The sequence below is a fragment of the Myxine glutinosa genome, chromosome 8 (assembly GCF_964187855.1).
Source record: "Myxine glutinosa chromosome 8, kmMyxGlut1.1, whole genome shotgun sequence".
Classification (NCBI taxonomy): Eukaryota; Metazoa; Chordata; class Myxini; order Myxiniformes; family Myxinidae; genus Myxine; species Myxine glutinosa.
In genome coordinates, this window is record NC_136268.1 from 1872339 (window position 1) to 2016517 (window position 144179).

At 47.2% G+C, this 144179-nt stretch overlaps 3 protein-coding genes across 4 annotated transcripts in view; all 3 read left to right on the forward strand.

Moving 5' to 3' along the window:
• ELOA (elongin A) overlaps positions 1-9237 on the forward strand; it is a 27161-nt gene extending 17924 nt beyond the window's left edge. Inside the window, exons 9-11 of the mRNA XM_068124024.2 lie at positions 7221-7341; positions 7467-7591; positions 8151-9237. Of these exons, the coding sequence (XP_067980125.2) occupies positions 7221-7341; positions 7467-7591; positions 8151-8212 (308 nt within the window). The 3' untranslated portion in view covers positions 8213-9237. The remainder of the gene's footprint in view (positions 1-7220; positions 7342-7466; positions 7592-8150) is intronic.
• Positions 9238-29849: 20612 nt separating this feature from the next.
• Positions 29850-103526, forward strand: PPM1G (protein phosphatase, Mg2+/Mn2+ dependent 1G). Of its 2 annotated transcripts, none has more exons than XM_068124025.2 (10): positions 29850-30135; positions 36171-36240; positions 89194-89279; positions 91034-91157; positions 93693-94324; positions 99685-99807; positions 99920-100154; positions 100262-100391; positions 100756-100855; positions 101172-103526. In XM_068124025.2, exons 1-10 carry the CDS (start codon positions 30025-30027, stop codon positions 101382-101384), a joined length of 1824 nt encoding a protein of 607 aa, XP_067980126.2. In that variant the 5' UTR covers positions 29850-30024; the 3' UTR covers positions 101385-103526. The 2 variants fall into 2 exon arrangements, with proteins under 2 accessions (XP_067980126.2, XP_067980127.2); XM_068124026.2 differs by having other exon boundaries at positions 29852-30135; positions 99697-99807.
• Positions 103527-137785: 34259 nt separating this feature from the next.
• LOC144893206 (kinesin-like protein KIF13A) overlaps positions 137786-144179 on the forward strand; it is a 269629-nt gene continuing 263235 nt past the window's right edge. The window contains exon 1 of the mRNA XM_078782867.1: positions 137786-137923. The gene's annotated coding sequence lies outside the window, so the exon portion shown is untranslated. The remainder of the gene's footprint in view (positions 137924-144179) is intronic.

Sequence of the window (144179 nt, forward strand, 5' to 3'; positions counted from 1 at the left end):
TTGCAGTGATGGTTGTCCTTCTGGAAGTTTCTCCCTTCTCCAGAAAATTTCCAACCAGAAATCGGCCATTAACCGCACTAATTAAAAACCAACCGGAAACCAGGCATCAAACACTACAGTGGATAACACCGACTTGGTGAGCGCAGAGGCACAAAAGGTTTCTGAGGCCACGAGTAGAAGAGCAGTGATTGGTCCGGGATTTGATTGACACAAGGACCGGTAAGATGGGACTATGCGATTGGTGAAGCAGGCACTGATGACGTCAGAGCCGCACGTACAAAATATGTGGAACGGCGGACATCTTCCCTTCTCGCTTATTCTCATTTTGGAACTGGTGGTGAACGGTTGTGTGCCAACATTTTCTCTTATCTCTTGGGTCCGGACTTTGTCGGTGAACGGTCGCTGAAAAGCTCTCTCTCAGCATCGACATTTTATCTCTCTCAGCATCGACGTCTTCTCGCTTCTTCTGATTCTGGATCCCATAGCGAACGTCACATTTTTCTCTCTTGCACAAGGAGGATTCATCGCGGGCAGTCGTGTTCCGATGTCTCGCTGGTGGTCGTGAGGAGGCGGAACTCCGGATGGGGAGCTGCGGTTTCCGTGCAGAGCTCGTGAGGACAAGCACAACTGGAGGAGCGAACAGCACATCAAGGCCGTTCGCTTAGCACACGGAGCCAGGAGTGAGAGGGCCGTGCGGGAGGCCTACTTCATGCCAACGAGCGCGTTTTGCGCGCAAAGACGCCAAGTCCTCAGACGATCTTGACAATTCCTGACGAGACACCCCAGCCGATTTGAGCGAAGTGCCACACAAAGAACACATATTTATTTTCCAATTATTTTATCCTTTGTCTGTTCACGAGTCTGTGTGGGGACATTTCAATTTATGAATATAGTTTTATTTGGCCGTGTTTTATTTTGTCACCGGCATTTCTTTAATAAAACCGGTATTTTTGTACAGTTTAAATTCCGTGTCGTGAGAGTTGATTATTGCAGGTTTGAGGACTGCCGGTGATATCCGTGAAGGTAAGCGCTCTTCGGTCTCTCTCTCTCCCCCCCCATGCGCATTCTCCGCTATATTTTGATTGAACACCTCGGAGTTAAAGTTCGTTCGAAAATCTGTTTCCTTGGAAGATTTTAATCACCAGGAACATGACTATATATATATATATATATATATATATATATATATATATTGTTGCGGATCTCAGCGTCGGCCTTCTCCCCTTACCAGGGGGGGGGGGGGGTGTCCCCTTGTCTTTTACTAGTCGACGGGACCCGGGGCTATGACGTTCCTTCCGGACGGCGTTGAATAAGGTGGTAGGCCGAATTCCTATTACCTAAGTACCAACGCCGCCCAGGAAGCAAGGAAATAAACCCCGCCCGAATCACGGTTATAGGTAGAAACGCCGAGCGATAGCGAACCGTGACCCGGGCCGTTAACAAGGACTAAACCCGATCCAAGCGGTTCTGATCGTGCCACGCTTACCTAATGGAGGAAATCACTGATACGGTCGAATTAGGAAGAAACAAGGAAGAACACGATTTATTTACAATTTGTACAGGAAGGAGAAGAAGAACACACAGTGCAGCTTATACAGTCTTATACTTATCCCAGGACACGGGCCTGTTTCACAATCGGACACTCACACGGAGATTGCAGAAGGTCAGGGTGATGGTCCAGGGATGATGGCGTCCAGGCAGTTCACTCCGGTCCTCGACTTGCACCGCGAAGAAGATGGTCAGGGCGGCAGAAGCTCCCCGCGGGTCGTTGGCGCAGATCGGACAATTACGGGGTTAAATGCGGGGCAAAAGGTAAGGCTGGCTGGGCGGTTACTTGCGACCACGGTCGCATACGTAATAGATGAACCGGGCTTGGCGGTTATACTTGCGGTCACGGCCGCGAACGTAATAGAAGAACCGGCGCTATATGCGCTCCCAATACAGTTCAATGGCAAAGCGCCTCTCCCGCAGGAGTCCTCTCACAGAGCGCAAATCGGCCAAGTCCTCTTACAGTGCGCGTATCCTCTGCAAGTTCTCTTCACAAAACGCGATTCCTTGCAGTCCTCGACAGTCCTCAGCACGCCCTTTCCCCGCGAGTCCTGTTCAAGGGCTTTGTGCGTTGGCTTTTATAGCGCCGCCCAGCGAACCCTCTGGAACTTGCCAGCCGTGCCCTTACCACGCCCCTCACGCCATGTCACCCGAGCCCTGATTGGCTGGTGGCTCTTACCGTCTCCCCCTGCCGCTCCCCGACCTCAACGCCGCCCCACCCTCTCTCAGGCCTACCTCATGTCCCTTGACTAGTGAGCATCCTAATGCGAGGTGCAGTAGCCAAAATGGGGCACGGGATGGATGCTACCCAACGAGGTAGATTTGGAGGGTGGAAGCAAAATGAACGGGACCTAAGCTTATTATTTCTTTACACAACGCAGGTATCACTAGTGGAAATGGCCTTACCCTCACACATACTATGACATAACTAATGTTCTAAATGGGCCTACGTGTTGCTTGTGGACTAACTAGGGGGCAAACCTTTAACCTTTAATGATGTTATATTTACACTCTCAAAACCGTAATATATATATATATATATATATATACATATATATATATATATATATATATATATATATATATATATATATATATATATGTATGTATGTATGTATGTACGTACATTCCTTCATGTATTGTCTTTGTGCCAAGTATGAACAAAATCAGTCCATACATGTCCGAGATATGGTTACGGACGGACAGACGAGACCCAATTTACAAGACCCGGTTTCGTCAAACGTGCGCCAAAAAGTCTGGAAAACTGACTCTTGTGTAATATGTCTTTTCAAAGTCCAAAAAGGGTATAACTCCGTGAAAAATTGGCGAAACGCCCCAAAACTCAAACTTGTTCTGTAACTTATGATAAAGTCATGTACCAAGTTTCAGTGGAATGTTGTTACGTTTGTGGGGGGTAGATGATGGAATCTCATAGTAAAGATGGGATTGTGTAATTATAGGATGGACCGTGGACGTGTAGGAGACATCTCAATGCATTTAAGTTAAGTAGGGAAACTGAAGCTTAAGATTGTTTGTGTCTTCACACGGGGGGTGAAGCTGTGTTAGCTAGATAGGGATTAAGGTTAGTTCCCCCAGTGTGTGATTGCCTCCTGTGGCTTTTCCCTACGTTTTTACAACTACAACAAGGCTGGCCATAAAAACCTCAGTTTAAACAACAACAACCACCGACAAAGGCCAAGCAAACATGATCTCAAACTAAACCCAGCCTCCAAAAGATCGTAGCCAGCAGGCCACGCCCCCAACGTTCAGGATTGGTCGGGGCGACGGCATGCAGAAGCTTTGAGCAAGAGGAGGAGGAGGAGAAGTGGCTTTTGTCTTTTTGCATGGACAAGAAAGTTCGGACATTTTTGTCCATACTCGGCATTTTCTGTGCTTGTGCTGTGTGGACATTTGGCACTTTGGAGGAGGAGGCTGTTGCAGCCGTTAGAGGAGCAATAAGGCGGCGGTTTGTGGGGCTCTTGGCGTTTCGGGCAGAGGGACACTCAAGATGACGGCTCTCACAAATTACCTCACGTTCATGGCGCCGTGGAGAGTGACTCCACGCCATCTTGTGCGCTTCCCGCATGGTGGCTTCGAGGTTTGATGACCACCAAGCTCCTAAAAGCCATTTGGGACCAAAGCTGAGTGCCGGCCGGCTAAAGGAACATTTATTTTTATTTTATCTATCCCCTCGTGTGTATTTGATTCTGTGTGTGGAGGTACCTCAGTTAGAGTTTTAGTTCTTGTCTCAACATTTATTTTGACATTTTCATTTCTTGCTTTATTTTTATTAAATCATTATCGTTGAATTTTCTTGGTCGTGTTTGCATGTCTTGTGGGTTCGGGAATAAACCTGTGTGCTTTGTTCAGGTAAGCACTTCACATCCTTCCATCCCACGCACGCCGAAAATAACTGTCACATTCAGCTGTCGCCTCGGAATTAAGGACCGTTCTGGCTATTCATCCAAGGCTGGTCTTTATCAGCTAAGGACACGACAATATGTTAAAGGGTAAGGGGGAATCGACTGGAAAAGCACAGGTGGGACGAACAGGGGCGGGACTTAGTGATTCTGGGACCCTGGCCAAAAGTCCAGGATGAAAAAGCCCACACTCTCCATATTCCCACCCAACGCACTCTGAACAAGAATAAAGTGCCCAATTTTCATAAATCGTGGGCCCATTGGTCCATTGGACCAAATTTTCATTTGTCACATTTCATTTTCATCATCGCATTACATCACCCCTGTCATGTGACCCGATTCTCAGCTCTGATTGGTGTACGTTTGTGAGGGACATGCATACAGACAGACAAACGCTGTTCTCGACGGCTTTGCCCCATGGACTACGCCGTAAAAAATACGACCGACGAATGGTGCTAGCGAGACCGATCACATGTCGACACGTCTGGCGTCATTAACAAACAAAAAAAAAACTATGAATGCGAGTGGAATAGCTCATTTGCGAAGGAAAGGTAGACATCTGGAGCTAGTTGTTGGTGGAATTTTTTGCTATCAGAGAAAATCGAAATACAGTTGATGACCACTTTTTTCATTCTATACACTAGGTGATGTAATTGATGGATTCTTCAGTAAGTCCTGTATATCGCCTCCGCCAGCTGTCGGATCCCCTCCAGTGTGGGGCCCTGGGAAATTACTCAAGCTGCCCCATTGCTAAGACTGCTCCTGGGGATGGGTGGATGGATGAACGAACAGACAGATGGAGAGCAAACTTATAGTCCCCTCCGGTGAAACTGGTAGGGGACTAAGGGGATTATGAATGAAAGAAAGAAGAAGAACCACATTTAGAGGCCATTTTCCCCTGCATAGCAGAGCAGGGGTTGGCCTTTTTCCGGCACAGGGGTCCCCTTTTTGAAGCAATGTTTTATGGCTGGATGCCCTTCCTGCTGCCAACCCTGTTAGTCCACACAGGGAATTACCAGTGAACTGGTACTCAATTTGCTGACCTCGGAAGGATGACAGGCTGAATCAATCCCCCTGGCATTAATTCAGCGATCAACCGGGATTCGAACCCAGGATCCTAGGATCCCAAGCCGCACCCTAACCGCTAAGCCAACATCAGGCCGAAGGGGATGATGAATGGGCAGGTAAAATTCCAAAAAACATGATTGTTACTTGGTTTTCATTCTTGGTTCATTCACAAAACCAGGGAAAACCTGTCCTTATGGATTGGTTAATTTCCCCAGATTTGGCATATGTTAATATGACTGGTAATACCCCCTCCCACATATTTGTATGGAGAGAATTTGCATTCTCCCCCCCACCCTGAACCCCTGGCACTTGAATGTTTTCTTTGTGGACTAATAGCTTTCCGTGCCCCTCCCCCACTCCTCTCCCCTTCCTTTCGATGACAACCAGCAGATTTCAACCCGTTCCTCCCAGCAGTTTAGAATGCATAGAAGGCAAACAAACACACAAACAGACACTTCTCTATTTGTAGAGTATGATAAATAGGCTGTCTATTGTCAGTACAGTGCTGTCCTTGCACAAGAAAAATAAATAAATAAATTAATACATTAGAAATACCAGAACGGCATTCGGTAGAGTGCATACCTCCGCCAGGCTGAACGGTTTACGTTTTGTATACAACTGATCTGTTTTGGATCCGGATCTGTATCTGATTTGTACTGATCCGGATCTGTATCCGGACCCGAACGGAAATCGAATCGGCTTGTTCTTGTCATCCATCAAGGTTTGTCATCATCTGTCCACAACTTTTTGAGATATCATGCTCTACTGTATATCGTTGTTTGGTCCTATTTCTCAATGGTGAAGAGTCACTTGGAAAATTCTAGTGTCTGGATTTGGATCTTCACCAAGATCTGATCGACCTGTCCACCAGATTTCGTATGAATCGACCCGTAACTTTTTGAGATATCCTACTCACAGTCAGAAGGAGACAAACAGGGTACAACATAACCTTGGCCCACTTTCACTGGCGGCGGTAATAACTTTGCTCAAGACCAAATGAACAGTGTCAAGTCATCTTCCAGTGCAGCCACTACAATGTACAGTACTCCATTATTACTCCCGCCAGGGAGTAGTGTGTGTGTGTGTGTGTGTGTGTGTGTGTGTGTGTGTGTGTGTGTGTGTGTGTGTGTGTGTGTGTGTGTGTGTGTGTGTGTGTGTGTGTGTGTGTGTGTGTGTGTGCGCGCAAGATATCTGGAAAAGTTCTGAACGGATTTGGATGAAAGTTGGTGGGATGATTGCCCTTGGGATAAGGAAGAATTGATTAGTTTTTGGTGAAGTTCAGGAAATTATTCCGGATCCAGGAATTTTTTGAAGGAATGTTTACCATTGGAAGATAGGGCTCATTTTTTTAAAACTATCTTCTATATATTCTATATTTAACATTGTGACATGAAAATAGTTTTCATATTTGTTGTAAATGTAGTTTAAACTCGTGGTTATGCGTTAGAGCGGTGTATTTTGTTAGCAGCGTCATCTTCAATGTTCATTTTTTTTTTTTCTAATAAAGACATTCTATCATCTTAAAACCACATAAGTGTATATTCGGTTTCCCCGTTTCATAAAATGTATCGTTTGATACGTATAATGCTTTAAAACGGTTTTTTTTTTTTGTTGTTTGTTTTTTTTACCTCAGAAGAGATATCAACATTTACCTCAGCGAATGTCAATCGCGGTGTCCGTATTTGATGAATTATAAAGACTTACTTGAGTTATAAGTGTGACAAGCATGTGCACGGGATTCATCCCAGAAGAATGAGTGGTCGCATTAGCTTGTACGACTTAAAATAAGCGAGTTTTGTTTTGACGTTTGGGCCAGTTTTACATGTTGTATCCCGAAGGAATGAAACGAACGTTTTCCTGGCTTACAATTTTATTTGAAGTCACTCATGCCCCAAAATACACTCACTTATATAGAATTGAACACTGAATCTGAAAATGTAAGTGAAATTGCCTTGTTGTTTTTTACATTATCTTCTATATATTCTAAATATATATCTGTGCAGTGTCTGTCTTGTCTTGTCTTGCCTTGTGTTGTCTTGTCTTGTGTTGTCACTGAACTACTCCCTCAAACTTTTGTGAAATCGTACTATTCCAACTTGACCCACGGCGGGAGTATGCGCTCTACTGAGTGGCGTTCTAGTTGAAGTTGAAAAGCACTTGGATTCGTTTGCTTGCGTCTTGCAGGTCGACAGGTGAAGCTCGCATATGTAAACACGATGGCCAAGCCTCCACGTGACATTCGACGAAGGCAAGAGAAGCATGGGACAGGTGGATTTGCACCTATCCATGCAGCGGAGCGGCCTAGGTAGGACCTTCTTTGTGTGCCATTTGGTGTTGGTAATTATGGAGAGTCTGATGCTGTGATTTCATGTAAACATTACGATTGTGATTTTGGCAATTTCCCTCCCACCCTCCATTTATTTGCTTTAGATTAAACCGACAGGAGGAGACGGTTCCTGCTCTACAAATCCAAGCAGGTGCTGCAAACTCGACCCCTCCACCCTCCACATCGCACAGCAGTCCGATCACGATCGTTGATAAAAGGCAACCCAAAAGTAAGAATCTGCACAATCACCACCATCTCTTATCTTCCCCCATCCAAAACCGTGATCTTTTCTACCCCCGCTAATTTCACCCCAAATCCACTTTTTTGAAATACCAACTTCTTTCCTGGAAGTCCTTGGTGTCCTTGTGTTTATACTTCTCACAACCCCCCCCCCCCCCCCTTCCCACGCCGCCTCCCCCCCAAGCCCTCTGCCTCCCACACATTCCCGATGTCCCTGCTCTCAAATGTTGTGTTTATGTGCTTCCCCTTCTCTCCCCATCTTGTCTGCCGCTCCCCTTTTTACATACTTTGTTTGTTTGTCTGTTTGATTTGTTTGTGTGATAAATGTCAGCTCTTTCACGAGCCTCGATTATGTATACAAAAAAAAAATTTCCAGTGCTGCAATGTTCATAAGATCCGCTTTGTGGAAGCATTTGATGGCAGCAGAAATGTACGTGCTGCCAGAAAGTATTCCTTCACTGTGTTCTGTCAACAAAGAAGGCAAACAAAACCGTTGATTGAAATTTACACCTCTTTACCACGCCCACCCCACCCCCCACCCACCATAGAAATTGCCCCAATGATGGCGAAAACCATCAAAGCCTTCAAGAACAGATTTTCAAGAAGATGAACAACTAAGTGTCTTCTCTCCCTCTCTTTACCCTTTTATCATAGGAAATTACGGTCTCATGGATTGACATGCACTTGAAGGATGGTGGAAAGTAAATGAATTTTAAGTGTGAACGTTTATTTGAATTCATTTTAAACCAATGGGAGTCGGGCTGTGCAGAGAGTGAACGGTTGAGTTCTCGCCAAAGTTGTCTTATTGTTATTGTTATTATTATTTTTTTGTTTTGGAACTCTTATTCCTAAAGAATGCTTGTTTGTACCTGCTCTCGTATATGTGTGTGAATTGCTTCCACAGATCCACCTCTGGTTTTGGTGTCGGTGACATACTATTTATAGTTGCTGAAGTGTGGTCTGGTACGATTTGCAAAAGCTGGAATTTTCATGGAAAATCGAGAAGAAACGTCAGTGATTTATTGTACATTAAAAATAGACACTTCCATGTCGTAAGCCTTCACATTCAGGGTTGACATCTGTATTTGTATTGGGGCGGTTGTGGATGTGGATGCCATGCCCGTAAAGTTGGGCCAGGAGAGTGAGGTGTGTGCGAGCGCGTTTTTTTTTTTTTTTTTTTTTTTTTTTTTTAATTAATAATTTTGACCTGGGTTTTTGCTTATAAAAGACGAGAGTAATATATGCATATTGATAAAATTTGAAAGAATACATCGTTGTTCAGCAACATCCTCAAATACTGTGTGTTCCTGCTGTATTGCATGCGATGGAATTCAAGATGGTGGCAAGCAAATTAACATGAACAGGGAATAACTAGAGTTCATCGAACACCTTACCCCATGTAGTGTTCAAATATGTACTGTACTTCAATTTTAATAAAATAATGATTTTAAACTTTGTTTAAAAAAAACAACAAATTCCAGAAGTTTAGCGCCATTGAAACCTTACCCTATTTAACATGTCCAAGTACTGCAAAACCTGAAGTTCTCGGAAGTGCAAAAAAGGTGATTTGTGTTCTACAGTGTTCAAGTATATAATTCAACTTAAATAAAATAAAGATTGTAAAAGTCGTATGAATTAATTGATTCCGGATTTTACTGCTGTTTACGCAGTGTCTATTGCACCAACTTATCCATCACGTTACATTAGTTCTTCGTGCCTGTTGTTTGTGTCCTTTATGGCATCCTTAAAAACAGTACGCTTCTTGTTTGGAATGATTTTCAGTTTTGTTTGACTTGCCAGGATGGCAATGAGGAAAAGTATGTCGTGCTTCTCTGCACATGTGCGATCATGACGATTTCAGAGAAAGTACTGTTTAACTATATTTTGGGATGTTTAACCGGCTGTGTTGTCTCTAGATATTTAAAAGATAAATATTTTACAGTATGTTTAAGGAGGGTAAGGGGTGTTGTTTTTCTGGAACCCAGTTGTTTTTATTCCATTTTTATTACCTCCGCCAAAGGAGAGTATTGCATTTGGTTCTGTCTGTCTGTTTGTTTCCACAAAATGTGTAGGCCACAAACGCCACCTCGTGGGAGCCAGTATTACACATTCTCTTTTTTTTTCAACCGAGTACCTCTATAAAGTATGTAAAATTCGAATGTGAACACATCTACAAAGTATGTACCATTTAGAATGTGAGTACGTCTATAAAATACATACTATAAAACCACACGAAACAAGTCGGGGTGAGGGTATGCAATCTTTGATTGATTGCTCATTCTAGTTCTTTATGTTGATCCAAGGCTAATAGTGAAGCTTGCACTCGTACACAAATCACGTGCATGCCAAAAGATTTCAATGGTCAGAGTAAAGCTAATACTTGTACACAAAGTTAGTGCGTTGTATATGCAGTCGGTTGGGCAAAGAGTGATTTGAGCGATAAATGGGAGAGTGCGAAGCATGTTTGCAGAAAGTACTGCGTTCTTGTAATAAATGTGGTAATCGGTTACTGGTATTAAAGAAAATGAATATATAGTTGAATGTGTTAGTTGAAGGGTGGAACCACCTTTAGAGGCCATTTTACCCCGCAGAGCAGGGGTTGGCCTTTTTTCATCACCATGGTCACCGTTTTGAAGCAATGTTTTATGGCCGGATGCCCTTCCTGCTGCCAACCCTGTTGGTCGCCTCTTGCGACACACTGGGAATTACCAGTGAAGTGGTACTCAATTTGCCGACCTCAGAAGGATGACAGGCTGAGTCAACCCCCCTGGCGTTAATTCAGGGATCAACCGGGATTCGAACTCAGGATCCGAGGATCCCAAGCCGGCACCCTAACCGCTAAGCCAACACCAGGCTTAAAATAAATAAGTACTCAATAAATCGCTAATAATTAAATAATTGATTAATCAAAAAACAAAAAAAATACCGTTTTTGCCAAAGTACTTGCTCACTTTTGTGCCCAAATTTCAGCTTCCTAGCTCAAAGAATGGCTGAGATATTGCCCGGACAAACAAGGAAAAAATGGAGTGAAAACTGAATGCTCCCTTTCAGCGCCTGTCATCGCCAGGCCCCTTTGACGTCATGTAGCATCTGGAGATGGAATAGGAAAGGAGCGGTGCACAACAGAAATGTGCAGATTGTGATATCCACATATAGTGAAGGATGGTGATTGAGCATAAACAAGATTTTTTTGTATTTTGTTGAGGTTCATGGATGAGCTGAATGACAAAGGGCATCGGGTTTAAAGACTACTGAGGGGTATTGTGGGTGGTGGATGGACATACAGAGGAATAATACAAAAAAGAGCAACAGAATGGGGAAGATTCAGTGTTTGCATAAGAGGTGATCAATGAGGTAGTGATGGGTAGTTTGAAAAAGTGAAGTGAGAAGGATGAGACGACGGACATGGAGATTATTCTACAATAAGGGGTAATTGATTAATTTTTAGTAATTAAGGGTAATCTATGATAAGAGAGCCGTTGGTCTGTCTATGTGTCGCCATTTTTCTCAGACAGGTCAACGGATCTTCATCAAACTTTCAGAGTTTCATCAGTGAGTGCCTGGGAGTGTTGTGGGGGGGGGAGGGGAGGGGGGAGTTCGTTTTTTGGATTTTAAAACAATATCTCTCTAGTGCCGAAGCCTTTTCGATTAATGACAGTTATAATTATATACAAGTACACATTCACATAAATAAATACAAAACTATTCGCAAACATTTGAACACGAATAAATCGAACAATTCCAGAAGGGTATGAAGTTGGTAGTAAGGCTTCTTCTTCTTCCTGAACGTTATCATAATTAACTCAGAAACGTGATCAAAGGCACATTCATCAGCAGATATTCAACAAAAATGTGAAATGATGATTTGACATTTGTGATCGATTCTGATTTGGATGTAATTGCTTTTCCATTATATTTTCTCTCATTTCAAATATGTTAGTTTCTTTTTCGCTTGAGCAACGCCAGGTGCTCCAGCTATAAACACTTGTATACTTTATTCTGGGTACAAATACAAATACAACTTTGTCTGAGGGGTAACATAGGTTATGTGGCTGCGGCCTCGTGTGGGGGCCTGGGAGAGGGGCTTAAATTCTCTATGTAAATGTGTACCATGTAGTGCCACCTGGTGTTGGTGGCAGAGGGTATTACAATTTTATTTTTGTCCCCCGTCGCACCGCGGAGCGAAAGGGGGACTATGGTTTTCCCCTCCATCCGTGTGTCCGTGCGTGCGTAAGCGAAGGACCGCATTCGAATTTGGTGTGTGGGTGCAACCCACGTCAAAATCCAAAATAGCTGCCGCCATGTATGTCTGATGCCATGTATGTCTGAACCTTGTGAGCTGAATATCTTGAAAAATAAGCGAAGTACCAACTTCTAATTTGGTGTGTGGGTGTATCTCGGCATAAGGAAGAAAGCCATTGAAAATTGGGTCGCCACGTCAAAATCCAAGATGGCTGCCACCATGTATGTCTGATGCCATGTATGTCTGAACCTTGTGAGCTGAATATGTTGAAAAATAAGCGAAGTACCAACTTCTAATTTGGTGTGTGGGTGTATCTCGGCATAAGGAAGAACGCCATTGAAAATTGGGTCGCCACGTCAAAATCCAAGATGGCTGCCACCATGTATGTCTGATGCCATGTATGTCTGAACCTTGTGAGCTGAATATGTTGAAAAATAAGCGAAGTACCAACTTCTAATTTGGTGTGTGGGTGTATCTAGGCATAAGGAAGAACGCTATTGAAAATTGGGTCGCTACGTCAAAATCCAAGATGGCCGCCGCCATGTATGTCTGAAACTTGTGAGATGAATATCTTGAAAAATAAGCAAAGTACCAACTTCTAATTTGGTGTGTGGGTGTATCTCGGCATGAGGAAGAAAGCTATTGAAAATTGGGTCGCCAGGTCAAAATCGAAGATGGCTGCCACCATATGTATGTCTGAACCTTGTGAGCGAAATATCTTCAAAAAATAAGCGAAGTACCAACTTCTAATTTGGTGTGTGGGTGTATCTAGGCATAAGGAAGAACCCTATTGAAAATTGGATCGCCACGTCAAAATCCAAGATGGCCGCCGCCATGTATGTCAACCTTGTGAGCGGAATATCTTGAAAAATAAGTGAAGTACCAACTTCTATTCTGGTGTGTGGGTGTATCTAGGCATAAGGAAGAACGCTATTGAAAATTGGGTCGCCACGTCAAAATCCAAGATGGCCGCCTTGCGTCTTCCACTTTGTCAACTCGCATCACTTCACCAACGGGGGACATAGGCGTAACGCTTGTTTTACCTGGGCAACACTGAGGTTAAAGTACTCTTTGCACCAGTAAAAAAAAATTTCCTTCTCATCCCCCCTCCTAAAACGGAGGGACCTGTCAAAGCCCCCTCTCCTCCCCCCCCCCCCCCCCCAAATATGTATATGCAGTATATATTTTCCCTCCCTCACCCCTTACCTCTCGCACCCCTCCCCCTTCCACTCCCACCACTCCCTTCCTCACCCCTGCCTCCTCCCTCCCCACTACCTCCTCCCTCCCCGTCACCTCCCCCCGCCCGACAACGCCGGGTACTCCTGCTTGTTTTTAACATAAGAAATAAGGAATATAATAAATATATAAATAAGGAATAAAATATAATAAAATAAGGGTAATTTTTAGCTCTTACACGAGCCTCGATTCTGTAAAAAAAAAAAAAAAAAGGACGAAGGAATGCAGATTGGCGGCCAGCCTGGACTTCGGAAGAGGAAGCAGTTGGGTGGTTTTGTCAGGAATACGTGTAGCTTGGAGAGAGTATCATGTGCAAGGCTGGAGTTAACATCAGTTGAAAGGACACCGTGATGGAGAGAAAAGTTGAATGCTGTGTGGAATGAACTTGCAAAGAAAAGTTAGTCCGTTGTCGAATAAAAACAGGCCAGGAGCACTCGAAATTGGGAGCTGATGTGATGATGGACTAGCCTTGACTGGAGAGAGTTGTGTTTCGGCCAGACCAATCAGCTTTACCAAATTGCCATCCACGTGTTTGCCTTGGGGATCCTTTTAAAAACTTCCAAATAGCTTCTTTTTTTTTGTATACAAGATCGAGGCTCGTGTAAGAGCTAACATTGATCACAAAAAGACAAACTTGCACAGAAAACATATGATAAAGGGAGCGGGAGACAAGATGCGGAGAGAGAGGGAAGCACACAAACACAACATTTGAGAGCAGGGACATCAGGAGATCTGTAAGAGTGAAAGGCCTTGGGGGGGGGAGGAGGCATGGGAAGTGGGGAGGGGGGTGGAGAGGTAAAAAAAAACCAAAAAAAAAACACGTACACTGCTAGGACTTCCGGGAAAGAAGTCGGTATTTCCAAAAAGTGGATCTGGGGTGAATTAATGGGGCAGAAAAGATCAACGTTTTGGATGGGGGAAGATAAGAGATGGTGGTGAACAGCTGTTTTAAAGACCTGGAGGGAGGAGTGGGATTGAAGAGAGTGATGGAGTTTGTTCCAGAGGTGGGAGTAAAGAGGAATGAAGAAGTCAAGGTGAGCAGAGAGTCTTGATTTTGGCAGTTTCACCATAAGAGGGTTGCTGGCAGACCTTGTGCGACCTGTCGGAATATTTGGGAGACAGAGCTGGGGGAGCAAGGCTGGAGAGTAGTCGGTTGAAGACAGAAAGACCACCAACCTGCCTGCGGTGAGTGAGTGAAAGACCCTCGGAGTTGGCTTCATCGCGGGAGATTCCAATGATTCTGAAAGCTTTGGTTTCAACAGCGTGAAGCCGAGCTGGGCGTGAGGCAGGAGCACCGTCCCAGAGGGGAGAACAGTATTCCATTGAGCTGCGGATGAAAGCCTTGCATGTGGTGAGGAGCTCAGGTGTGCAAAGGAAGGACCGCACGACGGGGGATGCCCAGTCGGCGACTGACTTTGGAGGCCACCTTGGAAATGTGGTTTTCCCAGGAAAGATCATGGCAGATAGTGTGACCCAAAAGCTTGAGTGACAGAACTTGTTGGACAGGATTGTTGAGAAAGGAGATGGGAGGGTTGTCCAGACGTTCTTTTCGGAGAGACATACCTCTGAGGAGGCTGCAGACTGCCGATCTGAGGGATGAGGTATGAGGTATGGAGTGGCAGAGAGTGGAGTCATCAGCAAAGAGATCGGATTTTCCAGAGAGTCGGAGAGATCATTGATGAAGACCACAAAAAGCACGGGGCCCAGAACACTGCCTTGGGGAACTCCAGCCTGGCCCGGAAGAGGAGTTGAGAGAAAACCATTCAGGGCCACACGTTGACTACGACCAGAGAGGAAGTCCGCAAACCATGCGTGGAGATTTCCTTGGATATCATAAGCGGAGAGTTTGGTGAGCAGAGTGGGGTGCCAGACCGTATCGAAGGCACGTGATATGTCGAGGGAGACAGCTCTGATTTCCTGTTTGGCATTGAGGACCTTCATCCATTGTTGAGACAGCAGAAGCAGCATGTCCAGAGTAGAATGACCTGGTCTGAATACAAATTGATGATCCGAGATCAAGCCATTGGAGAAGAGGAAGGATTTGACATCAGAAGCGATGATTGATTCCATGACCTTGCTGATTATTGGGAGAAGGCTGATTGGTCTGTAGTTGCAAGGATCTGTTTTTGCACCTTTTTGTGTAAAGCGGTAATGTTGGCTGATTTCCAAGCAGATGGCAGATGACCTTGAGCAAAAGAGAGGGTGAAGAGAACAGAGAGAGGGTGAGATTGAGCTGCAGAGCAGGATATTAGGACCCGTGGGCTGATGCTGTCTGGTCCAGTTGCAGAATCAGTCGAGGTTTGACAAAAACTTATCCACCTTGTCAGTAGTGAAGGACACAGAGTCCAGGAGCAGCTGGGTTCGACTGGGAAAGGTGGGTACAGAGAGAGAGATGGGTTTGGGACACAAGATTTTGAGGCACACACAGAGTTGAAGCATTCAGCTTTTTCACGTGCGGTGTCAGCTGTGTAGACGTTTGAGGTAAGGGAGGGGATGGAAGGGGAACAAACACCAGAAACAGAATTGACCAGACCACCAGGATTTGGAGGAGGGAGACAGTTTTGTGAGTAGATAGATATTGTTTCCTGGCTCTCCTGAGGGTAGACACACTTGTTTCGGGCTTTGTGAAAGGAACTGAGATTTACCTTCAGTTGGATGAGCCTTCCAGGAGGCGAAGGCAAGTTTTTTCATGGCAACTGCCTCACCACAAGCTCCAGTGTACCATGGATGGGAGGAAGGGTACGACAACTGAAGACGAGATGGGATAAATCTGTGCATGAGAGAGAGAGCAGTTTACTTTGGAAGAATTCCCAGGAAGAGTTGATGTCAGAGGCAGTAGAGATGGGAGACCAGTCCAGATGATTGATGGCTGCTTGAAGACCGTGCTAGTCAGCCTAATGCATCTTTCACTTCTGTTTTTTGTTGTTTACTTTTCTCAAGCTCCAGGTGTCTAATAAGGAAAGAAGTTGCATGTTCAGTGTTTTGTGTGAACATTTCTCTCTGCGTGTTCCTCTATGTTCTCGTCTGCATAAACTGTGCCCTGTCCTGTGTTCTCCTCTACTTCCTTCCTTACTAATCCATTATTTGGGAGATTGGAAGAGATTTTCCATTAAGACTAATCATAATGAATCGTTATGGAGATGAATCATAATCCATTATTATTGGGACTCAGGTCGTGCTCTTCATTTTCTCCCTATTCTATTTCCCTTTTATTCTCCCTAAGCTGCCTACTTTTCTCAACACATGCTCAACTGAGCCTACAGCATCTGAGGAGGAAGAGGAAAAACTTGAGGAAAAGTTTGACATGACAAGGTCCAGTAATTAATGGTTACCATTTGAGGAGAGGTGTGTTGGAAGAGAGTTGGAGTTGGGAGAATGGTGAACGCCATAAAGAAAATTCATCGTTACCGAGAGGGACACAAAACCGAATGTACTCAATTGCGTTTGGGGTGACCAGCATACGCAGTCTCCCAGCTGACTCCACCACCTGCAGAGGAATCGGGCCTATTCGAACAGAGGAACCAATAACCATGAAGGGACGTACAAGAATCCAAGATATCCTGTGAAAGACATGCTTCTGTGAGACCGAGACGTACAGTCTGCTGCAGCTAACCCAGATGGATATGTGAAGTGTTGGTGGACAAGGAGGTCAGAGAGGGGGAAGCACACACATGATCATACTGACGGAGGGGAGGGAGGGACCGGCAACTTCCTTCCTTATTAAACACATGGAGCTTGAGAAAAGTAAACAACAAAAAACAAAAAGTGTAAGATTCATCAGGCAAGTAGTTTGAAGCAAAGCAGGGGTGTACAAGTACATGGTTCAGGTGTTGCAGACCAGGTCGATAAAACAATTGGATTCAGAAGAGATCAGGAATCATTTAACTCCAAATGGAGCCTGCGCCAACATTTTAAAGTTGTCGAACCTTTGTTTTTAAACCTGTTTTGGACACTTGTCTCTGTTTTAATAGCTTTGGAATCAGCGTGGTAATACGTTTTACAATGCAAGGCTTTTGATTAGGCCTGAATACCATTTTAAGGGGTAATTTTAGCAAATGCTTGATCTGCATAAACCAACTTCATATACAGGGTGACCCCACCCAAAAAATTAAATAACCTTCAGAGTTTTCATTGGCTCCCTTTCATTTTTCAGGAGGTCTGAACTGAGTTAAGGGAGAGTTTATCTGTCGAGTTTCTTGACTCTATGTCAATCGCACGCTCTGTCGTGGACACCTGAAGAAAAGTAATTTTCTGCAGAAAACGATCTGCGGACAGATTCGTTCCGAAAGACAAAGGCACTGTTCTGCGTAGAATTTGCAACAACGAAAGCACTTGGAAAGTCTAAAGTTCAAAGGTTTGTAAAAAATATGTAGACGGCATGACACGGTCTTGGATATGAATTCACCGAACAGAGGAGGCCACTCTGGTCGACCAAAAAAGCAGGAAGGGTCACTCGAGAATATCCCCGTTGCTGACTCAGTTGCCCACGGCTCCAAGAAAAAATTGTCACCGCTGTCAAGAGATCAACATCAGCCAAGAAAGCTAGAAGAGGATTCTGACAACGATGCGTACAAGTCATAAATAACTTTGCCCAATGTGTGGCCCTCTGCATTGAGTGAAATGGTGTCCATTTGGAGCATATCACCAAACCGATGTCGTCAGTAATTCCATTGTAAAATTTACTTGTTGAAACTGAAATTTTCAGCGATATCTTGACGACGAGGGAGTAATATGATCTACCGATTTTGTTAAGTTTGATTGGATAATATTAAAGTTATTAAACTTTTCCCGGGGCCCACTTTTTAGGTCATCCTGTGGTAACGTTGCTTTCAACACTCGATGAAAGACTGCAGAATCCCAGGAGCTCTGATTCAATGGCCAGGCAAGTTGACAAGGGCCTGAAAAGTTGACGATAGCCACACAAGTTGACAAGGACCAGAAAAGTTGACAATGGCCACACAAGTTGACAAGGGCCAGAAAAGTTGACAATAGCCACACAAGTTGACAACGGCCAGAAAAGTTGACAATAGCCACACAAGTTGACAAGGGCCAGAAAAGTTGACAATAGCCACACAAGTTGACAAGGACCAGAAAAGTTGACAATAGCCACACAAGTTGACAAGGGCCAGAAAAGTTGACAATAGCCACACAAGTTGACAAGGACCAGAAAAGTTGACAATGGCCACACAAGTTGACAAGGACCAGAAAAGTTGACAATAGCCACACAAGTTGACAAGGACCAGAAAAGTTGACAATAGCCACACAAGTTGACAAGGGCCAGAAAGGTTGACAATAGCCACACAAGTTGACAAGGACCAGAAAAGTTGACAATGGCCACACAAGTTGACAAGGACCAGAAAAGGTGACAATAGCCACACAAGTTGACAAGGACCAGAAAAGTTGACAATAGCCACACAAGTTGACAAGGACCAGAAAAGTTGACAATAGCCACACAAGTTGACAAGGGCCAGAAAAGTTGACAATGGTCACACAAGTTGACAAGGGCCAGAAAAGTTGACAATAGCCACACAAGTTGACAAGGACCAGAAAAGTTGACAATAGCCACACAAGTTGACAAGGGCCAGAAAAGTTGACAATAGCCACACAAGTTGACAAGGACCAGAAAAGTTGACAATAGCCACACAAGTTGACAAGGGCCAGAAAAGTTGACAATAGCCACACAAGTTGACAAGGACCAGAAAAGTTGACAATAGCCACACAAGTTGACAAGGACCAGAAAAGTTGACAATAGCCACACAAGTTGACAAGGACCAGAAAAGTTGACAATAGCCACACAAGTTGACAAGGGCCAGAAAAGTTGACAATAGCCACACAAGTTGACAAGGACCAGAAAAGTTGACAATAGCCACACAAGTAGACTAGGGCCAGAAAAGTTGACAATGGCCACACAAGTTGACAAGGGCCAGAAAAGGTGACAATAGCCACACAAGTTGACAAGGGCCAGAAAAGTTGACAATGGCCACACAAGTTGACAAGGGCCAGAAAAGTTGACAATGGCCACACAAGTTGACAAGGGCCAGAAAAGTTGACAATGGCCACACAAGTTGACAAGGCCAGAAAAGTTGACAATAGCCACACAAGTTGACAAGGACCAGAAAAGTTGACAATGGCCACACAAGTTGACAAGGGCCAGAAAAGTTGACAATAGCCACAGAAGTTGACAAGGGCCAGAAAAGTTGACAATAGCCACACAAGTTGACAAGGGCCAGAAAAGTTGACAATAGCCACACAAGTTGACAAGGGCCAGAAAAGTTGACAATAGCCACACAAGTTGACAAGGGCCAGAAAAGTTGACAATGGCCACACAAGTTGACAAGGGCCAGAAAAGGTGACAATAGCCACACAAGTTGACAAGGGCCAGAAAAGTTGACAATGGCCACACAAGTTGACAAGGGCCAGAAAAGGTGACAATAGCCACACAAGTTGACAAGGGCCAGAAAAGTTGACAATGGCCACACAAGTTGACAAGGGCCAGAAAAGTTGACAATAGCCACACAAGTTGACAAGGGCCAGAAAAGTTGACAATAGCCACACAAGTTGACAAGGGCCAGAAAAGTTCACAATGGCCACACAAGTTGACAAGGACCAGAAAAGTTGACAATGGCCACACAAGTTGACAAGGACCAGAAAAGTTGACAATAGCCACACGAGTTGACAAGGACCAGAAAAGTTGACAATAGCCACACAAGTTGACAAGGGCCAGAAAAGTTGACAATAGCCACACGAGTTGACAAGGGCCAGAAAAGTTGACAATAGCCACACAAGTTGACAAGGGCCAGAAAAGTTGACAATAGCCACACAAGTTGACAAGGACCAGAAAAGTTGCCAATGGCCACACAAGTTGACAAGGACCAGAAAAGTTGACAATGGCCACACAAGTTGACAAGGACCAGAAAAGTTGACAATGGCCACACAAGTTGACAAGGGCCAGAAAAGTTGACAATGGCCACACAAGTTGACAAGGGCCAGAAAAGTTGACAATAGCCACACAAGTTGACAAGGACCAGAAAAGTTGACAATGGCCACACAAGTTGACAAGGACCAGAAAAGTTGACAATGGCCACACAAGTTGACAAGGGCCAGAAAAGTTGACAATGGCCACACAAGTTGACAAGGGCCAGAAAAGTTGACAATAGCCACACAAGTTGACAAGGACCAGAAAAGTTGACAATGGCCACACAAGTTGACAAGGACCAGAAAAGTTGACAATGGCCACACAAGTTGACAAGGGCCAGAAAAGTTGACAATGGCCACACAAGTTGACAAGGGCCAGAAAAGTTGACAATGGCCACACAAGTTGACAAGGGCCAGAAAAGTTGACAATGGCCACACAAGTTGACAAGGGCCAGAAAAGTTGACAATGGCCACACAAGTTGACAAGGGCCAGAAAAGTTGACAATGGCCACACAAGTTGACAAGGGCCAGAAAAGTTGACAATGGCCACACAAGTTGACAAGGGCCAGAAAAGTTGACAATGGCCACACAAGTTGACAAGGGCCAGAAAAGTTGACAATAGCCACACAAGTTGACAAGGACCAGAAAAGTTGACAATGGCCACACAAGTTGACAAGGGCCAGAAAAGTTGACAATGGCCACACAAGTTGACAAGGACCAGAAAAGTTGACAATAGCCACACAAGTTGACAAGGACCAGAAAAGTTGACAATGGCCACACAAGTTGACAAGGACCAGAAAAGTTGACAATGGCCACACAAGTTGACAAGGGCCAGAAAAGTTGACAATGGCCACACAAGTTGACAAGGGCCAGAAAAGTTGACAATAGCCACACAAGTTGACAAGGACCAGAAAAGTTGACAATGGCCACACAAGTTGACAAGGACCAGAAAAGTTGACAATGGCCACACAAGTTGACAAGGGCCAGAAAAGTTGACAATGGCCACACAAGTTGACAAGGGCCAGAAAAGTTGACAATGGCCACACAAGTTGACAAGGGCCAGAAAAGTTGACAATGGCCACACAAGTTGACAAGGGCCAGAAAAGTTGACAATGGCCACACAAGTTGACAAGGGCCAGAAAAGTTGACAATGGCCACACAAGTTGACAAGGGCCAGAAAAGTTGACAATGGCCACACAAGTTGACAAGGGCCAGAAAAGTTGACAATGGCCACACAAGTTGACAAGGGCCAGAAAAGTTGACAATAGCCACACAAGTTGACAAGGACCAGAAAAGTTGACAATGGCCACACAAGTTGACAAGGGCCAGAAAAGTTGACAATGGCCACACAAGTTGACAAGGCCAGAAAAGTTGACAATAGCCACACAAGTTGACAAGGACCAGAAAAGTTGACAATGGCCACACAAGTTGACAAGGACCAGAAAAGTTGACAATGGCCACACAAGTTGACAAGGGCCAGAAAAGTTGACAATGGCCACACAAGTTGACAAGGGCCAGAAAAGTTGACAATAGCCACACAAGTTGACAAGGACCAGAAAAGTTGACAATGGCCACACAAGTTGACAAGGACCATAAAAGTTGACAATAGCCACACAAGTCGATAAGGGCCAGAAAAGTTGACAATAGCCACACAAGTTGACAAGGGCCAGAAAAGTTGACAATGGCCACACAAGTTGACAAGGGCCAGAAAAGTTGACAATGGCCACACAAGTTGACAAGGGCCAGAAAAGTTGACAATGGCCACACAAGTTGACAAGGGCCAGAAAAGTTGACAATGGCCACACAAGTTGACAAGGGCCAGAAAAGTTGACAATGGCCACACAAGTTGACAAGGGCCAGAAAAGTTGACAATGGCCACACAAGTTGACAAGGGCCAGAAAAGTTGACAATGGCCACACAAGTTGACAAGGGCCAGAAAAGTTGACAATGGCCACACAAGTTGACAAGGGCCAGAAAAGTTGACAATGGCCACACAAGTTGACAAGGACCAGAAAAGTTGACAATGGCCACACAAGTTGACAAGGACCAGAAAAGTTGACAATGGCCACACAAGTTGACAAGGACCAGAAAAGTTGACAATAGCCACACAAGTTGACAAGGACCAGAAAAGTTGACAATGACCACACAAGTTGACAAGGACCAGAAAAGTTGACAATAGCCACACAAGTTGACAAGGACCAGAAAAGTTGACAATAGCCACACAAGTCGACAAGGGCCAGAAAAGTTGACAATAGCCACACAAGTTGACAAGGGCCAGAAAAGTTGACAATGGCCACACAAGTTGACAAGGGCCAGAAAAGTTGATAATAGCCACACAAGTTGACAAGAACCAGAAAAGTTGACAATGGCCACACAAGTTGACAAGGACCAGAAAAGTTGTCAATGGCCACACAAGTTGACAAGGACCAGAAAAGTTGACAATAGCCACACAAGTTGACAAGGACCAGAAAAGTTGACAATGGCCACACAAGTTGACAAGGACCAGAAAAGTTGACAATGGCCACACAAGTTGACAAGGGCCAGAAAAGTTGACAATAGCCACACAAGTTGACAAGGACCAGAAAAGTTGACAATGGCCACACAAGTTGACAAGGACCAGAAAAGTTGACAATAGCCACACAAGTTGACAAGGACCAGAAAAGTTGACAATAGCCACACAAGTTGACAAGGACCAGAAAAGTTGACAATGGCCACACAAGTTGACAAGGACCAGAAAAGTTGACAATAGCCACACAAGTTGACAAGGACCAGAAAAGTTGACAATGGCCACACAAGTTGACAAGGGCCAGAAAAGTTGACAATGGCCACACAAGTTGACAAGGGCCAGAAAAGTTGACAATGGCCACACAAGTTGACAAGGGCCAGAAAAGTTGACAATGGCCACACAAGTTGACAAGGGCCACACAAGTTGACAAGGGCCAGAAAAGTTGACAATGGCCACACAAGTTGACAAGGGCCAGAAAAGTTGACAATGGCCACACAAGTTGACAAGGGCCAGAAAAGTTGACAATGGCCACACAAGTTGACAAGGGCCAGAAAAGTTGACAATGGCCACACAAGTTGACAAGGGCCAGAAAAGTTGACAATAGCCACACAAGTTGACAAGGACCAGAAAAGTTGACAATGGCCACACAAGTTGACAAGGGCCAGAAAAGTTGACAATGGCCACACAAGTTGACAAGGCCAGAAAAGTTGACAATAGCCACACAAGTTGACAAGGACCAGAAAAGTTGACAATGGCCACACAAGTTGACAAGGGCCAGAAAAGTTGACAATGGCCACACAAGTTGACAAGGGCCAGAAAAGTTGACAATAGCCACACAAGTTGACAAGGACCAGAAAAGTTGACAATGGCCACACAAGTTGACAAGGACCAGAAAAGTTGACAATAGCCACACAAGTCGATAAGGGCCAGAAAAGTTGACAATAGCCACACAAGTTGACAAGGGCCAGAAAAGTTGACAATGGCCACACAAGTTGACAAGGGCCAGAAAAGTTGACAATGGCCACACAAGTTGACAAGGGCCAGAAAAGTTGACAATGGCCACACAAGTTGACAAGGGCCAGAAAAGTTGACAATGGCCACACAAGTTGACAAGGGCCAGAAAAGTTGACAATGGCCACACAAGTTGACAAGGGCCAGAAAAGTTGACAATGGCCACACAAGTTGACAAGGGCCAGAAAAGTTGACAATGGCCACACAAGTTGACAAGGGCCAGAAAAGTTGACAATGGCCACACAAGTTGACAAGGGCCAGAAAAGTTGACAATGGCCACACAAGTTGACAAGGACCAGAAAAGTTGACAATGGCCACACAAGTTGACAAGGACCAGAAAAGTTGACAATGGCCACACAAGTTGACAAGGACCAGAAAAGTTGACAATAGCCACACAAGTTGACAAGGACCAGAAAAGTTGACAATGGCCACACAAGTTGACAAGGACCAGAAAAGTTGACAATGGCCACAAAAGTTGACAAGGACCAGAAAAGTTGACAATGGCCACACAAGTTGACACTCAAGGTGTTGCACTCATTGATCTTTCATCAGCGCATGTCATGGAATGGCGACATGGTCTTCTGCTGAAAGCTGCCAGGCTTTTTCTGTGCCAAGTCACAATGCGTGTCCTTTCTTCTCGGCCTAGCAATAGAAGATTTCGGGTTCCACTCTGGTCCAGCCCAAATAAGCTCCACAAGGACTTGAATGATGGACTTCCTCAAGAGTCTGTTTCAGCTTAAATCCTCCACAGATATGTGAGTGACATGCATTGCAGCATCTCCGTTTAGTTTGCCTATGCAGATGATCTTGCCCTTGATACCCAAGCAATCAACCTTAAAGGTCCACAGACACGGAATCTCATTCAAAATGCATTTGATGTCATCCAAATGAGTCTTTTTATGGTGAATTTAAATATGGCATTGATTTTTTGTTATATTCACTCTGAAACATTAAAAATGAAAGAAAACCGAACCACTTGGGATCGCCCCTAAAAATGCTGCCCCATACCTCAAAGCCGATGACGTAATCCATGTGACGTCACCTCCAGAACGCAGCTCGCTCGCATGCTCCACGTGCATTTGCTTGACACAAATCAGACACTTATTTTAACTCCAATGACGTCACCGATCACGTGACCTGCGGTTCGCTGAACTCCACTTTTTTGAGGGGCGGGGCATAGCAAGTTGTGAAAAATACTACAAATGTTCAAAATATTGGTCTAAGTATTCCATTGTTGATTTAAAAAAGAAACATGGGTGATTTCTTCACTCGGAAGGTCAAGTTAATATATAAATAACCAGAAACTTTTGAATTACATGGGACCTTTAAGGATCAGAGCAGCACCCTGTCCCAGGACTTAAAGGTAATGGAGCAATACTTCATCGGCTGGTCCGTCTTCCAAACCCAACTAAGACCACAGTTACCGCTTGTCGTCTCAGCAAACGACTGGCCAACACCAGACTCAAGGTTTCCTTTTACGGCAAACCAGGCAACGTACCGTTCCCAAAGCACCTTGGAGTCGACCTTGATCGCAGCCTCACGTGCTGTGAACACCTGAAAAGGGTCACAGAAAATATCAAGACCAGAGGAAACACCTGAAAAGGGTCACAGAAAAGATCAAGACCAGAAGAAACACCTGTAAAGGGTCACAGAAAAGATCAAGACCAGAGGAAGCACCTGAAAAGGGTCACAGAAAATATCAAGACCAGAGGAAACACCTGAAAAGGGTCACAAGAAAAGATCAAGACCAGAGGAAACACCTGAAAAGGGTCACAGAAAAGATCAAGACCAGAGGAAACACCTGAAAAGGTCACAGAAAAGATCAAAACCAGAGGAAATACATGAAAAGGGTCACAGAAAATATCAAGACCAGAGGAAACACCTGAAAAGGGTCACAGAAAAGATCAAGACCAGAGGAAACATCTGAAAAGGGTCACAGGCAAGATCAAGACCAGAGGAAACACCTGAAAAGGGTCACAGAAAAGATCAAGACCAGAGGAAACACCTGAAAAGGGTCACAGAAAAGATCAAGACCAGAGGAAAAACCTGAAAAGGGTCACAGAAAAGATCAAGACCAGAGGAAACACCTGAAAAAGGTCACAGAAAAGATCAAGACCAGAGGAAACACCTGAAAACAGTCACAGAAAAGATCAAGACCAGAGGAAACATCTGAAAAGGATCACAAAAAACATCAAGACCAGAGGAAACACCTGAAAAGGGTCACAGAAAAGATCAAGACCAGAGGAAACACCTGAAAAAGGTCACAGAAAAGATCAAGATCAGAGGAAACACCTGAAAAGTGTCACAGAAAAGATCAAGACCAGAGGAAACACCTGAAAAGGGTCACAGAAAAGATCAAGACCAGAGGAAACACCTGAAAAAGGTCACAGAAAAGATCAAAACCAGAGGAAATACATGAAAAGGGTCACAGAAAAGATCAAGACCAGAGGAAACACCTGAAAAGGGTCACAGAAAATATCAAGACCAGAGGAAACACCTGAAAAGGGTCACAGAAAAGATCAAGACCAGAGGAAACACCTGAAAAGGGTCACAGAAAAGATCAAGACCAGAGGAAACACCTGAAAAGGGTCACAGAAAAGATCAAGACCAGAGGAAACACCTGAAAAAGGTCACAGAAAAGATCAAAACCAGAGGAAATACATGAAAAGGGTCACAGAAAAGATCAAGACCAGAGGAAACACCTGAAAAGGGTCACAGAAAAGATCAAGACCAGAGGAAACATCTGAAAAGGGTCACAGGCAAGATCAAGACCAGAGGAAACATCTGAAAAGGATCACAAAAAACATCAAGACCAGAGGAAACACCTGAAAAGGGTCACAGAAAAAATCAAGACCAGAGGAAACACCTGAAAAGGTTCACATAAAAGATCAAGACCAGAGGAAACACCTGAAAAGGATCACAAAAAACATCAAGACCAGAGGAAACACCTGAAAAGGGTCACAGAAAAGATCAAGACCAGAGGAAACACCTGAAAAGGATCACAAAAAACATCAAGACCAGAGGAAACACCTGAAAAGGGTCACAGAAAAGATCAAGACCAGAGGAAACACCTGAAAAGGTTCACATAAAAGATCAAGACCAGAGGAAACATCTGAAAAGGGTCACAGGCAAGATCAAGACCAGAGGAAACACCTGAAAAGGGTCACAGAAAAGATCAAGACCAGAGGAAACATCTGAAAAGGGTCACAGGCAAGATCAAGACCAGAGGAAACACCTGAAAACAGTCACAGAAAAGATCAAGACCAGAGGAAACATCTGAAAAGGATCACAAAAAACATCAAGACCAGAGGAAACACCTGAAAAGGGTCACAGAAAAGATCAAGACCAGAGGAAACACCTGAAAAAGGTCACAGAAAAGATCAAGATCAGAGGAAACACCTGAAAAGTGTCACAGAAAAGATCAAGACCAGAGGAAACACCTGAAAAGTGTCACAGAAAAGATCAAGACCAGAGGAAATACATGAAAAGGGTCACAGAAAAGATGAAGAGCAGAGGAAACACCTGAAAAGGGTCACAGAAAAGATCAAGACCAGAGGAAACACCTGAAAAGGGTCACAGAAAAGATCAAGACCAGAGGAAACACCTGAAAAGGGTCACAGAAAAGATCAAGACCAGAGGAAACACCTGAAAAGGATCACAAAAAATATCAAGACCAGAGGAAACACCTGAAAAGGGTCACAGAAAAGATCAAGACCAGAGGAAACACCTGAAAAGGTTCACATAAAAGATCAAGACCAGAGGAAACATCTGAAAAAGGTCACAGAAAAGATCAAGACCAGAGGAAACACCTGAAAAAGGTCACAGAAAAGATCAAGACCAGAGGAAACACCTGAAAAGGGTCACAGAAAAGATCAAGACCAGAGGAAATACATGAAAAGGGTCACAGAAAAGATCAAGAGCAGAGGAAACACCTGAAAAGGGTCACAGAAAAGATCAAGACCAGAGGAAACACCTGAAAAGGGTCACAGAAAAGATCAAGACCAGAGGAAATACATGAAAAGGATCACAAAAAACATCAAGACCAGAGGAAACACCTGAAAAGGGTCACAGAAAAAATCAAGACCAGAGGAAACACCTGAAAAGGGTCACAGAAAAGATCAAGACCAGAGGAAACACCTGAAAAGGGTCACAGAAAAGATCAAGACCAGAGGAAACACCTGAAAAGGTTCACATAAAAGATCAAGACCAGAGGAAACATCTGAAAAGGGTCACAGGCAAGATCAAGACCAGAGGAAACACCTGAAAAGGGTCACAGAAAAGATCAAGACCAGAGGAAACATCTGAAAAGGGTCACAGGCAAGATCAAGACCAGAGGAAACACCTGAAAACAGTCACAGAAAAGATCAAGACCAGAGGAAACATCTGAAAAGGATCACAAAAAACATCAAGACCAGAGGAAACACCTGAAAAGGGTCACAGAAAAGATCAAGACCAGAGGAAACACCTGAAAAAGGTCACAGAAAAGATCAAGATCAGAGGAAACACCTGAAAAGTGTCACAGAAAAGATCAAGACCAGAGGAAACACCTGAAAAGTGTCACAGAAAAGATCAAGACCAGAGGAAATACATGAAAAGGGTCACAGAAAAGATGAAGAGCAGAGGAAACACCTGAAAAGGGTCACAGAAAAGATCAAGACCAGAGGAAACACCTGAAAAGGGTCACAGAAAAGATCAAGACCAGAGGAAACACCTGAAAAGGGTCACAGAAAAGATCAAGACCAGAGGAAACACCTGAAAAGGATCACAAAAAATATCAAGACCAGAGGAAACACCTGGAAAGGGTCACAGAAAAGATCAAGACCAGAGGAAACACCTGAAAAGGTTCACATAAAAGATCAAGACCAGAGGAAACATCTGAAAAAGGTCACAGAAAAGATCAAGACCAGAGGAAACACCTGAAAAAGGTCACAGAAAAGATCAAGACCAGAGGAAACACCTGAAAAGGGTCACAGAAAAGATCAAGACCAGAGGAAATACATGAAAAGGGCCACAGAAAAGATCAAGAGCAGAGGAAACACCTGAAAAGGGTCACAGAAAAGATCAAGACCAGAGGAAACACCTGAAAAGGGTCACAGAAAAGATCAAGACCAGAGGAAACACCTGAAAAGGATCACAAAAAATATCAAGACCAGAGGAAACACCTGAAAAGGGTCACAGAAAAGATCAAGACCAGAGGAAACACCTGAAAAGGGTCACAGGCAAGATGAAGACCAGAGGAAACACCTGAAAAAGGTCACAGAAAATATCAAGACCAGAGGAAACACCTGAAAAAGGTCACAGAAAAGATCAAGACCAGAGGAAACATCATCCGGAAACTAGTGGACACCAGCTGGGGATCAAGTGTACTTTTTTCACTGCTATTCTTGCTGTCCAACATCTCGCACCTAATGTGCACATGAGAGTCTGGCTGCATTGAAGCCAACGCAGAGCTGCCAATCCATGAATACCTGTCGAACTTACCAAATATGTGACAGGTCATGCAGACCTTTCTGGGGTTCTGCAAATGCTTGGGGGTGATGCAGATTTTGACATAAATGACAGGTGCCACACTATTTGAGCAAACACCTGGTGAGGGATCCCTTAGAAGAGTCTTGACTCTTGATGTTTTGAGCTTCTTCAGAAACGGTGGACTGCGCATGCGACTGCGGTCCACCAGATCAGACTGTCCAGCCTATTGAGAATGAGTGTCATCTACAACAATTTGATGAAGGGTTCAGGGCAATCCACCCAAGTTCATGACCAACTTGGACGTCAATGATTTATATTTGCGAGTTGCATGACGTCAAACTGAAGAAGAAGAAGACAACGGAATTAACGACATGCACCCTCTTCTTGTACACCATGACCATGCTGGACGCCTTTTTATTACCCATAATGCTTTGCTCAGCGTCGATATCACTTCCTGTCTCTCGAATATGATTGTACAAAATCTCAACATTCGCTGTACATTTGGTTGTACAATAAAAGGTCCTACGGGGATAAGTAGTTCGGCCTTTTGAAACAAAAATATATTATTCAGCTTCACACATCCTAAATAATGAACATATAATACTTTTTAAGAAAGGATTCGTTTTGGGATTAAATTGACAAGATTGATATGAGCGGTGTATAGCCTTGATTCGGTTTGTTGAGCTGTTCAGTCATTGAGTCGTGTGTTGTGAAATAAAACATATATCGACGAATAGTGTTTGGTCAGACATTTTGGCTTATACATTAGAGGTTGAGAATTTACTAAATAATTGCTAATCCTTACTTCAATTGCAAAATATTTCACGTCATCCTGTCGACTCGTCATTAGGCTCCGCCCTCCTGATCAACCTTTCCGGAAGTGGAGGCGATTCTTGCCTTTGTCACCCACGTGAGAGTCTCGCTATCGTTCGGACAAACGCGGTTCTACTCACTCTTCGCTATCCCTGCCCTTTGTGTTTCTTTATCCCTGTCCCGGGTCTCCGCGGTGCTTCCATACCGGTGGCTCCCACGTCCCGGAGTCATGGGGGCGTACCTCACGCAACCGACGCGGACCAAGGAGTCAAGGAACGGCGCTGGGCCTGCTTTGCGTTACGGTCTCGCTGCCATGCAGGGATGGCGGGTCGCCATGGAGGCGAGTAATCCTGGCTCTTTATAACAACGATAATGATGTTCTGTGTTATAATGCACCGCAAGGCGAGATTTGATTTTAATCTTGATCAAAACAAATAAAACTGCGACGAGGATTTGACGTTTGGAAAGAGCGCAGATCGAGGCGAACACGAGTTAAGTTCATTGTGAAGGAGGAAACGCGACGTGGAGAAAACATAAAATTCACATTATTATCATAGATTATTCAAAGGTGTTTTATCAATATACCGGGTAGTGCAGGTTGGTACTCGTGATATCACTGGGTAGTGCAGGTTGGAACTCGTGGTATTACTGGGTGGTGCAGGTTGGTACTCGTGGTATTACTGGGTAGTGCAGGTTGGAACTCGTGGTATTACTGGGTGGTGCAGGTTGGTACTCGTGATATCACTGGGTAGTGCAGGTTGGAACTCGTGGTATTACTGGGTGGTGCAGGTTGGTACTCGTGATATCACTGGGTAGTGCAGGTTGGAACTCGTGGTATTACTGGGTGGTGCAGGTTGGTACTCGTGATATCACTGGGTAGTGCAGGTTGGAACTCGTGGTATTACTGGGTGGTGCAGGTTGGTACTCGTGATATCACTGGGTAGTGCAGGTTGGAACTCGTGGTATTACTGGGTGGTGCAGGTTGGTACTCGTGGTATTACTGGGTAGTGCAGGTTGGAACTCGTGATATCACTGGGTAGTGCAGGTTGGAACTCGTGGTATTACTGGGTGGTGCAGGTTGGTACTCGTGATATCACTGGGTAGTGCAGGTTGGTACTCGTGATATCACTGGGTAGTGCAGGTTGGTACTCGTGATATCACTGGGTAGTGCAGGTTGGAACTCGTGGTATTACTGGGTCGTGCAGGTTGGAACTCGTGGTATTACTGGGTAGTGCAGGTTGGAACTCGTGGTATTACTGGGTCGTGCAGGTTGGAACTCGTGGTATTACTGGGTAGTGCAGGTTGGAACTCGTGGTATTACTGGGTAGTGCAGGTTGGAACTCGTGATATCACTGGGTAGTGCAGGTTGGTACTCGTGATATCACTGGGTAGTGCAGGTTGGAACTCGTGATATCACTGGGTAGTGCAGGTTGGTACTCGTGATATCACTGGGTAGTGCAGGTTGGAACTCGTGATATCACTGGGTAGTGCAGGTTGGAACTCGTGGTATTACTGGGTAGTGCAGGTTGGTACTCGTGGTATTACTGGGTAGTGCAGGTTGGTACTCGTGGTATTACTGGATAGTGCAGGTTGGTACTCGTGGCATTACTGGATAGTGCAGGTTGGTACTCGTGATATCACTGCGAGTGCAGTTTGGTACTCGTGATATTACTGGGAGTGCAGGTTGGTACTCGTATTACTGGGTAGTGCAGGTTGGAACTCGTGGTATTACTGGGTGGTGCAGGTTGGTACTCGTGATATCACTGGGTGGTGCAGGTTGGTACTCGTGATATCACTGGGTGGTGCAGGTTGGTACTCGTGATATCACTGGGTGGTGCAGGTTGGTACTCGTGATATCACTGGGTGGTGCAGGTTGGTACTCGTGATATCACTGGGTAGTGCAGGTTGGTACTCGTGATATCACTGGGTAGTGCAGGTTGGAACTCGTGATATCACTGGGTAGTGCAGGTTGGTACTCATATTACTGGGTAGTGCAGGTTGGTACTCGTGATATTACTGGGTCGTGCAGGTTGGAACTCATGATGTTACCGGGTAGTACATGTTGGTACTCGTGATATTACTGGGTCGTGCAGGTTGGTACTCCTGATATTACTGGGTAGTGCAGGTTGGTACTCGTGATATTACTGGGTCGTGCAGGTTGGTACTCGTGATATTACTGGGTAGTGCAGGTTGGTACTCCTGATATTACTGGGTAGTGCAGGTTGGTACTCGTGATATTACTGGGCAGTGCAGGTTGGTACTCGTGATATTACCGGGTCGTACATGTTGGTACTCGTGATATTACTGGGTAGAGCAGGTTGGTTCTCATGATATTACTGGGTAGTGCAGGTTGGTACTCGTGATATTACTGGGTAGTGCAGGTTGGTACTCGTGATATTACTGGGTAGTGTAGGTTGGTACTCATGATATTACTGGGTAGTGCAGGTTGGTACTCGTGATATTACTGGGTAGTGTAGGTTGGTACTCATGATATTACTGGGTAGTGCAGGTTGGTACTCGTGATATTACATGGGTCGTGTAGGTTGGTAATCGTGATATTACTGGGTAGGGCAGGTTGGTACTCGTGATATTACTGGGTAGTGCAGGTTGGTACTCGTGATATTACTGGGTAGTGTAGGTTGGTACTCGTGATATTACTGGGCAGTGCAGGTTGGTACTCGTGATATTACTGGGTCGTGTAGGTTGGTAATCATGATATTACTGGGTAGGGCAGGTTGGTACTCGTGATATTACTGGGTCGTGTAGGTTGGTAATCATGATATTACTGGGTAGTGCAGGTTGGTACTCGTGATATTACTGGGTCGTGTAGGTTGGTAATCGTGATATTACTGGGTAGTGCAGGTTGGTACTCGTGATATTACTGGGTAGTGTAGGTTGGTACTCGTGATATTACTGGGTAGTGCAGGTTGGTACTCGTGATATTACTGGGTCGTGTAGGTTGGTAATCATGATATTACTGGGTAGTGCAGGTTGGTACTCGTGATATTACTGGGTCGTGTAGGTTGGTAATCGTGATATTACTGGGTAGGGCAGGTTGGTACTCGTGATATTATTGGGTAGTATGTCTCGATGTAATGTCTGAATGGTCTTGTCTTGCACGTACCACATGCTCTTTCTTCCATGACACCTCATCTGTACATTAGAAGATAAACAATTAATTCAATTCAACAAAGTAAACTTAGTGAATGTACATATTTAAAGCAATTTACTTGGGAAACATTTTACTTGGCAATTTAATCAGCCCAGTGTATCTATCCCCAGTGAATCGAAATATTAATTTGGTAAGTATCACTGGAGTGATTATTTTAATACTTGTTAAAATAGACCAGTAAATGGGGTATGGATGTGAATGATGCACTTCTTCTTTTATTGTGATCCTTCTTGATGCGTTTGCTTGTAAACTCTGGTTTCTCTTTCCCAAATGCATTCATCTCCCTCATCGTGGACATTTATATCAGAGTCTGCTCAAAAAGTGGTCTGTGGGCAGGATATCTCAAAAAGTTGTGATGGATTTGTATGAAATTTGGTGGACAGGTTGGGTGTGTGACAAGGACGAAATTATTCGATTTTGGGGAAGATCCGGATCAGGGTATGAGAATTCCATTCGTGATTCTTCACCATTTAGAGATAGGGCCAAAAACGATATCTATGGATACCGCAATTTACGTTGATTCAAAGTTGTGTCATCAATCGATAGGTAACCAGGCTTTGAATTGCGTCTCTTTACATCGAAGTTAGGCTGTTCAAGCCACGTGCTTTGGCTTTTTCTGAGCATTGGAGTGTCACCGCGAGACGTTGACATCGTTAACTTCCTGAAGTTTGCAGACACGCACACAGCCACATATGGTTTGTCGTTTCAGGACGTGTCAGTGTTGAAGTGTGACAGAGGTGTTGTGCAGTGCTACCTCGGACTTCTATGACGACAACGCAAACCGTGCTGCCCAGTGCGGGCCGGAAACATTCGTACAGTGTTGCCAGATCTGAAAAGTGGAAATATCATATTGGAAGTACAAAATGATCGTATTTTCAGTAAAATTATTGTACGTACACCGTCATATCGTTGCAAAATGTTGATGACATTTTACTCACCTATTTTATCTGACGTCTGTCACACTTCAATGAGGACGTGTGAAGGACAAAACGTGTGGCTGTGCCATGTCTGTGTGCGTGCCAGCAAGGGTAAGCATCACCGACAGAAGTTAACGTTACTGCAAACTGTGTGTGCACCGTGCCCTTATCAGGCTGTACCTGTAGTCCTGTACGTAATATTCCAGTACGGAATGTAAATTTCGACCAATTAAACCGCGCTGCAGTCAGACACTGCGACACCATGGCTGCTGTTCAAATTCAAATTCTTTTTTATATTGTCCATGTCAAAATGGAAATTTTTCTTCCACTGGCATCATTAAGTTGACGTCTTCAAGAAGTTTCTTCCACTGGCATCAATTTCAAATTCAATTGACCAGGTTGCGACGGAAAAGCCTAAGTACGTGACTTGAATGACGTAACTTCGATGTAAAGTGTACTGTCCTTTATTAGTCCCCTACCGGTGTACACCAGAGTGGACTATAGGTTTGCACGCCGTCCCTCCGTCTGTCCGTCTGTCCGTCTGTCCGTCTGTCAGTCCGTCACGCAAAGAACAGTTTTCCGGACTTTTTTTCTAAATGCTTAATGCTAATGATTTCACACCTGGTACATGGTTTCCTCATGATAAGTTACAGATCAAGTTCGAACTTCACGACGTTTCGATCATTTTTGACAAAGTTATGGCACTTTGAACTTTGGTAATTCTGATAATTCTGATGATCCTTAACTCAGTGCCATTTTAAGCTTTAATTTCCTTTAAAAAAGATTTTCTCTGCAATAATAGGACCGATTGAGATCAAATTTTCGCTGTAGGGGGACTCGGTCTGTGGAATATTTCAATGTAATTATGACGTCACAGGTCACGTGGTTCGGCCGCCATATTGTTTTTCGTGAAAACACGAAAACCCATTTTTCTCTGCAACGGCTGAACAGATCGAGGCCAAACTTTGCAGGCAGAAAGCCTTAGTACATACCCATGACGAACAAAAAAGTCAACGAGCATGACATCATGCGTCACATGGTTTCAGAGTTATGACGTTTTTAAGCATGAACCTTTAAAACCAAGCTCCTCCCTCATTTTTGATCCAATCGAGGGGAAACTTCACAGATCTGTTCAGCATGTCAGTCTACTAAAATGTCCTTTTGGAATTTGCGATAGAGCACGTGGTTTGGCAGATATCTTTAATTAAACGATAATATTTAAAAAAAATGGATATCTCTTGAATCGGTAGTACCTCAGACCGTGAGTTGGTAATTATATAATTCACACAGTGCAATACGTGCAGGCCTCTCCACGGAGCGACCTTACGGGCTTATCAATGAGGCGAGGCGTGACACACATGTGTCTCAGCATACCTCAGATCAAGTTTGAAAACCAGCATCAACCGTGCATCGATTTGCATATTCGATCATTTTTGACAAAGTTATGGCACTTTGAACTTTAGTAGGGGACATGTATTGCAGCGCAATACTCAGAATGCTTGTTCTTCTTCTCTCTGTCTCTGTCTCTCTCTCTTCCTATCCCTTTCTCTACCACCAACACAGCATAGTTTACATAGTTTTACTACACTGTACATTGTGGCCACCCTGTACTTTTATAAAATCATTTCATTTCAATTTTTTTGCTGTCGCAATAAGGTGTGTGTTAGAATGAGTGTTCAGGTTATCCATGTTTAAGCCAAAAAGGTAATATCGTAGGTGAAAATTGCAACGTCTCCCCAACCCACCCCAGCCTTATTCCTCTATTGTATTTTTATGGGAAAAATTGGTTTGATTTAAGTTGCACTTTTGAAGAACGCATCTAAGATGTAAATCGAGGTATCCCTGTACAGCATGATATATCAAAAAGTTGTGGATGGATTATGAATGTAAATCGAGGTATCCCTGCATCGCATAATATATCAAAAAGTTGTGGATGGATTATGACTAAACTTGGTGGAAGAGTTGGGCAGTTGACAAGAACGAGCCGATTAGATTTTGGTTCAAGTCCGGATCCAGATCCAGCCTATCAGTGGGATACAAAACAAACTGTGTAGCCGGGCGGAGGTATGCGCTCTATCGAGTGCCATTGTCATTGTAACTGTTATCGTAAATTCATCATTGTTTTGTTTCTGATAATTGAACTTGTCTTTGGGTCTGGAAGATATGGGACCAAGGTGAAAGTGAAGGTGTTGATATTTTCGCTGCAATTCCAAACTTTTGCACGAGACTGTAACCACTTATTGTGAGGGCAATTCACAATAATTATGCATGCTGTTTCCCCATCAGGACGCTCATAATTGCCTGCCTGAGCTAGATGAACAGACTTCCCTCTTTGCGGTGTATGATGGACACGGAGGTGAGGTTTCCCAAAAGTGTTTTCCAAAACTTTCTCACACGTACAAGTTAGAATGTGCACAGACTCGCATGTGTCTTTCTTTTTCCAGTGACAGTCACTAAACAGCTTTGCCATGAAGTTTAATTCCTTGTCAAACGTTTTTCGTTCTATAACAGCATGATACTGCTCGACGACTGTTTAAGGGAAAAATACATCTCACCGATTAATGAAATTACTCTTATTTATTTATTAATTTATTTATTTGTTATTTTTACCTAATGATGCATTTTCCATCAAATAACGTGGAGGGAAAAGTCTGGATCATTAATTATCTGATACTGCATCGTAATTCTTACTTTTTTAAACCTGAGTTGGTTTTACCTGCACATTGAAGAAGCAACTTGTCTCCAAAGTACCATCACCAACTCACGTGGTGATCATTATGTGAATGATCACACAAGTGATGTGACCGCATACAGTAAGGACTCCAGATTGTGTTTGGTGAAGCAAGAGATAATGTTCCACGTGGCAGGTGGCGCGCCACTACCGGCACAGAGTTTTGGAGTCGTACAGTATCTGATATATACATAAATTCAAAACACACCTGGTCACAAGTGTGCTGCACTGACAGGGTCCTCAGTCGAGGTCCTCAGCATCATCCCGTTTCGGCCCTTCAACCTCGATACGGTCAGCTAAGGTGGGCCAGCAGGGGCACATACACATCCACATGCAGCAACTACACCTGGATGCGTACATACCCCCACCCCCAGCCAGTGCGAACGCAGACTACAACAACAACAACACCTCCGCATCCAGAATCCACAGCACCAAACCAACACGGTGGAACACTCAAACATCCACCTTTATACCCTTCACCACTCACCAACAAAACACACCAGATCATTCATACACACACATATACACACACACCCACACAACACCAACCAACCAACCACCTACCCTTACAACATACAAAAACACACACTCATGCAAAAATTAATTCATGCAAAAAACACACACCCTCACCCACTCACTCATATACACAAAATAAGAAATAATAACGCAAAAAAAAAAAAAAACCCAACACAACCAACCTACACCGTTCGACGTGCCTCCATAAACTTCCTCCATATCCAAAATGAGCCTTTCAAGGCAACCTGGGCCCCCTTGTCACACATCCTCCTTTCTGTCCCACCCACTCCCAGCCTCGCAAGATATGCAGAAAAGGAATTGCTAATATACCCTCTGCACCCCACCTCAAATGGCTGACACGAAACTCGCCAACCCTTCTCCCGGCACTCTGCCTCCAGCTCACTCGACTTTCCTCTCTTCCTCTCGTACACCTCCTCCATATTCTCTTCCCAAGGTACCGACAATTCCCCTAAGATGACCTGTCTTGTTGCACCTGACCAAATGACAATGTCAGGCCGCAACCTTGTCACACAGATCTCCTCTGGGAATACCAATTGTGGCTTTAGGTCTGCCAACACCTGCCAATCGCAAGCATCTGACAGCCCTCTTGCTTTCCACCTCCTCCTCTTTCCACCTCTTACCACTTGGCCCTCTTTGACAAACTACACCTCTCCCCCATCAGTCTCCTTCTCCACTCTTCTTTCTCTCGATCTCAGCACCTCTTGTTGCACCATCTGCACCACCACCGCCAGCACCTGATCATGTCGCCACCTGTATTGTCCTGCTGCCAATGCGACTGAACATGCACTCAGTGCATGCTGCACCGTTCCCACACCTCCACACAAATAACATCTCTCCTTCTGCAACAACCCCCACAATCAAGTTTACTGGTGACGGAAGCACATCATACGTTGCCCGCAACAGGAAATTCAACAATATTGGCTCCATCCTCCAAATCTCTTGCCACTTCAATATCCTCACCCGCACACCTTCCCACTTAGTCCAAGCAGGACTTAGTACTTACTAAGTACTTGGTACTTACTTTTTCCACGTGCAAAATTTGCATTTATGTTTATTTAAATTATACAATGGACTACAAAATGTAAGTGTTTCATGATATTTGTTATATTATATCACCTTTATCTATCAATATTGTTGAAATGAAGATCAAATAGCTGTATGTTGAAATATGTTGAAAAAGTAAAAACTTTACATGGGGTGTACTTACTTTTTCACGTGACTGTATATATATGTATATATGTATATGTATATTATGCGGTATTTACCGTGTGAGACATAATTCGTGGCTGGTGCTCACCATTAAAGCTAGGAGGTGCCTTGATCATATATATATATATATATATATATATATATATATATATAAATATATATATAAATATATATATAAATATATATATAAATATATATATTATATATTATATTATATATATATTATTATTATATATATATATATAAATATATATATTATTATATATATATATGTATATATATATATATATATATATATAATCAAGGCACCTCCTAGCTTTAATGGTGAGCACCAGCCACGAATTATGTCTCACACGGTAAATACCGCATAACCCGCAAGGAACCAACAGCCTGTCTGCCACACAGACCATCGTTCCCACCAGTGCAAACCAAAACCAGGGGGTGCGGTGCGATCGGTGGGGATAATAATCAACGAACATAACAGCGTGATGAGCGCTGTCCCGATCTCCTGTGGACCGAAGTCCAAGACCAAAGCGTCACCTCCGACCCAAAGGGTCAGCAGCAAAGAAGCTGCTGTCCGCTTGATGTTTAGCCAATGGGGACCAATGAATAAATCTCTGTCTGTTGACAGAGTGGCCGGGCTGAGGCCTCCAGAAGACCCTTTGGGTCGGAGGTGACGCTTTGGTCTTGGACTTCGGTCCACAGGAGATCGGGACAGCGCTCGTCACGCTGTTATGTTCGTTGATTATATATATATATATATATATATATATATATATATATATATATATATATATATATATATATATATATATATATACATATACATACAGTGGAACCTTGACTTACGAGTGCCCCAACTTACGAGTTTTTCGAGATACGAGCCGTCGCTCGGGCGGTTTATTGCTTTGAGATGCGAGCCGAGATCTGAGTTACGAGCTTTCGCCACCCAGTCACGTGGTTATCTTGCCGTGCAAGTACAGTATCTCTGCCGTATAGCGCTGCATTTTTGTTTTCGCATGTTGGTTATTTTGAGTTTACGCCACCAGGTGGGTTCTGGTCACGTGGTTATCTTGCCGTGCAAGTACAGTATCTCTGCCGTATAGCGCTGCATTTTTGTTTTCGCATGTTGGTTATTTTGAGTTTACGCCACCAGGTGGGTTCTGGTCACGTGGTTATCTTGCCGTGCAAGTACAGTATCTCTGCCGTCAACTTGTTCAGAGTGCCGGCGATAGCTCGCCTTCTCTTTGTGGAAAACACGGTACTGAGAAGAAGAAGAGGATGATGTGCTTGGATATAAAACACGCAATCGTCGAAAAACATGAGCGAGGTGTCGAGGAGGACGTATACAACGGCAGAGGAGAAGAGCATGCCAGGCCACAACTTGTGGATATAAAACACGCAATCGTCGTGTTTTATATAAAACTTGTGCTTGGATATAAAACACGCAATCGTCGAAAAACATGAGCGAGGTGCCGAGGAGGACGTATATAACGGCAGAGGAGAAGAGCATGCCAGGCCACAACTTGTTCAGAGTGCCGGCGATAGCTCGCCTTCTCTTTGTGGAAAACACGGTACTGAGAAGAAGAAGAGGATGATGTGCTTGGATATAAAACACGCAATCGTCGAAAAACATGAGCGAGGTGTCGAGGAGGACGTATATAACGGCAGAGGAGAAGAGCATGCCAGGCCACAACTTGTGGATATAAAACACGCAATCGTCGTGTTTTATATAAAACTTGTGCTTGGATATAAAACACGCAATCGTCGAAAAACATGAGCGAGGTGCCGAGGAGGACGTATATAACGGCAGAGGAGAAGAGCATGCCAGGCCACAACTTGTTCAGAGTGCCGGCGATAGCTCGCCTTCTCTTTGTGGAAAACACGGTACTGAGAAGAAGAAGAGGATGATGTGCTTGGATATAAAACACGCAATCGTCGAAAAACATGAGCGAGGTGTCGAGGAGGACGTATATAACGGCAGAGGAGAAGAGCATGCCAGGCCACAACTTGTGGATATAAAACACGCAATCGTCGTGTTTTATATAAAACTTGTGCTTGGATATAAAACACGCAATCGTCGAAAAACATGAGCGAGGTGCCGAGGAGGACGTATATAACGGCAGAGGAGAAGAGCATGCCAGGCCACAACTTGTTCAGAGTGCCGGCGATAGCTCGCCTTCTCTTTGTGGAAAACACGGTGAGATCCTTAACATCCAACAACTAATGGGATGCAAACGGGGCGCCCAGTTTAGCGGTACACACATTGATGAATCACCCTGCCTGTGATTCACCCATGACAGGTTATAGCTGGGTCGGGATTCAAACCCAGGCTGGACAGTTTAGAGTCAAGTGTGCGTACCTCCAGTCCAGGCCATCCTGCCAACTTGTATGCTGCATACAGGTGAAATATAAAGCGCGAGATATTTTTATATATACTGTATATTTAAAAAAAAATTGGTGTGGTTTTTGGCGGGCTGGAACGGATTAATAGCATTTCAATGCATTTTAATGGGGAAGTTTGATTTGAGAAACGAGCAATTTGAGTTACGAGCTCGGTCACAGAACGAATTAAACTCGTAAGTTAAGGTTCCACTGTATATATATATATATTGTTACGGAACCCAACGTCGGCCTCTGTTCCCCTTATCGAGGGGGGATTAATCCCCTCGCTTATGACTGACCGACGTGGTCCCGGGGGTATGACGTCACGCCCGGTCGGCGCTGGGTAGGGTATTCGGCCCAACCGTCCTTTGACCTAAATACCAGCGCCTCCCGGTACGCAAGGAAATACTCCCCGCTCACGGCCGCAGTGTAATGGATGATTTGCGCCGAGCGAAGCGAACTGCGGCGTGAGCCGTTTACCAAGACTAGACCCGATTTATATTCGTCGGCCGAATCGCGCCACGTACCCTCAATATGGAAACCTCTAAAGCGACCGAAAGAGCATGAAGAAGAAGAAGAAGACAAAGTAGGGAATAACAGGATTTATTACTATTTACACACAACTAAGGAGAAAGGAAAGGAAATGCGATTTACAAGGCAATGGAAGGAGCAGGAGACATAGTGCAATTATTAGCTTAATTATACAGTCTTACTTATAAACCCCAAGACAACATGAAAGGCGGACGAACAATCAGACTTACACGAATGGGGAATTGCCGAGTGGATTGGCTGGAGGGAGAGGAGGGTTCAGCTCGGACCGAAGCACGATCGGGCCGGGAGGGAGCAGCCGCCGCCCTCTTGATCGGTCTCGCATGGCGCGTTCCTTTGCGGCCACGGTCGATACTGCCGTTGAACCCGAAGCTGCTGTGCGCTGAAGCTGCTGCGTGCCGCTGCGTCGCGTGCTCTTTCAGGGATTCCTCCGCCTCATGCGCCTTCTCTCTCTCGTATCTCCTCTCCACTCATCTGAGGTGGGGGCGTCCCGCCGCGGGTTATATTGACCACACCCCCGAACCTTCGCGAACCTCCCCGATCGTTCTCTTTCCGCCAAGCCAAACCCCCGAGCCTTGGTTGGTCGCTCGGGCTCTCCTGGCTCCACCCTTCGATGACGAGGTGGAGACACGCCTTTCTTCGCCGTGATTACCTCGTGGCCAATGGAGGCAAGTGCAGCAAACCCAGCAAACCTGGCACTTTGAAGATGCCATGGGGGCGTCGGAGGGATTCTATCTTATTTAATTGACGCAACGCAATGAATTAGTGGACCACAGAGCCTTATACTGACATTTACTAAGGACATAACTAATGAGGGAAATCTATGATTTGCTACGTGTGTGCGATGGCCTAACTACGGACGACCTTTGATCTTTATACTACAGAGGGTGATATTTACAACAAGTTTTACATCAAATTATACACACAATTCCCAAATCCCCAACAATATATATATATATATATATGTGTGTATATATATGTATGTGTGTATATATATGTATGTGTGTATATATATGTATGTGTGTATATATATGTATGTGTGTATATATATGTATGTATGTGTGTGTATATATATATATGTATATATTTATATGTATATATTTATATGTATATATTTATATGTATATATTTATATGTATATATTTATATGTATATATTTATATGTATATATTTATATGTATATATTTATATGTATATATTTATATGTATATATCTATCTATAATTCCAGTAATCTCTGTACGTCTGTACGTCTGTTTGTCTGTGACCGCTGTTTCTCGACAACCACGGGTCCGATATACTTTTAACTTGCCAGGTATATTGCTGGGGACCCGAGGATGTGCCTTTTCAAGGTTTCATATTAATCGGACAATTACTTACCGAGCTATGTCCAAAAAACGATTCAACCAATCAGAGAGCAGCGAACGATCGCGTGTGCCGAACGTGGAGGACACACTCTGCCTCGGATGGCACATTTGAGAGCGTATTCATTTATTTCACGTTTGGAAACTATGTTGGCGCTATGTTGGCGTTAAACTATGTTTTAAAACTAATAACAACGAATTTGCGATTCATTCGCTTTCCTGCGCGTTTGTGCACGCGATGGCGATTTCTTTACCAAACTCCGGAAGCCGTTCGCTTTGGACCAAACCATTTCATGTAAATAGAGGGGGGGGATATAATTTTAGATATAGATATAGTACGGGCAATGCCCTAGTATATACAATCTTATATTATAATAGCCGTAGATGATTCTGTCTGTCTGTCTGTCTGTCTATCTGTTGGGTGTCTGTCCGGGGTGTGGCTTACTCGGTTTGCAGAGTAGCTCCACCCATAGCTCCACCCATTCTGGGAGTGGCTATAAACAAATATCCACCATTTTATTAACTCGCATAGCTTTGAGTCCTGTTTTGTAGGCCCGTGGTGTCTTGCTCTCCCCCAGTTTTATTTCAAATCAAATTCGATAAATCATTTCATTTTTCACAGTCGCTAACATAGTTTTAGACTCGGTTGAAAAAAAACGGGAAGAAAATCCAATGAAAGTTGCCGTTTATAGAACGAAATGAATTCTCAAAGGCCTGTAACTTCAAGGCCATTGAGTCTCTCTCACGCCTTTATCTCCAATCTAACTCACCATATGATTTCATTTTTATCGATGGTTTTACTTTTAGACTCGGTGTCAGCAATAATTGAGAACAATCCACACACGCGGGAAAATGCAGAGATATATTTTTTAAAATCGCGTCATGGTGTATCATACACCGCCCAACATGACACCGCCGGCAATGTGTCGATATATATTAAAAATTCGCTTTTGCTTTTCCGTTATGATATATTACTATTTCGTTTGATGATAGTCGTCACAAAAACGTCAACAATGATGCCGACATATATTTCTTCGTTTTTATTTCATTCAACATATTAGCCGGAAGTAAAATATGTTTCAGGAAATTACCGAGAGATATTTCTTCGTTTTTTTTATTAGTTATGTGCGCATACACTTTAAATAGGTTTATTTGAAATCTTTAATTTTCCACAAACATTCCACACACGCGGGAAAATGCAGAGATATCTTTTTTAAAATCGCGTCATGGTGTATCATACACCGCCCAACATGACACCGACGGCAATGTGTCGATATCTATTTTAAATTCGATATATCATTTCATTTTTCACAGTCGCTAACATAGTTTTAGACTCGGTTGAAAAAAAACGAGAAGAAAATCCGATGAAAGTTGCCGTTTATAGAACGAAATGAATTCTCAAATGCCTGTAACTTCAAGGCCATTGAGTCTCTCTCACGCCTTTATCTCCAATATAACTCACCATATGATTTCATTTTTATCGATGGTTTTAGAGTCGGTGTCAGCAATAATTGAGAACATTCCACACACGCGGGAAAATGCAGATATATTTTTTAAAATCGCGTCATGGTGTATCATACACCGCCTAACATGACACCGACGGCAACGTGTCGATACATATTAAAAATTCGATATATCATTTCATTTTTCACAGTCGCTAACATAGTTTTCGACTCGGTTGAAAAAAAACGGGAAGGAAATCCAATGAAAGTTGCCGTTTATAGAACGAAATGAATTCTCAAACGCCTGTAACTTCAACTTCAAGGCCATTGAGTCTCTCTCACGCCTTTATCTCCAATCTAACTCACCATATGATTTCATTTTTATCGATGGTTTTGGACTCGGTGTCAGCAATAATTGAGAACATTCCACACACGCGGGAAAATGCAGAGATATATTTTTTAAAATCGCGTCATGGTGTATCATACACCGCCCAACATGACACCGACGGCAACGTGTCGATATATATTAAAAATTCGCTTTTGCTTTTCCGTTAAGATATATTACTTTTTCGTTTGATGACAGTCGTCACAAAAACGTCAACAATGATGCCGACATATATTTCTTCGTTTTTATTTAATTCAACATTATTAGCCGGAAGTAAAATATGTTTCAGGAAATTACCGAGAGATATTTCTTCGTTTTTTAAAATTAGTTATGTGCGAATACACTTTAAATAGGTTTATTTGAAATCTTTAATTTTCCACAATATAATTTACTTGCCATTTATCATTTGATGATTACGAGACAAATTCCTCTTGAGGATCGTGACAATTCATGCGCTGCGTGGAAACTTCTATTTCCAAAATGAATGAGACGATCGATGAAGAACGCAGACTTGAACAGGATGCAGCAAGAAAACGAATGAGACGGGCGAACGAGTCCATCGACGAACGTCAATGCAAACTTGCGGGGTCACCCGTGGGAATCCCACGGGCATGGATGTGTGTGACATTTCGACATATTGAGTTAGATGCTGCACATTCATTTTTACAAAATGGTTACTGGCAAGTCATCAGATCCAGAAATGGTGTAAAAACCACCGTTTAGAGGCCATTTTTCCCCGCAAAGCGGGGGTTGGCCTTTTCGGGGACCGTGGTAGTTGTTGTTTTTTTGTCCCCTTTTTGAAGCAATGTTTTACGGCCGGATGCCCTTCCTGACGCCAACCCTTTTTGCCGCCTTCAACGACAAACAGGGAATTACCAGTGAACTGGTACTCAATTAGCCGACCTCGGAAGGATGACAGGCTGAGTCAACCCCCCTGGCATTAATTCGGCGATCGACCGAGATTCGAACCCAGGATCCTAAGCCGGCACCCTAGCCGCTAGCCCAACACCAGAAATGGTGTCATGAACACAATTTATTTACGCACAAGCACAAAAGCAAGACGGGCCGATTTCCGATTCCGACGGGCCGACGGGCGAGACGGGCCGATTTCCGATTCCGACGGGCCGATTTGGAGCAAGAAAAAGAACGAGACGGGAGAAAAAGGAGAGAAACGAGACGGGGAAAGCCGATTGGAGAGGCGAGTGAGGCGCGATTGGAGAGGAGTGTGAGGCGCGATTGGAGAGGAGTGTGAGGCACGATTGGAGAGGAGTGTGAGGCGTGATTGGAGAGGAGTGTGAGGCACGATTGGAGAGGAGTGATTGGAGGGGAGTGTGAGGCACGATTGGAGAGGAGTGTGAGGCACGATTGGAGAGGAGTGTGAGGCGCGATTGGAGAGGAGTGTGAGGCGCGATTGGAGAGGAGTGTGAGGCGCGATTGGAGAGGCGTGTGAAGGATTGCAGAGGAGAGGAGTGTGAGGGATTGGAGAGGTGAGGGATTGGAAAGGAGAGGGATGTGAGGGTTTGGAGAGGAGAGGAGTGCTAGGTGGAGAGAGGAGAGTGTCAGGTGGAGACAGGAGAGTGTCAGGTGGAGACAGGAGAGTGTCAGGTGGAGAGGAGTGAGGGGTCACATATTATGTGAAATAACTAAATTCACACCATTTCTGGATCTGATGACTTGCCAGTAACCATTTTGTAAAAATGAATGTGCAGCATATAACTCAATATGTCGAAATGTCACACACATCCATGCCCGTGGGATTCCCACGGGTGACCCCGCTAGTCTATATTATAATAGCCGTAGATGATTCTGTCTGTCTGTTGGGCGTCTGTCCGGGGTGTGGCTTACTCAGTTTGCAGATAGCTCCACCCATTCTGGGAGTGGCTTCATATAATTATAAACAAATATCCACCATTTTATTAACTCGCATAGCTTTGAGGCCTGTTTTGTAGGCCCGTAGTGTCTTGCTCTCTCTCCCAGTTTTATTTCAAATCAAATTCGATATATCATTTCATTTTTCACAGTCACTAACATAGTTTTAGACTCGGTTGAAAAAAAACGGGAAGAAAATCCGATGAAAGTTGCCGTTTATAGAACGAAATGAATTCTCAAACGCCTGTAACTTCAAGGCCATTGAGTCTCTCTCACGCCTTTATCTCCAATGTAACTCACCATATGATTTCATTTTTATCGATTGTTTTAGACTCGGTGTCAGCAATAATTGAGAACATTCCACACACGTGGGAAAATGCAGAGATATATTTTAAAAAATCGCGTCATGGTGTATCATACACCGCCCAACATGACACCGACGGCAACGTGTCGATACATATTAAAAATTCGATATATCATTTCATTTTTCACAGTCGCTAACATCGTTTTAGACTCGGTTGAAAAAAAACGAGAAGAAAATCCGATGAAAGTTGCCGTTTATAGAACGAAATGAATTCTCAAATGCCTGTAACTTCAAGGCCATTGAGTCTCTCTCACGCCTTTATCTCCAATATAACTCACCATATGATTTCATTTTTATCGATGGTTTTAGAGTCGGTGTCAGCAATAATTGAGAACATTCCACACACGCGGGAAAATGCAGATATATTTTTTAAAATCGCGTCATGGTGTATCATACACCGCCTAACATGACACCGACGGCAACGTGTCGATACATATTAAAAATTCGATATATCATTTCATTTTTCACAGTCGCTAACATAGTTTTCGACTCGGTTGAAAAAAAACGGGAAGGAAATCCAATGAAAGTTGCCGTTTATAGAACGAAATGAATTCTCAAACGCCTGTAACTTCAACTTCAAGGCCATTGAGTCTCTCTCACGCCTTTATCTCCAATCTAACTCACCATATGATTTCATTTTTATCGATGGTTTTGGACTCGGTGTCAGCAATAATTGAGAACATTCCACACACGCGGGAAAATGCAGAGATATATTTTTTAAAATCGCGTCATGGTGTATCATACACCGCCCAACATGACACCGACGGCAACGTGTCGATATATATTAAAAATTCGCTTTTGCTTTTCCGTTAAGATATATTACTTTTTCGTTTGATGACAGTCGTCACAAAAACGTCAACAATGATGCCGACATATATTTCTTCGTTTTTATTTAATTCAACATTATTAGCCGGAAGTAAAATATGTTTCAGGAAATTACCGAGAGATATTTCTTCGTTTTTTAAAATTAGTTATGTGCGAATACACTTTAAATAGGTTTATTTGAAATCTTTAATTTTCCACAATATAATTTACTTGCCATTTATCATTTGATGATTACGAGACAAATTCCTCTTGAGGATCGTGACAATTCATGCGCTGCGTGGAAACTTCTATTTCCAAAATGAATGAGACGATCGATGAAGAACGCAGACTTGAACAGGATGCAGCAAGAAAACGAATGAGACGGGCGAACGAGTCCATCGACGAACGTCAATGCAAACTTGCGGGGTCACCCGTGGGAATCCCACGGGCATGGATGTGTGTGACATTTCGACATATTGAGTTAGATGCTGCACATTCATTTTTACAAAATGGTTACTGGCAAGTCATCAGATCCAGAAATGGTGTAAAAACCACCGTTTAGAGGCCATTTTTCCCCGCAAAGCGGGGGTTGGCCTTTTCGGGGACCGTGGTAGTTGTTGTTTTTTTGTCCCCTTTTTGAAGCAATGTTTTACGGCCGGATGCCCTTCCTGACGCCAACCCTTTTTGCCGCCTTCAACGACAAACAGGGAATTACCAGTGAACTGGTACTCAATTAGCCGACCTCGGAAGGATGACAGGCTGAGTCAACCCCCCTGGCATTAATTCGGCGATCGACCGAGATTCGAACCCAGGATCCTAAGCCGGCACCCTAGCCGCTAGCCCAACACCAGAAATGGTGTCATGAACACAATTTATTTACGCACAAGCACAAAAGCAAGACGGGCCGATTTCCGATTCCGACGGGCCGACGGGCGAGACGGGCCGATTTCCGATTCCGACGGGCCGATTTGGAGCAAGAAAAAGAACGAGACGGGAGAAAAAGGAGAGAAACGAGACGGGGAAAGCCGATTGGAGAGGCGAGTGAGGCGCGATTGGAGAGGAGTGTGAGGCGCGATTGGAGAGGAGTGTGAGGCACGATTGGAGAGGAGTGTGAGGCGTGATTGGAGAGGAGTGTGAGGCACGATTGGAGAGGAGTGATTGGAGGGGAGTGTGAGGCACGATTGGAGAGGAGTGTGAGGCACGATTGGAGAGGAGTGTGAGGCGCGATTGGAGAGGAGTGTGAGGCGCGATTGGAGAGGAGTGTGAGGCGCGATTGGAGAGGCGTGTGAAGGATTGCAGAGGAGAGGAGTGTGAGGGATTGGAGAGGTGAGGGATTGGAAAGGAGAGGGATGTGAGGGTTTGGAGAGGAGAGGAGTGCTAGGTGGAGAGAGGAGAGTGTCAGGTGGAGACAGGAGAGTGTCAGGTGGAGACAGGAGAGTGTCAGGTGGAGACAGGAGAGTGTCAGGTGGAGAGGAGTGAGGGGTCACATATTATGTGAAATAACTAAATTCACACCATTTCTGGATCTGATGACTTGCCAGTAACCATTTTGTAAAAATGAATGTGCAGCATATAACTCAATATGTCGAAATGTCACACACATCCATGCCCGTGGGATTCCCACGGGTGACCCCGCTAGTCTATATTATAATAGCCGTAGATGATTCTGTCTGTCTGTTGGGCGTCTGTCCGGGGTGTGGCTTACTCAGTTTGCAGATAGCTCCACCCATTCTGGGAGTGGCTTCATATAATTATAAACAAATATCCACCATTTTATTAACTCGCATAGCTTTGAGGCCTGTTTTGTAGGCCCGTAGTGTCTTGCTCTCTCTCCCAGTTTTATTTCAAATCAAATTCGATATATCATTTCATTTTTCACAGTCACTAACATAGTTTTAGACTCGGTTGAAAAAAAACGGGAAGAAAATCCGATGAAAGTTGCCGTTTATAGAACGAAATGAATTCTCAAACGCCTGTAACTTCAAGGCCATTGAGTCTCTCTCACGCCTTTATCTCCAATGTAACTCACCATATGATTTCATTTTTATCGATTGTTTTAGACTCGGTGTCAGCAATAATTGAGAACATTCCACACACGTGGGAAAATGCAGAGATATATTTTAAAAAATCGCGTCATGGTGTATCATACACCGCCCAACATGACACCGACGGCAACGTGTCGATACATATTAAAAATTCGATATATCATTTCATTTTTCACAGTCGCTAACATCGTTTTAGACTCGGTTGAAAAAAAACGGGAAGAAAATCCGATGAAAGTTGCCGTTTATAGAACGAAATGAATTCTCAAAGGCCTGTAACTTCAAGGCCATTGAGTCTCGCTCACGCCTTTATCTTCAATCTAACTCACCATATGATTTCATTTTTATCGATGGTTTTGGACTCGGTGTCAGCAATAATTGAGAACATTCCACACATGCGGGAAAATGCAGAGATATATATTTTAAAATCGTGTCATGGTGTATCATACACCGCCCAACATGACACAGACGGCAACGTTTCGATACATATTAAAAATTCGCTTTTGCTTTTCCGTTAAGATATATTACTTTTTCGTTTGATGACAGTCGTCACAAAAACGTCAACAATGATGCCGACATATATTTCTTCGTTTTTATTTCATTCAACATTATTAGCCGGAAGTAAAATATGTTTCAGGAAATTACCGAGAGATATTTCTTCGTTTTTTTTTATTAGTTATGTGCGCATACACTTTAAATAGGTTTATTTGAAATCTTTAATTTTCCACAATATAATTTACTTGCCATTTATCATTTGATGATTACGAGACAAATTCCTCTTGAGGATCGTGACAATTCATGCGCTGCGTGGAAACTTCTATTTCCAAAATGAATGAGACGATCGATGAAGAACGCAGACTTGAACAGGATGTAGCAAGAAAACGAATGAGACGGGCGAACGAGTCCATCGACGAACGTCAATGCAAACTTGCGGGGTCACTCATGGGAATCCCACGGGCATGGATGTGTGTGACATTTCCACATATTGAGTTAGATGCTGCACATTCATTTTTACAAAATGGTTACTGGCAAGTCATCAGATCCAGAAATGGTGTAATGAACACAATTTATTTACGCGCAAGCACGAAAGCAAGACGGGCCAATTTCCGATTCCGATGGGCCGACGGGCGAGACGGGCCGATTTTGAGCAAGAAAAAGAACGAGACGGGAGAAAAACGAGAGAAACGAGACGGGGAAAGCCGATTGGAGAGGCGAGTGAGGAGCGATTGGAGAGGTGAGTGAGGAGCGATTGGAGAGGCGAGTGAGGAGCGATTGGAGAGGCGAGTGAGGAGCGATTGGAGAGGCGAGTGAGGAGCGATTGGAGAGGCGAGTGAGGAGCGATTGGAGGGGAGTGTGAGGCGCGATTGGAGAGGAGTGTGAGGCGCGATTGGAGAGGAGTGTGAGGCGCGATTGGAGAGGAGTGTGAGGCGCGATTGGAGAGGAGTGTGAGGCGCGATTGGAGAGGAGTGTGAGGCGCGATTGGAGAGGAGTGTGAGGCGCGATTGGAGAGGAGTGTGAGGCGCGATTGGAGAGGAGTGTGAGGCGCGATTGGAGAGGAGTGTGAGGCGCGATTGGAGAGGAGTGTGAGGCGCGATTGGAGAGGAGTGTGAGGCGCGATTGGAGAGGAGTGTGAGGCGCGATTGGAGAGGAGTGTGAGGCGCGATTGGAGAGGTGTGTGAGGCGCGATTGGAGAGGTGTGTGAGGCGCGATTGGAGAGGTGTGTGAGGCGCGATTGGAGAGGTGTGTGAGGCGCGATTGGAGAGGTGTGTGAGGCGCGATTGGAGAGGTGTGTGAGGCGCGATTGGAGAGGTGTGTGAGGCGCGATTGGAGAGGTGTGTGAGGCGCGATTGGAGAGGTGTGTGAGGCGCGATTGGAGAGGTGTGTGAGGAGCGATTGGAGAGGAGTGTGAGGCGCGATTGGAGAGGAGTGTGAGGCGCGATTGGAGAGGAGTGTGAGGCGCGATTGGAGAGGAGTGTGAGGCGCGATTGGAGAGGAGTGTGAGGCGCGATTGGAGAGGTGTGTGTGAGGCGCGATTGGAGAGGTGTGTGTGAGGCGCGATTGGAGAGGTGTGTGTGAGGCGCGATTGGAGAGGTGTGTGTGAGGCGCGATTGGAGAGGTGTGTGTGAGGCGCGATTGGTGAGGTGTGTGTGAGGCGCGATTGGAGAGGTGTGTGTGAGGCGCGATTGGAGAGGTGTGTGTGAGGCGCGATTGGAGAGGAGTGTGAGGCGCGATTGGAGAGGAGTGTGAGGCGCGATTGGAGAGGAGTGTGAGGGATTGGAGAGGAGAGGGATTGGAAAGGAGAGGAATGTGAGGGACTGGAGAGGAGAGGAGTGCTAGGTGGAGACAGGAGAGTGTCAGGTGGAGACAGGAGAGTGTCAGGTGGAGACAGGAGAGTGTCAGGTGGAGACAGGAGAGTGTCAGGTGGAGAGGAGTGAGGGGTCACATATTATGTGAAATAAATAAATTGTGTTCATCACACCATTTCTGGATCTGATGACTTGCCAGTAACCATTTTGTAAAAATGAATGTGCAGCATCTAACTCAATATGTCGAAATGTCACACACATCCATGCCCGTGGGATTCCCACGGGTGACCCCGCTAGTGTGTGTGTATATATATATATATATATATATATATATATATATATATATATATATATATATATATATATATATATATATATATATATATATATGATGGTCGACTCCATATGATGAGTGGATACCAGAGATAACGTTACCTCGTGGCAGGCGGTGCTTATCGCTCCCAGCCAGGTGCAGCAGCAGCTGTATGGGACACCTTGCTGGCGGTTCTCCACTGATGATATGAAGGTCGCATAGTGACTGATATATATATGTATATATATATATGTCGGAAATGGGACTTAGAACTTGGGACTCAGAGGACTCAGAGAAGGAGCAACGGATATATTTATTAGAACTCGTTTACACAAGCTTGCGGAAAACAGAATGTCGCATGAAGCTCACAAAAATGACCAACACTACAACAAGATGCTCTGAAAAGGTTTGATCAGGGCTTCAATATATATATATAAGAAAGATAGGGGTGTGGTTTAACATCCGAACAGGAGACAAAGGGTGGACTCACATGGCCCCTACCTAAGTCCCTGTTTGTTCAATTAGTTTAAGGCAGTCCGAGGCCAGGCAAGGGCCAATATCATGATCATTGAAGCTTGAAGGGAAATCATTGAGGTTTGAAGGGAAAGAAGGAGATAAGGAGTAAAGCTGTCATCAAGACGGATGTTGAAAATATGGAGGAGTATAGCAACGTATAGCAACAATGCAACTATGGCGAGGCCACAGTATGGGAACAAACTCTGGATTCCAATAGGTAAAGAGATTAAGCCATTACAAGGCATGCAATCACATAAAGTATATAATGCTTCAAAGGCAGTTCAAACAACAAAGTAATGTAACAAAGAGTCCTTTGGTGGGAAAGTATGTTGGGAGTGATCAGTCATACTGCAGCCAACATACAGGAAATTAGAGGAGGCCAGAAAGATAGCACAGTGCAACCAAGGCCGAAGTATGGAGGAGGGGGGGTTGTGCCAACACAGGGCAAAGGTTTGTAAAGCATTTAACTTACTTTAAGAGTACAGCCAGCTTTCAAAGACATGGAAAGAATATAAGTATCAAAAGGATACAGTAAACAATCAAACCCAACATATAATTGGTTATACTTGGTCAAATGTAAAGACAACATCAAGGGGGAGGGGCTCATGCCCCACATACCGCCCTTTTGGATCTAAGATACAATGTTATCTACGAGCCAATCAAAGGCCTTTATTTCAAACAAAGCAGGAACAAAAGCAAATTAGGAAAATCATTCAACATATCACGCGAAGGCAGCCCAGTGAGCATGTAGTGCCCAAAGCACTCCACATCGCACCCAGCAGGATGATTCGCGTCTGTGTGAGTATGCAATGTAAGTCCGTAAAGACAGGGTGATCAAATGGCATGTAAAATCCTCCCAAGAGTAGTGGAATAGGCAGTGTAAAAGGTTCACTAAGCATACCACGCGAATGCAGCCCAGTGAGCATGTCCCGCACCCAAAGTACCACACATCGCACTCAGCAGGATGATCCGCGGGTATGTGGGTGTATGTGGGTGTATGATGTAAGTCAGGTGTATGTGGGTGTATGATGTGAGTCAGGTGTATCTGGGTGTATGATGTGAGACCGTAGAGGCATGAAGATCGAATAGCGTGTCAGATCCACAACGAAGACCTCTGGTTCGGCCGGGTTCCACACCCAGGAGGATCTCCCGACCCCCCTTCGACCACAGAGGTGCGGCCGGGACTCCCCCCCGACTGGAGCTCGCCCAAGCTTTTCCAGGTGCAATCCTTGTAGATCGTCGGCGCTCAATCGATATTCATGTTCATGAGGCCTCTTATGTGCTGGTGGTCTGGGGAAGACACAACGTCATCAGTATCAGGTGGCTTAAACCTATGGCCAAAAAATAAAGCATAACGGTCCAAAGGAGGGAGAGAAACTTCCTTTGGGTCAAAGTCGAAGTCGTCCGAGGCGATGCTGCTTCCACCGCCGTTATCCATGGACGAGTCTTCAAGACAATCAGATTCGGAACTCAGAGAATCTTCAATGTTGAGTTCCTCACCATCCAGGCCCGGGGTTGCAGATGGGTCCGGAGTTGGGTCGAAATCCAGAGTTGGGTCAGTGACATTTGAACCACTGTGAGCTTGTGAGACATAAAGGTGAGCTCGTGAAACATAAAGAGGCAAAGCCTGCATTGAGACATAAACATCAGTCGGGGACCCTTGCAAGTGGCCCACATCATCATCGGAATCATCATCAGTAACATTATTCTCAGGTGGCTTAGGCCTGCGGCATAGGCGGCCAGCAACAGTCATAGCCTTACACATCGAGAAAAAACGAGAGGTCTCCCTTAGGTACTCGTTGGCGTCTGCATGCGACATGTTGGCGTCCAGAGTAATCGGCGTCCTGGCAGCCTGAAATGCTCTGAGGTCCGCAACTGTGTAATCAAAATCATTATCGGTAACATCAACAACGGAAGAACAATCTTCAGAAGCGGAGATCTCATTGTCGCGGCCCAGTGACTCGTTCGGGTCGTCGTTCCAGAATCCGCGATCTGCAGTCACGTCGACGGCCGGAGTGTCATCTGGATCCGTGGTCAGCTTGTCGGTCATCACCATGACCTTTTCTGGTGTCGTCTTCAGTGTCCATCCTGTGGTAAACTTTCTCACACACGCAAGGACTAAAGCCTTGATTAGTACACAACAAACCACGATTCCAAGGACTATTGCCAAGGCGGTCAATATCCATTTTACTATCGTACCCGTCCATCCTTTAAACCAGTCAGTAAGCCACTGGTGGGAGGCTTCCCGATCCATTCGATCCTTTGTCAATATATGAGCACTTTCTCTTAACCTTATAATAGCAGCACTGACCCCCTGTGAAGGATCAGGAATAAAAGTACATTTACCCTTAATTATCCCACATACCCCTCCTCGTTCTGCCAGTAGCATATCTAAAGCAACCCTATTTTGCATAACCATTGTACGCAAGTGGACAACCGTGCCCAACATTTCGTCATGTGCTGTAGCGGTGTCGTTGGCCACCCTTTCTAAGATTAATGCAATTTTGTCAATGCGGTAACTGTTCATGACCGTCCCAGCCCATGGGAAGAAGAAACTAACGGCTTTCTCCCAATCAGCGCCGTGTAAGGTGGTGGTGTCGTCGTCGTGCCAGTAGGTGCTTCTTTGTGTCCTTATGAGTGCAGTGGTATTATGCAAGTGTTGTCGCAGTTCCATCTCTGGGAAAACTGATCCGAAATAGCAAATTCCTCCCCAATTATCAGGTAAATACGGGTAAGCTTTATTCCCGCATACAAACATGGTCCCGTGCGGAGCCACTAAATGGGTGGACATGCAAGTGAGAAGGCCTGGGATGGTGTTTGTCCCGTTTTCCCCTCTCCATGCCAATTGGAGGTGTGTGAGGTTATGTAATGGCGAGCTTGTAACATTCACTAGCAGCCTGTGTTTCCCTTCCCCAGGGTCCGCAGGGAGGGTATTCTTACACACGGACCTGCCCATCAGTACTTGGCCCTTTCCTTCTAAGCAAAGGACCCCCCTGGTCCGTGTTACCATCGGCATGTTGTGTCCTATCCTTTGGTTGGCGGCTTTTCCTGCCACCTCGTCCGCCCTTGTGTTGCCCCGAGCAACGTCAGTGTCTGCCCTTTGATGGCCGCGACATTTAATCACCGCAATAGCGCGGGGAAGCAAAATGCTTTGGAGTAGCCCTTCCACGCCTACCACGCGCACCACAGATGCCCATATCCACCACAATTTACCTGTACCCTCTACCTATTTTTAAACTACTATCCACGGGTATTCGTGAAGGGGGTCCATTTTTCCCAACCACTCCCTTCGTACCAGCCACTCCACGTTGTCCATAAACCTCTGAGACACACACAACCTGTCCATTTCACAGTGAGGTAGGGTGCAGATCAATTCTGAAATAACAAAGAGGGTTTTGTCTGAAATTCGTCTCATGAAAACCCATCCAAGAGTCCAGTGTGACAGACAGACAGACACATAGACACACAGAAAACCCCAGGGACACATTCAAACCAGCTTGTCCCCAGATCCACAAATGTTCACTTTCTCCCATTACAATCCCCTTATTTCATTCCCTGTGCAAATTAAACCGACAGTTCAACCCAAGGTCACAGCACGAGTCGGGCCTGGTGTGGGAGTGAACCAGATAAGACTTTGGCTGAAATGTACTCTTTTTCTGCTGGCCCGACCAAGCCTGTTTATTAGATTAAAGGAAACGCATTTTAAATGCAGTGAATATGGCAAAATGAAATTGGACGTAGCTTTTTAAAGCACTTTTGACAATTTCCACTTTGGACTTTTGGTCCAACCACCACCTTTGGTTTTGGTCAAACTTTTGACTTTGTCCAATTTCCAGCTAACGTTAACCTTTAATTTAAACCAAATTGCAACTGAAGTTGCTTTCCTGAACACAGGCAGTTACATACATCCCTGCTCACGCCACACAAGATGACAGGTGATCCACTTTCAACAGATACTACACTACACAGAAACCCCTGGCAATGCAACAACCAAACTCCCAAAACAACAACAACAAAACATCCAATCCACCTCAATGGCTCACCTAGCAGCTCATTGTGTCCCTATCTATCTCTTCTTGCATCTACACTGTTCACAGCAAGTCCAATTCATCCATCAAGCCACTCCATATACCCAGAGTATATGTAACAACCACTCAAACTTAATCCAGCTGCACATACCGTTTTCCCAAAAACTCACAGGGCAGTCCAAATCCAGACCAGTCATGCATTTACATGTAAATATTAGGTATAGTATCTAAAATTAAACAAATGGTCGACTTGCGGCTCACAGATGAAAAGCTTGTATCTTTAAGATTGATCTAAGCTTCCAACATTTCAAATCGTCACTTGAAACATCAGCTTATATCAAAAATACTTGCTCATTCCTGGAATCGCACGTTCAACCCTTTGTGTCATGACACAATATCTATTTAAATAACTATTTTCCATTTATACATTCATAGAAATGTTAGCGTCGGTCACAATCCACATGGATTGTAGCTGTCAGCGAGCGAGCCATCCATTCCATACAAGTTATTTCACACAACCATTCTCCATACACCTGGGTTTGCACACCTGTGCCCACACACTGACTCCAGGCTTCTTCATTCAATACAATGCACTCACCCACACTCACAATACTCTGCTCAATAGACAATACTCTTCTACACACATACACAGCATCATTTGATCTAACTACTCCCTTCTGAAACTTGCGCTTTGCAGTCGCCCCTTATATTATTGCGCTCCCCCATCACTACAATCCACCAACGTGCCCCACCACAGGCATCATGCCACCACTCAGCCCCACAGCCACCCATGGCCACTGGAAGCGACACTGACACTCCGACATTGATACTCGCTCCATCTACAACACATATTTACACAACAACATCAACCTCAACTTCAACTCGGAGCACACTGACGTCATCTCCCATTTTCCCCGTCCCATATGCACTAGACTATAGGAATTAAAATTAAAATTGAACATAAATCTACAACAACTTAAATCAACGTAAAACCCAGCAGTTTTATCAACAGCCCAGCCACCATCCTTGTTCGCTCTCCTTCTGTGGAACTGTAACCTTCAACCACACGAGCCCTTTATCACTTTGCACTTCCAACAACCTTCTTCACACTTCCTCCCGAACCCCTTTTGGCATTGGCCAGCATCCCAATGCTCTTAAACAACAGATTCAACAACATCCAATAAGTGAATTCATTTCCCCAGAACTCATTCCCCTGCTCAGGAGCCACTTTGTTGTCTTTTCTCTGCCAGTAATACAAACCGAAGCACACCTTTGTCTGCACATGTACTTTAACCATGATTATATGAGACCCAACACCAGGACTGCTCCCTGGAGCTGTCATAACTCGCCTTCACACCCCATCCAACCACATATCTCACTCAACCTTGCCAAAATCCAATCTATTTACCTTTGTTGCACACAACATCTGTCCCCCATATTTCCTCAACTTAATGGCCTCACAACCCACAGCACTCTACGCAACTAAAACCATTTGATGAACCACACAAGGTGCCAGTCACACCTCAACCATGCCGACAGCGACACAGCCTGTCATCCTCCCAAGTCAAATCCCAAAGCAAATTAAAACAGATGACATCTTAGAAAATACAACTTGCCTCTGCAAGAGTTCCACCTCCGAACAGATAAACGACAATCAGACTCCATTTTACAAATGCACACACCCGATGTACCGAAACAACACCCAGCTGGTCCATCCAGGAACTCCCCGCAAAACACAAGCCACCTCCAATGATCTTCAATTGAAGTGCGGAGCGAATGCTCACCTCAAACCCCACAGCCTTTCTGGGGAGGCATGCTCTACCATGCAGCACCCTCTTCAAACTATGTCCTTTTACGAGCATGCCTACTCCACCAAGCACCTCGGTACACACGTTTCTGCAGCCTTATTCACATAGTACATACGCACCCTTTCAAATGTCCCCAACAACCTCGGTCTTGGGGGAGACGGTCGCAGTGCGTGGCATTCCCCTCACATCACCTACGCCGCCCTCGTTCCCCAGTCCACACAACAGCAGCCCCCAGTGCCCATCAAAAGTGCCCACTCCACAACCCACAATTTTCTCAGGGTACACACCTGTCTTTACTGTCGAAAGCCATGTTTCAGAAATGTAACTCCATGGCCTGCTAGACAGCCAGACAGACACAACAATGAAACTATAACCTCCATTCTCCTTCCATGGTGAGTTTGTAACCCCAATTTGTCTTGTCAATTTGTTCCATATTATTCCCATATTTTCCTATTCCCCTTCCAATGGAACGTAAATCATGGAAGTAAGTTACCAAAAGAACTCCCCTCCAGGCCAAAGGTGTGTATTTCACACCTCTACAGCATTTCACACCATGACATAATTTTAATCCTTCTCATTACACAGCTCATTGGCTCCCATGTCCTGTCAAGCAATGTGCAGCTTCACAATGTGCTACATCCTTCGGATGGACGTTAAAATCGACATTCCCGGCATGGATTTCAATATTTATCCAATAGCCAATGTTAAATTCAATCCCACCTGCCCGATAGCTATTATGAATCCCAATATCCCAATATAAATTGTTTCAACTCGACTTTCAACCAATTTTACCGCCAACAAACCACCATTAACCTACCTCCCCCTGTTATTTATTTATTTTTCGTAAATAAACAAATAAACAAGAAAATAACCTAGTCTGTTTATTGAAAATAAAAAGTTCCCATATGTCTTTCCCCGTAACACTCACCACGGGTGTGCACTCCCGCAAATACCCCCACTCGCGTGCTCCGATGTGCCCCCTCGCACACTTGCCACAACATAAAACTCCCATTTACTGGATTAAACCTTGGCCCTCCGTGGAATCGCACCACAGACTTACGATCAGACAAACAGGCAGACACGTCTTTCCTACATGACATCATACATTGGGACCTTGTCAGTGGGATCACAGGCCACAGGAGAAATATTCTATTTTTAGCTTACAAAAACCTCCAACCTACTCTCCAACACCGTCAGGTTGTAGAAAATATCCGAGTAAGTGTTTCTACGCCCCCTTAACTATTTCTAAGCTTTCTATGCAACCTTTTAAAACTCACAATAGTTCAATTTCAGCAAGATTTTCTTTACTATTTTCCCACGTCATTCATGCCTAATACACCTCACACATCCATACATACAGCACAAGTAGGCAATACCAATCGACATTGCATAATTCTGCAGGCAATACAAGAAACCCTTTCATACGTCAATGACACACACACACAATGGACACAAATACATACTTCAATGACAGACATCCATATATACATTTATTCATTCATTCATATACCAATGCGTCTCTCAGACGTCGCGCGAACACCGGATCGACTCCAACCATGCACCTCCAACAGCCACTCCCCTGCCAACCTAGGCAACGCATTTTGAATCATGCGTTTCCCTATGCATTCTCCATACCACGTGACTGACAAACCGGCTCGCATTTCAAACCACTGCGCACATTCAGCGGTGTTAACAGTCGCAAAAATTCACAGCACAACGACCTGAGTGGGTCGTGTACAACGCCTTATGTCTCAATCATTCAAAAGAAAGGGGATTCTTAGACCGGGGTGGAAAGGGTGAGTTGGGGTGAAAAGGGTGGGGCAGGGAGGGTGGTGTTGCCTGGAACCCCGGGACAGAGCTCAGGGCTGGGAGGGTAGGGGTTTGGTATCTGCCTGACCCTCCCACGGGGACTTGACTTTCAACGAGCGGCATCAGTCACTCGCCGGTCTACCTACCTATGTCCTCAATCGTTTACCTGCTACCTCAGGCCTTTAAGAGGCCCGCCCGCCTCCTCTTTCTGAGAGGCTCGTCTGCCTTCACAGCTGTCTAACCTAACTCCTGAGAGGCTCGCCCGCCTTCACAGCTGTCTAACCTAACCCCTGAGAGGCTCGCCCGCCTTCGCAGCTGTCTAACCTAACCCCTGAGAGGCTCGCCCGCCTACACAGCTGTCTAACCGAACCGTACCTTACTTTCCTGGCGTCCTACGCCCTTATAATACTTCTAACCTTACTTATGATTCCAATGTCTCCCGGGTAGGCCTCGGATTGGGACGCCGCCCTTATCCTTACCCTCACAACCCAGAGATCTATTACCCCTTACCCCCGCGCGCCGTCGAGGGGAACTTCCCCTTACGTAACGTTACCCTGACGAGTCCATAAACAGTCAGTTGTTCCGGGACCCAAGCGGTCCGTATTTAAATTTAGGTTCGTGGATCAGGTTCGAGCAGGGAACGGAACAAACGGCACCCGAGCAAGAGAGTGGGTTACAATTTGGACTGACCCCCAGGCTATAAAGGAAAAAACAAAAGAAAACCACAGCTCACCTGACCCGGATCAATTGCCAGCTGGTCTCACCACTCACTTGCCTGGGACCGCGTCCCGGACTGCACAGACTGATCCCACCGCTGCCACCATATGTCGGAAATGGGACTTAGAACTTGGGACTCAGAGGACTCGGAGAAGGAGCAACGGATATATTTATTAGAACTCGTTTACACAAGCTTGTGGAAAACAGAATGTCGCATGAAGCTCACAAAAATGACCAACACTACAACAAGATGCTCTGAAAAGGTTTGATCAGGGCTTCAATATATATATAAGAAAGATAGGGGTGTGGTTTAACATCCGAACAGGAGACAAAGGGTGGACTCACATGGCCCCTACCTAAGTCCCTGTTTGTTCAATTAGTTTAAGGCAGTCCGAGGCCAGGCAAGGGCCAATATCATGATCATTGAAGCTTGAAGGGAAATCATTGAGGTTTGAAGGGAAATCATTGAGGTTTGAAGGGAAAGAAGGAGATAAGGAGTAAAGCTGTCATCAAGACGGATGTTGAAAATATGGAGGAGTATAGCAACGTATAGCAACAATGCAACTATGGCGAGGCCACAGTATGGGAACAAACTCTGGATTCCAATAGGTAAAGAGATTAAGCCATTACAAGGCATGCAATCACATAAAGTATATTAATGCTTCAAAGGCAGTTCAAACAACAAAGTAATGTAACAAAGAGTCCTTTGGTGGGAAAGTATGTTGGGAGTGATCAGTCATACTGCAGCCAACATACAGGAAATTAGAGGAGGCCAGAAAGATAGCAGTGCAACCAAGGCCGAAGTATGGAGGAGGGGGGGTTGTGCCAACACAGGGCAAAGGTTTGTAAAGCATTTAACTTACTTTAAGAGTACAGCCAGCTTTCAAAGACATGGAAAGAATATAAGTATCAAAAGGATACAGTAAACAATCAAACTCAACATATAATTGGTTATACTTGGTCAAATGTAAAGACAACATCAAGGGGGAGGGGCTCATGCCCCACATATGTGTGTGTGTATATATATATATATATATATATATATATATATATATATTGTGGATCTCTCCGTCGGCCCTTTTTCCCCTTGCAAAGGGGGGATTAATCCCCTTGTCTGCGACTGACCGATGTGAGTCCTGAAGCTGCCCAGCTCCCTCCAGAGAGGCAGGTGAGCCACCTCGTTCGAGACCGTGGACAAGATGTTATTTTGCCGAGCGGATGGCAGCCCGCGGCTCGAACCGTTAACAAGTACTAAACCCGACTCTGAACGTTGGCCAAAATCGCGCCACAGGTACTCAATGGGGAAATCACAAAGACGATCGGATGTGAGGAAACCAGAAGGTAAGGAAGAACAAATATAATTTATTCCTAATATTTACAAGACCAAAGAAACCAAGGAAGAAAGAAAAAATACGAAAATAATTTACAGAAGAGGAAGACACAGTGCAAATATTAACTTATCTATACAGGCTTAACTTATACCTAGGACAACACGGACAAACAGACAGTCAGACTTACACGGGGATGATGACAGGAATGGCAGGAGGTGGATGGCTGGACGGATGCGAAGGTGGGACCACTGGTGTGAAGGATGCGGGTCCGGTTGGTGCGATCGCGCGGCTCGAGGTGAGCAGCCGCCGACCCTCCTCAATCGTATCCGCACGGCGGCGTTGCTTTGTAGCCGTGGCCGAAACCGCTGTCAAAGCTCAAAGCTGCGGTGGTCGAAACTGCGGTGGTCTCAAAGCTGCGGTGGTCTCAAAGCTGCGGTGGTCTCAAAGCTCATGTGTGCTTCATCTGCCGCATCTCCCGCATCTCCCAGAAAAGGCTTGCGCGGGCGCTTTTATAATGCGCTTCCAGATCAATGCGCGCCACGCCCATGATGGTCTCGCATCAGACCTGGTTGGCTGGTGGGGGCTCGCTGGCTCCAGCTTTTGATGACAATGGGTGGGCAACGCCCTTGATATAGCTCCTCCCCCTTCTTCTCCGAGGCTTGACCACGCCGTAATGGCGGCAAATGCAGTTGGCAATAAAAGCAGTTGGAAATGGAGGCTCTGAGGGAATTTGAAAGAAAGGGGATCTATCTTATTTCAATTCGGTGCAATGCAGAGTCAACTAATGGGAAACAGAGCCTTATACTAACATAGAATAAGAAATAACTATTTAGAAAGGTATATGATTTTCTACGTGCATGCGATGGATTAACTAAGGGGGACGACCTTTGACCTTTACACACAAAACAGAGGTATTTACAAGGAATCATTACACTACTTACAGAGGGTGCTATTTACAAACAGGATTCTCAAATCCGCAACACTGCACCCTCATCCTCCAGGCACGTCCCGGGCCTATAAAACTTTAACTTTATGTGGCACGTAGGTGTAATTCCCTCTACAATTAACCTGACCTTGAGTGTGACAGTTTTAAAACACAAATAAATATGTCCCTCTGCTGCATTGCACCCTACCTAACAGATTGACGCCCACAGGATAACCGAATTGCGGAATGGTTTTCAAACTAAACATGTACGGTGGGGAGCATTATTTACAAGTGACGTTGATTGTATTTACACTGCAACCCAGGACCTGCGATTGTTCTTTTGGGGGGGGGGGGGGGACAGCCTGTGCTGCATCGACGCACCAGCACCAACATAAAGCACCAGTCGGTGCACAGTCACCATAGTTCCATAAAAATAAACTGATGCTGGTCTTCCTCTTCGGCTCCCTCTGCTGGCCGTTGTTCTTCCAGATGTTGTCGACTTGTTCTTCTTGCTGGCGGCCTATTTGCAATAATAATAAAAAGCACAGAACGTGTCCATTTTTATTTTATTTATGGCCCACAGGGGCCGACTATGGGTGGTTCACCTGTGGGCTTGGTGCCACCTCACCGGGTCCGCAAGCAAGATCTTGGGCCATCGTGGCCGGTCCCAGCAGAGGGGCCATGCCCCATCCCGTGGGGCCCATGAGTGGTGCTCAGCCACAGACATGTGGTCGATAAGTGGTGCATCGATGCAGGCAGCTGGTTGCGGGGGTTCGGGCACACAATGGCGGACTCCCGCACGCTCCCCTCAGTGCCCAGAGAGCACGATCCATGGGTCGGGGAAGGAAGACAGAGAGGGCAGGTTAGCGAGGGGTAAGGGCGCAAGGGTACACATCAAACAAGGCAATGCAGAGTGAGGTGCATCTGGAGACTGAGCGGAGAAAAGCTCGTCCCTACCGTACGTCACCCCCCCTGTTACCTACTCTACCCTTGCCCTTACCCCATATTTACAAAAATCTACACATTTACAAATCCGTCACTACGTCTCGTCCTCCCCATATTTCCCCTATACCAAATTCGTCACAATCCCATGAATCCAAAATTTGCCATCATCCAATTCATCATCAATCCCTCTTAAAGAGGAAGAGATGGAACATCAGCACAATGTCACACCCACGTCATGATGCGTCTCACAATCCAAACATTTGCACAAAAATAATAACCAGAACATGGCATGGTGTGGAGTTCTGTCACCCCAGGTGAGTGGATGTAGATGGTGCGAGGAGATTCTTAACCCTAACTATCCTCTAAATGACTTTAATACACTTTACACTACCCGGGGTCTTTCCCTGCCAATCCATTGGCCATCTTATACTCGATGCGGTTTTAAGAACCAAATTCCCATTGACCAAACTGTGGTGCTTCATCAATTTGGGGTCTCACTCCCCCGGTCGGTTCCATTCTCTGTGCCTTTGCACAATTTCGGGACTGAGTCGTGTGGCTCCCCTAACAGGTCTACTTACCTGTGTGCCTCCGCCACTGAAGTTGCCTCCCGAGCGTACCTGCTCCTCGCTAACCTACCTGGGGAAGGCCCTCTCTGGCGCTTACCCCCCTCGGTGCCCTCTCTGGCACTGGGCTACCCAGGTCCTTCCTTTGGATCCTCGGGCCCCATTGAACTCTAACTGGCTCCCAGAGCCTACCTGCGGCCTCACCTGGCCGACAGACTACCAGTGGTGGAGCGCCCAACCAACCATCCCTCAAACAGGCCACACGCCCAGTCTTTTCCACGTCACTAATGCACCCATCCAAACACCATTCTTCCACACGCACCACAGATGCCAATATCCAACCACAATTTACCTATACCCTCTACCTAACTCTTAAACTACCCTCCCCGGGTATTCGTGATGGGGTCCATCCTCCCCATACACACCTTCGCACCATCCACTCCACTCCACAGTTTCCACCATACTCACTCCACACCATCCGTTCCATACTCCATGTATTCCATACCATTTATTTCATTCAACCATGCTCACCTGTATTGGCACACCTGTGCAATCACCCCTACACCTGGTGCTTCCTGCACTTTTTCTCCCAGGCTTCTTCATTCACTCAATACAATGCACAATCACAATTATTCCTCATACACTGCTCCATACACTTCCACGCTCAATACAACTCACAATCACCTCACACTTTTCACAATACACTTCTAACTCCCCAAACCATTGCCTCAGGCACCCAAATTCTCCCACGCTCATACACACATCTTTCCGGAGCATTGCCTTGCAATTCCTCATTTGCTCAATACTAAGACTCTCACACACACACGGCATCATCTGATCTACCTGGTGCCCTTCTAAAACTCACGCTTTCCCGTCCCCCCTTATACTATTGCGCATACCACGGCGTTAACAACCATCTAATCTACCTTTGGCCCCGATTACCTGTACAATGTTGCTACTTACTCCTTATGTCACCTATGGTCATTTTTCTAGATCCCTATACATTTATCCAAACCCTCCCTCGGCGAGCTTACACTGCCATAAACCCCATAGCTAGTGCTCATGTGCCCCGTGAGTGCGAGGGATGGTGGATTTACCATCCTTGCACATCGGGCATCTCCCACTATAAATTTTGCCCATCCAATTTCCTGCAAATCAAAATTTGCCAATCATTTTACCAATCATCAATTTGCCAATCATTACTGCCAATCATTACTGCCAATCCTATGCACTATTCTCAATTTCGGATCCAAAACACTATTACCATCACGGTCCGCTATATCTGAGCCTCTCGGTACATCATTACCTCATTAAAACTCGGCTTCGCAAAGCCGAGCAATGAATTCGGGTGGTTTGGTCGCCTGCAGGTTGAGTCCGTCCGGCATTCGGTTCAAGGGAGGCGGCATGCTCGGCCCGAGATTCCACGCACCATCTCGGCGCGGAACCTTGCGGTCTCCGGCCCGATGACTGAAGCTCGCCCAGTCGGAACCCCGTCCCCGCCAGGGGGCGAAGGTCCGACCTGGCCCCCCTCCCCCGGAACCACGCCGATCGCCGCTCACTGACCATTCAGTGCGGGACCCGGCCCGAATCACGCACGACGCTCCGAAGAGCGACGCGCTTACGGTCCCGGCCGGTCCTCGCTGCAAACAAAGCGCACTGCGCACGGAGTGCTCGCGTCGGCGATCTGTCGCCCTGAACGCTGCCCCGGTCAACGTCGATGCCTCCCGGACATGCTCACACCACACGTTCCGTTTGTTGCTCATACATCCCATGCACTTCGTCAATTCCACCACCGTACTCCCTGTTACACACCACACCTCTCGCACACCCTCTTGCGCACACTCGCCGTTCACACACTTCCTCAACACACCTCCTCGCACCCACTCCTCGCTCACATCCTCTATGACAACCATGGGTGTGCACTCTTCTGCACACCCGATCACGCGCTTCGGTGCACCCTCCCGCACACGCGCCACCACCAACTCACACTCTGTGTCACACTCCGTACACTCCGACGTGCATTCTCGCTCGCACTCTGTTCCATACTCGCGCTCCGATGTGCCCTCTCGCACTCGCGCCACCACCAACTCACTCTCTGTGTCACACCCCGTACACTCCGACGTGCATTCTCGCTCGCACTCGGTTCCACACTCGCGCTCCGATGTGCCCTCTAGCAGTCGCGCCACCACCATCTCACTCTCTGTCACACTCAGTACACTCCGACGTGCATTCTCACTCGCACTCTGTTTCACCCTCGCGCTTTGTAACACGCTCATTCCCCGATGCACACTTTTTTTCCACAAGCGCGCCATTTCCACTCACCCCACTCACAAGGGACCCTTCACCAACGCCCGGATGCTTTCTCGATCCCAAGCGCGCGAAAATTCTTTTGTCGCCAAACATCCTTCTACAAAATCTCCCCGCACAATATACAGGCCGACTCACCTGGGGGATTCTTCTTCCTCCTCGCTCCAACACCTGCAAATCTTTATTGGGGTTAGGAAGTACAACATCATGATGTGAGCACGGACTTTGCACATATTCCATCTCTCCCTGCCACGAATGCTTTTCTAAGTCCGGCATCTGCTTAATCCCAATTTCCACTATTGGTTCGGATTCTTTGCCAATTTGAATTAATTCCCTTCCTTTATCTTCTTTTCCCTCGGCGACCGCTGGCTCTAATAAAATTTCCTTTTCTACCTCGGCGGGCGCCGGCTTTTCCATACCCCGGGTCGCGATGTCTACCCCCGTCATTTTAATCGCGCTTTGCTCCGCCTCGCTCAACCCGCGCTTCTCAATCCGCGTTACCCCGTCGCGTACCAATGGGACCTTTCCGCCCGATCTGCGGTCAATGTCTTCCTGTATTCTTTTCGCCGTGGCGTTCATTTGCTCCTGAAATCCAACCAGGTTGTACCTTGCTTCGTGCCTCGCTTTTTCCGCGTCTATCCCCTGGGTAGCCATCATTGCATCGAATCCCTTACTGTCACCCCTCAGAGCGGCACTGAAATGCACCAGCAAAAGGTCCCAGTCCATTGGCACTGCGGGCCCGGCTATCGCCGTCACGTACGGGAGGCCGCCATTTCGTGTGCCTGCACCCCCCCACGACTGCACCTTCTTTGCTCTCCTCCTCCATTATTACTCCCACTGCCTCCCCGGGATCCTGGGTCGACTCTACCTCTTCTTCTCACTCCTCCACCGGCATCCGGTCGCCTTGATTATCCATGGCACGATTTTAAAATTTAGGATATAAAATAAAATTTTGGCCACTCGTAATTTTGAGTGCGTCAAGCGCACTTCGGGTCCGAATCTCACTCCCAGACACCAATTGTTGCGGAAACGGAATACGGCGCTCCCCTTAGCGGGGGGGGGGGGGTTAATCCCCCTTCTATTTGTACTGGCCGTCTCCGCTCCCTTGTGGGGTGGGATTGCCCGAAGCGATTGGTCAAGGGATTCCCGTACGCCTCCGGCCATCCCTCCACGAGGCAGGTGGGCAACTCCGTTCGAAGCCACGGACAAGATGGTATTTTGCCGAGCGGTTTTAGCAGCCCGCGGTTCGAACCATTAACAAATACTAAACCCGATTCATATGCGTCGGCCAAATCGTGCCACAGGTATTCAATGGGGGAAATCACAAAGACGATCGGATGTGGAAGATGAAGCCAAAGTAAGGAGGAACAGGAATTTATTTACCAATTATGTACAAGTCAAAGAAATGAAAATAATTTGCAGAAGAAGAAGACACAGTGCAATTCTAGCTTATCTACAGGCTTAACTTAAACCCCAGACAACACAGACAAACAGACGAGAGTCAGACTTACACGGGGATGATGACAGGAATGGCAGGAGGTTCGTTCATCTGGCGAGGTTCCGTTCCGACCCACGACTCTCTCTCTCTCTCACTCTCACTCTCACTCTCACTCTCACTCTCACTCTCACTCTCACTCTCTCTCTCTCTCTCTCTCTCTCTCTCTCTCTCTCTCTCTCTCTCTCTCTCTCTCTCTCTCTCTCTCTCACACACACACACACTGGGATTCTCCTCTCCGGTACCTCGAACCCAGCTCCAGCCTCGAACCCAGCTCAGCGTTATTTGTTCTTTCGTTCTTCGACCACGTTGTTCGAGATCAAGTTGTTAATACATGTTTCATCTGTCCCCTGAAGAACTTTATTATTATGTCATATTCTATAACACTTTTTTCTACTTCTTCTATAAAAGGATGCTTTCGACTTGCTCACCAATTCTATTCATTCAAAAAAAAAAATTCCATCTCTTACAGTGCATCTTTCATTCATTCCCTAAACTCTCCAGAACTCCACCCACCCTTCAGCATCCTCAAACGTATTTTTGACTCGAATGTCTCAAGAAACTCATTTTGCAATAAATGTTCGTTTCCCATAAATCGTACACTTTTCAAAATCCAATCACACCCCTCCCCTCCAAATCTTCCCAAACACCCATCCCTTTCAAATCTCCCCCGCTGCCCCTTCCCTCCTAAACTCCCCCCACACCCCTCCCCTCCGAGACTCTCCCTCACTCCTCCCCTCCTAGACTGCCCTCTCACCCCTCCTCCTCAAAGCGTCCTCCCTGCTTCTTCCCCCTTCCAACTTTCACCTTCATCTTCCTCAACCTTCTGCCTCACTCTTCCCCCTCCTCAAATAACACCTCACTGCGCCTCACCCAAACACCATCAAACCTTTTGTCTGCCCCATTCTTCCCTTTCTCCAAGCTATTCTGTAATCTCTGACACACCTGCAACAGCTCTCCCTACCTCTTCCTCCTCTTCCACATCCTCCCCTACCGCTCCCCCCCCCCCCCCTGTTCTGTATCCGATGCTCCCCCTTCCTCTTCCTTAACAGTATGGACCTCAAACATCCGGGGCCTTCGCTCAAACTTAACTGATCTCTCCATACAGGTTGCTTCTGACAAACCAGACGTGATCTGCTTAACAGAAACCTTCCTCCATGATGTCTCTGATTCCTTGGTATCTCTCCCAGGTTACTCTCTCCTCCGGTATGATAGACCTGAGCCTCGTCCTGGAGGTGGGGTTGCTATCTTTATAAAAAACTATCTTCCTCACTCGCCCTGCACTGCCCTCTCTCCACCTCACCCCCAGGAATACCTTTGGCTACGGCTTCCCCTTCGCTCCCACCTTTTGTTCATATGCGTGTTGTACCGTCCACCAAACAGTGATGACCATCTACATCTCGCTGTCTGATAATATGGACCAACTTCTATCTACCCATCCCAACTCTCTCTTCCTCATATGTGGTGATTTCAACTGTCACCATGCCAGTTGGCTGGGGGTGGGTACCTCTCTCACCAGCCATGGCTCTTCAGCAAAGGACTTCTGTGACTCACTGGGACTGACACAATCTGTCAATTTCCCAACCCGGATCTCAGTCAACGGAGCATCTTCTCTTCTGGACTTGGTTATGACTAACTTCCCTGAAAATGTCTGCTGCTCTTCTTCTGCTCCAATCGGCTCATCTGATCATGTGCTTGTTAAAGTGGACATCTCTCTGACCATTTTCAGAGAGCCTCCTCAGCGTCGACGAGTCTGGCATTTCACTCAGGCCAACTGGCACGGTCTTCAAGCAGCCATCAATCATCTGGACTGGTCTCCCATCTCTACTGCCTCTGACATCAACTCATCCTGGGAATTCTTCCAAAGTAAATTGCTCTCTCTCATGCACAGATCCCTTCTCGTCTTCAGTTGTCATACCCTTCCTCCCGTCCATGGTACACGGAATCTTGTGGTGAGGCTATTGCCCAGAAACAACTTGCTTTCGTCTCCTGGAAAGCAAATCCAACGGAAGGAAATCTCATTTCCTTTCACAAAGCCCGAAACAAGTGTGTGTCCACCCTCAGGAGAGCCAGGAAACAATATCTCTCCGTCCTCAGGACCGAACTCTCTTATCTGTCTCCCTCTTCCAAATCCTGGTGGCATCTGGTGAAATCTGTTTCTGGTGTTTGTTCCCCCTCCATCCCCTCCCTCACCTTAAATGGCCACACGGCTGACTCCGCACGTGAAAAAGCTGAATGCCTCAACTCTGTGTTTGCCTCTAAATCTTGTGTCCCAAACCCATCCCTCTCTGTACCCACCGTACCCAGTCGTACCCAGCTGCTCCTGGACTCTGTGTCCTTTCCTCCTGACAAGGTGGAAAAGTTTCTGTCAACCCTCGACTCTGATTCTGCAACTGGACCTGACGGCATCAGCCCACGGGTCCGAAAATCATGTTCTTCCGCTCTTTCACTCCCCCTCTCTGTTCTCTTCACCCTCTCTTTTGCTCAAGGTCATCTTCCATCTGCTTGGAAATCTGCCAACATCACCGCTTTGCACAAAAAAGGTGCAAAAACAGATCCCAGCAACTACAGACCAATCAGCCTTCTCCCAATTATCAGCAAAGTCATGGAATCCATCATTGCTTCAGATATGAAATCTTTCCTCTTCTCCAATGGCTTGATCTCTGATCATCAATTTGGTTTCAGACCTGGACACTCCACTCTGGACATGCTGCTTCTGCTTTCTCAACAATGGATGGAGGTCCTCAATGCCAAACAGGAAATTAGAGCAGTCTCCCTTGACATATCACGTGCCTTCGATACGGTCTGGCACCCCGCTCTGCTCACCAAACTCTCCTCTTTTGGTATCCATGGAAATCTCCACGCATGGCTGGCGGACTTCCTCTCTAGTCGTAGTCAACGTGTGGCCCTGAATGGGTTTCTCTCATCTCCTCTTCCTGTTCAGGCTGGAGTTCCCCATGGCAATGTTCTGGGCCCTGTGCTTTTTCTGGTCTTCATCAATGATCTCTCTGACTCTTGAAAATCCTCTCTATCTCTTTGCTGACGACTCTACTCTCTGTCGCTCCATTCTTCATCCCTCAGATCAGCAGTCTGCAGCCTCCTCACTCTCTGCAGACCTTGACAAAATCAGACTGGGCAAACAAGTGGAACATGTCTTTCAATCCTGACAAATCTCACACTCTTACGATGTCTCTCCGAAAAGACCGACTGGACAACCCTCCCATCCACTTTCTGAATAATCCTCTCCAAGAAGTTCTGTCACTCAAGCTTTTGGGTCTCACTATCTGCCATGATCTTTCCTGAAAAAACCACATTTCAAATCTGGCCTCCAAAGCCAGTCGCCGACTGGGCATCCTCCGTCGTGCAAATTCCTTCCTTGGCACACCTGAGCTCCTCACCACATACAAGGCTTTCATCCGCAGCTCAATGGAATACTGCTCTCCCCTCTGGGCTGGTGCTCCTGCCTCACACCTAGCTCGCCTTCACGCTGTTGAAACCAAAGCATTCAGAATCATTGGAATCTCCCGCGATGAAGCTAACTCCAAGGGCCTCTCACTCACTCACCGCAGGCAGGTTGGTGGTCTTTCCGTCTTCTACCGACTCCTCTCTGGCCTTGCCCCCCCAGCTCTCTCTGGGCTCTGTCCCGCAAATATTCCTACAGGTCGCACAAGATCTGCCTGCAACCCTCTTTTGGTTAAACTGCCAAAATCAAGACTCTCTGCTCACCTTCACTCCTTCATTCCTCTTTTCTCCCGCCTCTGGAACAAACTCCCTCACTCTCTTCAATCCCACTCCACCCTCCAAGTCTTTAAAACAGCTGTTCACCACCATCTCTTATCTTCCCCCATCCAAAACCTTGATCTTTTCTACCCCTGCTAATTTCACCCCAATTCCACTTTTTGAAATACCAACTTTTGTCCTGGAAGTCCTTGGTGTCCTTGTGCTTTATACTTCTCCCTCCCCTCCCCCCCCCCCCCTTCCCACGCCTCCTCCCCCCGGGCCCTCTCCCTTCCACACATCTCCCTGCTCTCGGATGTTGTGTGTGTGTGTGCTCACCCTTTTCTCCCCATCTTGTCTTCCGCTCCCTCTTTTTGTGTATTTTGTTTGTCTGGTCGATTTGTTTGTGAAGTTAATGTTAGCTCTTTCACGAGCCTCGATTCAGTAGACAAAAAAAAAAAAAGCAGCACGCACCCCGCTCTCGTACCAGTTCAGCAGCACGTACCAGCTTCTCGTACCAGCCTCTCGTACCAGCCCAGTAGCATGTTCCTCCTTGCGCGATTGTTGCCCGCATATCTCAAGCGGGGGCGTGACACGGCCTCCGCCGTTTGGGTACCGCCCCCGTGCTCTGTTTTGTGGCCTTATATGGCAATGCCACGGTCTTGTTACCTTATTTGGGTATGGAGCTGAACAGCCCCGCCCCCCGTGGCGAGCCACGGCTTGTAGCCTTACTTGGGCATGGAGCTGAACAGCCCCGCCCCCCTGGCGCGCCATGGGCTTTTGGTGGCCTTATATGGCAATGCCACAGTCTTGTTACCTTATTTGGGTATGGAGCTGACAGCCCCGCCTCCGTGGCTCGCCATGGGCTTATCTCTTCTCGGCGACCCCGCCCTTCTTGTCCAAACAGAGCACGGAGCACATATTTACAATGGCGGCGAACGCCGCTTCCAAACCAGGGCCAGTTGAAAGGGCGCGCACCCCACGCTTGTCAAGCGGTTTTGCACAGAGAGGGAGAGTTTGGCTGCGAAATGCAATCTTTGAAGGGGACCTATCTTATTTCATTTGGTGCAATGCAGTCAACTAGTGGAAAACAGAGCCTTAACTAATACACATAATAAAGAAATAACTATAGAGAGGTTCTATGGTTCTCTACGTGTGTGCGATGGACTAACTAAAAGGACGACCTTTGATCTTTACAATTAATGGAGGTATTTACAAGAATCATTACCTTTACAGAGGGTGGTATTTACAAACACAGGATTCTCAAATCCGCAACACTATATACATATACAGACTTGGCATTTAATATGGAATTTTTTTTTTTCCTTGACTTGGGTTTACTTTCTTAACTCAGAAAAACAATCTGGTGAGTTTGTTTTACACTTCGGTGATTTATTTGTTAGAAGAACCATGTCACTGATTGTCTGTCACAGCAAGAAGTCAACAACAGGATTATATCACAGGTGGCGTGGCAAAATGTACGGACAGGTGCATTTGATGATTGGCTTCACAGTCGGGTATACAAGGGTTGTTGCGTTCTGTATTAGTGGAAAACAACTGCTGCACGTCTCCAAAAGTTATTGCCGCTTCCTCTGGAGATGGTCCGTCAACTTGACAATGCTGTTTGTCATGGAGTGGTGGCTTTAAGAAATTACGGCATGAAACAGCGTGCTATTGCTCGGCAGTATGGCATCACTCAAGGTCAGGTGTCAAAGATCCTGACACGAAATGCTCAGAGAGGTGTCCCTACTCCAATACCGAGGCCAGGACGTCCCCGCAGAACCACAAGGAGGGATGATCGCTAGCTGCACCGGTTAGTCCGCAATGGCCGAACCAAGTCAGCTAATCGGCTTAGGGCTGAGTGGCAGCAACTGACAAATGTGCCTGTATCCAGAAGGCTAGTCAACCAACGACTGGTTCAAGCAGGCTATTGTGCCAGGCGTCCCCTGAGAAAGCCACGCCTGACCAGACAACACTGCCAGCGCCGATTGCAGTGGGCCAGAGAGCACCGTCAATGGCAGCCAGGACACTGGAATCACGTGATCTTCAGTGACGAGTCTAGATTTCTGGTCTATCGTCAAGATGGCCGCGTCCGAGTGCGCAGACAAGTGCATGAAGCCTACAACAAAGATTGTATAGTGCCAAGAGTCCAAGCTCGAGGTGGTGGGGTGACCGTTTGGGCTGCTTTTCATGCAGGGGGCAAAACTGACCTGGTTGTTCTGAATAGAAACCTGAACCAGTTCAAGTGCAGGGCCATTCTGGAAGAAACATTGCTTCCATTTGCTCGTGCAGCCTTTTGAGGAAACTTTGTCTTCCAAGATGACAATGCACGGCCTCATAGTGCTCGCATGACCCAAAACGTTCTTGCTGACCGTGGTGTAGAGCATATGGAGTGGCCTGCCATGTCCCCGGATATGAATCCGATAGAGAACTTGTGGGCAGAATTAACCCGTCAAATCGACCACTTGGACCAGCAGCCGACCTCTGTGCGTGAAATGCAGCAGGCTATTGTCACTGCATGGCAAGCGATTCCTGTCCAAACCTTGGCAAATCTCGTGAACAGCATGCCTCAACGTGTACGTGCTCTCCTGAATGCTCGTGGGGGTTACACGAAGTACTGAACTGTAATTTTACTGTCCGTAATCCCAGTCGTAATTTAACTTTTGTTTTTGTTAAAAAAAAAATTGGCTAATGTGCAAAATAAAGAGATACTTCTGGAAAACACACAAGTTTAACAAAGTACTGTCCGTGAATTGAGTTCGATATCAGTTTGCATCACTTTCAAGGATCAATTTATTTGTTTCGAAATGTCAAATGTGGTTTTTGTTTCTTTTAAAGGATACATTAACAAAATCTAGAATAATTTCAACATAATTCCACTGAACTTTTGGTTCTTACTCATCTTGAAAAGTAAGTTAACCCCCCCCAAAAAAAAATTCCATATTAAATGCCAAGTCTGTATATATATATACTAGCCGAAACCCGTGGAACATCCACGGAAGGGAGGATGTGGTGTATGGATAGAGTGTACCATTATGGATGACATAGGGGATTTGCTTGTCCGAGTAAGAGTTAGGAAGAAAGATGAGAATGAAGAGTGCGTATATGAACAACAATCGCCGACACCGGCACAAATGCATGCTCTGGATTATCCACTCAGTGGACGGCTTGCTTTCGCCTTCGCCTGTCCAATCGGCGGACGGCTTGCTTCGCCTTCGCCCAGCAGATGCCAAAACAATGGCGTCGTAAGATGGCGTCGTATCGGCAGTTAATCGGATGCTTTTGGGCCCCAACGTCGGCTAATTCAGATTTTTCGAGTATGTCTGAACGTGATAAACAAAGAGCGCGGTTCGTAGATCGTAATTCCATTCGTGCCGTGGGCATCGGGTCACTGGGTGCAGCGTAAAAGGGATAACAAAGTCGAGTCCTTTCGCTATTATTATATATATATATATATATATATATATATATATATATATATATATATACACAAAGAATTAAGTTAAGCACCCCCCCCCGTTTTTTTACAACCTCGCACATTACAAGTTTGTTGTCGTCAAAACAGTGTAATATACCCATGATATTGCTATATTTTCTGGAGAAGTGATATTATGGTCACATAAAAACATAACAATCATGCCGTTTTCAATATTTTATTCTGAATAATTTAAGGTGAAATTTTTTGGGAATTTTAGGCATATTTTCACCTCAATTTAAGTATGGAGCTATAGGTCCATCACGGACAGTGTGGATGACGTTTATGTTTTCTAACGTACAGTCATTGTTCTGAGAAGACCTCTAGCGATCTTTGCGTCAATAACGTGTGTAGGACCCACGTGATCGGATCACTGACTCAACCAATCACTTTTTTTCACTTTGATCACTCAATTTCATCAATGGATAATTGCTAATGTCATACCAATCATTATTTGATCTCACATACCGTAGAATATATGCCAATGTATACATATACACAAAGAATATATATTAGGGGGTGCTTACCTTAATTCGTTGTGTAGGGGTGCTTAACTTAATTCTTTGTGTATATATATATGTATATATATGTATATGTATATGTATATATATGTATATGTATATGTATATATATATATATGTATATGTATATATATGTATATGTATATGTATATATATATATATGTATATGTATATATATATATATGTATATATATATATATGTATATATATATATATATATATATATATATATATATATATATATATATATATATATATATATATATATATATATATATATATATATATATATATATATATATATATATATATATATACTGAAACGCAAAAGAAACTTACCACCTTTGAAACCTTTAAATATCAACAATAACACTGCGTGTCGTAAATGTGTGAACTTATTTGTGGACAATAGTGTCCTCACTGTCAGACAAAACGGTCACGGATGGTCACTTGAACCTTCAATGGTCACTTCATAGCACAGCTGTTGAACAGCCATTTTGACTGTCAGTGATTAGCCAAGGGGTACGAGATGATTTTAATGAGCTGCACGTGATGTCTTGATATTGGCTTTAAAAAGGCCAGTGCAAAATGGGCATTTCAATCAACATGCCACGATTGTCAAGGCATCAACGGCAGCGTGCCCTTGGCATGCTGCAAGGCGGACTGAGCTACCGTGAGGTGGCACGTCGCCTTGGCTGTTCACACCAGACGATATCGGCCCTGGTGGACAGAGACACCCTCCACAACTCGGCAGATGACAGACCTCGATCAGGGAGGCCAAGAGTCACCACTGCAAGGCATGACAGGCAGATGGTCCGAAGTCACCTGCAGGATCGATTCTGTCCAGCATCCCGCACTGCGGCAGAAACTCCGGGGCATGCAAACCCTTGGATCTCCAATGATACTGCACGAAGACGACTGCATGACTATTGCAGTCATGCAAGAAACTTACCACTTGTTTGAAATGTAATAAAATTGTTTGCATGCCCCGGAGTTTCTGCCGCAGTGCGGGATGCTAGACGGAATCGATCCCGCAGGTGACTTCGGACCATCTGCCTGTCCTGCTTTGCAGTGGTGACTCTTGGCCTCCCTGATCGAGGTCTGTCATCTGCAGAGTTGTGGAGGGTGTCTCTGTCCACCAGGGCCGATATCGTCTGGTGTGAACAGCCAAGGTGACATGCCACCTCACGGTAGCTCAGTCCGCCTTGCAGCATGCCCAGGGCACGCTGCCGTTGATCCCTTGACAATCGTGGCATGTTGATTGAAATGCCCATTTTGCACTGGCCTTTTTAAAGCCAATATCAAGACATCACGTGCAGCTCATTAAAATCATCCCGTACCCCTTGGCTAATCACTGACAGTCAAAATGGCTGTTCAACAGCTGTGCTATGAAGTGACCATTGACGGTTCAAGTGACTATCCGTGACCGTTTTGTCTGACAGTGAGGACACTATTGTCCACAAATAAGTTCACACATTTACTACACGCAGTGTTATTGTTGATATTTAAAGGTTTCGAAGGTGGTAAGTTTCTTTTGCGTTTCAGTATATATATATATATATATATATATATATATATATATATATATATATATATATATATATATATATATATATATATATATATATATATATATATATATATGTGTATGTATATATATATATATATATATATATATATATATATATATATATATATATATATATATATATATATATATATATATATATATATATATATATATATATATATATATATATATATATATATATACATACATACATACATACATACATACATACATACATACATACATACATACATACATACACATACATACATATACATACATACATATACATACATACATATACATACATATATATACATACATATACATACATACATATACATACATATATATACATACATATACATACATATATATACATACATATATATACATACATATATATACATATATATATATACATACATATATATATATATACATACATATATATATGTATATATATATGTATATATGTGTATATATATATATATAGTTACGGTTTTCCGCCGCCCTTCTCACCCTTACCAAGGGGGGATTAAGCCCCTTGTTCTTTCTGGGCTTGGCGGAACCGAGAGACTTGAAACGCCTCTTCCCGGCGAACTGCAAGGTAGGGTTTCGGGACCAAGTCTCGCTCGTACCTAAATACCCGCGCCACCACGGAAGCGGGGAACCAAGCCTCGCACGAGCCACGTGTAATTTAAGTACACCGAGCGGATTGCGTACCACGTGGTCCGTGCAGTCACCGTTAAATATTAGACCCCGATTAGAGCGGTTCTATTCGTACCACACTTAGTCAATGAGGAAATCGCAAGAACGATCGAATGGAAGGAAGAACACAGGTTTAATTATTATTCCCACACGTATGTACAATGATCGGTAGACGCAAAGACACAGAGCAGCACTTAAACAGTCTTATTCTTAACCCCCAGACTCGGGCCCGTCACACTCACACAGGGAATTGCAGGCAGGTTGATGTTCAGGCCAAACGCGCCGACGTGGTCGTCCAGGAACGGCCCCGTCCGGCTCTCGACGGTCCCAGCACGTCCCGCGAAGAAGGCGAGCAGGCGGTGGAAGGATCCTCGTAGCGCGTCTCCCGAACAAAAGGCAGCCGATGAGGTAGGAAGAAAAACGTACGCGTCTCAGCGCGGCTGGTGGTTACACAGCGCGTTATCACACTCGTAACTCAATGCACTATAATGGCTCGGCTTCAAGCTCAACCGAGCGTCACTTTCATATGAGCGCGTATCCTGGTTCACGCGCGTCTTCCTCCACTCAATGCTAACTCAGTCCTCGTACCTCAATTGCTGCTCGAACTCCACTGCTCACCGCGCACTCTTTCAACTCGCGAGTCCCCCTGGGGGCTTTGCGCGACGGGTTATATCTACATGCCCCGAACCTTCTCGAACCTTCTCGAACCTTCTCGAACCTTCCAACCACGGCCTGTGACGCAGTGCTGCCGCCACACGCTCTGAGCCCTGATTGGCGGCTCGCGCTTACCGTCAGCTCCTCTGCCGCCCTCATTCGGTCCCGCCCCGACCCTCCCAGACCTGCCTCGTGTTAATTCGCGCCAAAAAAAGGCCGCACAAAGAGGCATGAGGCTTGGGAGGCGGGACAAGGCAATAGAAGTAGGAGTAGGACCTATTCTACTTACTCTACTCAACGCAGAACTAACATAGGAAAAGGACTAAGCTCACAAATACTAAGAGATAACTACACTATCGCGAGGCTACATGTTGCTTGTGTGACTAACTATGAGGGGGAAATTTAACCTTTATGATACTGACTGTTACCAAAACTCAAAACCGCAACACTGCCCCTCTCCCGAGTCGAACCTACAAAAATTGGAACGACCGGTTTTGAGAAAGATCTGGGAATTAACTTTTACTTTTACATGTGACATATAGATGTGGTTCCCTCTAACATTTACTCTAACCCGTGTATGCGACAGTTTTAAAACACTAAATATGTCCCACCTATTGCGTTGAGTAGCTACTCTCACAGAATCACGCCCACAATTAACCGAATCCGGAATTGGTCAAACTAAACACATAGTCCACACATCCAAACACATCCAAATGGGCAGCATTTTTATATTTAAAAGCACAAAAACTTAACCTTATTTTACAATTCTATGACCCAGGACCTGTCCTTTTTGGGAGGAAGATTGGAGGGGAAAGAAAGCACAGCAAAGCACAAAAATACACTCAAAAATTAACATTTGCTGCTTGCTTCTTGCATCTTCTGTGTGCATATATCGAACCGGCAAGCCCCCTGACCGGCATACAGGCCATTCCTGCTCTTCAAGGCTAATTAAACTTACACTCTTCTCGTCCCAAGCACACCATCATAAAAATGCACAAAGAACTGTGTTTATTGTATTTCTTTGCCAAGCAGGGCCAACCTCATGTGGTCCAACTGCGTGACATTGATGCCACTCAAAACAAGTGGTCCGAAGATGCAAGGTGAATTTGCAGCAAGGTGCTGCACAGCAGAGGTGTAAGGCCACAAGACTTGTGGTCCATAGTGTGTGTTATGTGCAGCAAAGTGTTTGTGGCACAGGTGCAGCAAAGTTACACAAAATAATATGGCAGCAAAGTGCTGTGCAGTTCGGCTGCACAGATGTAGCAAAGTGCAGCAGGGGTGCTGCACAGGTCGCTGGTGCTACACAGTTCCACCTCCAAAATGGTCCTGGGGTGAGGGGGGGGGGGGGGGGGGGAAAGCACGACCAGCAAAGCGGTAAGGGCACAAAAGTACACAGCAAAACAAGGGAATGCAGCATGAGGGGCGCGGAACAGCGAGCAGAGCAAGCTCGTCCCTAACCGTCCGTACCCCCCAATGTCGCTTACACTACCCTCGCCCTTCCTTGTATTTACAAATTCGTCTCTACTTCTTGTCTCCCATATCCCCCTCTACACCAAATTCGTCTCCCAATCCCTCCCAGGAAGGAAGGAATGGAACAAACACAATGTCCCATTCCGTCATGATGCGTCTTACACTCAAACAGTTCACTTGGTCTTGGTGCGGAGCTTCGTCCTCCTCGGTGCATGGCTGTGGATGGCGCAAAGGGAATTCCTCAATTCCGACCACACGAACTGACATTAACTCTTAAACTACCCTGAATCGTACCCTGCCAATTGGCCTCTTTAAACTATGTGGTTCTAAAAACCGAAATCCCATTGCCCAATCTGCGGTGCCCTTGAAATTTGGGTCTCACTCCCTCAAATTTTCACTCTGTGCCCTTGCACAATTTCGGGGCTGGGTCATGTGGCTCCACTAGCAGGTCCAACTACCTGCGCACCTCCGCCACTGAAGTCGCCACCCGAGCTTACCTGCTCCTGCGACTACCTAAACTGGGGAAGGCCCCTCCTGGCACTTTACCCCCTGATGCCCACCTTGGCATTGGGTAACCCGGGTCCTTCCTTGGATCCTCGGGCCCCACTCAACAACTACTCACAACTACCCTAACTGGCTCCCAGAGCATACCTGCGGCCTCACCTGGCCAACATACTACCAGTGGCGGAGTGCCCCAATAACCATACGCACCAATTAAGCCACACGCCCAGCCATTTCACTGACTCATGCACCCTCCAAAGCACTACTTTGCCATTACTCGCACCACAGGTGTCAATATCCAAACAATTTACCTGGGTCCACTACCTGACTTTACACTACCCACCCCGGGCATTCGTGAATGGGTCCATCTCCCCCCATTCACTCCTTCGCACCATGCATTCCACACCTTTTATCCCACACCAAGCATTCCACACCAAGTACTCACACACCATTTATTTGGCACACCTTTCGTGCTTCCACACCTTATTTCCACACACCTTTTGTCTCGCACACCTTTTGTCTTGCACACCTCCAAACACAATTCCTTTTTTCTCATACACACAGCATCATCTATCTAACTGCTTTTCCCCTAAAACTCGTGCTTCCCCGTCATCCCATTAAACTAAGCGCTCCCTTCATCATTATCATCCATCTAACTACCTACGTCCCCACTACAGTACAAATGTCACTACTTAAATCTCATGTCCTCCACAGTCTGCCTTCTAATTCCCTAACAATTATCCTAGCCCTCCCTAGGCTAGCTTCGGTGCCTCATGGAGGTAACCATCGTTGGCACCCCCATGTTCCTGTCACTGCCATCCCCGTAATCTAATGCTCATGGGCCCCGATTTGTGTGAGGAATGGTTAAAACTACCATTCCCCCATGTAGGGTACACTATTCTCACCAGTCCACTACACTTGAGCCTCTTTGTGTGGAAACACATAGTCACAGCTCGGCTTCGAAAGGCCGAGCGATCCATTCGGTTGGTTTGTCTCCTGTAGGTTGGGTCCGTCAGGGATTTTCGATCCAGGGGAGGAGGCATGGATGGGCCGAGGTTCAGAGCTCCATCTCTGCGCGGGGCCCCGCGGTCCCACGCACGATGGCCCCCAACCGCCCACGGTCGGAGCACCGCACCCGCAAAGGTGCGCGGCTCCGAAATCTCCTACCTCCCTTTGAACCTTGCCGTTCGCCTTTCCCGCCACGGCGCGGCACCAAACATACAGGGTGGGGGCCGGCACGAATCGTGCACGTCGGTCCTTGTGACACGGCCGTGGCATCGATCCCCACCGGTCCCCGCCGCACACAACTCACCGAGGGCTCACGTCGGCTATCCGTCACGCTAAACGCTACCCCGGTCTGTGTCAATGCTTGAGCCGCGTTCTCACCACTCGCGACCCACTCCGCACTCGCACACCTAGGGGTCCTCACGCCTCCCATACATTCCATACATTCTGTTACAGCACACTCTCCTTCCACGTCCTCTGGTGTGCATTCCCCCTCGCACACCGTGCATCTGCACACCGAGGCGCACTCATACCTTCCACACAATCCGTTACCGCACACTTTTCTGTTGCACACTCTGTAACACCCCCGGGTGTGCACTCCTGCACACACTCTGCAACATGCTCAGGTGTGCACTCCTGCACACTCTCTGTAACACACTCTCCCCGCACACAGTCCGGTGTGCATTCTCCCTCGCACTCTAACACACTCTCCTGTTACACACTCTTCCCGCACACATTCCGTCATACACTTTTCTCGCTCACACCCACGCTCCGGTGCACACTTCTCTCTCACACGCGTGCCAGTCGCCCTCATACACCGCACAATTGACCTTCCACGACCGCCCGGGTTTCGCTTCTTCCCCAAGTGCGCCAAAACCCTTTTCGCGCCAAACACACTCCCGCCATTAATTCTACTCACCTTGGGGGCCTTTTTTCCGGCAGCACCTGCAAACTTTTATTGGGGTTAGCAAGCACGACATCACGATGCAAACACGAACTTTGTGTGCATTCCATTTCTTTCTCCCGCGATTTATTGTCTGTGTCTCCCGTCTCTTCGGCCACAATTGTTTCTTCTTCTAGCTCGACGACCGCCGGCGCGCATGAATTTTCCGTCCAATTCGGCGACCGTCGGCTCTTTTACACCCCGTGTCACGATGTCTATACCCCCGGTCAACTTAGCTGCGCTCTGCCCAAGCTCACTCTCCACGCGTTCCTCACACCGCGTCACCTCGTCGTGTCCCATTGCGACCTCACTGAACCTGCGCCCTATGTCCTTCCCCGCTTTTTTCGTGTCCTTCTTCGACGCTGCCATAAATTTTTCCAATTCCCGGGTGGATTTGTCCCCCATTTCTTTCATTTGGCCACCCATTTTATTTATGTTATCATTCACTTTCTCGAAGCTTGCCGCGAGTTGAATCATAAAAAGACCCCAGGCCCCTGGCGCCGCGGGCTTGGCTCTCGTTGCCACGTGCGAGGTGCCGCCGTTTTCTACCCCTGCTGCCGGCCCCTCATCAATTTCCTCCTCTTCTCCCAACTCTTCCTGTGGGTCCTGGGTCATTAACTCTTCCTTATCGTCTGCCTCATCTTCTACCGCCACCGGCATTCGACCGTCTTGGCTAGCCATGGTACGAATTAAATTTGGCTTTTATTACTAAATTTAGTCCACTCATAATTTTGAGTGTGTGAAGCGCACTCCAGGTCCAATCCCACTCCCCGACACCATTTGTTACGGCCAATTTGTACTATATGGTGTCCAAAAATTTTGTCCGGGGTTCCAAATCCCCACTCCTGACTACCAATTGTTACGGTTTTCCGCCGCCCTTCTCACCCTTACCAAGGGGGGATTAAGCCCCTTGTTCTTTCCGGGCTTGGCGGAACCGAGAGACTTGAAACGCCTCTTCCGGGCGAACGCAAGGTAGGGTTTCGGGACCAAGTTTCGCTCGTACCTAAATACCCACGCCGCCACGGAAGCGTGAACCAATAATCGCACGAGCCACGTGTAATTTAAGTCCACCGAGTGGATTGCATACCACGTGGTCCGTGCAGTCACCGTTAAATATTGGACCCCGATTAGAGCGGTTCTATTCGTACCACGCTTGGTCAATGAGGAAATCACAAGAACGATCGAATGGAAGGAAGAACACAGGTTTAATTATTATTCCCACACGTATGTACAATGATCGGGAGACGCAGAGACACAGAGCAGCACTTAAACAGTCATATACTTAACTCCCAGACGCGGGCCCATCACACTCACACAGGGAATTGCAGGCAAGTTGATGTTCAGGCCAAACGCGCCGACGTAGTCGTCCAGGAACGGCCCCGTCCGGCTCTCCACGGTCCCAGCACGTCCCGCGAAGAAGGCAAGCAGGCGGTGGAAGGATCCTCATAGTGCATCTCCTGAACAAAAGGCAGCCGATGAGGTAGGAAGGAAAACGTACGCGTTTCGGCGCGGCTGGCGGTTACACAGCGCGTTCACTCGCATCACTCAATGCACTATAACGGCTCGGCTTCAAGCTCAACCGAGCGTCACTTTCATATGAGCTCGTATCCTGGTTCATGCGCGTCTTCCTCCACTCAATGCCAACTCAGTCCTCGTACCTCAATTGCTGCTCGAACTCCACTGCTCACCGCACACTCTTTCAACTCGCGAGTCCCCCTGGGGGCTTTGCGCGACGGGTTATATCTACACGCCCTGAACCTTCTCGAACCTTCCAACCACGCCCTGTGACGCAGTGCTGCCACCACACCCTCTGAGCCCTGATTGGTGGCTCGCGCTTACCGTCAGCTCCTCTGCCGCCCTCATTCGGTCCCGCCCCGACCCTCCTAGGCCTGCCTCGTGTTAATTCGTGCCAAAAGAACCAAAGGCAGCACAAAGAGGCATGAGGCTAGGGAGGCGGGATAAGGCAATAGAAGTAGGAGGGATGATCACCAGCTGCACCGGTTAGTCCGCAATGGCCGTACCAAGTCAGCTAATCGGCTTAGGGCTGAGTGACAGCAACTGACAAATGTGCCTGTATCCAGAAGGCTAGTCAACCAACGACTGCTTCAAGCAGGCTATCGTGCCAGGCGTCCCCTGAGAAAGCCACGCCTGACCAGACAACACCGCCAGCGCCGATTGCAGTGGGCCAGAGAGCACCGTCAGGCAGCCAGGACACTGGAATCACGTGATCTTCAGTGACGAGTCTAGATTTCTGGTCTATCGTCAAGATGGCCGCGTCCGATTGTATTGTGCATGAAGCCTACAACAAAGATTGTATTGTGCCAAGAGTCCAAGCTCGAGGTGGTGGGGTGACCGTTTGGGCTGCTTTTCATGCAGGGGGCAAAACTGACCTGGTTGTTCTGAATAGAAACCTGAACCAGTTCAAGTACAGGGCCATTCTGGAAGAAACATTGCTTCCATTTGCTCGTGCAGCCTTTCAAGGAAACTTTGTCTTCCAAGATGACTATGCACGGCCTCATCGTGCTCGCATGATCCAACACTTTCTTGCTGACCGTGGTGTAGAGCATATGGAGTGGCCTGCCATGTCCCCGGATAGGAATCCGATAGAGAACTTGTGGGCAGAATTAACGCGTCAAATCGACCACTTGGACCAGCAGCCGACCTCTGTGCGTGAATTGCAGCAGGCTATTGTCACTGCATGGCAAGCGATTCCTGTCCAAACCTTGGCAAATCTCGTGAACAGCATGCCTCAACGTGTACGTGCTCTCCTGAATGCTCGTGGGGGTTACACGAAGTACTGAACTGTAATTTTACTGTCCGTAATCCCAGTCGTAATTAAACTTTTGTTTTTGTTAAAAAAAATTTTTGGCGAATGTGCAAAATAAAGAGATACTTCTGGAAAACGTACAGAAGTTTAACACAGTACTGTCCATGAATTGAGTTCGATATCAGTTTCCATCACTTTCAAGGATCATTTTATTTGTTTCGAAATGTCAAATGTGGTTTTTGTTTCTTTTAAAGGTCACATTAACAAAATCTAGAATAATTTCAACATAATTCCAATGAACTTTTGGTTCTAAGACATCTTGAAAAGTAAGTTCACCCCCACAAAACAAATATTCCATATTAAATGCCAAGTCTGTAGGATAGATGCTAAAGCCTTCAGGCTTTCTGACTCAGTGGACACCTACATCACAAGTCGATCTCTTGAATTATTTGGTGTTGTCATCTCAGAGTCAGACAAAGAAGTATCACTGAGTTTTCTGGAAAAGGAGCCACACCTCTGGAACACAGACAACTCATACCAAGAGCTTGAGAAGAAGATACGCAGCATAAAGGTTATCAATGACTGTGCTGAGCGAGGTGTTGCTCTCATCCAAACATGCCATGACACTCTGACCAAGAATGAAGAGCAGAAGCAATTTGTGTTGAGAGTTGTGAAACTTCATCGTGAAAACTTTCCAGTGTCAACCAAAGCCATCTTGTCAAAGAAGTAGGCAATGTTTTGAAACACAAGTTTCTGAAAACAATGTTATGTAACATCATTCAAATTATGTGTATTCTGATGTTTACTTTGTTTTAATTGTTCTGATAGATTTGTTTTATCGTCTCTGATAGATATTTTATATTTTCTGATGGATGATTTATTTTTTCCGATAAATGATTTATTGTCAAATTAATACATGAATGTTTAATCTACTGTTTTGTTGTCCCCCGTCGCACCGCGGAGCGAAAGGGGGACTATGGTTTTCCCCTCCGTCCGTGTGTCCGTCCATCCGTCCATCTGTGCGTGCGTGTGTGCGTACGTGCGTAAGCGAAGGACCGCATTCGAATTTGGTGTGTGGGTGCAACCCACGTTAAAATCCAAGATGGCCACCGCCATGTATGTCTGAACCTTGTGAGCGGAATATCTTGAAAAATAAGCGAAGTACCAACTTCTAATCTGGTGTGTGGGTGTGTGTACGCATAAGGAAGAAAGCTATTGAAAATTGGGTCGCCACGTCAAAATCCAAATATGGCCGCCGCCATGTATGTCTGAACCTTGTGAGCGGAATATCTTGAAAAATAAGCGCAGTACCAATTTCGAATCTGGTGTGTGGGTGTATCTCGGCATAAGGAAGAAAGCTATTGAAAATTGGGTCGCCACGTCAAAATCCAAGATGGCCACCTTGCGTCTTCCACTTTGTCAACTCACATCACTTCACCGACGGGGGACCGAGGCGAAACGCTTGTTTTTAATCTTAATTTGACTTTATGAATGAACATTGAACAATGAACAATTGAACATACATGTACATTGTACAATGGCACATTGTACATAATTATTTATTAGTTCGCAAACAAACAACAACAATAACAATAATAAATAATTTGAGTAATTGAAAATAGATAATTATCTATGAATTGATGTATGATGCTAAAAATTCTGTATCTTATTATCCATTAAAATTTGTCAACATTTTGAGCAACCTCTAAATATTGTCCAATCAAGCTCAAATTTTCACCACAAACTACTTTCTTCAATAGGAATCGGGGCAGGCTTGTGGAGAAATGAAAATCCAATCTTCAAATTTTTGGACTATATATATATATATATATATATATATATATATTGTTACAGACGCGGTGGTGGATGTTAGTTTACCGAGCGGTTTGGTATGACCACGTCTGCACAGTTTACCCGATTATGTTCGAACGTTGACTAGTCGCGCTACGCTAGATCAATGAAGGAAAAGGACACAACGGCTGGATTCAAATGACACGACACCAAGGGTTCAGTTCTCAAGACCTCCGGAGGAGGTTATATTCGTTCGGAAGGTTAGATTACAACTACAAGAGGGACAGCATAGAAAGACAAGCACTTAGACACACTCTTATATTAACCCCAACAGACGACAGATAAACGGGACAAAACTGACTCACACGGGGATTGATGGCAAGGAAAGGCAGGATCGATGGCTCCAGGTGCACCTGGGCTCAGGGCAGAATCGACCCGGTTCGGTCCGGTCCAAAGATGCGGGGAGGTATCGTCGCGCTGGGGGTGGCGGTGGCTTCCTCTGCTCTCCGTAGTTCAGGCGCATCTGACCTCACATCCGGTAAGTCGCCGCGTATATCCGGCGGGGAGTGACACGCCCTCGGCTCGTTAGCTCCGCCCCAGATGGAATCGGCACGTTGCTTCTCATTGGGTGCGTGCGGGGGGGTTACCGGCTCCACCCTTGACGAGGGGCTGACAAGGAGCCCCTTCGTGGTAACCCCGTCGGAGCGCATGGTCATGGCGGCTAACCGAGCCGGTGTGAGGACGCACACTCCCCCCGCGCGCCGTTGTTGTAGTTGTTGTTGTTGTTTCATGGGGAAGATGGGAGGAGGTATGGGAAGGTCCTAAACTCACTACTGGTGCCATATAATCACATTCTGGTGCAACGAAGAGTCAGAATTAATGGAAACGAGTCCTTAACTGACATAGACTAAGAATAACTAGCAAGATGTCCGAAAGTTGTCTACGTGAGATGCGGTGGACCTGGGCACGACATTTAATGGGGGAAAAAGGGGAAGGTCGGTTCTACAGAGTGTTGTTTACAGACAATGGGACTAGGGAATGGGGGATTGGGGATAGTTGGGGAGTATTGGGGAAATAGGGGAATATTTACAAGCGGATATGGAGGCCAAATTCCATATTCGCAACTATATATATATATATATATATATATATATATATATATATATATATATATATATATATATATATGTATATGTATATATATATGTATATGTATGTATATATATATATATATATATATATATATATATATATATATATATATATATGTATGTATATATATATATATATATATATATATATATATATATATATATATATATATATATATATATATATATATATATATATATATATATATATATATATATATATATAAAATGCTTATTAGAAGTAACGTGTAACCTCTCTGCTCCCCGTTTCATTACTTTTTCTTGTTACAGGTGCTGAAGTTGCTAAATATTGTGCAAAATACCTCCCAGAAGTTATCCTTAGCCAACCAGCTTACTGCGAGTGCAAGCTACAGATGGTGAGCCACACATCAGTATGAGTCGGGCAGTTGTAGTTGTGGTTATTTAACTAAGATTTATAAACAGACTTCTTCCTAATTTTAAGTTGGTGGTTAGTTTATGCAAGCAGGTAGACGGTGTGCACGTGCAGGCAATGGCTAATAAAGGTGCAATTTTCCCCTCCTCGTATGCCCATCTGTTTCCTTTCATTCACCTCACCTTTACTCCTATTTACCCCAAACTGGCTTTCCTCTCCCAATCCCACTTGTGTTGATAGCATGCACGCGTGCATTACTGAAAGGAAACGTGCGTGCGCCGCACTTCATTTTAAAAGGACTTGCTGCCATAGAAAATAATAATTGTACCATTTGAAAACTAATAATCGATTTACTTGGAACAAAAATTCGTATCTGTTTAATTTTACAAGAGTACCTGTTTTAAAAGCCCCTTTTTCTTGGTTTTGAAGGAATCTGGTGTTGTATAATATGAAAAAAAAGATATATATTTATATGCAGTATATCAAAAAAAAATTATTATTGTATGTCGTGGAGCAAGTGGAACATGTCTTTCAATCCTGCCAATCTCACTCTCACTTTGTCTCTCTGAAAAGACCGTCTGGACAACCCTCCCATCTACTTTCTGAACAATCCTCTTGAAGAAGTTCTGTCACTCAAGATTTTGGGTCTCACTATCTGCCATGATCTTTCCTGGGAAAAACCACATTCCAAGCTGGCCTCCAAAGCCAGTCGCCGACTGGGCATCCTCCGTCGTGCGAAGTCCTTTCTGGGCACTTCTGAGCTCCTCACCACACAAGGCTTTCATCCGCAGCTCAATGGAATACTGTTCTCCCCTCTGGGCCGGTGCACCTGCCTCACACCTAGCTCGGCTTCACGCTGTAGAAACCAAAGCTTTCAGAATCATTGGAATCTCCCGCGATGAAGCTCATTCTGAGATCCTTTCTCTCTCTCACTGCAGGCAGGTTGGTGGTCTTTTTGTCTTCTTCCGACTCCTCTCCGGCCTTGCTCCCCCTACTCTGTCTGTGCTCCGCCCCCCCCCCCCCCCCCCAAATATTCCTTCAGGATACACAAGATGTGCCAGCAACCCTCTTCTGGTGAAACTGCCAAAATGAAGAGTCTCTATTCACCTTCACTCTTTCATTCCTCTTTACTCCCACCACTGGAACAAACTCCCTCACTCTCTTCAATCCCACTCCTCCCTCCAGGTCTTTAAAACAGCTGTTCACCACCATCTCTTATCTTCCCCTATCCAAAACCTTGATCTTTTCTACCCCCGTTAAAACACCCCAAATCCACCTCTTTAAATCCCCAACTTTTTTCCTGAAATTCCCAGAAGTGTTCATTTGCTTAAAACCGTGTACTCCTCCCCCAGCCCTTCCCCCTTCCAAAGATCTACCGACATCCCTGTTCTCTACTTTTGTTGTGCTTGTGTGCTTCCCCCCTTCCCCCCCCCCCCCCCCTCTTGTCTGCCGCTCCCTTCATTGCATGTTTTATGTGTCGGTGCATGTTTCCATGGTCAATGCGCTAGCTCTTACACGAGCCTCGATTCTGTATACAAAAAAAAACAAAAAAACATTTTTTAAATTAGTTATTTTTTACATTTTTATAATAATTTAATTTGCTGTAATTGCTTATAAACTGCAATGTTTATTTATTTTATCATTATGACTGCGTGTTTGTTCGATTATGCTCAGTTTTCCAGAGGTGTATGTTATGGGTTGGGTGTGGAGTGATCAGGCCATGCATTTGTCTGCCAGGCTCTAGAAAAGGCATTTCTCACAATGGATGCTCGCCTTACAGAGGAGGAAGTGGTGAAAGAGCTCGCGCTCATGGCCAACAGAGAACCCAACATGGACGGCAAGATAGCCGATGAGGAAGATGGTCTGTTCCACTGCCCCCATCCCTCTCGTTACCCCTCCTCCCCCCCCCCCCCCCCCGAAACCCCCAATGCCATTCAATTTGTGTTTTTGATACTTAATGTATTGTTTGGCTTAAATACGTATATGACGTACAGGAGTTGATGATTTTGAGACTAATGTCTTGGTGCATGCGTATTTGCATGTACAGTAGAGAACCATTCTAAAGAGTTGTGATTTTGAAGAATTATGACGAATATTTACCTCCGCCACCAAAGGTGGATGGAGGTTATGTTTTTACCCCTGTCTGTCTGTTTGCTTGTTTCTCTGTTTGTGAACAAACACATGCCTGGTGTTGCCAGCCAAACGCATGCCAAACACATCCCTGGTCATGCCTGGTGTTGGCTTAGCGGCTCGGGTGCCAGCTTCGGATCCTAGGATCCTGGGTTCGAATAAAAAACCACCTTTAGAGGCCATTTTTTCCCCGCAAGCGGGGGTTGGCCTTTTGATATCTCAAGCGGGGGTTTCCCCGCACTGAATTAACGCCAGGGGGGTTGACTCAGCCTGTCATCCTTCCGAGGTCGGCTAATTGAGTACCAGTTCACTGGTAATTCCCTGTTTGTCATAAAAGGCGTTAAACAGGGTTGGCGGCAGGAAGTGCATCCGGCCATAAAACATTGCTTCAAAAAGGGGACCAACAAAAACAACAACAACCACGGTGCCCGAAAAAGGCCAACCCCGGCTTTGCGGGGGAAAATGGCCTCTAAAAGGTGGTTTTTTTTCTTCTGTTTGTGAACAAAATATCTCAAAGTTGTGGACGGATTCGGACGAAATTTGGCAGAAATGTAGCGTATGTGACGAGGACGAAACTATTAGATTTCGGTGAAGATCCGGATTCGGATCCGGCTACTAGAATGTTTTAAGTGATTCTTCACCATTGGGAGATAGGGCCAAAACCTATACATAGCAGGATATCTCAAAAAGTTGTGGAAAGATTTCGATGAAACTTGGTGGACCGGTTGCGTGTTTGACGAGGAAGACTTGATTCGATTTCTGCGAAAATCCGAATGTGATTTAAAAAAAAATTCCAAGTGATTCTTCACTATTCAGAGATCGACCAAAAAACGATATTTTGCACGATATCTCAAACTTGTGGACGAGCTGCGTAGGTGGCATGAACATGCCGGTTAGACTTTAGTTTATGTCTGGACTCAGATCCGGCCGAATCAGTGGGATACCAAACATAAACTGTTCAGCCTGGTGGTGGAATGCGCTCTCACGAGTGCTGTTCTACATGACCACTGATATGTTGTGTTCATCCACCTCACCTTACGCACTCAGAGGAACAGGTGTCAAATTTGTCATTTTTGGGTGTGGGGATAGTTGGGTAGAGTTCCATGTATCATGTATTTTTCACTACAACAATTTATTCAAGGGAACGTACTATTTAATTATGTATTATTATTTTCCATATTGGGTGTCCTCATTTAGTGGGAAGAATTCTTGAGATTCTCCGCTCTGTTCAGTACTCTTTAAATCCTCTCCGCTCTGATGGCCTACCTGCCTCTCCGCTCTGTTCGGCCTGCCTGCCTCCCCGTTCTGTTCGGCCTGCCTGCCTCCCCGCTCTGTTCGGCCTGCCTGCCTCCCCGCTCTGTTCGGCCTGCCTGCCTCCCCGCTCTGTTCGGCCTGCCTGCCTCCCCGCTCTGTTCGGCCTGCCTGCCTCCCCGCTCTGTTCGGCCTGCCTGCCTCCCCGCTCTGTTCGGCCTGCCTGCCTCCCCGCTCTGTTCGGCCTGCCTGCCTCCCCGCTCTGTTCGGCCTGCCTGCCTCCCCGCTCTGTTCGGCCTGCCTGCCTCCCCGCTCTGTTCGGCCTGCCTGCCTCCCCGCTCTGTTTGGCCTGCCTGCCTCCCTGCTCTATTCGGTCTGCCTGCCTCCCCACTCTGTTTGGCCTGCCTGCTTCCCCGCTCTGTTCGGCCTTCCTGCCTCCCCGCTCTGTTCGGCCTGCCTGCCTCCCCGCTCTGTTCGGCCTGCCTTCCTCCCCGTTCTGTTTGGCCTGCCTTCCTCCCCGCTCTGTTTGGCCTGCCTTCCTCCCCGCTCTGTTCGGCCTGCCTTCCTCCCCGCTCTGTTCGGCCTGCCTTCCTCCCCGCTCTGTTCGGCCTGCCTTCCTCCCCGCCCTGTTCGGCCTGCCTTCCTCCCCGCCCTGTTCGGCCTGCCTTCCTCCCCGCCCTGTTCGGCCTGCCTTCCTCCCCGCCCTGTTCGGCCTGCCTTCCTCCCCGCCCTGTTCGGCCTGCCTTCCTCCCCGCCCTGTTCGGCCTGCCTTCCTCCCCGCCCTGTTCGGCCTGCCTGCCTCCCCGCTCTGTTTACCCTGTCTGCCGCCCCATCCTGTTATAAATGCTATGTATTAATGAGAATCTTTCTGAATGCATCGTTTTGTGAAAGTTTTTATTTTTTATTTTTGTCTGTTGACATTCATTCAACGTGGTTGGTGTAAACTTCTCATCTTATTAATTCTTGGTTGTTGCGGATCGTGTTGTATAACTAACTTTGACCTGCTTCTGTGTAGTGGACACTGCAGAAACTGCGCTGTTACATGAGGAGGCCACACTCACCATTGAGGAATTGATGCAAAGATATGGACGTTCCAGCCCATCAGCGGCTGCTACCAATGAACCATCCTCTTCGGATGTCAATGGAGAAGACATCGCAGCGGAAGACAGCGGCAAAAAGAATCGCGCTTCGGAAGTGCAATCCCAGGCTTGTTCCGCGAAGGAAAGTACACAAGCGAAGGAAAGTCCACAAGCGAAGGAAAGTACACAAGCGAAGGAAAGTACACAAGCGAAGGAAAGTACACAAGCGAAGGAAAGTACACAAGCGAAGGAAAGTACACAAGCGAAGGAAAGTACACAAGCGAAGGAAAGTACACAAGCGAAGGAAAGTACACAAGCGAAGGAAAGTACACAAGCGAAGGAAAGTACACAAGCGAAGGACACGGCGGGCTCTGCCTCTTCTGATACCACGGGAGCTTCATCTTCTGCACAGCATGGGCCCAGCCAACTTGTGGAGAAGTCTCGTTTTTTTGAAGAAAGCGATGAGGAAGTGGATAAAGAGAATCTAAAAAAGTGTGGTGGTGGTGATGATGATGAGGAGGATGAGGATGATGATGATGAAGAAGAGGAAGATGAAAATGGGAGTGAGGTGAGTAATATGAGACAGCCACTATGTATTCGTATCTTCAAGGCCTGGAATTGTGAATACATTGGAATATTTTAAACATGGGGTTCTTCTTCATTTCACACAAGTTAGTCTTCAATAACATGTTTTATCAATGATTATTACTGGACTAATGTGTTGAGAATTTTAGGCTGGAAATGCTATAACAGCCTATTTTTCTTGAGCAGGTGTCAAGCTCAAGCTTTTGTTCCGAACATAGCGCAATTTGAGATGAGGGGACTGACAGCATTCTAAAAGGTCAGGACCAATTGTGAAAGCAGGTTGTTGCCCTGTGTGTGAAGCGAAAAGTGGGGTTAAGCAATTGGGTCATTCTGTCTGTGTCTGTTTGTTTCTGTGTTTGTTGTTGTTGTTGTTGTTGTCTGTGTCTGTTTGTTTATAAACATTGGTCTATGATCAAGGAACAACTTGATTTCAATTGAATTTTATATTTGGACACGAAGCGGAACATCAACCTGCAGTTTAGCAGTAATTTGGCTCTGAATTTGGCAAATTGTATAGAATCTCGTCCTGATTGCACATGGGCAGAGAGGGGTGAGGTGATTGTTACCTCCGCCACCGAAGGTGGACGGAAGTTATGTTTTCACCCCTGTCTGTATTTTACTTGGCGAAATAAACTTTTCGAAGTATATTGATCGGTTCGGTTGGTTTGTTTGTCTGTCCACTCGCCTGCAGCCCAACACCCCACTGGATCATGGGGTGTGGCACTGTCGGTATCTATGCAGGAGGACGAAAGTCAGTCTTTGAGTCCTTGGTGCTTCCAGTCTTGCTCTATGAATGCGAGTCTTGGACACTTACCAAGGGCCAGAGAATGAGACTTAACTCCTTTGAAACCTAGTCTCTTTGGAGAAACCTTGGCTCTTGCTGGTCGGACTTTGTGTCCAACGAGCGGTTGCTGAGAGAGACCCAGATGAGATGTGTTACCTGTATGGTCCGTGAGCATCAGCTGTGGCTGTATGGACATGTGGCTCGTTTTCGGGATGCTGATCCAGCTCACAAGATACTCTCAGCAAGGGATCCTCATAAGTGGAGTCGGCCAACGGGCCGACCGTGTGCCTCGTGGTTGCAGCAGGTTGATCGGCATCTCAAGGAGCTAGGGGTGGGCCGGGCATCAACCTGGGGGATGGCCAGACGGAGGCCCCTGGGGTACCGTCGGAAAGTGGATCGGGCGTCGCACTGGTTCAGTGCATGCTCCCTTCCCTTACCTTACCTGACCTGACCTCATAAAGGGCACAAACAACAGGCACAAATAACTTTAAAAATGTAACATGTTAAATGGGGTGGTGTAAAAGACGTGTTAAATGGGGTTGTGTAAAAGACGTGTTAAATGGAGTGGTGTAAAAGACGTGTTGAATGAGGTGGTGTAAAAGACGTTAAATGAGGTGGTGTAAAAGACCTTGCGGTGCATTCACGGCGGTAAACTTCCAATTTTTTTTACTGCAGCCAATAAAACCTTGATTCTATTTCATTTCAATTGAATTATTTACTTGAACACTAACACCAATTGCCTTCTTGTCACTTCCAAAAACCTCCACTTTAGCAGTACTTGGACAAATATTACGCCATTTTCCAAATTCTCGACCAATCAAATGTGCTACTTGTTCTCTCGCCATCGGATAATATCGAGATTCAGATGAAATGCTGGTTCATAGGAAATATAGAACGTGCTCGGAAATGCAAAGCAAAAGTTTATAGACCGTTCCCATGTCCTTCCCATGTCGTTTTTTTCGAGACTGCGTGGGGTAAGGTTGTTGTGGAATGAAACTCAGACCTCTGGCAATAATTGAGGCTTTATTGAACTATTTCTCTACCCATTCCTACAACACAAGAATACAGTTTATTAGTTCCATATAAAGGCAATCAAAGCATACATCTCTTTCTAGTTCCTTGCAAGCGAGCCTTTACGTACCTGTTAAATCTCAGATGTCTACAGTGCAGGGATACATTATGCCACCTCGAGCGCACCGAATGGACACATTCTTTGTATGTCCATCCCCATTACCCTTTCATCGTTTTTTTTTAACCTTCTCCCCTTTCTTTCAGCTCCTCGGGTACAAGCCTCGACCCTTGTATTAACAAAAAATTAAAAAAGTCCTGTTTCTCTTGTAACAACAACAACAACAACAACATGCATTTTAAGGCCATTTTTCCCTGCTAGAGCTGGGGTTAGCCTTGTGGTCCCCATGACAATCTTCTCCATTTTGCCCTATTTTCTGCATCTCTCCTTGTTAACCCCCTTGCCCCCTTTCTTCTTCCACCATCTTTAGCCAAGTCTTTCTCGGTCTTCACCGTCCTCTACTTCCTTCTACACTCATTTCCATCACTCTTCTCAACCAGTCACTTTCATCCTTCCTCAACACATGACCAAACCATCTCAACCTGTTCCTCTTCACAGCATCGATCACAGGCTCTATTCCCATCAGCTTTCGCAATTCATCATCTGTCTTCCTCTCTCTCTCAACGATACTCCGCACATACACCGAACCATTCGCATTTCCACCCTTTCCAGCCTTTGTTGCTGCTCTATGTTCATTACCCATGTCTCGCTCCCATAAATCATAACACTTCTCACACATGCAGCATACACCTTTCCCTTCAGCTTCAACGACACTCCCCTCCTCATCAGCACGCCACTCAGTTCCCGAAACTTCTTCCATGCACATCTCACTCTCGCAACCGTTGCCGAGTCTGATCCACCTTCTCCATTCAGCATGTCTCCGAGGTAGCAAAATGTTTTCACACCTTCCAGCTTCACGCCATCTCCAAGATCCAACTCAACATTTCCTCCATCTGCAGCTCCCTCTGTGCACACCTTACATTTAAATGTAGCTGCCACACTGGTTAATGACCCTCTCAGACCACTGCATTTTTGATGAACCCACTCAGCGCACATTGTACATTGAATGGAGTTCACTCCGACACCCTTCCTGCACACAGCACATGGCCAATTCCCAGTTCTTTCCATCTCACCACATGCTTTACCACTTGCCATCACCTTAGTCTTTCCGATATTCACCTTCAGACCTTTTGTCTCCATACATTCCTTCCACTTGTTCATCTTTTCCTTCAGTCCATCCATACTTTCCGCAATCAACACCAGATCATCTGCATACAACAACTCCCACGATAAACCCTCCTTTACGTTCTGAGCCAGCACCTCCATCACAGCTACACATAGTAGTGGACTTAGTACCGACCCCTGATGCACTCCCACCTTCACTTCAAACTCACCACTGTTCCCGTCCTTTGTCCTTACAGCTGTGCGGGCTCTTTTGTACATTGCCATCACAACTCTGATCAACCATTCCTCCACTCCTAACTTCCTCAATGCCCACGTCAATACTTCGCGTGGAACCCTATCGAATGCTTTCTCCAGATCAACAAACCCAAGAAACAACTTCTTCCTCCTCTCCATGTACTTCTCCTGCAACTGCCTCACAATAAAGAGCGCGTCTGTCGTTCCTCTTCCTGGCATAAATCCAAACGGCATTTTGTCGATCTTCACCTTCTTCCTTATCCTCCTCTCCAACACCCTTTCCAATACCTTCATTCCATGCTCCAATAACTTTATCGCTCGGTACGAGCCACACTCCAGAGGGTCACCTTTCCCCTTGTATCGAGGGACGAGGGTACTCAGTTCCCAAACCACTGGAATGCGGCCTTCTTTCACCACCAGATTACAGATCTCTGTCATTCTCTTCACACCCCAACTTCCTGCTGCCTTCAACATATCTCCCACAACTCCCGTCGGCCCTCCCGCTTTTCTACTCTTCATTGCTTTTATCGCTTCCTCAACTTCCTTCTCAGTTATCTTCTCTGCCAGTCCTAAAACTGGGTTACTCTCGATGTTGCCATCCCATTCATTCTCTGTATTCAACAGCATTTCCATATATCTTTTCCATCTTCCTTTAATTCCATCTGGGTCCACAACGATTTGTCCCACTTCATCCTTCAAGCAACTCACCCCTATCACATCACACCTCTCTTTCGCCATCTGCTTTGCAATCCTGAATACTGCTCTCTGACCCTCTTCCGAATCCAAGCGTTCTCCAAACATTTTCCGACATGCCTCCTGCGCCTTTGCTACCTCTTTCCTTGCAGCCTTCTTAGCTGCCTTATAACTTTCATGCTCTGCCTTTTCTGCCCCCATACCCTTCGCCTTCTGCCACTCCTTGAACTTCTTCCTCTTCTCGTCAATCCTCTTTCCAACTTCATCATTCTTTTCTTCTTTCTACAATTCTACAAATACTGTTTATTCTACGTGCCAGGAGAGAGTATATCGACTCCTGACGAACTCTTCTGATATAAACGTGCAGCTCCAAAGAAACATGGCAGTGTGTGCAAAGCGACTGAGAAACAGGTGTAGCGGCCACTTCCGTGTTACAGATTTGGCGCGCACTCTTCACACATAAACGTGTGACTGAGAAAGATGTGTAGAGGTTGAAAAACTTCATCTTCCAACTCCCCACGATCGGCTCACCACGACGTCCTCTCCCTTCACTTCACCACAACGTCCTCTCCCTTCACTTCACCACGACATCCTCTCCCTTCACCTCACCACGACGTCCTCTCCCTTCACTTCACCACTCCGTCCTCTCCCTTCACTTCACCACGACGTCCTCTCCCTTCACTTCACCACGACGTCCTCTCCCTTCACTTCACCACGACATCCTCTCCCTTCACTTCACCACGACGTCCTCTCCCTTCACTTCACCACGACGTCCTCTCCCTTCACTTCACCACGACATCCTCTCCCTTCACTTCACCACGACGTCCTCTCCCTTCACTTCACCACGACGTCCTCTCCCATCACCTCACCACGACATCCTCTCCCTTCACTTCACCACAACGTCCTCTCCCTTCACTTCACCACGACGTCCTCTCCCCTTCACTTCACCACGACGTCCTCTCCCTTCACTTCACCACGACGTCCTCTCTTCTTGTAGTTGAAACAAAACCGAAATCGAATTTTGAACACTAAGAATGACTTGATTTGGTTATTACTTTGGTTTTCATATTGAGTCCCAAAGTGGGGCTGACCCAGCTGTAAACTTCCGCCCTGGTGATTTGCTTGATGTGTGAGCCATCCGTCGGAAAGCCGAACTGGAGGATAATCTGCCAGCACATGGGACATTGACAGGTGGTAAAAATCACACGGCGTCTCTTTTAAACAGTGGGCATGTTATCACTGGCACCCTCAACGAATTACAACTTCCAGACAGGTGAAGGGGGGCAGACAGGTGAAGGGTGGCAAACAGGTGAAGCAATTCTTTGTTGTTTTTTGCCCCATCTCCTCGTGGCATTGACACCATTCGTTATTTTAACAGTTGTCTTCACAGAGTGATGAAGAATACAGCAGTGAGGCAGATGATGAGAGTGAAGATGAAGATATTGATGAAGGAGACATGGACGAGGATGTTGGGATCATGGGAATGGAGGGAAAGGAAGAGGTGAGTTTTTGGTTGTGGTTGTTGTTTTTGGTTGTTGTTGTTGTTGTGTATCGCATTTGAAATATATCGCAAAATACCTTCCAGCATATCACTCTTCTTGACCTCATTTCAGCCAGGTTCAGACAGTGGCACAACGGCGGTGGTTGCGCTGCTGCGGGGCCGACAGTTGGTGGTAGCGAACGCAGGGGATTCACGCTGTGTGGTTTCCAATCGAGGCACCGCTGTCGACATGTCATGTGACCACAAGCCAGAGGACAAGTTAGAGCTGGACCGTATTCGTACGGCCGGCGGCAAGGTCACGCTCGATGGAAGAGTCAATGGCGGGCTGAACCTCTCTCGAGCCATCGGTACCTATGGGCATGAACATCCTGAACCGTTCTTCCTCTTCCTCTCATTATGTATATTTTGAATGCTTCTGCCTTTCCCAACGTGCCTCGATTGTTTCCTTGTCCAGGTGACCACCTGTACAAGCAGAATAAGGAGCTGCCACCAGAAGAGCAGATGATTTCAGCCATGCCAGATGTGAAGACCCTTCACTTGGAGGAGGAGCACGACTTCATGGTCATTGCCTGTGATGGGATTTGGTGTGTGCCATTTCTAACTTGGTATCAAAAATTCATGTCAAAAGTACTGCAACTTCCAACTACCTTTGCTATTACAGTATAATCCTACATTATACTGTATAGCCAAAGGTACTGGGACAGCACACCTGTACCTTAATTGAATCGCGCCAAACTGCTTGTGCATGGTTTACATGAATGTAAAGGCAGGTGTAGGACAGGTATCAAAACTCAGTTGTAATCAAGACGCCCATGAGGGAAAAAAACTAACTGGGCATCGATTATGGGATTGTTATTGGGTGCCAGAGTATGAGAACGTTCCCATCGCATCGGGCCTTCCGAAATCAATTGTGGGTAATGTCCTTGCTTTTGTTTTGGAATGACTTAGGAATGTCCTGAGCAGCCAGGACGTCGTGGATTTTGTTCGAGAGCACCTGGGCCAAGAGGACAAGAAGCAGCCCCTTCAACTTTCAACGATTTGTGAGGAGGTGGGTACAACGCGCTCATCCGTCATTCATGCCGTGCGTGGTAAGTCGATTGCTTAAACTGGATGGCGAGCATTGTTTGATGGCATCCCTCAGCAACATATGGACCTGACGAGGCCTTTGGATGTTCTGTTGGGGCATGACATCGCAGCTGTTCGGTTTTATGCTTTTGCGCTTTTATAAAAGTCAATTTGTGCTGAGGGAGCCAGGGTTAAGTTCCAAATTGACGGCTCGTATATGATGTGGGAGGAAGCGGGAGAGCACGTGAGGCTTTTCTCCCTTGCGCTTACAAAACATTCCTCTTCCCAATATTTTGCAGCTGCTCGACCACTGTTTAGCACCAGACACGTCCGGAGATGGTACGGGTTGCGACAACATGACTTGCATAATCGTCACCTTCGGCCAAGGGGAACCGAGCCACGGGAACGCATCCAAACGGAAATTGGAGCAGAAGGCCGTCGGCCATCACACGCCGAAGGACAAAGACTGCGATGGAGAAGAATCTCGAAATAAGAAGACGCGATCTGAATGATCCACTCAAATGGTCGTCCGTCGTTTTTGTGTTTTCTCCCCACTCTTCGTGAACGTCGGTCTCCCGCCACCGTGTACTCCCGCCCATTCCGCACAACGCTGGGCGTCCCGCGTTCTCAGGTCGAACCTGGCTCATCCCTCGGCGACGGCCCATTTGCGCGTTCGATTCCACCTCTCCCGTGCGTTCTCTCTGCGGCCCTCGTGACTGCCGTTCAACTTCCAATAGCTCTTATTTTTCTACGATTACATCGGCAGCACGGAGTGGCCTCGTCGTCGTGCATGGCAATGCATTGTTCGAGGAGGAGTTTTAACCCTTTATCTCAGATCATTTATCTCATCATTTTTGGCTTGGGCCTACTCAGCCATTGGCTTGTTGCCATTTTTTTGTGTTTGTCCACCGGCACGTCGTCGTGTCCTTCCAATGTACCAGTGAGCCTTCACATCTCGAGCGTGTTGTGTCTTCTTCTTCTGCTTCTTCTTCTTCTTCTTCCTTCCAATGAACCACTGAGCCTTCACGTCTCGAGCGTGTTGTATCTTCTTCTTCTTCTTCTGGCATCTCCACGCGCCAATCGTCATCCCTCGTTGCACCACCTCGTCGTTCTCCCTTCGCTTTATTATCATTTCCGTTGTTATATTTGACTCAAAAGTTTTCTATTTATTTTATTTTTTGTTTTCAAACGGCATCAAGAGGAAGGAACATTCGTCCGAAACATAAAAGCAATTTTAAACGCTCGTCCCATTTCGGGAATGCTCTTTGCCTACGGACGGACGTCGTATCAAATAGTTTCGACGTTTGTTTGTTTTTTTACCTGCAGTCGGCAGCATTTCATTGTCTCGAAGTGTCATGTCGTGGGTATTTTTGCGACTTGGATCCTGTGACGCTATTTCCTCTCTGGGTCAGGCTTTTGCTGAACATCTTGCAATTTCAAACTGCCCCGAGCTCCGCCGGCTTGAGGGAGACCACAGAGCGTCTGTCGGGGACTTTCCGTTAAGGTGTGATTGGTTTGGTTATTTTCACGTTTATTCCGAGCACGTTGTACATTTTTATTGATAAATGGGGACAGGTACCCGGTCACGAGCCCGTTCCTCCAGCGAAAAGGCTTTATGCCGTTCGGAGCGTCGTCGGATGAACGAGGTTGCGGACGTGGCTTCTGCCGTACAAGTTTTTCAAAGAGAGGTATCAAGATGACGTCACAAACCTGGACACGTTTGAGGTTCCGTCTGCTGGAGCCAGTGAGGTGGTGACTGTGTTGTTATTATTTCGTAGCTTGTTGTTATTATTACTATCGTTGTTTTGTCCTCGTCAGAGCCTAGAGTGGAGCGACAATGGATATGAACTATGAATAGATCTTCGTGCTGGTGTTTCGGCTCATTTCCTGTTTCGCAATTCGACTCGACCGTTGTTTATATTTTGAGGAAAGTAGATCCCAACTGTCGTTGTGGTTTTGTGCGACCACATTAATTTGTATTGAGTGGTTAAATGTGGTGGACCCTCAGGTCATGGATGCTGTCGCAGTCATCGGAAGTAAAAATGGGATTTGAAAATCCCCCGTCTCTCTCTCTCTCTCTCTCTCTCTCTCTCTCTCTCTCTCTCTCCACATGACCTTTTGATTCTGGTCACATGACCTTTTGATTCTGGTCACATGACCTTTTGATTCTGGTCACATGACCTTTTGATTCTGGTCACATGACCTTTTGATTTTGGTCACATGACCTTTTGATTCTGGTCACATGACCTTTTGATTCTGGTCACATGACGATTTGTTATCTCCTTTGATAGGGTAGATCACACTATGGGACAGCAATGTAGGTTGGTGTAGCTTGAGATCGAAGAGCCGATGTGGCAACTGCTTCCCGTGGTGGGAATTTGCTCCTATTGGTCTTGATTTCCTTCTTTTTTTTGTGTTGATTCAGACCTAAGTGTCTTAATCGTCCTTGGATGGGTTTCCATGGTGACAATTCCAATTGGCTTTACCGAGGACGAAATGTAGAAAAGTTGAGGAAACATGATTTTAATTTTGTTTCCATTTGCTGAGTTTGGCAGGACGTCCTGCTCACGTGTGTGCCTGTTTGTCAGAGATGTCATGTTGTTCTCTGCTTGTTCCAGTTTTGCTATATGAAAATAAAAGCTATTTACAAACTGCCTGGTTCCTGGCGTGCGTCCGTGCGTGACCCTCAATAGACATCTTCTGTCTTCATTCAAAAGGATCATTTTTATACGTGACCCTCGTGGGATGTTATGCGTTCTCGTCCAACGTTCCATCCACTCGGACCTCGTGCCGGAGACTGTCGAAGATTGCGACGACGTTTGAAGCCAATTTTATGAGGTGTGAGGCCACGGTGTTCCCGGGCCCACGAGCGCGCACACCCTCCGCCAGGTTGAACAGTATGTTTTGTATCCATTCTTAGGTAGGATCTGGATCCGGACCGGAACCAAAATCGAATCTGCTTGTTCTTGTCACCTACTGAACCTGTCCACCAGGTTTTGTCCGGATCTGTTCACAAAGTTTTGAGATATCCTGCTTCCGGGTGAAAATTGATTACACTGGCTAGGTTACGGAGCGGTCGAGCATCGCTTGGTGTCCATCTATCGGTGTGTGGTAGCAGGTACTATGGTGTCGTTTATTTAGATGTCCAATTTGGAGAGATGCCCTCGTGCTCTGTTTTAATCGGAATTATTTGGATGCAGCAAAGTTATCAATAACACTGGTCAACAGCTAAATTGGTTCTGACTTATTTTCAACTGTTTCTAACTAATTTGGTGCCCACGAATCCGAATCTGACCTTAAAATTTCGCTATCACGTAACCTTGACGTAGTACATCATAAGTGTGGAAAAACATCATTAGAGCATGCGAATTGCTTGATTAAGTCTCAATAAGTCTATTTATTGTCACAAAAAATAATATGAATTTGAAGTTTTTATTTACATCACATAAAAAAATGTAAATCCCCAAAAATAATATGAACTTTATAAAATCTCACAAAAAATAATATGAACTTACAGTTTTTATTTACATCACATTAAAAGTGCTTCTGAACTTTACTTTTGCGTTTGTAGGAGCAATCACTTTCACGCTGTAAAGTCCAACAGTGGTCGCCCATCATGTTTGGATTGAATCGGCCTTGATATCGAGTCTCCATGATGGCAATTTCCTGGTGAAACCTTTCTCCATGTTCATCACTGACATCGCCAAGATTTTGTGGAAAGAAGTCCAGATGAGAATGCAACAAATGTATCTTGAGTGACATTCGAGCACCGAGCGCCTGGTAACTCTTCAACATCTTGTCCACAAGCTCTTCATAATTTGGTGCTCGAAAATTTCCAAGGTAATTGTTAGCAAGAGCCACAAAGCTATCCCAAGCAACGCTTTCCAGCTCAGATAGTCTCATTACAAAGTCCTGATTAGTGAGTACAAGACGGATCTGACCCGAATTTCGGCTGTGGCTGATATTCCTCTGGAACACTGGTTCTCAAAAACTGGATGTGCTCGTGAAAATTGGATATCATCATCGAAATCTACAGGTTCATGTTGGTTAGAATCGCCTCAAAATATACCAGAACCATAAAACTTTTGAAATGTTGTTAAACCAGTGTAATGCATTGATGAACGGTGCCTTATCTGATTATTATTCTTTCAAGAGATGGTGTGGAGTTCGATTGGAATAAAGCTCACGATCTCTGGAGTTTGTGGACTTGATTTTCACCACACAACCTGCGATTAAATCTAGAAACACGCATTTAAAACACTTAAAAGATGAACACGTGATTGGGAAACACATTAATGCACGATGGTGACATGTACTCGACACCTCTCACCATGTGACGTGTGTATCCTGTAAACACACATAACTAACTCGCACATGACGAGAAAGTTGAAAAGTTCCACCACTGTATCTGCCATTGGACTGCATCCAGTATCAGCAAATAATTGATCATGGAAAATCCAAAGTTGTGGGTGGGGGCACCCCCTTCCCACCACCCGCCCCCCCCCTTGAAGCCGCCTATGGAGTCGATGGTGTTCCCAAGCCAAGGCACGTTTCAATTGGCTGAAACAAACTGGCGGCTTATGAGCCCAGCAATGTGACAGAGGGCTGATCAAGATGGCACACCACTAATTTGGTAAGGCTTATTTTGTTTTTATCTCACCTGGAACGTAGCTCGGGGAGCTTATGCGATGGCGCGTCGTTCATCCATCAGTCCATCAACACAAACTCTTCTCCAAAACTGCTGAAGCGATTGTGACCAAACGTGGCTAAAATCCTGTAATCTCTCCTTCTCTCTTCTCCTTCTCCCTCCTTTTGCTTTAAATATTTCCCTATTGATTCTTGTCTTTTTGCAATTGTTGTTTTCATGTATTGTTATGCATTATGTTTGCCACTCTGTCAAAGCGCCTTTGGGCTTCTGGAAAAGCGCTATACAAAATAAATGAATTATTATTATTATTATTATTAAAACTAGGGCATTGCCCGTACGTGGGTGCCCGTTCCGTGGCCAAAAAAAAAAAAAAACGCTACCCGTACGCTCTACCCCGCCCGTACGCCCGTAAACAAAAAAAGCAACGCTCTTCGCTTCCGCCCTTCGCTCTGACTGAATTGGGAGAAATAATGCGCATAAGAAATCGAATTACGTACCGTAATGGCGGTCAGCTCGTAACGCGCTCAGCTCCGCTCGTCTCACATCGGCCACGCCTACGCAACAGAGCGTTCTGTGATTGGCTGCCGGAAGATAAGTCGTCACTGTCCGGAAGTTCGCAAATCGCAGTTAGGATGAATCGTTTTAATTTAATCGCAGTTTGAATTCGTTTTAAAACATAGTTTAACGGCAACATAGTTTTCCAACGTGAAATAAATGAATACGCTGTCAAATGTGCCGTCCGAGGCAGAGTCTGATCGCCACGTTCGGCACACGTGATAGCTCGCTGCTCTCTGATTGGTTGAAGCGTTTTTTGGACATAGCTCGGTAAGTAATTGTCCGATTAATATGAAACCTTGAAAAGGCACATCCTCGGGTCCCCAGCAATATACCTGGCAAGTTTCAAGTATATCGGACCCGTGGTTGTCGAGAAACAGCGGTCACAGACACACAGACACACAGACACACAGACACACAGACACACAGACACACAGAGATTGCTGGAATTATAGATAGACTAGGGCATTGCCCGTACGTGGGTGCCCGTTCCGTGGCCAAAAAAAAAAAAAAACGCTACCCGTACGCTCTACCCCGCCCGTACGCCCGTAAACAAAAAAAGCAACGCTCTTCGCTTCCGCCCTTCGCTCTGACTGAATTGGGAGAAATAATGCGCATAAGAAATCGAATTACGTACCGTAATGGCGGTCAGCTCGTAACGCGCTCAGCTCCGCTCGTCTCACATCGGCCACGCCTACGCAACAGAGCGTTCTGTGATTGGCTGCCGGAAGATAAGTCGTCACTGTCCGGAAGTTCGCAAATCGCAGTTAGGATGAATCGTTTTAATTTAATCGCAGTTTGAATTCGTTTTAAAACATAGTTTAACGGCAACATAGTTTTCCAACGTGAAATAAATGAATACGCTGTCAAATGTGCCGTCCGAGGCAGAGTCTGATCGCCACGTTCGGCACACGTGATAGCTCGCTGCTCTCTGATTGGTTGAAGCGTTTTTTGGACATAGCTCGGTAAGTAATTGTCCGATTAATATGAAACCTTGAAAAGGCACATCCTCGGGTCCCCAGCAATATACCTGGCAAGTTTCAAGTATATCGGACCCGTGGTTGTCGAGAAACAGCGGTCACAGACACACAGACACACAGACACACAGACACACAGACACACAGAGATTGCTGGAATTATAGATAGATAATATTGCTGCGGTTTTGAGATTTGTACATACTAGGGCATTGCCCGTACGTGGGTGCCCGTTCCGTGGCCAAAAAAAAAAAAAAACGCTACCCGTACGCTCTACCCCGCCCGTACGCCCGTAAACAAAAAAAGCAACGCTCTTCGCTTCCGCCCTTCGCTCTGACTGAATTGGGAGAAATAATGCGCATAAGAAATCGAATTACGTACCGTAATGGCGGTCAGCTCGTAACGCGCTCAGCTCCGCTCGTCTCACATCGGCCACGCCTACGCAACAGAGCGTTCTGTGATTGGCTGCCGGAAGATAAGTCGTCACTGTCCGGAAGTTCGCAAATCGCAGTTAGGATGAATCGTTTTAATTTAATCGCAGTTTGAATTCGTTTTAAAACATAGTTTAACGGCAACATAGTTTTCCAACGTGAAATAAATGAATACGCTGTCAAATGTGCCGTCCGAGGCAGAGTCTGATCGCCACGTTCGGCACACGTGATAGCTCGCTGCTCTCTGATTGGTTGAAGCGTTTTTTGGACATAGCTCGGTAAGTAATTGTCCGATTAATATGAAACCTTGAAAAGGCACATCCTCGGGTCCCCAGCAATATACCTGGCAAGTTTCAAGTATATCGGACCCGTGGTTGTCGAGAAACAGCGGTCACAGACACACAGACACACAGACACACAGACACACAGACACACAGACACACAGAGATTGCTGGAATTATAGATAGATAACATCAATAAATGCTAAAGATTTGCCCTCCATAGTTAGTTCCATGAGCAACACGTAGGCCACCTTGTAGTATTAGTTATGTCATAGTATGTGTAAGAATAGGCCATTTCCCTTCATGATATCTGCGTTGTGTAAAGACATTAAGATTCGGTCCCCTATCATTTTGCGCCCACCCTCCAATTCTACCTCTATGGGCGGAATCTATCCCGCGCCCCATTTGGCTGACCCACTCAGTTTGTTACGCTTTGGCTGCCCTTTGCTCGCTCACGAGTAGAGTAACACGAAGTAGGCCTGAAAAGGAGGGACGCGGGGTCGAGGGTGGAGCGGCGGAGGCAACAGCGGTAAGAGCCACCAACCAATCGGGGCTCGGGTGACATGGCGTGGTAGGGCGTGGTGAGGCGCGTCTGGTAAGTTCCAGAGAGTTCGCTGGGCAGGGCTATATAAGTCCGTGCACAAAGCCCTCAGGAGGACTCGCAGAGAAAGGCTCAAACCGATCGCAGCACGGAGCTTACGGTCCAAGTTTTGATAATAAACTCGACCTGTGTGAGCTTTTTGAGGATTTTTGATTAATCTCTCTGAGGGCTGCCTGTTGGAGGGACAGTCGGTGCAGGAGAGATTTGGGTGGAGGAGGGTTTTCTCGGTGCACGTGGGATCGATCGTCAGGAAGTGGGAGAGGGAGCCAGAAGCTTGTGCTCCTCATAAAGTTTCGTCTGAGCTGGCCAGAGGCAACGTGCGGCTTCATGGTCTTGCAGGAACTGCACTGGGGAAGTCGTTCGTGGAGTTTGAGGACACCCACTGAGAAAGAGAAGGGTGGAGGGGAGGCTCCACCTTCGGGACACGTGGCTGGGGCGAGGCAGCCAGGACGCCATCTGAAACGCCTGAATTTCCTTTCACTCCCCTCCCCTCTCCCCTCGTTCCCCTCCCTTCCCCTCCTGCTCCCCCCCCCTGCCCTCCCCTCCCCCCCCCATCCTCACTTCAGTGTGTGGATGTATACAACAACAACAACAACAGGCATTTTAAAAGGCCATTTTCCCTTCAAGAGCAGGGGTTAGCCTTGCGGTCCCCATGACAATGTTCTCCATTTTGCCCTATTTTCTGCATCTCCCCTTGTTAACCCGCTGGCCCGCATTTCTTCTTCGACCATCTTTAGCCAAGTCTTTCTCGGTCTTCCCTGTCCTCTACTTCCTTCCACATTCATTTCCATCACTCTTCTCAACCAGTCACTTTCATCCTTCCTCAACACATGACCAAACCATCTCAAACTGTTTCTCTTCACAGCATCCATCACAGGCTCTATTCCCATCATCTTTCGCAATTCATCATTTGGCTTCCTCTCTCTCAACGATACTCCACACATCCACCGAACCATTCGCATTTCCATCATTTCCAGCCTTCGTTGCTGCTCTACGTTCATTACACATGTCTCGCTCCCATAAATCATAACACTTCTCACACATGCAGCATACACCTTTCCCTTCAGCTTCAAAGACACTCCCCTCCTCGTCAGCATGCCACTCAGTTCCCGAAACTTCTTCCATGCACATCTCACTCTAGCAACCGTTGCCGAGTCTGATCCACCTTCTCCATTCAGCATGTCTCCTAGGTCACAAAATGTTTTCACACCTTCCAGCTTCACGCCGTCTCCAATATCCAACTCAACATTTCCTCCATCTGCAGCTCCCTCTGTGCACACCTTACACTTGAATGTAGCTGCCACACTGGTTAATGGCCCTCTCAAACCACTATATTTTTGATGAACCCACTCAGCGCACATTGTACATTGAATTGAGTTCACTCCGACACCCTTCCTGCACATAGCACATGGCCACTTCCCAGTTCTTTCCACCTCACCACATGCTTTACCACTTGCCATCACCTTTGTTTTTCCGATATTCACCTTCAGACCTTTCGTCTCCATACATTCCTTCCACTTGTTCATCTTCTCCTTCAGTCCATCCATACTTTCTGCAATCAACACCAGATCATCTGCACACAACAACTCCCATGGTAAACCCTCCTTTACGTTCCGAGCCAGCACCTCCATCACAGCTACAAATAGTAGTGGACTTAGTACCGACCCCTGATGCACTCCCACTTTCACCTCAAACTCACCACTGTTCCTGTCCTTCGTCCTTGCAGCTGTGCGCACTCTTTTGTACATTGCCATCACTACTCTGATCAACCATTCCTCCACTCCTAACTTCCTCAATGCCCATGTCACTACTTCACGTGGAACCCTATCGAATGCTTTCTCCAGATCAACAAACCCAAGAAACAACTTCTTCCTCTTCTCCATGTACTTCTCCTGCAACTGCCTCACAATAAAAAACGCGTCTGTCGTTCCTTTTCCTGGCATATATCCAAACTGCATTTCGTCGATCTTCACTTTCTTCCTTATCCTCCTCTCCAACACCCTTTCCAATACCTTCATTCCATGCTCCAATAACTTTATCGCTCGATACGAGCCACAGTCCAGAGGGTCACCTTTCCCCTTGTATAGAGGGACGAGGGTACTCAGTTCCCTATCCACTGGAATGCATCCTTCTTTCACCACCAGATTGCATATCTCTGTCATTCTCTTCACACCCCAACTTCCTGCTGCCTTCAACATATCTCCCACAACTCCCGTCGGCCCTCCCGCTTTTCAACTCTTCATTGCTTTTATCGCTTAACCCTGGTGTTGGGCTAGCGGCTAGGGTGCCAGCTTAGGATCCCAGGATCCTGGGTTCGAATCCCGGTCGATTGCTGAATTAATGCCAGGGGGGTTGACTCAGCCTGTCATCCTTCCGAGGTCGGCTAATTGAGTACCAGTTCACTGGTAATTCCCTGCTTGTCGCAAAAAAAAAGAAAAAAAAAGGCGACAAAAAGGGTTGGCGGCAGGAAGGGCATCCGGCCGTAAAACATTGCTTCAAAAAGGGGACCAAAAAACAACAACAACCACGGTCCCCGAAAAAGGCCAACCCCCGCTTTGCGGGGAAAAATGGCCTCTAAATGTGGTTTTTTATTTATTTATTGCTTTTATCGCTTCCTCAACTTCCTTCTCGGTTACCTTCTCTGCCGGTCCTAAAACTGGGTTACTCTCTATGTTGCCATCCCATTCATTCTCTGTATTCAACAGCATTTCCATATATCTTTTCCATCTTCCTTTAATTCCATCTGGGTCCACAACGATTTGTTCCACTTCATCCTTCAAGCAACTCACCCCCATCACATCACACCTCTCTTTCGCTATCTGCTTTGCCATCCTGAATACTGCTCTCTGACCCTCTTCCAAATCCATCTGCGCCTTTGCTACCTCTTTCTTTGCAGCCTTCTTGGTTGCCTTATAACTTTCATGCTCTTCCTTTTCTGCCCCCGTACCCTTCGCCTTCTGCCACTCCTTGAACTTCTTCCTCTTCTCGTCAATCTTCTTTCCAACTTCATCATCCCACCACCATGTTTCCCAGTGCCTCGGTGGTCCTTTTGTCCATCCACATACCTCACCAACGGCTCCCAACAGACTTTCTTTCATTGACATCCAACCACTTTCAAGCTCAACCACATCATCCTCTACCCTACTCAGCCTCTCTTTTAATGCCTCCCTTACTGTCACCTCTTTCAACCTCCACACCTTCATTCTTGGTTGGTACTTCACCCGCCGAGCTCTCCTCGCACCTTTCACCCTTATGTCGCAGACAACCAAGTGGTGCTGTGAAACAGCCTCCTCCCCCGGGATCACCTTTGTTGTCCCGGAGGTGCCCCCTATCTCGCCTACGCACCATCAGGTAGTCAACGGTTGTCGTCGACCCACCTGACGTGTATGCAACAAGCTTATTATCCTCTTTCTGGAACTGAGTATTACAAATCAACAAATCAGCTCCATCAGCAAACTCCAAAATCCTTTCACCTTCTCCATTTCTCACACCATATCCGTAACCCCCATGAACTCCCTCAAAACCATCCATACTCCTTCCCACATGTCCATTTAGGTCTCCTCCTACCACAACAACTTCCTTATCTTTCACGTTTTCCATCAGTTTCTCTATCGCACACCAGAACTTGTCCTTCTCTTCATCGCTCCGACCAACCTGCGGAGCATATCCCGAGATGACGTTCACCAAGAGCTTTCCAATCATCATTTTCACCATCATCAACCTATCACTCACTCTAGTCACACTCACCACCCTGTCTACAAACTCCTCAGAAAACAGGACACCAACACCATTCATGCCCTTCGGGCACCCTTGCCACACAAACATGTATTTCTGTCCCTGCCTACCCTTCACCATTCTCACACCACTTCCCTTCCATCTTGTCTCCTGCACACAACACATGTCCACTCTTCTTCTGACCAATACTTCCACCACTTCTCCTGATCGCCCTGTCATTGTCCCTACATTCCATGTCCCAAACCTCAGAAACCGATCTCCACTTCGGGCTGTACCCTGCGGCCTGCGCACATGTAGTTGTAATTGTCATGGTTCGCTTCTTGAGGCAATGTTTTTATGGCCGGATGCCCTTCCTGACGCCAACCCTCTTAGTCACCTCTTACGACACGCAGGGATACGGTGTACCTATTCTAAACTGGGGTACACACCGGGGTTTTGTGTAATGTGTGTGTTTGTGGAAAAAAATTCCCCAAAGATAAGGCCGAGAAAAATATATTTCCGGGTTCTGGTCAGCGGGCGCATCGATTTTGACCCTGCGCGTCAACAAATATTTTTTTCAAATTTGGTATCGACGTTCGCGCACGGTTCTCCCCTACAAAACTGCGTTTAGTTTGTCCAAATCCAAAGAGGCGTTCCAAAGATATGAGTAGGTTTGTGTGCCGTCACGTCATGAATCCAATGGGGAAGTTGCAAGTGACGTCATCGGCTTAGTCACGTGACCGATTCGGTGGCAAAACATGGCTTCTGCCACCATCCGTAATGGCGGCAATTTGAAACTCGTCTCACATATAAATTGCCCCAACACGATGGTAAAGAGTTGTTGTACTGTCGGATGTACAGCCCGATTTCATAAGGGATCCGGCTTGTCATTCTACCCTTTTCCGGACGACACAACGCCTAAAACGGATTCATGGCTGCCTGGACTGCAGCTCTCAGGTGAGAATATGTCTCATGAAGCCGCTCAGGTGAGAATATGGCTCATGAAGCCGCTCAGGTGAGAATATGGCTCATGAAGCCGCTCAGGTGAGAATATGGCTCATGAAGCCGCTCAGGTGAGAATATGTCTCAGGAAGCCGCTCAGGTGAGAATATGGCTCATGAAGCCGCTCAGGTGAGAATATGGCTCATGAAACCGCTCAGGTGAGAATATGGCTCATGAAGCCGCTCAGGTGAGAATATGGCTCATGAAGCCGCTCAGGTGAGAATATGGCTCATGAAGCCGCTCAGGTGAGAATATGGCTCATGAAGCCGCTCAGGTGAGAATATGGCTCATGAAGCCGCTCAGGTGAGAAAATGGCTCATGAAGCCGCTCAGGTGAGAATATGGCTCATGAAGCCGCTCAGGTGAGAATATGGCTCATGAGGTTGTTACCTTCGCTCGCGAAGCGAAAAGCAGCATTAGGCATTTGGATACGAAGGCCTACATTTGGAGTGCGTATGGCGGACGTGTGGAGTGCGTGTGGCGTACTTGTGGCGTACTTGTGGTGTACGTGTGGTGTACTTGTGGTGTACGTGTGGCGTACTTGTGGAGTGCGTGTGGCGTACGTGTGGAGTACGTGTGGCGTACTTGTGGAGTGCTTGTGGTGTACGTGTGGAGTGTGTGTGGCGTACTTGTGGTGTGTGTGTGGCGTATTTGTGGTGTACGTGTGTAGTGGGTGTGGTGTTGTAGCGGTTACCGCTGGATGCACACAATCGCCTTGCACCGGCCAGAACACGGCCAGACGCGCCTCTCCCGGGCATGCCCGGACTCACTGTTCCCGGGCACGCCCGAACCTCCCGGGCACGCCCGGTCTCGTCTTTCCCGGGCATGCCCGATCTCGCCTTTCCAGGGCTCGCCCAGAGCGTCCGGGCATGCCCGCTATCGCCTTTTCAAGGCTTGCCCAGAGCGTCCGGGCATGCCCGCTATCGCCTTTCCAGGGCTCGCCCAGAGCGTCCGGGCATGCCCGCTATCGCCTTTCCAGGGCTCGCCCAGAGCGTCCGGGCATGCCCGCTATCGCCTTTCCAGGGCTCGCCCAGAGCGTCCGGGCATGCCCGCTATCGCCTTTCCAGGGCTCGCCCAGAGCGCCTGGGCACGCCCAGCCTCGACTTGCCAGGCTGCAGCCAAACACGCCCGGGCAGGTCCAGACTCGCCTTTCCAAGGCTCGCCCTTGACACCCGGGCATGCCCGGTATAGCTTTTGCCGGGCAAACTTCCCGACATAAATGTGTATATATATTGCTTCCCGATAAACGGGCTTGAGAATACCTGAGCTGTTTTGTTTCAATAAAGCAACTCGGACGAATTCCGTCTTTGGTCGCGTCAATTCTTTCGACTTGCGTTGGAGCGCAGTTCCTTCATTGGTGACCTACCGACATGGATACGGCAGTGACGCTTGAACTGCCTACCTTCTGGGAGGCTCACGCGGCTGTTTGGTTCGCTCAGGCGGACTCTCAGTTCACCCTGCGAGGCATCACCGCGGACGACACCCGCTTCCACCATGTTGTGGCGGCGCTCGGTTCCGCCACCGCGGCCCGCGCCTTGAGCCTCCTCCAGCACCCGCCGGCTGCTGACAAATACGACGCGCTGAAGACACTCCTCCTCGACGCTTTCGCCCTCTCACCGGCAGCACGCGCACGGCGCCTGCTCGCTCTGCCCGAGCTCGGCGACACGCGCCCGTCAGAGCGCATGGACTATATGCTCTCGTTGCTCGGTGCGCACTCTCCGGATTTTCTGTTCCGCGAGCTGTTCCTTCGCCAGCTGCCTCACCCGGTACGCCTCGCCCTGGCTGGCACGTTGATCACGGATTCCCGCGCCCTCGCCAGGGAAGCCGATAAGATCTCCTCGGCGGGCCAGCACATCGGCGCGGTTACCTGGAGCCCGCCGCCGTCCGAGGCGACGCCCACGACGCCCGAGCGCCCTGCGCGGTTGGAGGCCGAACTGCCGGTGCAACTGGTGGCCGCCACGCCGCACCATCCGCTTCCGACACGACGGCCGGGGCCTCCACCTGACCGTGCTTGGTGTTATTACCACGCCAGGTTCGGACACAAGGCTCGGACGTGCCGGCCCCCGTGCACTTTCGGCAGGTCGGGAAACGGCCGGGCCGGCGTTCATTCCCAGCCATGAGCGCCGGCCACTCGGGCAACTTGCTGTTTATTCGGGACAAAGCGTCTGGGCGGCGTTTCCTGTGTGACACCGGCGCCCAACTGAGCGTCATACCCACCTCCGAGCAGGACAGGCGGGACGCCGTTTGCGGCCCCTCTTTGGTCGCTGCTAATGGCTCGGCCATACGCACTTTCGGCCCACGAGTCGTCACCCTCTGCTTCGGCAGCCAGCGTTTTCAATGGACTTTTGTGACCGCCTGCGTCCCCATGGCTTTGCTGGGCGCCGACTTCCTCTGCGCGCACGGGCTGCTGGTCGACGTCAAACGTCGTCGCCTTGTCAACGCCGAGACCTTCAGCTCCCTGGCGTGCACGATGAGCAGCTCCGCGCCGACCGAACTGGCGTGCGCCCTCCCGGCAGCGAATGAGTTCGCTCGCCTGCTCGCCGAATTCCCGGCCCTCACGCGGCCGACGTTTTCGGCCGTCGCGGTGCGGCACGGGATCGAGCACCACATACCCACTACGGGCCCGCCGGTCTACGCCAGGGCCCGCCGCCTCGACCCGGCCAAGCTCGCCGTGGCGAAGGCCGAGTTCGACGCGTTGGAGCACCTCGGCATCGTGCGGCGCTCCGATAGCGCGTGGGCCTCGCCACTGCACATCGTGCCAAAGCCGGGGGGTGGATGGCGCCCGTGTGGCGACTACCGCCGTCTCAATGACGCTACCACCCCCGACAGGTACCCGATCCCGCATATTCAGGACTTTTCCGCCCGTTTGGCGGGACGGGTCATCTTTTCGAAAATTGACCTGATACGGGGCTACCACCAGGTACCTGTCCGGGCGGCCGACGTCCCGAAGACAGCCGTCATCACGCCGTTCGGCCTGTTCGAATTTTTGCGGATGCCGTTTGGCCTCAAGAACGCGGCCCACGCGTTCCAGCGCTTGATGGACGGCGTGCTGCGCGACCTGCCGTTTCTTTTCGTCTATCTGGACGATATCCTCGTCGCCAGCACGTCCCGCGCCGAGCACCTCCTCCACCTCCGAACACTGTTCGGTCGCCTCAGCGAGCACGGCTTAATTGTCAACCCGGTCAAATGCCACTTCGGTGCGACGACCGTTGACTTTTTGGGCCACCGCATCACCAAGACCGGGGCCGTGCCGCTGCCGACCAAGGTCGAGGCCATCACCACGTTCCCGCGTCCCCGTTCCATCAAGGCCCTCCAAGAGTTCCTCGGCATGGTGAATTTTTATCACCGATTCGTGCCCCGCGCTGCTCAGCTCATGCGGCCCCTTTACGAGGCCCTCCGGGGCAAGCCGGCCAAGCATGACATTGTTTGGTCCGCGGCCATGGACGCGGCCTTCGCCAGCGCCAAACGGGCCCTCGCCGACGCAACGCTGCTGGCTCACCCGGTGCTCAACGCGCCCATTGCCCTCACTACGGACGCCTCCAACTACGCGGTGGGCGCCGTCCATGAGCAATGGGTGGACGGGGTTTGGCAGCCACTCGCTTTTTTCAGCCGGCAACTCCGGCCGAACGAGTTAAACTACAGCACGTTCGACCGCGAGCTGCTCGCGCTATTCCTGGCCATTCGCCATTTCCGACACCTCCTGGAGGGCCGCCCGTTCACGGCTTTCGTCGACCACAAGCCGTTGGTCTACGCAATGGCTAAGGTCACGGAGCCGTGGTCGGCCCGCCAGCAGCACCACCTCTCCGCCGTGTCGGAGTTCACTACGGACATCCGGCACGTCGCCGGCAAAGACAACGCCGTGGCCGACTGTCTTTCTCGGGCCAGCGCGAACGCGGTCCACCTCGGCGTGGACTTCGCGCTCATGGCGGCCGACCAGACCACCGACGCCTCGGTGCAGGCACTCCGTGCGGCGGACACGGGCCTCCGCCTGGCCGACATTCCCTTCGCGGGCACCGTCCTGCTCTGCGACGTCTCCCAGGGCTAGCCTCGCCCCATCGTGCCCGTTTCCTGGCAGCGCCGCATCTTCGCCTCCATCCACGGCCTTTCTCACCCGGGCCGGAAAGCTTCTCAGAAGCCGGTGTCGGCGCGTTTCGTCTGGCACGGCCTTCGACGAAACATCCGCGACTGGGCCAACGCCTGCACGGCCTGCCAGCGGGTCAAGGTCAACCGCCACACCCAGGCCCCGCTGGCACCTTTCGCCGTGCCTGAACGGCGTTTCGACCACGTCCACGTGGACCTGGTGGGTCCCCTGCCCCCCTCGCGGGGGTTCACCCACCTGCTCACCATGGTGGACAGGACCACCAGGTGGCCGGAGGCTGTGCCCCTCGCCTCCACCACCACCGCCGACGTGGCGCAGGCGTTCATCGCCACCTGGGTCGCGCGCTTCGGCGCACCAGCGGACATCTCGTCCGACCGCGGCCCACAGTTCACGTCTGAGCTTTGGGGCGCGGTCGCCCTTTCGTTGGGGGTCACGCTGCACCGCACCACGGCCTACCACCCCCAAGCCAACGGGTTGTGCGAGCGGTTTCACCGCTCCATGAAGGCCGCACTCATGGCCGGCCTTCAGGACGACGGTTGGGCCGACCGGCTGCCGTGGGTCCTTTTGGGCCTTCGCACGGCCCCCAAGGAAGACCTCCAGGCGTCCGCCGCCGAGCTCGTCTACGGCCAGCCGCTCCGCGTCCCGGGCGAATTCGTGCCCGACGCTACCAGTCCCTGGTCCGCCGCTCGCCTGCGCTCGGACCTCCAGGAGGCCGCCCGACGATTTGCCCCCGTGCCGACGTCCCGCCACGGTGGCCCCCAGTCCTACGTCCCCCCGGCGCTTCGCACAGCGGAGTACGTCTTTGTGCGTCATGACGCGCACCGGGGGCCACTCCGGCCGCCGTACCCTTCCAGGTCCTGCGACGGGGCGACAAGTCTTTCATCGTCGACTTCGGCGGCCGGCCGGACCGGATTTCTGTGGACCGCCTCAAACCGGCGCACATGGACGTCGACCGACCACCATGGTTGGCCCTTCCTCCGCGGCGAGGCCGCCCCCCGTCCACAGTTCCCCCCGCTCGACCACCCACCACCACGTCGGACCCCTCCCCACGACCCTCCAGGGGTCGCTTCGGCCGGGTCATCCGGACCCCCCTTAAATTGACCCTGCCGGTGCAGGTCGATTCTGGAGGGGCGTGTGTAGCGGTTACCGCTGGATGCACACAATCGCCTTGCACCGGCCAGAACACGGCCAGACGCGCCTCTCCCGGGCATGCCCGGACTCACTGTTCCCGGGCACGCCCGAACCTCCCGGGCACGCCCGGTCTCGTCTTTCCCGGGCATGCCCGCTATCGCCTTTTCAGGGCTCGCCCAGAGCGTCCGGGCATGCCCGCTATCGCCTTTCCAGGGCTCGCCCAGAGCGCCCGGGCACGCCCAGCCTCGACTTGCCAGGCGCAGCCAAACACGCCCGGGCAGGTCCAGACTCGCCTTTCCAAGGCTCGCCCTTGATACCCGGGCATGCCCGGTATAGCTTTTGCCGGGCAAACTTCCCGACATAAATGTGTATATATATTGCTTCCCGATAAACGGGCTTGAGAATACCTGAGCTGTTTTGTTTCAATAAAGCAACTCGGACGAATTCCGTCTTTGATCGCGTCAATTCTTTCGACTCGCGTTGGAGCGCAGTTCCTTCAGTGTACTTGTGGCGTACTTGTGGTGCACGTGTGTAGTGTGTGTGGCGTATGTGTGGAGTGTGTGTGGCGTACGTGTGGAGTGTGTGTGGCGTACTTGTGGCGTAAGTGTGGAGTGTGTGTGGCATACGTGTGGCGTACTTGTGGTGTACGTGTGGAGTGTGTGTGGCATACGTGTGGAGTGTGTGTGGCGTACGTGTGGAGTGTGTGTGGCGTACTTGTGGCGTAAGTGTGGAGTGTGTGTGGCATATGTGTGGCGTACTTGTGGTGTACGTGTGGAGTGTGTGTGGCATACTTGTGGTGTACGTGTGGAGTGTGTGTGGCATACGTGTGGAGTGTGTGTGGCATACTTGTGGTGTACGTGTGGAGTGTGTGTGGCATACGTGTGGAGTGTGTGTGGACTGTGGAGTGTGTGTGGACTGTGGAGTGTGGGTGGACTGTGGAGTGCGTGTGGCGTCCTTGTGGAGTGTGTGTGGCATACGTGTGGAGTGTGTGTGGACTGTGGAGTGTGTGTGGCATACGTGTGGAGTGTGTGTGGACTGTGGAGTGTGTGTGGACTGTGGAGTGTGTGTGGACTGTGGAGTGCGTGTGGCGTACTTGTGGGTCCACACGGGTCCACAGGTAGATGACACAGGCTGTTTCTCGCAATACCGCGAAAAACGCCTCAATGGGCGTAAACTGACAGGTCCGTCTGACCAAACGACAGCTTTCCTGACATGTTGTTGATGCCACCCAAGATGGCGCCCGGAACCGGTTGCCATGGACGACGCTCACGCGATGCAAGGCCTCTATCGGCTGGATATTGTAATTTATTGAAACGAAGACGTTCTTTGTCGGGTTCGTGTGAAGCAAGGCCAGAAGGCCTAGAGAGCTGCGGGTGGTCTCGTTAGTTAGGCCTGGATCCTATCTCGTTTGTCATGAAGTTGTAAGTGTCTGTGATTATCTGGTGGACTGGGAGAAGAGATCGTGGGAGACCATCGGCCTGTTAGACCACTTGCGCATGCGCAGTGTTGACGCGATCGTCGCATTGGAATGTTTGACGGTACGGCGAGGCGATCTCGAGAACGAAATGGTAGTCTATAATATGCTTGAAGAACTTAATGATTTTCAGAATAAATACATTTTAATATAACTTAAGCTTGTGTTCATTATTTACAAAACAAAGGCCTGCAAGTCCCATTGGCTGTCTTTAATTTCTCTCTGGACGGTGCCACAGCAGATGAGGAGGACCGCAAGGCATGAGGACACAAAAAACACCTCTATATGTGCAATCCATGCTTTTCAAAAAAAAACAAAAAAAAAAAACCGCATCGCCGCATCAATTCTGGAACTTTGGTCTGACCAGAGACCAGCAATATATTGTTGCGAATATGGAATTTGGCCTCCATATCCACTTGTAAATATTCCCCTATTTCCCCAATACTCCCCAACTATCCCCAATCCCCCATTCCCTAGTCCCATTGTCTGTAAACAACACTCTGTAGAACCGACCTTCCCCTTTTTCCCCCATTAAATGTCGTGCCCAGGTCCACCGCATCTCACGTAGACAACTTTCGGACATCTTGCTAGTTATTCTTAGTCTATGTCAGTTAAGGACTCCTTTCCATTAATTCTGACTCTTCGTTGCACCAGAATGTGATTATATGGCACCAGTAGTGAGTTTAGGACCTTTCCCATACCTCCTTCCATCTTCTTCCCCAAACAACAACAACAACAACAACTACAGCTACAACAACAACTACAACCACGGTGCGCGGGGGGAGTGTGCGTCCTCCCACCAGCCCGGTTAGCCGCCATGACCATGCGCTCCACGGGGTTACCACGAAGGGGCTGGCTGTCAGCTCCTCGTCAAGGGCGGAGCCTGGTAAACCCCCCGCACGCACCCAATGAGAAGCAACGTGCCGATTCCACGAGGCGGAGCTAACGAGCCGAGGGCGTGTCACTCCCCGCCGGATATACGAAGCGACTCACCGGATGTGAGGTGAGATGCGCCCCCAGCTTGAGACGACAAGACGCCACCTCGAGCGCTGTGAAACCTCCCGCATCTCTGGACCGGACCGGGTCGATTCTGCCCTGAGCCCAGGTGCACCTGGAGCCATCGCTACCTGCCTTTCCTTGCCATCAATCCCCGTGTGAGTCAGCCTTTTGTCCCGTTTATCTGTCGTCTGTTGGGGTTAATATAAGAGTGTGTCTAAGTGCTTGTCTTTCTATGCTGTACCTCTCGTCCCTGTAATCTGACCTTCCGCCCTAATATAATCTCCTCCGGAGGTCTTGAGAACCGTATCCCTGGTGTCGTGTCATTTTAATCCCAGCCGTGTGTCTTTTCCTTCATTGATCTAGCGTAGCGCGATTAGTCAACGTTCGGGTATAATCGGGTAACTTGTGCAGACGTGGTCATACCAAACCGCTCGGTAAATAACATCCACCACCACGTCTGTAACAATTGGTGTCGAGGAGTGGAATTCGAACCCGGGACTAAATTTATTAGGCCCAAATTTGTAGTAGAGTCGATTCGGAGCGCGTTTCCCGCGCGAAATTATAACGGCGAAATTTGAATTTGTTATACGAAAATAAAAACCCGAATTTTGAAAGTCGCGCTATGGCAGACCAAGACAGCTGGGGTCCGGTAGGGGAGAGTGAGGCAGGGTCGGTCCAGGACCAAATTGAGGGACGCGAGGAGAGCGAAGCAGTGAGGGCGGCAGGGTCGCAAAATAGCGTTGTCACGCACGAGGTGGCCACGGCGTCCACGCCCGCGACCGTGGCAGCGCCCCTGGTGGATCCGAACCTTTTTATGTTGCAAATGGGGGCCCTTATGGAGAGGCTAGAAGCAAAAATGGGGGTAATGAATAACCAAATGGGGGTAATGGGAAACGAAATGGGGGTAATGAGGGACGAAGCGAGGGGTACCGGTGAGAAGTTAGACAATAATTTTGAGGGGTTAGACAACGGGATAAAAGAGGTGAGAAATGGGTTAATGGGGGTAGAAAACAGAATGGCCGCTCAAGAGAATCAAATGGAAGGGATGCAAAAAGGGTTAGAGGGGTTAGAAAACAGTATGGAAGGCAAATTGAGGGACATGAGGGACCAAGCGGAAAGGGAAGTTAACCAAATGGGGCAGCAGATAGAGGGGGTCAGAATGGGGGTAGAAACCAAACTGGATGCTCACAGGGAGGAAATGGAGCAGATGAGGGTGGCATCTGGGCAGGAGATGCAAGTGATGGGAGAGGAGATCAGGAGAGGAGTGAGTGAGGAGGTCGGAGGAGTGCGCGAGGAGGTGAGGCACTGTAAGGAGCACATGGAGAAGGAGGTGAGAAAGGGGACTGTAAAGTTACAAGGGGGCATAGAGGTCCTGACGCAGGAGGTGGAACAGCTGACGGAGGGACAGACGGAGTTAGTGGAGCAGGTTCAAAGGAACACTGCGGTATTAGGAGGTTTAAAAGCGACACAAAATGACCTAAAAAATGACTTGGTAGCGACGAAGAGGGAATGTCAGATGGTACGTGAGGGACTGACAACGAGGTTGGACGAGGTGATAGAGGTAATGGAGACGAAGGACCGGCAGGTGAGGACGCACATGGAAACGGTCAAGGTAGCCTTGGAGGACGAGCTTGAGGAGACGTACCGGGGAATAAAAGAGGTGAAGCAGAAATTAGAAGAAGTGGAAGAAGGGGTGAGCGAAATTAAGAAGCGACGGAGAGGGGATAACAAAGAGATAAAAGAGGAAGTAAAAGAATTGGTCCAAAGTCTGTGTTTGGATCGTGATGATGTGCTCATTAACCGGATGAGGGATTCGCAGGTGATGGAGGAGAAGCGAAGAGGAAGAGGACCCGGTGTAAGTGGTGACCAATATGGTCGTGCGTATGATGCGCCAGGGGATTTAATAAGCTTGGGGGTCGAGATAGACCCGGGTGTTCGTGAGAGGCCGTTGGTGAAGTGTGCGACAGGTCTGGTGTGCGAAAGAGGAGGTGTGCGAGAAAGTCCGACTCTGGGGTGTGTGAGGAAAAAGTGCGTGCCAAGGAGTGAGGGTGCTGGCGAGAGTGAGTCGGTCGTAGCGCGTGTGCGAGGGAGCACATGGAAGCGTGGTGTGGTGAGTGTTACAGAGGGTGTGACGGGAGAGTGTGCGCAAGAGTGTGCGCGAGAAAGGTGTGTGACGGACAGGTGCATGGGGAGAGAGTGCGCTGTCAAAGGCAAGGAAGAATGCATGCCTGTGGTGAGTGTTACAGAGGGTGTAACGGGAGAGTGTGCGCGAGAAAGGTGTGTGACGGACAGGTGCACGAGGAAAGAGTGCGCTGTCAAGAGTAAGGGTGAGTGCGCTGTCAAGAATGGAGGTGAGAGTATTGAGAGTGACAAGGAGAGTGAGTTGGTTGTGACAGGTGAGCGAGGATGTACACCTGGGATGGAAGGATGCACACCTGGAATGGTAGAGCGTGAGTGGGAATGCACGCTGGAGTTGGTGGTGAGGCACGTGGTTGGGTGTGCGAATGAGGGCACACCTGTGATTGTCACAGAGGAGGTGACCGAGGAGGGGGCGCGAAGAGGTGTGTTGGTGAGGTGTGCTACCAACGAATGTGTGCCAAAGTGTTCGGTGGTCAGGTGTGTGACCAAGGCTGTGAGTGGAATGAGGGTACCTGGGTGTGTAAGGAAAGGTACGAGGAGCATGGGAACGGCTGGATGTGTGAGCAAGGAACGGGCTGTAGGGTGTAAGAATCCAGGTGAAGCATCGACGGTAACCAGGTTAGAGTTTAGAACGACTTTTAGCCGAAGCGGGCCCTCGGTGCGTGCCGGGCCTCGCTTTGAACGGCCGCGTCCGTGCTCCACTAGGCGGAGCGGGCAGCCCGATAGAAAGGGTCGTCATGGCGACCACTTTTTGGTGAGACGTGCCGGCAGGTCGAGAGCGGGACATTGGATGGCTCCGTGCCGAGATGGTGCGTGGGATCTCGGCACGGGTAAGCCCCCATCCCTGCACCGAGTGCCGGACGCATCCAGCCGCTGGCACAGAACAACCCGCATTCATGGCTTGGCTTTACGAAGCCGGGCTTTGGACAGGGATTGGCGCACCGAGAGGTATTAGTGAGTAGACTGGGTGATAAGGTTAGTGTTTTGGACCCAAAATTAGAGAAAAACAAAATTTGATGATTGGCAAGGGATTGGCAGTAGTGATTGGCAGATGATGGGTAGTGATTGGCCAAATTTTTGATTTGTTGAAATTTGATGTGCAAAATTGGTAGTGAGCGATGGGCCCGGTGGGTAAGGCTGGCATCCCGGCCACCCTTCCCAAGTGGGGCAAAGGAGCAATAGCTTATGGGGTGTATGGCAGTGAAAACTAGCCCGGGTGGGTTAGGTTATATTGATAGGGCCCTAGAAGATGACATTAGGTAACGCTAAGGTTAGTTAGTGACTGATACCTGTAGTGGGGACGCAGGTAGATTCGTGTGGATGATAAATGACGTGGGAGCGCAATAGTTTGAAGGGACGACTGGGAAGCGCAAGTTTCAGAAGGGAGTAGTTAGATGAGATGATGCTGTGTGAGGATTGAACAGGTGTGATTGCACAGGTGTGCAACTGGACAGGTGTGTGGAGCAGTGTGTGAGTAGTGAGTGTTGTGGATCAGCGCGAATGCGCTTGGGGAGAGAAGGGTGCAGGTGGCACCAGGTGTGAGAGCACAGGTGTGCAAGTACAGGTGTGTGGAGAGAGTTGGAGTAAGTGGTACGGAGTGGTGTGCATGGTGCGAAGGTGTGAATGGGGGAAGATTGGACCCCCATCACGGATACCCGGGGCGGGTAGTGTAAGTGTTAGGTAGAGGGTACAGGTAAATTGTGGTTGGATATTGGCATCTGTGGTGCGGGTTGCAGAATGGTGTTGTGAATGGGTGCATTAGTGTTGTGGAAATGGCTGGGCGTGTAGCCTGTTAGTGTGTGTAGTTGGTTGGGCACTCCACCACTGTGAGGATGTCGGCCAGGTGAGGCCGCAGGTGGGCTCTGGGAGCCGGTAGTTGTGAGTGGGTGCCTGAGGATCCCGGGTGTGGATCGGGTAGCCCAGTGCCAGAGAGGGCACCGAGTGGGGAGAGTGCCAGAGGGCCTTCCCCAGGTAGTTAGGTTAGGGTAAGGAGCAGGTAAGCTCGGAGGCAACTGCAGTGGTGGAGGTGTGCAGGTGGGTAGACCCGCTGGGAGAGGTACACGTCGCAGCCCTGAAATTGTGCGAGAGCACCGAGAGATGAATCGGGGGAGTGAGACCCCAAATTGAAAAGCACCACAGTTTGGCCAATGGGAATTGGTTTTTAGAACCCATAGTGTAAGAGGGCCAATGGTTTGGCCGGAGAAAGACCCCGGGTAGTGTAAAGTTGTTAAAGTCATTTAGGAAATAGTTAGGATTGATGAACCTGTCGCACCATACGCAGCCACTTACCTGTGGTGATGATGATGACTCCACACCTGTGTTTTCTTTGTTTTGTTGCAGGAAATGAGAATTGCTGTGTGGATTTGTGAGACGCATCACGACGTGGATGAGACATTGGGGTGATTCCATCTCTCCCTCCCTAGGAGGGACTGATGATGAATTGGTAATGGCAAATTTTGATGTGCAGTTGGAGATGGCAAATTTTGAGGAAAGTTGGAAATAGCAAATTTGATTGGTTAGGAGGGAGAGAAGACGAATTTGGTTTATGGGAGGAACGGGGAAGACAGTAGGGATGTTTGTTGATTTGTAAAGTAGATGTTTATGGGTAGTGTTGTGTTTTGTGGATACAGTAAGGGGTAAGGGAGGGGCCATGTAGGTTACCTGGTGGGGGGGGGGGGGGCGTACGGTAGGAACGTACCTGTCTCACCTGGTTCCCATGTGCCCCCAGTGTGCATTACCTTGCATTGCGTGCACTTTTGCGCCCTTACCACCTTACTCACTTGTCTGCTTCTTTTGTCTCCCACCTCCGAGGATCTGGCTTTGGGGTAGAGAGAGAGGAGAGAGAGGTGCTGGCTTCGCAGTTGTGGGCCTGCACTTTCGCTGTTTGCTGCTGGGATCGATACACCATATGGACCGCAATGTTTGTGGCCACCCACAATGGACCGCAGCTCTTTTGCGGCCAAGCACCACCCGTGGAAGGACCTATGGGTCAACGTGGCACCTATGCCAAACAGGTGAACCACTCTTAGTTGGCCCCTGACGGCCACAATAAAGAAATGGACGCGGTTGGCGCCTTTCTTTATTTTTTTGAAAGAGGCAAGAACACCAAGTGCACCACACGAAGGCAAGACCAGCGGCAGAACATCGGCCGGCTGCGACACCACACAATGATTTATAGACACTTTATTGGTGCACCGGATGGTGCTCACTGTGTGATGGGGTGGTGCTTGATGCTTGGAAGGGGTGCTCTGCACATTATATTAAAGGCCGTAGGCCACAGAGCACTCGTGGGTTGGTGTATCGATGCTAGCATGCGTGCTCTCTCTATGCATAACATCTGCATGTGTTCCTCCAAAAACAGGTCCTGGATCGTAGTGTAAATATCAGCGTAGTCTTGTGTAAATAATGCTCCCTACCGGCTGTATGTTTAGTTTGAGGATTCTTTCCGGATTCGGTTATCCTGTGGGTGTGTTTCTGTGAGGAGAAGGGTGCAACGTCGCAGGGGGACATATTTACTCATTTGTGAATATCTGTAAAACTGTCGCACTCAGGGTAGAGTTAATAGTAGAGGGAACTACATTGCGTGCCACACTAAAGTAGGTAAAAATGTATCGGGTCGGGACGCCCCGAGGGTAGAGAAGGGTGCAATGTTGCGAATATGGAATTTGGCCTCCATATCCGCTTGTAAATATTCCCCTATTTCCCCAATACTCCCCAACTATCCCCAATCCCCCATTCCCTAGTCCCATTGTCTGTAAACAACACTCTGTAGAACCGACCTTCCCCTTTTTCCCCCATTAAATGTCGTGCCCAGGTCCACCGCATCTCACGTAGACAACTTTCGGACATCTTGCTAGTTATTCTTAGTCTATGTCAGTTAAGGACTCGTTTCCATTAATTCTGACTCTTCGTTGCACCAGAATGTGATTATATGGCACCAGTAGTGAGTTTAGGACCTTTCCCATACCTCCTTCCATCTTCTTCCCCAAACAACAACAACAACAACAACTACAGCTACAACAACAACTACAACCACGGCGCGCGGGGGGAGTGTGCGTCCTCCCACCAGCTCGGTTAGCCGCCATGACCATGCGCTCCACGGGGTTACCACGAAGGGGCTGGCTGTCAGCTCCTCGTCAAGGGCGGAGCCTGGTAAACCCCCCGCACGCACCCAATGAGAAGCAACGTGCCGATTCCACGAGGCGGAGCTAACGAGCCGAGGGCGTGTCACTCCCCGCCGGATATACGAAGCGACTCACCGGATGTGAGGTGAGATGCGCCCCCAGCTTGAGACGACAAGACGCCACCTCGAGCGCTGTGAAACCTCCCGCATCTCTGGACCGGACCGGGTCGATTCTGCCCTGAGCCCAGGTGCACCTGGAGCCATCGCTACCTGCCTTTCCTTGCCATCAATCCCCGTGTGAGTCAGCCTTTTGTCCCGTTTATCTGTCGTCTGTTGGGGTTAATATAAGAGTGTGTCTAAGTGCTTGTCTTTCTATGCTGTACCTCTCGTCCCTGTAATCTGACCTTCCGCCCTAATATAATCTCCTCCGGAGGTCTTGAGAGCCGTATCCCTGGTGTCGTGTCATTTTAATCCCAGCCGTGTGTCTTTTCCTTCATTGATCTAGCGTAGCGCGATTAGTCAACGTTCGGGTATAATCGGGTAACTTGTGCAGACGTGATCATACCAAACCGCTCGGTAAATAACATCCACCACCACGTCTGTAACAATATTTCTTTCAGCCTAAAATCAATCACACAAAACTTGAATTGCAGTGATTTACTGATTTTATTTATCAATGAAAGTTTAAACAATGGCAGCACACGGCCTACAACACTGAGTTACAGTGAAACACGGTACGGTTTGAAATTGCAGCAATGGGAATCACTCGGGAATGTGTGTGTGTGTGTGTGTGTGTGTGTGTGTGTGTGTGTGTACGTATGTACGTGTTGGAGTTGGTGCAGATGGGTGGCAATTTTCACAGAAGCATCACAGAATTTTCACAGAAATTTCACAACAATAATTCAATATTGTTCCATCCATTTTCACAGAAGAGTAATATGAACATCTCATCGATGACAACTTTGGGTTTGACATGTGTTGTAAGTCCCTTGAGGTGACGGCAACCAAACAATTAATTGGGATTATCTCAGTGTTCTGTGTGTCTCCCTGCCAAAACCATATCCTGAAATACCTCTTCACCAGGTAAGTTAACTTGACAGCCTTTTTAGAACATAAGAAGTTAGAAGTGCACGGTGTGACTGCCAGTGGCTCTGTAGGCGAAAATTGGTTTGGTAGGCCTAAAAACAGTCTGGACAGCGAAACGGTTCAAATGGGCAGAACACACACACACACACACACACACACACACACACACACACACACACACACACACACACACACACACATAAAGAGGCTTTTTCAGAGTCTGCCTGTCCTTGGACGCTTTGGGGAAGAACCTAAGTATCCTGACATATCGAGGTTAGAATCAAAATCAGATTCTGCTGTTGCTTTGTGGTCTTCAACTGTGGAGAGCAACGGTACCTCAGGAAATTTCCGAGGCTGACCACGTCCTCGTTTCAATTGCCTCGTTGTAGTACGACCTCTGACAGAAGTTGGTCTTCCATATCGCCCTCTACCATCCATGCTACCACTTAGCATATCTTCGTCGGTACCACAGCTCGGATGGCCCCTTAGCATATCTTCGTCGGTACTGCTGCTCGGATGGCCCCTTAGCATATCCTCGTCGGTACCACTGCTGGGATGGCCCCTTGCCATATCCTCGTCGGTACCACTGCTGGGATGGCTACTTAGCATGTCCTCGTCGGTACCACTGCTGGGATGGCCCCTTGCCATATCCTCGTCGGTACCACTGCTGGGATGGCCCCTTAGCATGTCCTCGTCGGTACCACTGCTGGGATGGCCCCTTGCCATATCCTCGTCGGTACTACTGCTCGGATGGCCCCTTGCCATATCCTCGTCGGTACCACTGCTCGGATGGCCCCTTAGCATATCCTCGTCGGCACCACTGCTGGGATGGCCCCTTGCCATATCCTCGTCGGTACTACTGCTCAGATGGCCCCTTAGCATATCCTCGTCGGTACCACTGCTGGGATGGCCCCTTGCCATATCCTCGTTGGTACTACTGCTCGGATGGCCCCTTAGCATATCCTCGTCGGTACCACTGCTCGGATGGCCCCTTAGCATATCCTCGTCGGTACCACTGCTGGGATGGCCCCTTGCCATATCCTCGTCGGTACTACTGCTCGGATGGCCCCTTAGCATATCCTCGTCGCTGCTCCAACTGGTTGGACCGCCCCTTGCCATATCCTCGTCGGTACTACTGCTCGGATGGCCACTTAGCATATCTCCGTCGCTGCTCCAACTGGTTGGACCGCCCCTTGCCATATCCTCGTCGGTACTACTGCTCGGATGGCCACTTAGCATATCTCCGTCGCTGCTCCAACTGGTTGGACCGCCCCTTGCCATATCCTCATCGGTACTACTGCTCGGATGGCCCCTTAGCATATCTTCGTCGCTGCTCCAACTGATTGGACCGCCACTTGACATATCTTCGTCGCTCCCACCGGTTGGATAGCCACTTGACATATCCTCGTCGCTGCAACTCTCCGCTGCTTCCTGCTTCATGGCCATATTAAACTGTTCTGCTGAGTTTAGATGTGGCTTTGATTCCAGTGCATAGGAATCTAGATTGTGCTGTTCACACTCCACACCAGTATGGGTCGGCCCTGGAAATCGTGCAGCAGGTGCATAAATGTCTAATTCTGAGAGAAAATTAACTCCCAGCTTGCGGCCTAGGCTCTGAACTGCAGCAAGATCAGAGGAAGAGACAGCAAGGCTTGCCGTGTACAGAAACCCAAGCACATAGTCAAGTGCTTCTGGCGCTGCTTCCAGGTGCACGACTACCGGTTGACTTGGGGTTCCTGAGCTTTCAGGCTGGGGGGTGAGTATGTGTCGGAAGTGAGAGCTGCCCGCAGCAAGCACACAGCGGTGTGCACGGAATTTGGCATCGCCTGCGACAAGGGTGACGTCGCAGTGCTGGGCAGCGTGGCGGTCAGCGTTCAGAAAGCTGAGGAACGCCAAATGGTGTCCGGGGTCCTCGAAGTGCAGCAATTGCTGGCTGTCCATGGGTTGTGTGGTGTCCATCATGGAGCCTGTGGTGAAGGTGAACACACCGCCATTGTCATTTTACAAACATTCTGGCTGTGTCCACTGAATTTAATTTTCAAAATGTCGAAAATAAAATAAGGAAATACAAATCCATTAATGATGTGAAGATTAAGTCATTATATTTTGTGGACAAGAGGTCAAAGTCTGTAATGGGTCTATAACTTGAGAATGCCTGAAGTGATCTAATTCAAACTTGGTACAGGTATGTATAATGATGTAAAGATTAACTTCTTCGATTTTGAGGTCAAAGGTGAGGATTGAGGTGATTTTGTGATTTTAGTGTGTTCAGAAATCATGGCAGGTTAAAATGAGATACTTGACACCAGCTGAATGGATTGAAATCAAACTTGGTACAAATATGTATAATTCTGTAATATAAAGGTGGGCAGACGCATATAGGGCGAGGTCTAAGTCAGGGCCCTCAGGGATATTTTGGTTCAAATTCTTCCAAAAGCATCAAATTTGGTGCAGATGTTGCCCATGCCATATAGGCTCCGGGCCAGGTATGGTCCATCTGCACCCCCCCCCCCACAACTCTCCGACCCTGGGTTTTTCTGAACCATTGGGGTGTCCTGGGGTGGAAATCAACTGGTAACAGTAAATAAACTTGGACTCACTACCCATTTGGTACCTATATTGGATGGTACCCTCAAAACAGCATATTTTTAAATCCGCGTTGCGCCATATTCGACACACGTGTTCTTTTGGTATTTGTGCCTGCTAATATTAACTCAGAATAAAAAGTTATATACCAAAAGAAAGCTGTTCATCTACTGATCATCATAGAATATTGACACATTACTTATAATGGTACCTTAATGGTCATAACTAGTGCTGAATAGCAGTACCCCACTTTAACGTAACATAATTCGGTATCGACCGTACTATTTCATCTTACACACATAATATGAACACATTACACCTGATATGCTTACATATATATTTTATTGGCTTTCTCCTGTATATCAGCTTTAATTTGATACCAGATACATCCCCATAGCTTCAATTCTCTTTTTTATACAGCGTGTCAAAGATACTACCGGTATGGGGTGATATTGTAGGCGATGCTGCATTTGTCAATTTACAAATGCTGCCACGTATATCATGTACATATATGTTGGACACATGACAAAATCTATGTATTGTTAATATGTGTTACTTAATATATTGTTGTATTGATGTATCACTGTAGTTTATTGCAGGAATTTTGACGAAAATGGCATGCAGATCCTTCCATGTTTGTATCCTGCGTAAATTGAGATCATCAGATTGTACAATTATGTTATTTAAGTGTCTCTTACAGCGACAGAACGAGTCAATTAGTTAAGTTAAACACCTTTTTTTACATAGTTAAGTATGCAATATAAGATATTTTTTATAATTAAGATGCAATTTATAATAATTATTCAGCTTGGTACTTACCAATATTTTGATGTGTTTTGCAGGTGAAGTAACAACGCTAATATGGAACATCCGGCGCGAGCGAAACGTACACGTGAGAGTGAACAACCACCCATTGTGTGCATAACTCATGTAAAGGGACTGAGCTATGGAGAGTTGCACTTGTTATCTGGACTCAAAAATTCTGAGAAGAAATTGGCCAAGCTGCAGGAGGTCAAAGAAAGACGCCTTGCACAACCCCCACAGTCTCCGCATATGATGAAGGACACATGTGATTTGGTCCCTGAATCTCTGGCCGAACACCATGGTTTCCACTGGGAGTGTTACAAGCGTTTCACGATGAACTTAGACAGACTGAACCCTCCTACTGCAGGTACATCTGAAACAACTGGTGCCACAACTCAGCGGATGGCCCGTACTAGTTCTGGTGACAAGATCATATTTAAGCCAGACTGTATCTTCTGTTCTTCGGAAAGTCGTAAAAAAGTGAAAGTGCATGGCAGTTGGACTACCCAGGGGATGAGCCAGTTCGAGTATGAAGGCTGGAAGCCGGTACTGGAGATGGCTGAAATGAAGCAAGATGAAACGCTCTTAATGAGGATCCGAGGCCATGATCTTTTTGCCTCTGAGGCAAAGTTCCACAAAACTTGCCGTATGAAATATATGCAAAAGCCAGAGAAATGGCGCAGTACTGACGAAGAGGCACAGCACCATCAAGGAGAATTAGAAGAAGCCCACAGACAGGCATTCAATGTGGTATGTGATGCCATTGAAAGGGATGTGTTAATGGCCAAGAAGATAATGAAACTATCCGACCTGAGGCAAATGTATGTCATTAACCTGCAAACCAGCAAATATGCGAATCCTGACTACCGAGCCAGCAAACTAAAACTGAAGCTTGAAAACCACGAGCCTTTCAGGGAGAGACTATCATTCTGTGATCTGGGAAAGTCCTACATAATATTCAGCACTGCAATTGACGTCCAGACAGCAGTGAAACAAGCCTTCAAATTGGGATCAAGAGATATGATTGAGAGTGCAGGTAGCCATTTACGACTGTCAATTCTGGATGATTTCTCGAATGCCCCAGAACTGAAATGGCCACCAAGTCCTTCTGATCTCCAACAAATGGACGATGTTATACCAGATTCACTCAAGAAGCTGCTATGCTACATCATAACTGGAACAACATCAGCAAGGTCACAACGAAGCCAGCGATTAGTTCAATCAATCGGCCAAGATATCTGTCGCGCTGCCACCAAAGGCTCTTGGAAGCTTCCAAAACACATCATCATGTGCACGTCCCTGAGACATCTATACAGAAGTGAAAAGCTCATAACCCTTCTTAATAGAATGGGACACTGTGAGAGTTATTCATTTTCACTTGAATTGGAGACTGCACTGGCCGAATCAGTGATGAAGTCATCGACACAACTCTCCAACCAAATCATCAGGTCACCACGAGAGCCGTCTGTCTTCCACTCGGAGTTTGACAATTTCGACTCATTGGTGAATGATCTGACAGGAAAAGGTTCTGTTCATACAGCACACGGGATCATGATGCAAGAAGTCAGTGATGATCATGCCGCATCTGGTCCAGCAAGGCCAACTCAAGTTAGGACCAAACGGCGTTCTCTGCAGTTGACGGAAGCAACCATATTACCTGACTGCTATGTGACCAAAAGACAAAGCCCGAAACTTCAAGTAAAACAGCTTCAATATCCAGGATCTGTAGGAGAAAGAGGAACATCGACCAAACTCCAGACTCTATGGATCATGATCCGTCTCAAGGCAGAAACACAACAACAAGTTCCTGGTTGGACCGGTTTCATCTCAGAGACAGGTGAAATGCCAAATGCCAATGCTATGTGCCAAGGAGAATCGTCACCTACCCTCAGGCAATGTAGACATGGCCAATATTCCACCATGTATGAGGAGCCTCACACAGCACATCCGAAGGGTCAACCACCAAGTGGGAATTTGGAAGAGAGCTCACGTTCCTCGACCAAGGATTCCCAAAGCAAGTCCAGGCCATGGCTGGGAAGAGGAGAAAGGCTGCCTGGATCCTCTCTGGTATGATGGAGACATGCTTCCGCGTGAGCTGGCTGATATAGCTCAGGTCATGTCAGACGACGATGAGAGTGATGATGAATCAGGTGATGAAACACCTGATGATATGGATCGTGTTTTGTACAGTGATACCGATGAAAGTGACAGTGACGATGACTGATCATGATGGACATATGCCATTCGTGCAAGCAAGCCAACTTGACTGCACTCATGCAGTGTTTGACTTTTGTTGATAATTAACAAAATGCAATTGTTTGTTTGTGTTCTTTTGAGAGTGGATACTTGTATTATATGATATAATGTGGTTAACTGAGTGTACGACATACATATGTAATTGTAGGGATAAAACTGACTGTTAATATTATTATGATATCTGTTGTTGAGCAATAATGTTTGGTTTATCATCAAAATATTCGATACTAAAATTTTTTTCAATGGGATGTTAAAATTTAGTTTCAAATAAGAAATATTTTTACTTTTACAGTAAATATTCGAGCATTACATTGTTACTGTTCTGTGGAAGGTGTTTGACCCAGTGTATGAATATTAATATGATGATATTAAAAACTACTGTGATTAATAAACAAGTTTTTCTTGTTTAATATGTTAATAAGATGGCAGTATGATTATGATATTCGATTATGAATGACATTTATAAGTGTAATAGGCAGTTCTTTTGAATATAGACAAAGACTGTTACCGAGATTATATGATTCATGGTTCCCGCGAAACAGGTAGTATCTTTGACACGCTGTATAAAAAAGAGAATTGAAGCTATGGGGATGTATCTGGTATCAAATTAAAGCTGATATACAGGAGAAAGCCAATAAAATATATATGTAAGCATATCAGGTGTAATGTGTTCATATTATGTGTGTAAGATGAAATAGTACGGTCGATACCGAATTATGTTACGTTAAAGTGGGGTACTGCTATTCAGCACTAGTTATGACCATTAAGGTACCATTATAAGTAATGTGTCAATATTCTATGATGATCAGTAGATGAACAGCTTTCTTTTGGTATATAACTTTTTATTCTGAGTTAATATTAGCAGGCACAAATACCAAAAGAACACGTGTGTCGAATATGGCGCAACGCGGATTTAAAAATATGCTGTTTTGAGGGTACCATCCAATATAGGTACCAAATGGGTAGTGAGTCCAAGTTTATTTACTGTTACCAGTTGATTTCCACCCCAGGACACCCCAATGGTTCAGAAAAACCCAGGGTCGGAGAGTTGTGGGGGGGGGGGGGGGGGGGTGCAGATGGACCATACCTGGCCCGGAGCCTAATACTTTTGTGCAGAAACCCTCATCCACGCCTTCATCACTTCCCGTCTGGACTACTGCAATAGCCTCCTCTATGGTTCACCCTCAACAATCACCAATAAACTCCAATACATTCAGAACTCCGCTGCCCGTCTACTCACCCATTCCCGGACCCGTGACCACATCACCCCCGTCCTTTATAAGCTTCACTGGCTCCCCATCTCCCAGAGAATCCAGTACAAAATCCTCCTCTTGACCTACAAAGCCCTCCATAACCTGGCCCCATCCTACCTGGCTGACCTCCTCTCCAGACACACTCCCACCCGCAACCTCCGCTCTGCTGGTACCAACCTCCTGACCCCCCCCATCCGGACCAAATTTAGATCCTGGGGGGACAGGGCCTTCTCCATCGCTGCTCCCACCCTCTGGAACTCGCTACCTCACACCATCAGAGACTCCTCCTCACTCACCACATTCAAAACATCACTCAAGACCCACCTGTTCAACACTGCATTCAACATTTAACCCACAGCATCTAACCCCTGACTATCTCCTCTCCTTCTCCCTCCTTTGTGCTTTGAATATTTCCCTATTGATTCTTCTTTTTTTGCAATTGTCTTTATGTTTTGCTATGCGTTATGTTTTGCACTCTGTCAAAGCGTCTTTGGGCTTCCTGAAAAGCGCTATATAAAATAAATGCATTATTATTATTATTATTATTATAATACTCTTTCGATTTTTGACGGGCGCCAAGGGCGGTATGATCCGGGGACCATACCGGTCCATCCCGCCATGTCACCTGACCTATGACGTCATAATTAGGATACGCATCCAATCACATGGCATACTATAAGTGGTCAAAGTTCAAAATGAATCGATCGAAAAATGAAGGCAGGGATCCATTTTTAAGGTTTTCATAAAATCCAATATGGCGGCCAGGTCACATGACCTATGACGTCATATTTATGACATGTTTACAATCATGTATACATGAACCCGGATCATGATCGCACAAAAATTAAACACAAGGATATGGCATACAGTTCATAAAACATCAAAATCCGTACCTTTGTAATTCGACTGATGAACTGCATATGGCTGAAAATTAGGAAATAGACATGTAAATATTTCCTCTAATTGTCAAAAATAAGGTCAGAGTTCGATTACCCAACCCAGAAACATAAAATGGTGAACCTCGCGTAAATCTTGACAAAAAACTCAAAAACCGACATGTTTGACTCAAAAATGACATTTAAGATGACCTTGAGGGTTGACCTTGACCTCGAATCATCAAAATAACATCATAATTGGATTCCTCGACCTCGAAAACCCCTGAAAAGTGGTATCATACATGATTCCAACCCTTTCGGTTATTTTACTGGTTTTCCTCTAATCTGGGTGGCGGCCATTTAGTATTTCGCCAATATTGGGGGGGGGGGGGGGCGCACATCTTGGCGCCCGTCAAAAATCGAATGGCATGGGCAACATCTGGGCCAAATTTGGTGCTTTTGGAAGAATTTGAACCAAACGGCCCCAAAATATCCCTTAAAGGGCCCTGACTAACACTCGTTTGCGGTGAACAAAGAATACAAATTTCATGGAGCAGGTTCCACCGACATCATGCGCAAGACGAACATTCGGAGGGCTCGGTATTTTCTTTATTAATATTACACGGACAGTGATGACAATACACTAAATGAATGCATACCTGCGTGGATTGCGACTTGAACCTGCGATCGATTCAGGCCGAACAGCGCTTAATATCCAAAACCTTTCCCTCGAGTTGTTGGAACAAGTTGAATGAACCTAGAGAGTTATAAAGAATCTAATTTCAGCTTTCACGTCTATCCGCGTGATAACGTGTGAAAACTCAACATCGACCAACGACTAACTCCATGGCAACGTGATCTGCTAAGCAGTCACGCAACTTGACCCGGACAAACCGACCAACGGTGAACGGTATTTCAAAAATTTGCGGATGGATTTGAACAAAATTTGGTGCACAGGTTGGGTTTGTGGCAAGGACAAATTCCTTCGATTTTGGTGAAGATCCGGATCAGGATCCAGATGGGATAATTATTAAATTTTATAATTTATAAATTGATCGATTCGTTAAAACCGGTTCTGTGTCGTTCCCGATCACCATTGGGCGCCTCGAGTTGACGACCCCCATTTACCGTCCTGATGAGTTGAGCTTTATTCGGGGAATGCAGAATGGTCGTCTTGGACCCACCAATGGACCAAAAGTCCCGTACATTACCGATTAGCCGGTACAAGATGGGTCAGAGACCTTACACCTTGACCGAGTGCGCCTCGTCACGTGACGTTTGACTACAGGGCTGCAAGGTGTTCACGTTCTCGGTTGGCGGTGCGAGTCAGCCAAGTAATATCGTTCTCACACAATGAATGATACGGCTCCACACCCTGCTGCAGTTCGTCGAGCAGAATGGGCGTGGTAAAGGGGGTGGAGTGTTATGATGGGGGCGTTTCTCTATGCTCTTGGGAAGTTGTAACGCTTGATCCTTCCGTCTCTTCTTCTTTCCACCTCCTTGTCCTCTCGGTTCGTCTAGTCCAGTCCTTCCTTTCTCCCCTGTGCGCTGCCGTGAGATCCATTTTATGCCAGAAAAGCTCCCATTCATCACCGATGAATTAATCGCCAGGGTTCTCGCGAGAGTGTACGCCTCGGTTGTAAAAGTGGGCGGAGACATGAAGCTGGGTGGGTGGAGCTCGAAAAGTGTGAGACGTCAGTTTGTAAAAGTGGGCGGGGACCTGAAGCAAGCTCGTGCTGAGTGGGTGGAGCTAGAAGAGTGTGTGACGTCAGTTTGTAAAAATGGGCGGGGACTTGAAGCGAGCTGGTGGTGGGTGGGTGGAGCTCGGAGAGTGTGAAACGTCACGGTTTCTAAAGGTGGGCGGGGACTTGAAGCGAGCTGGGGCTGGGTGGGTGGAGCTCGAAGCGTGTGAGTTGGCGTGAGAGACAGGAACGCAGGGGCCAGGGAGACACTTTGGCCCGCACCATGGGCGACTCCAAGGTGAAGGTCGCCGTGCGGGTCCGGCCGCTGAACCGCAGAGGTAAAGTGGGCGTGAGGAGGTGAAGGATTATGGATGAGGAGAAAGAGCGATGTGTGGAGGGAATGTGGCGAAGTTTCCACGAGAGGCTGAGGCGTGAGGGGATCGCATGAGCGAGAGGCGAGTGAGTGTTGTTAATCCGAATACAGTAATAGTGTTTGTGGCCGCGTGAGAGTGTGGCCGCGTGAGAGTGTGGCCGCGTGAGAGTGTGGCCGTGTGAGTGTGTGGCCGTGTGAGAGTGTGGCCGTGTGAGAGTGTGGCCGTGTGAGAGTGTGAGAGTGTGGCCGCGTGAGAGTGTGGCCGCGTGAGAGTGTGGCCGCGTGAGAGTGTGGCCGCGTGAGAGTGTGGCCGCGTGAGAGTGTGGCCGCGTGAGAGTGTGGCCGTGTGAGTGTGTGGCCGTGTGAGAGTGTGGCCGTGTGAAAGTGTGAGTGTGTGGCCGTGTGAGTGTGTGGCCGTGTGAGTGTGTGGCCGTGTGAGAGTGTGGCCGTGTGAGAGTGTGGCCGTGTGAGTGTGTGGCCGTGTGAGTGTGTGGCCGTGTGAGTGTGTGGCCCTGTGAGAGTGTGGCCCTGTGAGAGTGTGGCCCTGTGAGAGTGTGGCCCTGTGAGAGTGTGGCCGTGTGAGTGTGTGGCCGTGTGAGTGTGTGGCCGTGTGAGTGTGTGGCCGTGTGAGGGTATGGCCGTGTGAGTGTGTGGCCGTGTGAGAGTGTGGCCGTGTGAGTGTGTGGCCGTGTGAGTGTGTGGCCGTGTGAGAGTGTGGCCGTGTGAGAGTGTGGCCGTGTGAGAGTGTGGCCGTGTGAGAGTGTGGCCCTGTGAGAGTGTGGCCCTGTGAGAGTGTGGCCGTGTGAGAGTGTGGCCGTGTGAGAGTGTGGCCGTGTGAGAGTGTGGCCGTGTGAGAGTGTGGCCGTGTGAGAGTGTGGCCGTGTGAGAGTGTGGCCGTGTGAGTGTGGCCGTGTGAGAGTGTGGCCGTGTGAGAGTGTGGCCGTGTGAGTCGGCCGACTTTGAAGACCTCAAATTTTTCTTATATTTACATTCCGGGTCACAGTATCTGACAGGAAGCATCAAAATTATTCAAAGTAGGCTCATTTTAAAGCTAAGAACATATCTGACATGGTGATACCGAAAACAAATCAATATGTTAAAAAGTTTACACAATTTTGAGCAAAAAATATTACTTTTTTGTCATTTTTGGGGTAAAAATTAACTTTTCTGGTCTACAATTCGTCTTCTAGGTAGATACCCCTTCGTTTCATTTTTCTGAAAGTTTCCAGCAAACTGCCCAAGATATGCAGCCTTAAGTATTATAAGTAAAACATTCTGGTATTTATAAAATTGAAACTATGAAAGGTCACTGACCTTTATTGTTTTCCCTTATTGTAACATAAATTGTAATAACCGTTACTGGGAATCCGGAATCGGTTTACCATCGGTTCGTCCGCTTTCGTGTAAGGGTTTAAATCGATACTGCTCCACAATGTCAAATACCTCAGGAGTCGAGGTCTGAGTCTTCTCCAGACTCTACATCATCAGGGATACAGTTCATACATGTAATGCCTGTACAACTTCCGCATGCTGAGATACACTTGACATCATTCTTCTTGCAGTTGCACCGCCGGTTGCTGCAATCTCCAGCACAATTGCAGGTCGTGAACCGGAGCAGCTCCTCAGGAGCCATGGGGTCTACTGTTGGAACTGGCTCATAACCACGAACCCCTACCGTCCATCCATAGTCACTGGGGTCCAAAGACATGCTCTGCAGCAGCATCCAGTCCCGGGTTTGGAAATAGGCACGGAGAGAATGCTGTGCAGCTGCACCCTCTGTTGGAGGTAGAGTCTCTGGTTTGATCAGCCCGGCCGCCGCCTTCCGCGAGAACATGTTGTATCGAATTGCACCCAAAGTAGTACCTGGTTCATGGTAAATGTGCTGGAAAATCGCAATACCAGCCCCGATCACCACGTCCTTAGTAGCCCGTACGTCAAGGAAGATGTCCATATGTTCATCAATGTCCACTGCACAAAACCTGTCAAATAGAGGCGTTTTCCCGTGGCCCCCGATTGCAGAAACCGTATCACAACCGGTGAAGGCGTGAGTAAAGAGCAGGTACCGCCTCCGTCTTTCAGAGAGAGCTTCTCGGATCCTCCTGACATCGTAAGAGCCCTTCGATGTGGTTAAGAAGAGTGGATGGTTGGTGCTTGAGCTATGGTGTACCAGCATTATCAGCACGTCCGCGTCTTCCGCCCGCACCTGAAAATAGAATAAGATATGAGCAAAGCGTCTTGAATTTTGCAAACATGGTGAACTTAACAATTGAAAAGTTATTTAACTATGCTACTCTTCTTTTCTGAGGATAAATGCACTTTCATAACAATGTGGCACATCAAAATACAATTGACGTTACAAAAATGACGATCATGTGTTTACTGATGCCCAGTGCAGCACAACATTTGCATTTGCCAAATTAAAAAAAAAAAAACATTGCCTCTTCTTTTTTTATTTAACTCAGTTAATTAGTTTTATATGTGCCAATGTCAAGGTTTTTTTGTTTTGTTTTATCAACACAGAAACAAATCAAAAGTAATCGTAGTTGATGTAAGTAAAATACCTACACAAAATTTTACTGACCTCAACAGAGTCATCTGTAGCAGCAGCCAGTGCCGCTCTCACAATCGAAGTGTCAGCATCATTGTCACACTGCTCCACGGTGATCTGACATTTCCGGAATGTTGAAGAGAGGAGATGGATGAGCTCACTCTTGTTATGAGTGTTGTCCATGAACTTTGCCTTTGGTGTCAAATGTATCATATCCGTTCGAATCTGTAGATCACAGCAGGAGTTCTTGGTATGCCGGATGTGGTCGTGATCTTTTGGCGAGCTGTTATAGCCATCGAAGACAACAGTGATCTTCTGAGACCGACGGCCGAGACACTGCACGTAGCTCAGGTAACTGTCGGCAATCTCCTGCCAAGTCTGACCTTGTTCCCACTTCACCATGTAGAGAAGCCATCCGCCATCAACCACCAGACTGGAGCAGGCTTGGTCAGTGAGGTCAAGCGGATCGGTCAACTCCTTCAGGCTAGTCTTGGAAAAGCCTGCCTTGTTCGCCTTGTTCATTTTCTGATCTTTGTTGCTGAACAAGGACAAGGGGAAGGGAGTCAGCTCATACTTTAAGCTTGTCTCGACTGTCATATGCCGTTGGGCGAAAATTATCAGTCGGTTGAACAACTTGAGTGAGTTTAGGTGAATCTTCTTCTCATTGACCTTGGGAATCTTTCTGAGCGATGACAGGGCCTGTACCTTGAACTTCACCTGCATGGTCGATGTCACTGACTTTCCGGCCAGCTTTATCTGCATCTCCCTCCCTACTTCAGCCGCTCTCTCAGCATTCAGCATTGACTGTGTCATCTGCAGTGCTCGTGAATCCTGTTGAGAAGGATACAAGCAAATGCTTGTCTCGATCGTGGTCGAAGGGATTGTTCTCCTCCAACCACTTCAGGGCAAGTCCAATCGCTTCAGCGTCTCGCTTCATCTGAGTTTTGGCAAGGTCTTTGTGGAGTGGACCATGTTTCTTGGCACCTTCCTCCATGCGCTGGTTGACATCAGAGAAGTGGTTGAGGGTTTGTACCCAGCACTTGTGGCCAGAATCACTATTCCTCATCCTCCCTCTGCTCAAACCACCTTCTGACTTGGCCCCCTTCATCAGTTTCTGCTCGATACAGATGTCACACCAGGTGCCAGACCAATCATGGCAAGAGTAACGGACAACGTGATTCCCGTGAGCAGTGAAACTTTCGAAGGTCTCCTTGTATCTAGGCGAAGTTTCGAGTTGCTTCATCAGCTGACAATACAGCCGTGCGCCCTTGGCGTATTGATGATGCCCCGCAGCTGAAAAGGTGTCCAGCATCCTGGTAACAATGCAGGACAGGTGCCCGTCGTGGTCTGCAAGTCGTTCAGTTTTAATGAAGATCTTGATGACATCGACCATGTAGTAATACTGCACCCAGAGTGCAGGCGTTCTTCCTCCCTCGGCGAGTCTTTTGAAAGTTTCTTCAAACCTCTGTTTAAACACTGCAACTATTGGCGCTGTGTGTCTGGCGCCCATCTTCCCATCAGCTACCATCTTCATGAAGGTCCTCATTTCACTAAGCTCCTCCTCAGTGAAAGCGTGTTTCATGACGTGCTGACAGATGGATGCATATATCAGGAGGTGAGCGCGGATCGCCTTGTCAAAACACCCTCCATTCAGGATGTGGTCGGCCGTCGTACTCCCCTCCCCCCCCCCCGCCCCCACACACACACACACACACAGTGCCCTCACCTTGGAATGATGGGTAGATTCGCCTGCTTTATGATATCCACAGCCTTGAGTCAGATGGGAAATCGAAGGTCACTATGGCGACTTTGTCCCCGGAGAGCCGCATGCACTCTTTGAGAGTGGTGAAGATGGTCCTGTGGTCATTAGGGTCACCTTCGATGACCGGGAGGAAGTCGACCTGCGTGCTCTGCTTGGCATTATCTGCATGGATTCTCTTCATCCAGCCATTCCAGTTGGAGTGCTGGAACTCGGGATCTTGGGCTTTGATCACCCACCCTGCTGCCCAGAGCGTGTCTCCCGGAGAGAGGAGTGGCTTGTCTTGTGTCACGGAGGAGGAGAGCTCAGCGATAGGAAGAAATGTGATGGCGTTTGTCCCTGTCTGTTTCCTGTTTGTGAATGGAAGAATCTTCACTTCAGCTGCCTTCAGGATCTTAGCCTTGTCGAGTGCCTTCAACTTCACCCTGTTGACACCTGCTGTCGTTAGATCATCTGCAGAAGGTGGCGCCGGAGAGGTGACTTTAATCAAACCCATTGAATGAAAGGGAGTGTTCCCGTAAATAGAAGCAATGTTCAAATCTATATTGTCTCCAACAAATTGAGTGATTGCACAGATTGAGCTTGTATCCCCAACCTCCATGGAGACCAACTGATCGTCACTCTGTATTTCACTTTCACCGGCTGTCACAGCAACTGATACATCCTCAAGTGCAATGTCGACCTCTACCTCATCATCTATCTGATCATCAGTTTCTTCAATAATGGTACCAAGAGCGCCAGAAGCATCAGAGATGCGAACTCCATTCGTGTCATTGAGGAAGCAGTATTTGTAACTTTGTGTCTCTGCCTAAGACTCAGTGTACCCCAACCGGTGTAACTTGTTGAGCATCCACTTTGACCCAAATCTATGGTCCAGTTGTATGGCAAGCCCTATCTGGTATGGCCATACCCCTGACCGAGGCCGATAGGCCTTTATGAAGTTCTGTCCCCAAATGGCTACTCTTTCGTCTGTCTTCACTATCGGTCTCAAGAACATCTGAAGGCTCTCAGGGACAAGTGCCAGCTGAGTAGGGATATCGGTCATACTGTGTGCAGTGGGATATAACTTTGGGTGTAGATCAATAGTGGCGATGACGTTGCAAATGAACTTTAGTGCAGTCTTTATGATCTGAGTCTTCTCATCTCCTAACTGAACATTAACATGATGCTCTCGCAGAATGTTGCTGGTCTTATCTTTCAAACAGAGCACATCTGCCCTCCTCTCCTGTGACGTGAAATACAGTGTGTCATGGTATTTCTCTTGGAGCTTCTTCTTTAGCCACTTCTTCGAATATGCGAGGCTCTGATCTGGTGACTGATCAAACCGCTGCAGCTTTCTGTGGATTTGGTCAAGTGTCATCACCCCGTGCTCGAGTTCAGAGTCTAACCATTCGCAGAGCTCATAGAATACAGCCGCTCGCTCCTCATCCGCTTGCCTTCCTACCTGAGGATAAAAGATTGTTATAATTAATAACTTTCAAGTACCAGAGTTTGATAATATGTCTCAACTTTGAATGATTGAATTTGAATTCGCCTCACTGAGTAAGAATCATACTTTTAGATCACTTACATCTTTAGTCTTGGAGTAGTGACCACCTGTCTCGAATAGAACTTTGCAGCGCAAATGATACAGGGTTTCCTCTGCTACGAAGTCGTTGATCCCTTCCAGGCGGCCAGTGACTTCAGTGCCCCAATCGTCCTTGCGACTCTGTGCTGTCTTCAGCAAGCTTGTCTTCAGTCCATCCGCGGTCAAATTGTCAGGAACTCGGTATCTCTTTCGAGCAGTCTCTGTAAGGGAGTGGAGAGTGGCTCAATACCAGTTCATGCGATCCCATCCCATGCAAAATGTGAATACTTCTAATAATAACTATTGATTCGTCACTACCCATCACATACCCATCACATACCCATCAC

Coding starts and splice junctions, on each gene's coding strand:
- PPM1G (XM_068124025.2), top strand. CDS start 30,025: ATGGGGGCGTACCTCACGCAACCGACGCGGACCAAGGAGTCAAGGAAC. Junction 94,325..99,684: donor AAGATGAAAATGGGAGTGAG/GTGAGTAATATG, acceptor TTATTTTAACAG/TTGTCTTCACAGAGTGATGA. Junction 100,856..101,171: donor TTTCAACGATTTGTGAGGAG/GTGGGTACAACG, acceptor AATATTTTGCAG/CTGCTCGACCACTGTTTAGC.